Source organism: Vigna unguiculata, chromosome 3 (genome assembly GCF_004118075.2).
Source record: "Vigna unguiculata cultivar IT97K-499-35 chromosome 3, ASM411807v1, whole genome shotgun sequence".
Taxonomy (NCBI): Eukaryota; Viridiplantae; Streptophyta; class Magnoliopsida; order Fabales; family Fabaceae; genus Vigna; species Vigna unguiculata.
The window spans coordinates 6580165-6701700 of record NC_040281.1 but is presented as its reverse complement, the minus strand read 5'-3'; the positions used below and the strand labels follow the sequence as shown (position 1 = coordinate 6701700).

The window sequence follows — 121536 nt, the reverse complement described above, 5'->3', positions numbered from 1 at the left end:
CTCTAAAACTTTAATCTTGTATTAGAACAAAAAAATTCACAAATTTTGAATTTCGATTATAATTGAATTTTGACTGGATTTTCACTGTAACAACACATTAATAAAAAGGACGTCGTTAACAAGTGTCTAAAAACACTAATTAAGAATAATTAATAAAAATTAAGTTTGACTAGTGTAAACACAGACGAGATATTTGTGTTGTATGCATTTTTTAGATATGTGTGATATTATATAAGTAGGTAATAATATTGTAATTTATTAAGTTAATACATAAAATAAAATTATATTTATTAAAAATAAAATAAAATATATTAGAAAAGATAAGAGAATAATTATTGATAATTAGAAAAAAAGAGTAGAGATAGACAATTTTATAAAAAACTTGTAAAAATAACGATCAATTTTTATAAATTAATAAATAATTACATTTTAGAGGGTAAAATTGGAATTTTGAAAAATGGACACAAAAGAGAGAATACTCTTTATATATTGTTATAGATAAAAATTTATAGTTAATTTAATAAAAAAATTACATTAAAAAAATAAACAATATTTTAATACTTTAAAATTATTAATTATAAAAATATAATAAAAATTTTCCTTCTGTGAATCTTTTCAAATATGTATTTTCTCTATTATTATTATTATTATTTTATTTTTTATTTTTTTTTAACATCTAAATGTGTTGAATTGTTTTTTCACTTCATCAATTATTGAATAAAAGGTATGGATATATGTGAATTCACATCAGCAAAAATTAAGGATTAAAATTGCATATACTATGAGATTTGGAAATATTGTTATAATATTGGAATGGGCTGAATGGGCTTTTCACTTGCAGGGCATTAGGGTTCCAAAACCTCACTGGTACATAAACGATTCCTGCCACACAAAGTGCCGTCACTGCAACTTTGCTCTCTGCGAGTCTTTTGTTTCGAATTAGGGTTTCGCTCAGAGTAGCCATGGGAGTCTTCACATTTATCGTACGCAACTCCGGCGGCGAATGGACAGCCAAACAACATTCCGGTGACATCGAGTCCTCCGCCGACTCCTCCTACGATCTCCAACGGAAGCTCGTCCAAGCCGCTCTCGCCGTTGACTCTTCCGGCGGCGTTCAGTCCTCTTACTCTCCTGTTTCCCCTTCCTCTGCTGTATTTCAGGTACATCTTTAACATCTCTGACAATCTTGGCTGTTTGATTCGGAAGTGAAACTTTACGTTTACAACTGCTCTGCCTTTATCTTTTTCTTTCAAATTTTCCTACCTCTATTTAATAATATATTGATTGGTTTTAATTGGATTTGTGCTATATTACCTATTTTATTGGAATGTATGTGTTATTGTATAGCTTGCTTCCAAATGATGGTTAGATTTTTGTTATGCTATTTTTTTTTTCTGTGAAGAATGCTTGTTCAATTCATTTGTCTGAGATTTTGCTGAGGAATGAATAGTTGGACTCTATCTGTTCGCTTTAATGATTTATTTTTGTTTTCCATTCGGATTATTACTACAATATGAGTAGAAGAGAATTATGAGTTTTACTCTTTAGTGCTACTGCTTATAAAGATTCATCGCGATTCATTCCTAGGAGTATAAATTTGCGTGCTTGTGCCTTTCGGTGATATAACTTAGATGCAATCCTTCAATTGAATAGTCAGTGTGGATCCATTATACATGATATTATCATGCAGATTATGGAAGTGGATTTCTAAGACCATGTTCGAACTTGCTTTTGTATTAAAAATGCTTTCAAGATGGAAAATTATGAAAACAAAATTGTTTTTTCCATGTTCCACATTTTAAAAATAAAATTGGAGGCTATGAGAAAGTATATACAATTAGATCTTATTCAAATGTACTTATGCACCACCATCTAAGTTGGTTGATCAATACACATGCTATTGGTTATAGATTGTGATGGTTTTTCTGCCTTGGTGGTTTGTTTTTTTGGATTCAAGCATTTTGTGGTGGGTTACTAATGAGGTTATTTTTATTGATTGTTTTGTTCAGGTAATAGTGGGTGGTGCAGTATTCGTTGGAGGTGGTGCGGTTGCAGCTGCACCTGCCGGAGGTGCTGCCCCAGCCGCTGATGCTGCCCCAGCTGCTGAGAAGAAGGAAGAGAAGGTGGAGGAAGAGTCCGACGATGATATGGGTTTGGGTCTGTTTGATTAGAGTTCCGTTATTTTTGAGTTTTGATGGAAGAGATATTTTAGTGTTTAATCCTATAAATTATATTTGTGTATTGCTTTTCGCCAGTTAATGCTACATTCAACTCCATCAGATAGAGTTTTTGTTTTTCTGTCATGTGACCTAAATCGTTCATCTGTATCGGGTTTTGCTAGTTATTTCCTTTTAAAAAAATGGCTCGCTCTTAGAGGTTTAATAGACTTCGTGCTACTTTACCTTCATACATTTTTTCTGCCATTTGATGAGTTTATTTTCTTATCTGGCTGTGGCGTGTTTTTTTGCAACGACTGAAAGACTGGTAGGTAAGTGAAATAGAGAAGAATAGCTGTAACTAGAAAATAAGCAACAGGGTGTTTCTGATGTAATGGAATTAGGGTCACGTTTTCATTGATAAACTAATTCCAGAGTGAAATTGTTCGACAAGAATATGTTAATAATGTGGGCTTTCAATATTGATTACTGGTTATAAGCAGTTTATACCTGGAATTGTTTATTTCAGTAATGGGTTGTGACCTTTTCATGTACCAAAAGTTATTGTTTAGATATTAAATTTATATATTTTACCTCATATTTTTCAGCTTCATGTCTCGGTTATCAGTTTTTTTTTTCAAATAAGAACAGGTAATGGATGGTAATTATATTAAAATATAAAAAATTAAATGTTTAATTGAAAATAAATAAATGGGAGTGATAAAATAGGTTAGCTAAATGACGGATTGAGCTAATTGGTTCAATTCACTGGTCTAGCACATGTTTTCATCTGCATTTACCTGTTTTTTTTTAGTATTTTAGTAATTCGTAAAATTGTTAAATATGTTTTTATTTCATGAATTTGTGTCGAATATATTTTTCAGTTAAAACTCGTGTTGACACATTTAACATAATTGGGGTTAATATAATTATTTTCATTCATTTTTATTTTAGAATGTATAAAATGCAATTTAAAACAGGATTTTCAGAATGTATATAATTTTCGGAATCTTCTTGAATCAGCTTTCTCAACACAAAAATGTGTTTAAGAAAAAGTTTCTTGGAACTAGTTTTTTTCCACAACACATTTTCTCTCTTTCCCCTCTTCATTATTGTTTTCCCTTCTCTCTCTGCGGGGGTGGTGATAAGAAAGATTCATCTAGTTTGTCAAAAGTCATAAGGTTAGAAAAAACAGACTACAACATTATTATAGACAAAAATTATATTAGTTAAGATTGAGTTAAAGACACTATAATTTTTCTAAAGTTCTTCAAAATCAATTTTTTTATATAACATTATTAGCTTATTTAATTAAGTTTTAAGTTTAGTCTATACTTTTTTTTTTATCTAGGTGATTAGTTGTCAATTTGTTTATTATCTTACTTATTTGCCTTTTAAATGTCAAGTCTTTTAGTTAATATAAGATTACATTATAGTTAATTTAAAATAAAATGACAAAGTGACTTTTATTAATTCCAATATTATCATATTTCTATTACTTCGCATCATCATAGATATAAGTGACGATAATTATTCTTTATTATATTATATGATTTTAATTTTTAATTCAAATAATAATAAAAAATTGATTATTCTATATTAATCATAATATTGTTTTAAATCAACTAAAACATTTTCCATTTCTTCACCAACCAACTTGATGGTGTTTTTATTCTGGTAAGCCCAATGTTCCACCTACTCAATTGAGCTAACCTCCACATGTATAAAAAAAAAAAGTGTTAAAGTCTAAACAATAGGGAAGAGGCAGAAAAAGAAACTTTGTATCCTAAAAAACCTTACATATCAATTCTATTTTAATTTATATGATAAATATTTCTAACAATTCTTAAAATTTGGACCCACATAGAAGAAGGTTTTATAGCTAGATAAACTAAAATTGTCATGCCATATTATGTTTTACTTAAAAAAAAGGATTATGATAGATAAACTAAAATTGTCGTGCAAAATTATTTTTACTTTTTTCAAAAAATGAACATTTTGATAGTGATATTAAATATTTGTAATGATTTGGTTACTATTTTATTACAGGAGTTAATTTAACAAAATCAACTTTTAAAATCGAGTTAATTTAACAAAATCAACTTTTAAAATCGAGTTAATTTAACAAAATTAACTTTTAAAATAAGATTTATATTAATTCTATAATATAATAGTGAAAAAACATCTGCATTTTTTATAACAAAAAATAATGAAATTATTATTATTATAATTACACAGTTTTATTAATAGCAGTTATTTTAATCTAAAAAATTGGTTAAATTGAAAAAAAAACATTAATTAAAAAATAATTAAATTTCAAAATATTCATTAAAAGAATAAAATTATAAAATAATTATTTTAATTTAAAAGAATAATTACTTAAAGAATTAAAATGAAAAAAAAAATGTAAAACGAATCCCTTATAATAGTTATTAATACGGAATCCCCGTGAAAAAGTTTAGAGTTCAAAATTTAAGGACATAAAAAGGAAGGGTATGAAGAAAAAAGTTGGTATGATTGTTGAACATTGAACTCCACCAAAGAAAACCACATATGTTCCCAGCATCTCATTGGCTTTGAACTATTGAGGCACGAATCCTGAATACAACCAATGGAATATTCTTTTCCAATTGTACAACAAAATGTTTTGACAAGAACAAAAGCATTGTGGACAACAAAAAACAGATACATAAGGCAAAGGATTTACTTAGTACATGTTTGGAGGTGCGTTGAAAAATCGATTTTATGGATGAGAAAGTTGATATTTGTAACTTTTTATTGAAAATGAATTTTTTTGTTTTAAATTGATTTTAAAATTATATTTTTTGGATACCAAAATTTTGGTTGAATTATTTTTTTGTCTATTTTTTTCGTCAAAAAATATCATTTAGTTTTTTTAACTTCAAATTAGTCTTCATTTTTAAAAATTGATGTAATTTGATTATTTTTGCTAAATTTTTTGAAGCCAAATAAGGAGTTTTTATTAAATTTGACAACGGGATAACGTCAGTTACATCAACAAAGAAAACTATTATTATTTACAATTTCAATTTTTATAGAAAAATCTTGATCCAATTTAAGAAATTTAACAAAAATAAGACCAAATTGCATTATTTTTTATAAAATTAGAACCAAACTGAAACTAAAAAAACTAGAAGATCAACTTGATATTTTGAACTAAAATAAAAATTAAAAAAATAAAGTCAAATCTTTTACATAAACTAATAAAAACATTATATTTATTTTTTTATGATAATAAAAAATAATTATATTATTATTATTATTATAAAATTAAACATAAATAATTTTTATTTTACTTTAATTAATTTTCATTTATATTGATTAAGTTTTAAAAAATAATTAAATAAAAAGAAAATATTAAGAAAATAGTTATTTTTATTCAAAAAATATTAAAAGGTCAAATTAAAAAATAAATGTAGATAATAAAAAATATCTTATGCATTAATATATCATTTTTTAAAAATATTAAATATATTAAATATATTAAATATATTAATTTCTTAAAATATATATAATAAATTGTGTAAGTATTTAAAAATTTGAGTAGCATAACCCCTATGTCATAACATAGGTATGTCGATACAATAAAAACTTATTTAAAAAGTATAAATTTTTTTTACCACTCAATAAAATACAAAAAAAAGAAATTATTAAGGATTAAACTGAACATAATAAAATTTATCATAATTTAAAATTTAATTAAGTCTTGCCTTTCATATTTAGGTGTTTATATATAATAATTTTTTATTTTGTTCATAGTACGTATTCAATATAAAAAATTACCATTCTTTGTTAAAAGCATGATGTGAAAAAATAAACTAAAACTTTACATTGAAGTTACGAGCTAATTCAATCATGAGTTTTGACTTATAGTTAGAAAATACCCAAAAAGCTCGTTGAATGAATTGAATTCATTTTTTTTTATAATTAGAATATATTTAAATGGTATTCTTTACACGAGCACTTACTTTAAAAAGAAAAAATAAAAAATGATTTATTCAACACTAAAAATTAACCGATACATAGATTATTTTTGTAGAAATTCAATAAATTAAAAAAAAAAGTATTTTAATTTATTTGTAAACTAATTTAAGTCCCTGCCCAAAAAAAAAAAACTTTCTATACTTCCTATCCATAATTTATAGTTGAGTTCTGAAAAATAATTTTTTTTCTCAAACTAAATGTAAATGGTTGTATAGTTGATACTTTAATTTTTTTTTCTTTTTTATCATTCCAATCTAGAAAAAAAAAAATACATAGTTATGGAAAAAACTTAAAAATAAATTAAACATTCTTTTGTGGAAATAAACCATCACTGTGTTAGATTTTAGATTATTTTATTTATCCAATAGTTTGGATGATAAAAAATATTAAAAATTGAAGCTTAACATGTTATATTATAGTGTTTTATGAATGCATAGTTATGGAAATCTACTACGTCAATTACCAACTGTCATAAAGTGTATTAGGATTTGTTCACACTCTAATACCAGTTTAAACTAAAAAATGCTTCACCACTTCAACAACTGTTATTTTTGGAATAACTTTAGTTTTGTGATTTCAAATTACCAAAATTTTGGTTTGTTATTTCAAATTTGAGTGTTAATAACTATTATATGGAGTCTTTAGCTTCTGTGTGTTATTTGGTACCATTTAGAGCGGTTAGAAATGGAAATTTGTCTTCTTTTAAAGTCCATATATATGTTTGGTTATCAAAAAAATCTATGATACTCAAAAAAGAAATATATATATATATATATTTAAAATATAAATTTAGATAAAAACTAATCTTTAAGTGCAATTTAAATCAAGTTACTTTAAGTGCCATTTAAATCAAGTTACTTAATAAAATATGAACAAAAATTAATTTGATCTTTCTAAAAAGTACCAAAATATAAATTTTAAAAAGTTAACTTTTTACAAAATAACTTCGATATCACATGTCTAAATAATATATATATATATATATATATATATATATATATATATATATATATATATATATATATATATATATATATATATATATATATATATATATATATATATATATATATATATATATATATATAAAGTCAACTTTTAAATGAGTATTCCATGACTAATATGTTTTTCACTCATAATTTTATTTTGATCATTTGCATTTAAAAAATAAATACTCTAATAAAATGTACTAATAATTATTAGCAGGTAGCACACGAAAGTTAGATAACATGATACATGCATTTGTCCTATTAGTAAATAGGTAATTAAATAATTGTATTTATTACATACGAGTATCCAGTGGCGGATCTTGACTAAAATTTCTGGAGGAGCCAAAATAATATACTTAAAATTTATATATTTAACATTTTTGTCACTCATTAACTTAAAATTAATACATAATTTAATATAGTTATAACTATAACAAAAAATAAACATACATAAATGTTTGTCATTCGTTTTTTCATATTTTTTAACTTATCAAATAATTAAATCATAACTAAATTTTTTAGCTATTTTTTTGTTCAATGTGAATAATTATATTATATGTAAAATATTCATCTTCCATTTTACTAATGTGCACATATAAATTCAAAAGTCATCACAAACTTTCATTTCATCATTGTTATGCTTATGCGATGAGCAACCTTATTGTCATGTTCTCATCTTCCCTTCTTTTTTATCAATTTTAAAAATGAATTTATTCTTTTATTTTTTATCAATATACCTATCTATAAAACAAGTTTAAGACCAAATTTTTTTAGTATAATATAATAAAAAATTGAGAGACATAATTACAAAAAAAAACGATGATCGAGTTAAAATTAAAAATCCTCTATAAAAAATCACATAATACATTGTTTATTCTTCTATATTCATAAAAAATAGATATACAAAAGGGTAATTAGATAAAAAAAAAAGGCTAAATATTAAACAATTATTGCACTACTAAGTGAGACAAGATAATTTTTTTTCTTTAAGAATGAAAAAAGATATGAAAAAAATGAGGACATAAATAATAAGTTTCTATTTAATTTTTTTTTTATTCAATAACAGAAAGAATCAGGTAAAGATGAGAGATGAATACAATACGTAAAAAAACTCAAAAAATTATGTAAAGAGAAAATAAAAATTATCTTAACAATTTTATTTCATTATATTCAATTTTATATTATACTATTTATTAACATAAAATGTTGTATTTTATAAAAGAAATAAAAAAATACCTAATTTAATTTTCATTAGTGATAATTATAATTTAAAAGTTTTAAAAATATATATAATTTAAAAATTCTAAATATATATAATTTTAAAAAGTAAAAAAAATTGGAGGGGGGGCCGAGGCCCCCGCCTGCCCCATCGTGGCTCCGCCACTGCGAGTATCTATTAATATCTATTAAAGATATTCATTTAGTATTCGTCACAAAATTTAATTCCTAAAGTTGTACGCGAAATTATAATCTTTATTTGTCACAAAATTTGATATATTTTGGTCCTCATACTTTAAACAATGAATGAATATACTCCTCCTAACCCAACTGCATCATTTTATTTTATTTTTTTTACATGTGAAACACGTTTTAGAATAGTGTTTAAGTTGTTTGCACCATTTTTGACACGTTTCAGTTCAAATGCGAATACATATTTTTTTGTTATCCCTGATTTTACCATTATAAGTTTAACTATTTTGTAAGATCTTGAATTGTTGGCTAAAATCCACTTTTGGTTCTCTAATTTATTTGGAAAATTCAATTAGACATGTAATTCTTATTTCGTGCAATTGAGTCATCTAGTTTGTAAAATTGATCCAATTAAGCCATTTTTGCTAAATTATTGTTAACGTTGTGTGGTTGTGTGTATGCAACCTGTTCGTTCGTAATATTTTTTATTTATTTATTTATTTATATTTTTTAATTATCACGTGTCAGGCCACATGTCAAGTCATTATTGTGTCACATGATAATTACAATGCAACATGCACGTATAATACCACGTGTAAGTGTCACTCCTACGTGTTAAGTGTCAATGTCACATGGTAATGTCTTGTATTCAATTTAATTCATATATTTTGAAATTTGGCCCAATTAGTAATTGTAAAACAAAAATCGAGCAATGTTCTCCATTTCAAAATGAGATTAAATTAGTAATCAAGCCTACTTATAATTTATATATACATATTAAAATGTTTTTTTAAATTTATACATTAAATCACTTAACCTAAATATTGATTTTTTTTAACTTAAATTTAAAAATACCTATTTTAAACTCAATTTTTTAAAAAATATTAAAAATGTAAGTATAAAATGACACTCGTATTTTTTAAATTTCAATATTTGAAATAATTTTTTAAAAAATGTATTTTCCTTTGTTAGTTTATTTATAAATTTAATGTGACAAAAATATTTACATGTTTTAACTTAATCTTCAATAATTTTAAATTTTTTTTTTATTGAAATTAAAAATATACAAAATAAAAATAATTTTAATATTTAGGTGGAGTGATTTGGTGTATAAATTTTAGAAAATTATTTTAACATGCATATATAAATTCATTTAAGCTTAATTACTAATTTGGTATCATCTTGGAGAATGACAACATTACTTCATTCTATAAAAAAAACACTAAATTGAGTTAAAAATTCAAATATATGGATTAATTAAACATAAGACAATGTCATATGGCACTAATACTGACATGTGACATTGACACTAACACATGTCACTGTCAGGTGATATAACCAATTACTTAACAACATGGCAAAAAAAAAATTTAAGATGAAAAAAAAATAAAAATACTACAAACTGACATATAACATGTCCAGACTACGCAAATATGGCAAAAATGTGCTAGTTGGATCATTATTGAAAACTAAAGGACTTAATTATAAATAAAAAATAAACATCTAATTGAATTTTTCAAACAAATTAGAGGACAAAAAATGAATTTTAATCTAAATTATTAAAATTGGTTATGGGCAAGTTTTTGTATTATCCCTTGCCGTCCAACGTAAGACTTAATCTTGAACCCCAATTCGAATTTGGATAAATTGGCCATGGATCAACCCAAACACATGTGATATCTATTTTGAACTTATTGGTGAGTTTTAAATATTCAACAAAGTTATTGGGTCTAGGAATTAGGCCTAAGGCTCTTAGTGTATTTTTATTTTATTAACAAATTTTTATGATTTACAAAATTTTGTATCTTATAGTTATTTTATTTTTAAATAGGGATTATATTAAGAAGATAACTCTAAAACTTAGGGACTTGGTTTAAAGTATTGTTAATTTTTAATCAAATTATTCAATCTTTATTTGTTCCTCAATTTATAATACTCGACTTTTTATTGGATCAATTTTGTTTGTGAATATTAGTAATATGTTGATTCAAATGGTTTTTTTTATCACATGTTTATAGATCAATAAAAGTATTAAGAAAGAATATATATATATATATATATATATATATATATATATATATATATATATATATATATATATATATATATCCTTGAATGATGTTTTAAATCATATAAATTAGTATGTGAAGTAGTGAGAAGTTGAGAAAGAATTCTTCCACCATTTGAACATAACCTAAGTGTATAGTATAGTTATATGTAATTAATCACTTTGATATATGAGATGGTACCATGAAATATTTAAAATAAATAGACTAGTTGCTAGTATTTTTTTTATATCACGCTTAACATGTATTTTTTAAAGTGTTTATTATTTTTCTATCTGGTATGAATTTTGAGTTTAGATATCCTCTTATAGATGCTCAACATCAAATATTTAGATGCTCATTATCACGTGAGCACCTAGGGTGGCCATGGGACTGTCCAATGCCCTATATTTTTGAAGCTCACTCTCAAGTGAGGGCTCAACAACCCCAAAGTTGTGCTTGACACTCTTGACCATTAGAGCTCACTGCATTGAGTCCTGTGAGTGGTGTTTAGTGGTACCGCCTAACATTGTATCATAGTTTTAACTCCTAAATTGACTTGAATAGTCTGACCAACTTGACTATCTATGCAACTTTAGTTCATTCTTAGTTTAAAATACCTTGTTTTAATTCAAAATAATCACCATATAAATCAAATTAGGCAATCTTAGCCAAATCAAAACAACTCCACTCTAAAACAACCAAAAAACAATAGTCCAAACAATAGTTTCACTACTAAATTCCATCATTATACTCAAACAATTTACCAATAAAGTTCAACATACCAAATTCTAAATTTCGCAATTCATAGTTCACACATCAACATTATTAAATCAACACAAATACAATCTTACCTATGCCATTCAAAATTTCATAATTAGTTCATCATATCAAACTATAATTTAATAGAACTATTTGAACTTAATATAGCTTTCCTTACCTCAAAAGGTGTTTTATACATACTTAACTTTCACAAACTCCACAGACTTTATCATAGAAAGCTGTGATGAAAGATCAGAACATACAAGCCTAAAACACCCTGTTGCAATAATTTTATGAAAAGATAAAAAAGAAAAACAAAAGATGAGTGACTCTGTTCAAGATTATGATCACATAATGTTGTAAACATTGACGTGTGAGAAGTTCGATGTTATACTCTAATTTTTAAATAAATGAAGGATAAAGTTAGAGATATAGAGAAAAGACAAAAAAATTGTAAATAAATAATAATTTTTATAAAATGAAACTCAATTAATAAAAATGTATTTGTAGTTAAACTTTTTATAATAAAATAATTTAATAACATCGTTAAAACCACTATAACCCTTAAACTACTTTTTAAATCCTTAAATAATACATGTTTCTAAATTCATAAATAATACATGATAGAATATATAAATATATTCGTAAAATATTTTTTACTCATTTATATAGAATATCTATACTATATAATAAAATAAAATAATTTGTAAAAAAGAAAAAAAACATATTTAAAAAATACTTATTTATTATATTTTTTGCACTTATTTATTTTATTAACTGACGAAATAAAAAAATTACTTATATTTGTTATAGACTCTCTTTATTATTGTTTTGTTTGTAATATATATATATATATATATATATATATATATATATATATATATATATATATATATATATATATAAAGTAAAACATCTTCATCTGGTATGATATATCATGTTTCGTCTATCGTTTCCCTTTTTTCAAGAGAATGATTCTCAATAACCATGTTTTATTTTATTCTTTATTAGATATAAATTAGTCTTAAATATATTTTTCGTCCTCATTTTTGTAGTATTTGTTGCGGATGATCTTCATTTTTTCATGTTAACAGAATGATGAGGACCATTTTAAACATTATGTCAAAATGAGGATCATCCGCAACAAATACTACGAGAATGAGGACGAAAAATATATTTAAACCTATAAATTATATAGATAAAATATTACTTATATTTCTTAATCTCCTGATTTGGAACAAATAAAATCAATTTCGGTTATTTTAGAAAAAATATTATTTAACCGTTGTTATTATGACCTTCATCAAAAAGTTTGAATAGGAATCTTATCTTTCATAAGATTGATACCTTTTGAATTTTAAAAGGTTGACACCATTTTAAATGAAAAACTTCTCAGAGAATGAGAATGCAAAATAAGATGTGAAAAAGTAATTTAAAACGAAAGCCTACGATAAAAAGAGTAATATTATTTATTTGGTTCTGAAAAAATATTATCTCTTCAATTCTTCCATCTAAATAAAAAAAAGTTGGGTAAAATTTTACTCTAAAGATAACAATTGTCTAATGAAAAAGTGTGCAAAACTTAACTTGTAAGATAGATGAGAATCACGAGAAAGAAAGTAAGAAAAAAATGAAGTGCAATTTGTACAATTACAAGGCTGTCAGTAACCAAGTACATTTGATTTATCTAAATGAATATATGAATATTATAAATATTATTTAAAAGATTTATTACATATTCAGTTATTATCTTATTCTGTATAAATTAAGAGTATGTTGTATATGATTTAAATTGACGATATTATATTGAGAAAAATAAAAATAGTAAAATAGGGGGACTGAAAAATGGCCTAAAATAAAGAGTAACGAAAAAGAAGGTGAGTAACACGACGACGCATTGCTCTAGGCCATGAAAAATGGCCAATGGTACTTTCCCAATTGGAAGGAAAGCATGCACCCCTGATCCGCGCGTGGGGAAATCCCAAAGGCACGCGCACACGCTCCCAAACCAAACCAAACAAACACAAACACAAACGCACGCTAATGTTGGCCTCCTTCATCATCCTTCTCACTCTCCATCAACGCATTCTACGCTCTCCTAATCCTCTAACGCTTCCTCTTCTTTGCATGTTATCGGAGCTCCGGCTCCACTAGCGGAGCCCCGGCTTCAGTTCAAACCAAAGCACAAACCTAACCACAACTCCATTCTCTCTTTCTCTCTTTCTCTCTTTCTCGAGATCTCAAAATGTCCAAACCCTGGGGCAACATCGGAGCATGGGCCGCCGATTCCGAGCGGGCCGAGGCGGAGGAGCGCGAGGCCCAGGCAGCGGCTGCGGCCGCCGAGACCCAAAACTTCCCCAGCCTCAAGGAGGCCGTCAACTCCAAGCCCAAGAAGAAGAAGGGTACAACAATCACGCTCTCTGAGTTCAACCGAGGCGGTTTTGCCTCCGCCGGAGAGTACCAGGGCCTCACACGCGACGAGATGATGGCGCTTCCGACAGGTCCCAAGGAACGCTCCGCCGAGGAAATGCAGTTCAACCGCCTCGGCGGCGGTTTCTCCTCATACGACCGCTCCGGCGGTCGCTCTCGCGACCGCGACGGCGGAAACAACGACGGCTCCTGGGGAGGCGGCGGGAGAAGATCCTACGGCGGATTCGACGAGGAACGCAGGGGTCCGAATCCTAGGGTTTCGGAACTCGATCAGCCTTCCAGGGCTGATGAGGTCGACAATTGGGCGTCCGTGAAGAAATCTGTCCCCGCGTTTGATTCTGGCCGGCAGAATCGCTATGGTGGAGGCGGTGGCGGGTTTGGTGGCGGCGGCGGCGGGTTTGGTAGCGGCGGTGGCGGTGGTTTTGGTGGTGGCGGGGGCGGTGGCGGCGGTGGTGGGTTTGGTGGTGCGTCTAGGGCTGATGGTGTGGATAATTGGGCGGTTGGTAAGAAGGCTGTTCCTGTTAGATCTTCCAATTTTGGTTCAGGTTTTCGTGATTCGGGAGTGGAGCCTGATCGTTGGTCGAGAGGTGGTCCGCCGCGTGAGACGGAGCGGATGGAGCGGCCGAGGCTGGTATTGGATCCGCCGAGGGGCGATGGATCGGTGAATGATTCTCCTGCGAAGGCGACAAACAAGGGCAATCCGTTCGGCGCGGCGAGGCCCAGGGAGGAGGTGTTGGCTGAGAAGGGATTGGATTGGAAGAAGATGGATTCAGAGATTGAGTCGAAGAAGACGAGCCGGCCCACGAGTTCTCACTCTAGCAGGCCTTCCAGTGCTCAGTCCAATCGCTCTGAGGGTCCCGGGTTGCAGGGGGTCGATGCTGTGCCGAAATCGAGGCCCAAGTTGAATCCGTTTGGGGATGCCAAACCTAGGGAGGTTCTGTTGGGTGAGCGAGGCATGGATTGGAGGAAAATTGATCTTGATTTGGAGCATCGCTCTGTTGACAGGTTTTGTTTTGTTTCTTGGTTAATTTATGCTTTTTTGCATCCATTTGTTCTTTGATCCATTGTCTCAACTTGTAAATGTTGCCGTGTTTTTACTTGTGATTGATAATGGTCTTAGATCGGTCTCTATGTTTTTTGTTTGGTTTGTCTGGTGGTCATCCATGATTTTCATGCATTATTCAACAGTTGCAAGTAACTATCAAAAAGAGCTTTTGTCCCCATGGTGCCATAAGGACCACCAATGTGTTTTTATTGTGCTTGTTGTGGGGTGAGTTGATTTGCTTTTGGCAACATTTACAGATTAGGCAAATCGTATGGGCTGATATTTAGGTATATTGTTTAATTGTATTTTATCATGTCTTCGTTCAGTTTGTCGTGTAAAAGCGGCCAGCCTTTATGGTTTTTAAAGTTAGTATTAGTTGTGCAGGATGGGCTATCTTTCTCAACGATTATTTAATATTCCCCTAAATTTTTTACGTTGAGATGGTAATTTTTAATTGGATAACTTTCGTTTATGGCACTAAATGTAGGTGACTATTGTTTTTAACTATTATGTCCACATCTCATTCTTTAAGAATGATGACTGATACTTGTTTATCAAAATATTTGACGTAGTTTGTCTGCTAACTGGCTCATTGGAGAGGTTGTCAATGCCCAATATGCTTTTCAGATAGATTATATATTGTGAAAATACTAATATTAATTCTTACCACAGTACCATGTGGCAATGTTGTCAAGATTGCGAGTATACTTGATAACTTGCACGATCTTGCAAGCTTGGTGGCTCCATCAAAAACTTGCAATGCAGAGCTGAGAATCTGCAAGAGATGCGGGATTGCAATTTTGCTTGCGAAATTGGCAGATTGTGCATCACATTAATCCCTAACGGTTTGTTTGCTCTAATTTTGTTACCCTGTTGAAAACGTGTATTTGGGCGTTTTGGACTGGGTTCATAGTGACTATTCAAATGTTAGAAATTCAAACGTTTCCTCTAGGGATCCCAAAACCTGAATCAGAAACATCTCCGCCATGTGATACTGACGAGCTTTGTTGCTTGACTCCATTTGAAGCTGCTGTCTCTGGTGGTCCATCATAGTCGTCAGTCATTCTGGACACTGACGTTAAGTGTTGCGCCTGTTGTTTGGTGTTTTCTGGATTTGTTGTGTTCTTTCTTCTTCATTTTCTGTTCGGTGTTGGAAGTGCTTAGAATGTGAAGTATTCTGTTCCTTTTTTCTTGTCTATATTATTTTTAGTGTACTATACTTATTTATACATGCTTAGCTTTGGTGGGTTGAGTTATTATGATCCTTGATTTCTACAATATTTTATCCTCCCTATCGGTCCACTTGCGAACCTTGAGTTTGACTACAATGCCATGTGCGTTTGGGTGGGTTGGATCTTTAGACTATAGAACAAAAGTTGATAATGTTTTTATTAAACCAATTTTCAGACCGGAGTACAAAATGCTTACTGTTATTTTTTCATTTAAATTTCACATAACCAGACATAAATGATAAGTATAAATACTAACGGCCTAAACAAGCATCGCTTGCAACTTAACGGCCTCATTTGTCGCCAAAATAATCAACTCAAGTATAAATATTGAAGGAATACTAACGGCCTCATTTGTCGCCAAATTAATCAACTCAAGTATACAACCTAAACAAGCATCGCTTGCAACTTAAGGGTGGCTGTAATGGAAGTGTGTGCTTTTAGCTGTTGAAATGTATTACTTTGATTTATTGTTCACACCCATGCAGTTATTTAAATAGCTAACTTTTGGTTGAGTGCATTGCTCCCCAACATCAGACGATTGTTAGCATTTGGTTTGGGAAAATTTTTTGTTGGGTAAAAAAAGCAAGGAATTGCCTGTAGTGTACAGAGGAATAAATCTATAACTTTATGTCATTTGTGCCATACATTGGCATTGAATATTTTATGATGACATTGAATGTTGGGTGCTATAGTTACTAGGGAATGAAATCAATATAACGGAGGTGAGGATGTTGCTTGCATAAATAGGCACACTAGGCAATCTGAGGTTAAGAATGATAAGTTGATAACATCAAAGAGACAGTTGTGGTAGCACCTACTTTAGAAAAATTGGTAGAATCTTGTGTTAGCTTGTTTGGGTATGTGGAAAAGTCTAATAGAAGGCCTGATTAGGAAAGTTCTTTTGATTAGGGGAGTTTAATCACCATAAAGTAAAGGAAACTGAGATAAACTATATGAGAAACCATTAAGAGTGATTTAGAGGTCAATGGTTTGTTTATGAAGACATGATTTACCATAGAACATTATTATTTTATCAATGTAACTGTTGCACCTAGTGGGGAAAAAAGGCTTGATTAGTGTAGTATTAAGCTCTAGTTATGGAGAGTTGGGATTGTACTTGCAGTACTAGTACTTATTCAAGTTATTAGTATAAATTTTGTATCATACTTTCATTTGGTTACTGCTAAAGTTTTCTTCCAGTCTCTTCTAACTTATACTTCATAATACTGACGTGATTTGTCATACTTACTGATAATGATCTGTCCTCTGTTGAGCTTGTAAAAATTATATTTTTTAATTCATCATACTTATTCGTGTTTCTTTGATGTTTCTGATTATGGTTGTGTGTAAGGCGTTGCCTAAACACAGCTGAATCTCTCTTGGCTGGTGACCAATTGTTCAAGTGACCATGCAGTGGGTGTCGTAGCAAGAGTTTGCAAGTCACTGTTGGCCAGCCTGATGTGATGTGCTGGCTATGGTTAACTAGCTGTTTTTCTGAGTGCACACTAGTTACCATGCACTGTTATTGAACTCTGACCTCTGAGTTCTATAATTCTATTTCAGTTTTATTTAAGGTTGCAAGTAGCCAGGGGCAAAATGTTAGGGTGCCACTGGTACTGGAGTCCCTTGAGGTGGTTCATATTGATGGTTAAAGTCATCAGTAAGCCTGCTCCAGCTTGTTTTCTTCTGAACTTGTTTCAAAACTGTTATTTGTTCCTTTTTTATGTTTTTAATTCTGCTTCTTTCATATCTGTTCTACTTATGGGTGGCATTTCTCTTTATTTCTATCTGTTTTTTCCTTTTTAGGGTTAGAATTGCCCTTGATTTCTCTGTGTTTGATTGTTTTTATCCTGTGTTTGGCATGCTTGGTTGCTGTTGTCACCTCTTTTTGGTGGTCTGGTCTTTGTTATGCTTGGTTGGACTTGTCTGATTTTAGACTTAGAAACTGTTTGGGTGACAAGTTAACTGGGAGAGAGAAAAGAAGAAAAATTTAAATTAGTTTCCCCGTAAGCTAACTTGTGCATTAGTTAATTTTTGCTCATGGAGGAAGACGAGTTATTTCTTAGAAGGGCTTGTGAAGAAATTTGCCCAAACAGGCCCTTACATGCTGTTTGCGGCTTTGGGGTATTTATTCTCTTACCTGGAATTTGCTGTTCTTTTTTTCTGCCATAAAGTATTTTGATTACTTGGTGGTATGAGAGTACTTTCGTTAGATATCGGTTTGCATGTCAAGGGGGACGGACCCTTAAAAGGAGAAAATCAAAGGCTTCTAGTAGCTGTCTACGTAGGACATGGTCAATAGTTTGATATTCATCATGTCTAGTCTAGTAGCCTAAATTTTTCAACTGAATGACTTGTGTTAATTTTCGTTTTCCCATGATTTTGCTATTTGTTAGAGTAATAGGGCAGAATACAAAGAGTCATCAGTCCTAACCCTAACCCTAAAGAAGGGATCCCATACATGATAATAAAAAAACATTACATTTCAACAGTTAGAGTATTAGGATTGATTAGTTTCAGTGTTATTTTCCTTGGGCTTGTAGTTGTACCAAGTACTAGACACATTTTTTTAGTACAATTAGTAGTAGATTGTGGTATTGTCTTGCAGCTATCTATCAATTCAGTATTAGTTATCTTTCTATCAACTTTTTCTTTTCCCTTACCTAAACCTTGTAATTCCGAGAGGTGGATTGCTAGTAGGTAGTTTAGTCGTTCTATATCATTTACTAGTTTGGCATCTTTCAGGATTTGCTGTCTTAAATCTCATTCTTCTCCATATTCATTGTTCACTTTGCTAGTTATGTGCAGCGTTCCTACATAATTTGTAACTAATTAGGTCATCCTTTGTGTGAGTTGTCTTTGAAATATTGAATTTACCTTGTTGACTCATCTATTAACATTTCAGGCCTGAGACAATGGAGGAAAAATTATTAAAAGAAGAAATTGATAATTTGAAGAAGGAACTTGAGAAAGAGACTCCAATAAATTCAAACAAGGAATCTGAGGGTGAAGCTGGTATAGACCAAACCAGTAGATATGAAATATTACAACAGAAAGAAAAGGAGCTGGAAGTTCTTGTCCGTGATTTGGATGATAAAGTACGGTTTGGACAGAAAGCCGTTGAGAGGCCAGGTTCATCAGCAGGAAGGTCTTCTGGTTTTTCTGATAGGCCACCTTCTAGATCTGGTTCATTTGAGGATTCTAGAAGTGTAGATTATACAGATAGACCTCGATCTCGTGGTACAGGTACGGGAGATGTGTGGACCCGTCCTAATGATGACAGAAGACAGTTTCAAGGTAGTCGGGAAAGGGGGTGGTTTTCTGGCAGCAGAGATTTGAATAGGTAAGAAATGTACAATTCTGTATTTGCATTGTTATCTCACAATTCTTACCTTTGAATTCCATTTTGTTTCTTCCTTGTATTTGAGAATGGTTATATTTGTTGTCTCACAGGTCAAATTCAAGAGAGCGATGGTGAACAGCAGTTTTGAGTGGATTAAGAGTTATCTTCAACTTTTGATGACCAGAACCTAATACTATTTTATTACTTGTCTTTTCTAATCGTTTTGTTCATTTTACTCCAGGCATTTGGAGCAACAATCATTGAGTACTGGCACAAACTTTTGCCTAATCTGTTATTGCATCTCGAAACATTGTAAATTTGTTTTTCCTCTTTCTGGTAATTTTTTGGGTGTCTGGATGAAGGCAGAAAGCCTGTAATTTTATTAGGACTAAATTTTTATCGAGGATTATGGAACTTCCTAGTTAATGTTAATGTGATATTGTTCAGATATTAAATTATATTCCTTCAATTTTGCATCTGCACCATTGCCAACTTTTGTGCTTTAACATCAACAGTTTTCAAGCTGTGAAGGGTGCTCAGAATTTAGCATCGTAAATTTAGAAACGTTTATAGGCTATTTATTTTTTAAAAACATTTTAAATTTTGGTGAGATAATGTAAATAAATAGTAACAGCAAATCTTGAAAATTTTGATTATTTAAAATTCTCTTCTTTCGAGTTATATAAGAAAATATATGAAATTTATCGTCTTTCTCTCTTCTTTCTTCATTTTTTTTTTCTCTTTTCTTTTAATTGGCATTTCTAGTACCTCTTAATTTTGTATTCATATGTTCTTCATTCTCTTCTCTATTCCCTTTCTCATTATTTCTTTTTCTTCCCTCCTCTTTCTATATAAAGTGTTACAGTTCATATATTTTAGTCACTAAACATTATTTACTTTATTTTTTAATTATTGAATGTTTAAAATAAATTCGTGTTTATTTTCACAATGTCCAATATTAAATTAAAAGTATAAATATATACATTTTTTTGCGTATATCATAAATGAAATTATTCTACTTAATCCAGAAAATCAATGTTTATGAATTTTAAACTTAGTTAACCAATCTTTTAAAAGATGAAGGAAATTTAAATCAAATAATTTAGATTTCAACCTTTTCTAATTTTTTTGAAATTTTAAATTTTGCTTTCAAACACAATTTTTCTTTTTGCATGTCATTTTAGCTTAAGTAAATTGTTCTTGTTTAGATCTCCTGAATCTGATTATTAGAAAAAAAAAAAAAAAAAAAAGACGAAGAAGAAAGTTCCAAAAAGTTTTATGGCTCATAAATTCATAATAAATGTAGTCTCGCTTCAGTGATCTGGTTTCGTAAAATACTTTCTTTTAAATGTCCATGTTCGTGTTAACGTTCACGTTTAGGGAAAAGTACAAAAAATAATTTCTTAATATTTTTCTTTTCAACCAATAAAAATTTATATTATGCTTTCTTTCAAATATCTTTATATCTTGTGAAAATAAAAAAAAAATGGGAATAGAGAAATTTTGATTCACTTTTATCACATCATATTCATTGAATTCAACCCGAAAGTTTTTTCGAAACTTATTTTGTCCTTACTTTTTAATCACATTATTTGGTTTAGAAATTTAGAAGAAAGGGGAGAGAAAAATGAAGGAGTTAAAGATTTTTTTTTTTTCGTCTCTTAAATATTGATGAGATTTTTGAGATTATATAAATTAAATTGCCAAAAAAATTGTTTTACTTTTCATCTCCTAAATATCTTTGATATAATAATAAATAACCCTTTTATCATATAAATTATTTGGATTATCTATAATTAAAATTTCAAAAATCTTTTTACTTATCATCTCCTAATAATACAATTTATTTGTTTCTTAATATAAGACACGTTTTAAATTACATTATTGGTCCATTTTATAAAGTATTTTATTATTTTTGTACAATTTAATATTTTGTTTTCTTTGATTACCTTGTTACATATTATGAGTAACTTTGTTTTTGTATTAATCGACAATGGGAAAAATAAAAATAAAAGTCATTAAAAATTAAGGTCAACTTTTGTAATATTCAAAAGAAAATAAATTATATTAACTATTTTTATTATTAGTCTGCACAATTATATTAAAAAACTTGTCTTATTATAATAAAGACATATAAATAATAATAATATATAATTCATTTTACCTTGCTATTATTCTTCTTTTAGTTCCTTTAAATTAAACTAAATAAAGAAACCTCTCTTTCCTTCCTTCATGTGTTCATTAAATTCCCTCTATGATAAAATATGTAGTATTTCATTGAAAACCGAGAATGTTTGTTTTTTTTTTATAAAAAATAAATAAATTACATTTATTTTAAGAAAAAAACAAATCCTCTAATACTCTTTTGAATATGTATAATCCCAAATTATCATTATACTACTAATTTAAAGCATTTCAAGTTAGATATTAAGCATAAACAATCACATAACATATATATTTTATTTACAATCTTACATAGAAAATTTAAAAAAAAAAAAAAACTTAAAAATTAAAACTATTTCTAGAATTAGGAAGCATATAAGAATTAAAGCTATTATGTTCTTCCACCTCACGAATTTTCTAAGGAGTCTCATTTTATCCATCACTCACACCTGCATTATCATTTTCATCTGTATAACACATGATCATAGCAAATAGACTACCACAAACAACAGACAGGGTAAACTTATCTACTTCTATAAAGTTTTATCATATACATCTATTATAAAGGTCATAATTAAATCAAGCTTTAACAATCCAGTCATACTTTACTATATCTATAATCATTCAATCATGAACAAACAATTTGTTAACACAATAATATTATATAAACACAATTTTCATAATAAAATAAATTGAGTAAAATACACTTTAGTCATGAATCTATCATAAAATTCTCTACGGTGGATTCAAGTAAAAATAATCGTTGTGACTTCACATGACTCATATTTATGACAATTAGTTCTTTATAGCTTCATGATACTATTATTTCAAACCAAAATTTAAAGAGACGAAGAACGCGATTAAAAATCTAAAGAAAAGTCAAAGAAGTTTTTAGAAAAAAAAAAAAAAAAGAAAGATGATAAATTTTATAAAATAGGCCTCAAATAATATAAATTCTATTTATAATATAACATTTAAAAAATAAAATAATCTAAGTTTCATATTTTAAAAGTCACTATTATTTTTTACTATTTTAAAAGTCTACATGGAATCTAGTAATCAAATTAGCATGTACATAATTTAAGAATAGTAATATTTTCTTATAATAAGTTAAATAAACATAAAGCTCTCTAATTTTTTTTATTAATACTTAGTCATCTTATAATTTTTAATAACATGATATTAAACTACTTTACTTTATTTATACTTTTATTTTCTTATTTTGTTTTTCAATTTTTCTATTCCAAAACTTATTTTTGTCTATTAAACATTTAGTCATTTGATGTTTTAAAATAAAATAAGAAAAATTAAATTCCACTTTATCTATAACTATATATAAAGGGGATTCCCTCTTTTGTGTCCACATTTCATAATTTCAATTTTACCCTTTACAATTTAACTATTTATTAAATTTTTAAAAATTAACGGTTAATTTTACAAGTTTTTATAAAACTATTTATTTATCTTCTTTTTCTTTTTTCTCATACTATTCATCAACAATTATTTTTTTCATATTTTCTCCATACATTTCACTTTAATTTTTATAAATATACTTTTATTTTGTTCATTAACTTAATAACATTACAATATCATCAATTATAAATATAATTCGAAAAATGCGTACACGCAGGCGCGATAGCGCCTGTGTTTACACTAGTTGAAAATATAAAGAAGATACATTTATTCTATTAAAATATAAGAGAGGTTAATACTTATTTAAAGAAGGGTTAAATATGTTTTTGGTCTCTTAACTTTCAGTTAATTTTAGAATTAGTTCATTTCGAAACTTTGGACCAATCTAGTCATTCATTTTTCGAAATAGTGTGTTTAGTCTTTTTAATCAAATTTTGTTAGGATTATTTAATATTTCGTACATATTTTAAGATTGTGTTTGAGTTGTTTATAATGTTTGACAAATTTTTGCTTTAATATCAAGTCAAATATTATCATGAAACACATCTATCAACTTAATAAAATTTGATTAAAAAGATTAAATTCACATATTTCAAGATAAATGACTAAATTGTTTCAAAGTTTCTACTAATTTCAAAATTGAATTAAAAATTATTTGACAAAAACATATTTACCCAACATGATTCTATATATAAAGAAAACCTGGTTAAATATAAATATGTGAGAGGGTCTCTTAACTTAGATTCTTCAAAAACCACAAAAACCACAAAAACCATGTCAGAGAATTTGATACAATTTGTGAGATGGCTTGTGATTTCAACAACACTGATGCAGAGTAATGTGATTTGTGGAAGCGAAAGCCATTTCAGAGCCATTTTCAACTTCGGAGACTCCAATTCTGACACCGGCGGTCTCTCGGCGGCGTTCGGACAAGCTCCTCCTCCCAACGGAATCACCTTTTTCCACTCTCCAAAAGGACGATTCTCCGATGGCCGCCTCATAATCGATTTTATAGGTAAGAAAAAATAGCTATTAGATCAGTTCTTTACTGAAGCATCACCGCATGAACTTTTGATAAAAGTGAATTTGAACAGCGAAGAGCTTGGGATTGCCATATCTCAGTGCTTACATGGACTCGGTTGGGTCCAATTTCAGCCACGGAGCGAATTTCGCCACCGCGGGATCCACCGTCAGACCTCAGAACACAACTAAGTCTCAGAGCGGATACAGTCCCATTTCCCTAGATGTGCAGTTCGTGCAATTCTCCGATTTCAAAACCAGATCCAAATTGGTTCGCCAACAAGGTACATTACACATCACTTCAACATCTTGCATATGCAATTGTAAATTCAAATCCCTTTTTTTTTCTGACTTCTTATATACCAACATTTAATAATTATAGTAACATATATCTATAAATACGTGATAGTGTAAAATTTAACATGTTACAAATTTAAAAATAGCTTAATGAATAAGTGTTAAAACAAATTAGTATATTTTTTAAATATTGATATAAAAACTAAAAAAATTATTTAGATGTACTGATTTCATTAGAGACCGAGTATATCCGAGACTCTTCTTGGTACTTTTTAAACATGTTTTGGTTGGTAATAAAAGTCGTCGAATTTTAGTTTAGGCTGGTCTAATGGTCAGGAGTTTGTAAAAGGTTTAATATTTTATTTTATAATTGTCGTTGTACATAACTTTTTTTTTAAGATTCACGATAATTTGTAAATTAAATCCATATATTTGGCAAAATTCACGTGAGTTTCTTCTGATGAGAAAAATAGATAAATTGTGGCGAATATATATTGTGGTAGGAACATTTTCTAATAACTATAATGTACTCATCATAACTTTTCCTTGGCTTTGTTCAACTGAAGGGAGAAAATTAGTGATTAAAATGGAACAAACTGAAAAGGGATGCTAAATGATAAACTATTTTAATGTGGTACAGGAGGGGTGTTTAAGGAGTTATTGCCCAAGGAGGAGTATTTTTCTGAGGCTCTATATACCTTTGATATTGGCCAAAATGATATCACAGCTGGCTATAAACTCAACTTGACCACAGAACAAGTCAAGGCCTATATTCCTGATGTATTGGACCAGTTCTCCACAGTTATAAAGGTCAGTTATATATTTAACCTTTGTTCTTGGAATTTTCTAACTTTTCAAAGAGAGGATTAGTGTAATGCAAAAAGAGTGAGTTTAATGTTTTATGGTTAAGTATGTTTTTAGTCCTGAATTTTTACACAAAAATTCGTCATATCCATAAAAATGAATGAAAATAATTTTTTTAATCCAATTACATTAAATTTTTTTGATAACTCAAACACGTTTCATACTATCATTTGAGTTGTTTATAACATTTAACATGTTTCCACTTTAACATCTGCTAGAAAATGCGATTTATACGTCAAACAAATTTAAAGTAATCAAGTTAAAAGAAATATATCAATTCATTTTCAAAGCTTAGGACCAAAATGTATCAAAACATCGGCTAGAGACACATTATAATTTGACATCAAAGTTCAGGACTAAAAATATGTTTAACTTTTTTTATTAAACAATTAAGGAATATAAGTGTAAGAAAGTAAGTATCCAAGAGTGTTTGTAAAATTTAAGAAATGTTGTGATTTATTTTTCTTTAATAGAAATCCAGAGAGTTCTGTTCAAACATCTAGTGTTATAATTTACTTTTGATAATTTGATGTGGTAGATGAAATTTACTGAAGCACTGTGTTTTGGATAATCAAATGAAGTAGGGTGTGTATGGGGAAGGTGGGAGGTCGTTCTGGATACACAACACAGGCCCATTGGGATGCTTGCCATACATGCTGGATCGCTATCCCATGAGCCCAGCCCAAATGGACGAGTTTGGGTGTGCCAAACCATTCAATGAGGTGGCAGAATATTTTAATAAAAGACTAAAAGAAACTGTTGAGAAACTGAGGGAAGAATTGCCAGAGGCTAAAATCACCTATGTTGATGTGTATAGGGTGAAGTACACCCTCATCAGCAATGCTGAAAAATATGGTATAGCTTTTTATTTCTCTTTCATTGTTGTTGCCTATTTGAACTTGGAAAATGCAATGAAATGATAGTGCAGAATTTTTGGAATGAAAAGGTTTTGAGAAGGGGGTGATTGCATGCTGTGGACATGGTGGGAAATACAACTTCAACAATAGAGAGAGATGTGGAGCAAGCAAAAGAGTGAATGGGACAGAGGTTGTGATAGCCAAATCTTGCGAAGATCCAAGTGTAAGGATCATTTGGGATGGAATCCATTACACTGAAGCTGCTAATAATTGGATCTTTCTGCAGATACTCAATGGCTCATTTTCAGATCCACCCACATCATTAGGAGCTACAAATTCACGTTCTTGGAAGACTGAACTGTGATCTATGTGATTCAACTACCAGGTTTTACCAAGTGTTTGATGAATCGTCTTCACAAATTTTATTCATCATTCATTGATATATACTTTTTACCAGAGTTTAACAAGTTAATTATGATTATGTGTTTGAGCCCTGCAAAATAATATACTTTCTAACACACTTTATTCTTGATTCAAATCTATTAAAAGACTGCAAAACTGAGAATCTAGTAGAGAAATATGTTAAATAAAAAATAACATCCATAAAAATGTTGAATTTTATTCCTTATATTTGTTTTATTTGTTAAACAGGTGCCAACAAAACCTGCAAAGAAAATAATGTACACACTACATGAATTGCATGTAGGGGGGAATCACTGCTAAATAAATAGTTAAAATGCATAAAAAAATATTTAAATGTTATAATGAATATATTTTAAGTCTAAACAAATAAAAAAAAATCAACTAAGAGTAATATCATTTGAAGTTAGTTTTTTTACTATATTTGACATTTTTTCAGTTAAAAATAAATTTCACACCAAACATCAGATGAATTCAAAGTCACAATATACCTTTTTTTCAACTTCAACTTCTTAATTAAGATTCAAATACAATTTACTATTTTTTTACACTCGTGCGGTTTGTATTATAACTTGATCTTTCTAGATTCCTTGTTGGTGTATTGATGGCAGCATACTTGTACTTTGTAGACATATTAATGACCATGATGGATTTAGACTTATTGCAGTTTATTATTGTTGCGAATAGTCCAAGTTGTGAGTCAAAGTCTCATATTGGATAGAAAAGACAAAGTTAAACACTATATAAGAATAAAGGCCCATAACAACATTGTCTTAAGGTTTTGGTGTAAAAGTGGTGTCTAAGGTCTTATATTTGTAAGACTAATGTCATATAACCATATAGAACCACAATCTCTCAATGACTAATCATAACCATATATGAAAAAATATATAACCTATCAATTATAATGTTATGCATTGCTTTGATAAGGGATTTGTCGTCAAATACACTGGGCCTGCCAATCTCTTATTAATTTGATAATTTGATTGATAAGGCAAAGTTTTATTTTTCAATCGACTTTTCAATTAAAAATTAAAATTCTTAAGAAAATTATTTTTCTTTGTGTATAAAAGGATTGTCCCTTTAATTAGGGGTGGCAACGTGGGTAGAGTCCGATCGTTTAGACCTGTTCTGCACTTGGACCATAAAATGCATTTTATTTTGAAAATGCGAGTTCAAAAGTTAGGGTCCGTCTCATATAGGTTTTGGTTGGTAGGCTGATCCATTTTTTATTTTATTTTTTATGATAAAACTTTCCATGTTTAACAAATTGGAAAACTTTAACAAGTTCACAAAATTAAGCAAAGACTTCATGGAGTTGAATGATAAATTGATAATCCAACATTTCATCATATCCATAATTGTATTTTGACATGTACGATGAATTCTTCAAATTTTAGCATATTGAAACATATATAGCACTTGTCTTTTCCACTCAAACAATAATTTGAAACGTCCATAAGACAAATACACATTTTTTTCATTTATTTTTTATACAGGTCACGGGCTAGCTTGTCTTGCCCCGCCTCTAACCCGTACATACTATAGGTTATGAGCATCAAGCTTTTACGAGTTAGCAAACTTAATATCTCGATCCGTCCTGCATTCTTTCAACGAATCTACAGGCCGACCTGTCGAGTGAAGCCTGCATTATCACATGTACCTTTGATGACTTTTATTGTAAGTATCATTTGGTTACATATTTTTTATATTATTTTACATAAGAATATTTCATAAAGTAAGCAAATTATAATTTCTTTAATGATTACAATTTTTTACATAATTTATTTATTTACAAAAATATTTTAAGCTAATTAAAATGGTAATTATCATGGTGAAAAGCCTACCCCTATGTTTAGAATAGCAATTAACTACTTCAAAATATTTACTTTCTATAAACAGCATTTCACAATTTATAGAAAATTTAAATATATCAAATTTATAATGTTTTTATTTTACATTATTCAATAATTAAATATTTTATTTGAATGAAAATTCAAATTTATTAAAAACTGTATTATCTTATTTTAAAAAGTATTTCAGTATCTATTAGATAAAGGATATTTTCAATTAATATTGAACATAACTGATTTTTTAATAAAAAATTCTTGAAAATTTTACAATCGTGGAAACATTTTATTTTTCTTGATTAACATTTGAGATTATCTAAGATGATATTAATGACAATTTTATTAGTTAGATTATGTTTTCGAAGTCTATCATCACAATCTATTTTTTCTTTGCTAAATTTTCGATTTTTCAATTAAGTAGCTTTGAGTAACATCAATTCTTCCTATTATTATACGACTGAAAAAAATATATGTTTGATATTAACAAAGAAGACGCCACTGAGTTAACAAAAAAAAATGTTGACTAGTATAAGTTAAACACTCGCTGATAAAAAAAAAGAGAAAGTTTGTAAGAAAAACTTCTTCGTTACTGTTGAACTGTGAATATTAGTATATGCACCAAGATATAAGCATTTTCCCTCAACGCCCTTCATCGTTCAGTGGTCAAAATTGGAACAACAGATAAATACTAATAATAAAAATATGAAGAAAAAAGAAGAGTGAATTAACAAGAAAAGAAGCTATAAATTCTTTGCCTGAAGCATGAAGAATCCAATTAAGTAGAAGTAGAAGTAGAAGCAATACTGTGGTTGGTTCTGATTTTGGTGTTGCAAAGTATTCAATCAAAGGGAAATGCTTGTGTGTGCAGCGAGCGCAGGTGTGACTCACACTCCTCCACACTCTTCGTTCAGCTTCTGCTCTTCCAACGCCAAATCCCACCGAATTTTCTCCAATTCCGTCAGCCTCCCCATCACCCACAACGACAACCCTACCTCCGATTCCGATGACGCCCTCCGCCTCACCGTGCCTTCCGCCGCTGCTGTTGCCTCCGCCATTCGCAAGGCCTCCACCTCCCCCGTCCAGTTCACCCAGACCCTCCAGAGCGATCGCCAAACCGGACTCGTGCTTCCCAGCACTGACTTCCATCGACTCTGCCTCCACCAGCTTCACCTCTTTCGCAGGATCGTTCCCGAAGCCCTACTCTCGGTTGGTTGCGTTCAATTATAATTTCAATTTCCCGATGATTACTAAGATACGGACTGAATTTGTATTTCTGTAATATTCACGGCTGTTATTTGCAAATTTAGAAACTAAGTTGGCTGTTTCTAAGTAAGGATTAAATTTTTTTGTTTGTTTAAACTTGAACTGAGTTATGTGATTAGGGAGATATGTTGTTTTTCTTGTTCAGGTTTATGTTAGACCAGCTGGTAGTTATGTGATGGATCGGTTAGAGCTGCGACGGGTTGCTCTGTACCCTGGAGATGCAGAGTCAGAGGGCATTGTCATTCTTGTGGGTCATTTTACTATTCCTGCGGGCTTGCGTGCTGCTGAGGTCACACTTTCCAATTCGCAAGTGTGTTTATTATCTTGAGCACACAGTGTGCTTCTGCTTCTGTTCCACTATGCCTGATTATTCTTCTGGGTAGGATAAATGTAATGCGATTGTTGATTTTAATTGTAGGTTAATGTTGTCCCTGAATGCAAGGCTGTTGTTTTTCCGATGGTGAAACACCCTTTTGTTGTTGGTTTCTTGGTTGCCGAGCTTCCATTGGTGGAGCAGGAACAGTGTCAGGAACCTCAAAGTGAAGGTCCAGATAACCACATGTCTGTTGAGGAAGCTTATTCGTTGCCTCCCTTCTTGGATTTAGGTAAGAGGTCGAGGGAAATTCAGACCCTTCGGGTCAAGGACGAAGCAGTTGGTATGCGTGACTTCACTTCCGAGCAAAGATCAAATGCTGTCAACATTTCACAGTCTCTTGCTATGGCATATGTGATGGATCAGGTTTATAAGCTCCCGCCTTTTTTTTTTCCTTTGAACAGAAGAAGAAAATCCATTCATTAACTCATTACTCTTTAAATATGAAATGGTTGAAAGTTTGACACTCCTCAAATTCTGTGGGATTTCCTGGAAATTTGCATTTCGTAGCAGTTGCTACTTGAATGTGTGCTTTGAGAGTTGTTGCATTGAAGTTCACAATTATTTCATCTATCAGTTGAGTAAGACACTGAGACTAAGTTACTGTTATGTTGTACCGTGCAATGTATGTCTTTTAAGTTTATTTCTCTATAACATTGTTGTATGGGTTCACGACTGTTATAACTATAGATTTAATAACTTCTTGTGTGGGCCTAAATTTCTCATGGTTATGCTCCTTTTACAGAAAGCAATGTTACTTCAGCAATCAACATGGCAAAATAATGTCAGAATGGGTAATCTGGTTGAGCAAGTATGGGTTGTGGACAGCTGTTGAATTCCTTTAATATCTCATTTTCATCTTGATCTAATTTTTCTTTTCTTACAGATCCGTGGTCCACTTTCCAGTATTCAAACCTTAAGTAAAATCCTATCTGCACAGACAAAGAGAACTCAGGTTTGAAATTGTCTAAATTGTACCTGATAAAATGTAAATTCACATTTATTTACATTTGTGTAAGTGGGAACCCAAGTAGCCAGTTGGACGAGGTCCAAGCTGAATCAAGTTTTTGCCAATGGTATGGGTCTGGCCATATGATCCAAACCCATGGATAAAATCCTGTTCTGGAGGGGATTTTTTTTTTCTTTTTGCGGGGGGTGAGATCAGGTTGTAACTATGATCGTTATTTTATGTTAATAATAATAACTGTGTCATTACCATGTTAACTATAAGTCACTTTCTAAAAACTGAGTATTCACACGTTACGTTTACAACAAACTATTTATTTAAACTAGGTCAATCCATTAGTTGAATTGATATATGATCATGTATAGTCTGCGATATAAGTGCACACATATCATGTATCATAAACTACCATTTTAGGCAGATTTAATATTTCGAAATTCCCTTGTTTGAGCATGCACTTTATGTGTACTGAATGTGCTAACTTTAGTAAGTTGGGGATTGCAGGCTATATTCTTATTCATGAGGCTTTGAATTTAATTCTTTTATTATTTTTAATGCAATAATATGGGAGGTGTTAGATAAAGGAAATACTAAATGAAAATAGATCATTTCAGATAATTAGTGTGAACATGCTGCAAAACGAAAAAGTGTTCAATCTGAAAGGATATTGAATCTTTGTCCATACCTTATGATTTTTGTATGTCAAGAATGTCTCATAATTGATAACTACACAGATTTCATATGACATTGTTGAAGACCTGTTGGTGCAAGGTAATCGTTTGAGGGACGTTCTCCAACAACTACAGGATGCTGTTTTTTTGACCAAGGTACTTATTTCTTTTCTACTTATAATCATGCTTGCATGCAAATACTTTTCATTTACCAATAATCAATTAGTGACTTGATGTTCAATGTACGTTCTAAGATCTTGAGTCTTCAGCCCATTTTGTCTCTTCCTCTATATAATTTTTGCATGCAAAAATGTTCTTATGGGCAAGTGTGTCTTGTCACAAAAGAAATAAAGGGATTTGAGTCCTAAGTATTACATTCAAGGGATTAATTCGTGATAACTGAATTCTCTAAAACCTTTTGTTACTCAAACGACAAAAAGGGATTATTATTAGAGAATCAGAAGAGAAAGAGAAATTACAAACCTAAATCCTGAAGCATGAAGAGTTCAGTGATAAAATTGCTTAGGTCTGTGACCTCACTTGCATTCAATTGTGGGATTTCCAATATCTATGTACTCATGTGTTCTCTTATCAATTGTGAATCCCCTCTGCTAACCTAAATCTGTAGTCTTGAATTGCTAATATTCTTTCCCTTATTGAAATACCAAGTTTGGTCAACTAAGGCACAAAACAAGATAAGGCTAAGGAATCAAGTTACTTGTTAATTTAATGATAATAACAGCCAATTGGATTTCAGGAATTGAGGTTTGGTCATGCAACAATTCTAAGTGTATCTTGGATTACACTTGTTTTTGCAGCTGGATAGAATATTTGAGAAAAGAAGTGACAATTTCCTTAAAATTAAGCCCAGCGAAGCATGATTTATTTCTATTTATCCTAGAAGTTTTAATTGATTGTTTATTGTCAACTGTCTATAATTAACTAATGGCCAATTCCAAACATGCTAGAAGTACATTTTCTTGAACAAAGTTTGTCTTGACCAGTTTCTTATGGAGAGAATACTCAGCAAGCATTTTAGAATAAACAAAAAAGGGAAGCAAACACCTGTAGAATTTGTATCTCTGATGTTCATTTTTTTGTCCAATATGTAGAATAATATAGTGCGCTACAATGAAGAAGCAATCAAGAAAATGAATGGTTCTACCCACATATTTGCTGAATCAGCAAGATCTCAATTGCTAGATAGCTACCCAGGGGATGACGTCTCTTCAAATAAAATGAAAAACTCTAGTGAGTCACTTTCTCTAACTGCTGCTGTCCACGATATAGAGATGCCACTACCACCTTTAGCTCTTGCTCCATTGCAACATGGAATCAGGTAGGTTTCACCGCTTAATAAAGGCTCCTCACGCTGCTTCTTATACTGTCATCACTTACCCCCCATTTTCTTCTCTCTCTCTCTCTCTCTCTCTCTCTCTCTCTCTCTCTATATATATATATATATATATATATATATATATATATATGTGTGTGTGTGTGTGTGTGTGTGTGTGTATGTATGAAGAGTGATCAAATTATTTTCAGATTAACTTTAAGAGAGTTATTTTTCGTTTTCACCCTTGATATTCTCTTAATCTAATGGTGAAAGATGAGCTACTTAGTAGAACTCATTAGATTAATAGAAAATTTAAAGTTAACAGAAGGAGTAAACTCTCTTAAGGTTACTCTTGGACCAACTTCATCCTCCCCTCCCCTCTTTCATTATATATATCCTCTTGATTTTGTGATATCCCACTCAACCTAAATAAGCTCCTAACTCTGCGCTTTCTTTTTGCATCAATAATATCTTACATATTTAATTCGTTCATTAGCTTTCAGCTATGCTTTTGGCTTTTAGATAGTTTTTTTTTCATCAGTTATTTTCTTGTATGCATTTTTTTGCTTATGCTTTTTTGTTAACGTCAGGAAGATCAAGCAATGTTTCTGAAGTATTGACAGACTTAGTTGATTCAGTTAAACCACTTGCCCAGAGTCAAAAACGTTTGGTGGAACTAAGTGAACTCTCATCATCACCTTTGCTAGCTGCTGTAGAAGAACCTGCACTGCGCCAGGCTTTCAGCAATCTTATTGAAGGTGCTTTACTACGGACGCATGTTGGAGGAAAGGTTGAAATATTATCTACCGCAGCACCAGCTGGTGGCACCCTTGTACTCATTGATGATGATGGACCTGATATGCACTACATGGTAACTTCAGTTCACTCCCACTCCTGCTTTACTTCCTTGGTTTTCTTTTGAACGAACAGGAAATTGTTTTATGCACGTAGTTTGCAAATTTGAAGCATCTCCAAGGGAAACTTGGGAACATTTAATGCCCTGGGTTTGATCAACGTTTTAGTTTAAGCATATCTATTGTGAGAACATATTACAGCATTTTCCCAAGTATGATTTGCATGATTCATACTAACACGTGTAGATGTGAAAGCCTCCATAAAATTTGCATAATATTGTAGCCTACATAGTTTTGAATCTCTTGACATTTTTCAAACTACGGAAACCCTGCACTTGAAGCCCACTCCATATTTCTATTCAAACAGTTCTTATATCGAGTGTTTTATTGCAAGTGGAATTGAATTTGGTAAAAATAGAAATTAATTGTCGGTCATGAACATGTATGCAGACTCAGATGCACTCACTCACACCTTATGGGCAAGAACTGTTGTCTGATGGTATGATTGAGGACAACATGACTTGGAACTTTGTTGCTGGGATGACTGTTGCTCGTGAGATACTAGAAAGCTATGGCTGTGTCGTACGTGTCGTTTCACCTCGGATTAAAGATGCTCCTCTGGGAGCTGGGGGAACACGCATAGAACTCTGGCTTCCTTCAATTGCAAAATCTGATTTGAGCAGCCACACCCAAGAGGGTATAGCATGAGTTTCAAACACATCCATTCTCAAACAACACTACATTGTAGGACTTGGTGATTACAAGATTGTGAAATTAAGGGATGGTAAATATTACTAGTTCTTTCTTCGTTATTGCTGAACTTAGCTATCTCTGTATATAGCTCGTAAAGATTTCTCTGTTACAGCGTTACTTTTATGCCTTTGTTGTGTGTCATGTAAACATTTTTTCCACACACTGAAATGTATGCATATTACATCACATGAATACTTATTGGGTTTAAAAGAGTGGATGTATCTGAACTTCAGCTTTTGTACCTTTAGAATGAATCCCCTCAATTTGATATAAAGAAAAGAAAATACCCAGTTTTAGAAATGACTCGTAATTTATCCTATTAACCAGCATCACAGAGAAGTGCACTGGTTAAAAGTAAAATACACAGACCAGATTTATTTGATTAAATTTAAACGAAGTGTTTTAATCTTTTACTATTTCAACTTCAAAATGTTAACCGAGTTAGGTATTTTAATCTTGTTTTATTCTATATATTTTTAATTGAAAATGTGATATATGATCAAAAAGTATTCTTATGTATATATTGACTATTGCATTTCATTAGTGGATTACATTTACATATAAATTTGTATTAAATGAACTTTCAGTTTACTGTAACATATGAACTGTTGATATATAAAATTAATTTGAAAAACTTTTTAACAAGATAAACAAATATCAAAACTTAAATTATCAAGGAAATAAATTAAAATTTAACATAATAATAAAGAAGAAAATTATAGTAAGTTTCACTGTAAAATAATATTTTAATATAACAAAATATATTTCTTCTTGCTAAGACCAAATAAATCTTATAATATCAAATTCTTCTCGCTTTTTGAATTCTACAAGTAAGAAATAGTATATGATGAAGAATGAGGACTAAAACGTAATTTTTTTTACCTTCTCTTTGGATTTAACCTTTTGAAGCAAAACAATATTTTCAAAATTGGACACTTCACTCTCAATTCACCTTACCTTTGTGTTAAAACCTGTTCTCCCATGAGTATATTTATACAATTAAAATTTGATAATGTTTTTCTTAAAAAAGGAAATAAAAGATTTGTTTTTAAAAATAAAAAAAAATTGAAAAAAATAAAACTAAATTAAAAAAAAGTGACGTGTCAATCCAACCTGGTCTGTTAGTTTGTCCTGTATGGAACATATTATTATTATTGACTTATTTTTGTTTAATGGCTCAATCGGATCCAACCCGTTTTTTACTAACTAATTGGAAAAAATAGGCCGAGCCAAAATAGATTGAACTTGCTAGTTTTGTCACCCAAGTATATTTATGTGTGTGCAAAATAAAATTATTAAACAGTTTTAATTAACCCCATGGCTTCCCTATGTGTAAATAAAATAATTAAGAATTAAACACTCTTTTGATCCCTATTTTTGTTGTATTTATTCAATTTGATCCTCATTTAGTTTCGGTGTTTAATTAGGTCATAATTTTCGTCAATTTAGTTAACATATGTGAATAGTGTACATCACGTGTCAGTTCGTTTTTTTTTTTTCAAAAAACAAATTGTTCACGTGGGTGTCAAGTCAACATCATGTCACGTGACAATATCAACGCATGAGGTTAGTTCATGAGTTGTGTTATTTATTTTTGTTCAATTTAGTGTCTATATTCATTATTTTTGTTGAATTTAGTTATAATTTTTTGTTAAAATTGAACAATTTTATCCTTTTCAATCGAGCCCAAATTTAATTTTAATATAAATATTATATTAATATTTTTATTAAAATTGATTTTTTTATTTATTATTTATGAAATTTAATTATAAATATTAGATTTAATTATAAATTGGATTTAATTTTTAGATTCAATTATTAAATAGGATAATTATTAGTAAAACATAAATTTAATATTTTTAAATGTCAAGTAAAATATAAATTTAATATTTTTAATATATTTAAATGTCAAGTAAAAGACAAATTTAATATTTATAAAATATTTCTAATAATATTATAATAATCTATTTAATAATTGAAACTAAGAACTATACTAAATTTATAATTAAATCTAATAATTTATAATTGAATTTCAAAAATAAATAATAAAAATGTCAATTTTAATAAAAATATTAATATTAGATTTATATAAAAATAAATTTTGTTTCAATTTAGATAGGATAAAATTGTTTTTGTTTTTAACAAAAATTGAGATAAAATTAAACAAAAATAACAAATATAGGAACTGAATTGAACACAAGTAAATGACATATAATCATGAAATTGAACTGACATATAACATTTGGCATTGACACATGACACACAATACTGACTTAACTCGTGAAATTTTTTTTAAAGTATATAAAATTAAAAACAATTAAAAAAAATACAAACTGACACATGACATCATTGTTCACATACGTTAACTTTTTAAATGTTTATAAAATATCAAATTAACTAAAATTAATAAAAATTAAGACTTAATTGAACACTAAAACTAAATGATGACCAAATTGAAGAAACGCAACTAAGATATAAATCAAAATATTTAAGCTAATAATTAAATTGTTTGAATTTCATCTATTCATTTCAACAAGGAAGACACGGATTCATCTATAAGACGATAAAATGCTTAATAATTGTTTATCAGAAAATTAATAATTAAAACACAATAAACTAAAACACCTTTACTTATTAAAATAACAGCAACTAAATAATATGTTACTCTGTAAAAGAATAAAAATGATCATTTACGATCTTAAAAAAAAAAAAAGACTATGAATGAGTTTTATATATGTTACTATTCGAATACGAATGATCATATATAAACTATTGCTGTGATCAGTACAAAGAAAAAACTATTTATGCATGATTAGCTTTAAACTATATCTTGTTTCATTGTTAATATGCGTTGTGTTAGATTCCATTGATGGTTAATAATATTTGAAAAAAATGAACAGTTTCTGACCTTTCATCAAGAAGCAAGACAAACAATGTTTTCGAAGATTAGTTAATATGTCACTTTCTCCGACAAACACATGCATGCATCTAAATATGGCTACGTGTTATACTATGAAATAAAATATTCATCTAAATTATATTTTTGTTGTAAATTAAAATTCATTAACTTTCAACCCACAATAAAAAAATCTTATTCCTTCTAGAGTGAAAAGAATATTTATCTCTTTGAGTGAAATCTTTTTCATGGATGGATACATAGTTTTATGAGTTGGAAAACACTGTGCTCAAATTTGGCACCAACTATGGAGCCTGAAACCTTGTAAATCCAATTTAGGCCAACGTAGCAACACATTAAATATCAATATAATTCCACATTTTTTTATTTCTATTTTTTATATTTCTTAGGTTTTGGAAGTTTTAACTATCACAGAAGTTGGAGAAGAAGAATATGATTCATGACTTTGTTAATACATTCAAAAGTCTCGTATAAGCAGTGTGGATTATTTTGGAAGTCGGGTGGCATCACCTTCCAAATTTTTTAAATTCAATGTGATATAATTTTTAAATTTTTTAAGTTATATTTAATATATAACGAGAATTAAATTGGAAATATTTTTATTTCTTGTATAAAATATAAAATTAAATTCAACGTAAGATATTTTTATTTTCTCTTTTCTTTCGAGTTACTTGATTTTAGTATTTTTTTTATTCTCATATGTTTTTTTTTTATTTTGAAAAAAAAGGTTAGACAAATTGATTTTTTTATGTCATTTTTCACGGATTCTATTCCATTTTTAAAGAAAAAGAAAAACGTGTTAGCCTCTGATAAAATATTAGTTTCATATTATTATTTTTATCTCATGAACATTTGAATAATATTTTTTATGAACATAAAACGAAAAATTATCTACTATGTATTTCTTTTATAATCCATTTTTAATTATGTCTCTTGATTGTTTTTATTAGACTTTGAGATAAAAAATATAGTTTTAAACTTTCTCTTTAAAGGACGAAATAGACATATTGATGAAAAAAAAACAAATATATTCAATTTTAAGAAATGATAAAATGGAAGTTACTTGTAAAGATATATTCAACGTTTTTCATATTATTAAATATAATATTAATGATATAATTGTTTAATCAGATAAATTTGTTTTTAATATTTAAAGAATTACAGACAAAGAATTTCATATATAAATTTTTATTGTGTTGATGAGTGTAATTGAATATATAAATTTTAAATGCATTATTTTAATATTTTAAAATTATTGATCTGATCATTTCGTATAAATGAAATTAAATATATTTTTCTTTTTTAATTTTCTAAAATGTTTTTAAAGATAAAACGGCGAAATTTTTTTCAGATTCTAAATGAATAATAATCTAAATATAATATTTAACCTCAATGATCAACGAATTTAACATCGTTTATTTAGAAGAACTAAAACTCAGTTCTCAGATGGACTTGAAATCGAAACAAACCTAAATTATATATACTTATAAGTTAAGTTGTGTAAAAAGAAACCTTATTTCGTAAGTTCTAACCAACATAAGAAGTTGAAAACTTTTCGATAATACAAGTCATAAAATTTAGACCTCTATAATTTGAAGCTATGGCGGTGGAACTTCGTTCATGTTGCTGAAAGAAACTTTATATATTTTTTTTAGGGAAAGTAGAGTTTAATTTTTCTTAAACTTGTTTTTCTTGATAGAGACTTTCATTTTCAGTTCAGTGTCAATTTGTTTTAAAAAATTTATAAATATTTATCTTGTCTATTTCACTTAATCTTTTAAATTAATCTCAGTTTATCATTAAAATTCACTCCTTTTGCAAATAGTCTCATACTATATTACAAATGCTTAATAAACAAAACATTTCAATTGTTTTTACTTTGTTAAATCACCTTTATAATAATTTTAAAATATGAAAATAACTCAATTTAGCCATGCTATTTGACAAATTTAATAAATTCGTCTTTTATATATTGATAATGTAATATTATAAATTTTTGATAAAAAAAATATTGTAATCGGCAAAAATAAATAAACTGAAATTTAACCAGTTATATTAAATTAAGAGTAAGTTTCCACTTATATATTTAAGCCTATAACGTGAATATATCGGTACCTTAGCGAATACCGAAATGAATATTAACTAAAATTGCCAGTTGTATATAGACATAAAACAAAGCACTAAAATTTATATTAAAAACACTAACCTAAAAATAGTTTATTTAGCCACACTTTTTCACAAATATTTTTAAAAGAAAACAACAAGAAATAAAATAAAATAAACTTCTTTTGGATTAACTGAATTTTCATTCATTTTCAAATTGGTAATATTAAAATTGATACTTTTAAATCATTTCAATATTTTTTAATTCAACATTTAATAAGTATAAAAAGTTAATCTTGATAATTTGCTCCTCTGAATTAATAATATTAATATGTAATTATTCGGGTAAAATATTTACAAGTAAGCAAGTTCACATGTAATATTATCAACATTAGTGCGTCAATATCATTAATTCAAAAATACGAATAACTATTATAACCAATTTCACATATTTTATTAAATGGCAAGTATAAAAACTACTTAAAACATTGAAATACCAGTTTAATGAGTAAAATTACTAAAAAAGTTATTTAATTCTACATTGAAATTATGATTTTTTTTTTCAAGTCTCTCTGCATATTACAAATTATCTAAATTAACTTTAACTTGTAAAAAGCTCTTTTTTTTTTTCTAACTAAATCATACTTCTTTTCAAAACATATCGAAATACTAGTAATGTTCGGACCTAGTTTTTTTTTTTTTTTTTTTTTTTTTTTTTTTTCTTTTGTGTTACTATGTCCATTTATTTCGAGAATAGATAGAAGACTCGACAGCTATACTTCCATTTCATATTTAAAAAATATTAAACATGTCTTTGAAAATTTAATTCCTCGATTAGTCCAAAGCTAAAACAATTTACAACTTAATTGGGAATATTATATATATACATATATATATATATATATATAGTTTAAAAACTTGAATAAAATAATTAAAAAAACTCAGAATTTGTTTTAAAAAATATTGTGAAAACTCAAGCTAAAATTTAGTAGTATTTAAACTCAAATGAAATGGAAAATTCACTGAAGAGTGTAGTTATCCGTTTAAGAATAAAAATTGCACCGACTACTTTTTTTGATATTTATATTTTTTATTTTACCATTTATATTGTGAAATAAGTAAAGATTTGCATGTCTGATTTTGTCCTATAAATAGTTTTCAAATGTTATGACCTTTTTCTTCACCAACAGCTGAGACACATGAATTGTACACTACACTCACTTCTCCTGCTCCTACTTGGAGTGGTGATTCTCACCACTCCAGTCTTTGCTTCCTTCAAGCCACGCTTCTTCTACGAACCTCCTCCAACTCACAAACCACCACCACCACCACCACCACCCCACCACCCTCCACCTCAGTATCAACCACCTCATCACAACCCTCCACACCACCATCCGCCACCGGAATACCAACCTCCTCATGAGAAACCACCACCAGAATACCAACCACCTTATGAGAAACCGCCACCAGAATACCAACCTCCTCATGAGAAACCACCACCGGAATATCAGCCTCCCCATGAGAAGCCACCACCGGAATACCAACCTCCACACGAGAAGCCACCACCCGAATATCAACCTCCACATGAAAAACCACCACCCGAATACCAACCTCCTCATGAGAAACCACCACCAGAATACCGGCCTCCTCATGAAAAGCCTCCACCGGAGTACCAACCTCCTCACGAGAAACCACCACCTGAGTACCAGCCTCCTCATGAGAAGCCGCCGCCGGAATACCAACCTCCTCATGAGAAACCACCCCCAGAATATGAACCTCCTCATGAAAAACCCCCACCAGAACACGAACCTCCTTATGAAAAGCCACCACCAGTGTATGAACCCCCTTATGAAAAACCACCACCGAAACACGAACCTCCTTATGAGAAGCCACCACCGGTGTATGAACCCCCTTACGAGAAACCACCACCGGTTTATGAACCCCCTTATGAGAAACCACCACCGGTGTATGAACCCCCTTATGAGAAATCACCACCGGTGTATGAACCCCCTTATGAGAAGCCACCTCCAATAGTGTACCCACCCCCACTGTACCACCCTCCATACGAGAAACCTCCGGTTTACGAGCCACCTCCATTGGAGAAGCCACCGATCTACAATCCCCCACCTTATGGCCACTATCCACCATCCAAGAAAAACTAATAACCACTGCCCAACATCACATGTTTTGGTCTACTCAAACGTTAGACCTGTCTCGTTTGTCGTATAAAGTTTTTTGTTTGCGTTTAGGAAGCACTTTTAATATGTGAAGTACGTACAATCTCTCTTTTCTGCATGCACTGTTTCTTCAGAATAAAGGCTCTATGTGCCTCTTTGTAATGTATAACTTCAGTTTCCCTTTCCATAAATAAATATTGTAATGTCAATTATCAGTGCTTTAATCTGTGCCTGTGTTCAAATCTTTCAGAAACATAAAACATGATTTTGTTCTATACTTTATTAACTACGTAATCACGGGTAAAGTAGCAACAATGATTAAAATTGCATGGCCTGCATATTCATATTTGAAATATTTGACATCAATTACAAACAGATAAATAAGTGTGTGTTCTTGGTTGGCAGCAGAATCAAGTTCAGACTGATTTGGTTTTCAACATAATTTTCTTGCTTGATTTTTATTTAAACATGACTTTGGAAACATCTGATGCTGTAAGAGAATTCGTTTCGTGCAACCTTAATGGGAGATGCTTATGTATCATCTGATTTAATTAAATATTAAAATTAATCTTATCGTATAAATAACTGCAATCAATTTTAATACGTATATGTTAGATATAATAACAAGTTAAAAATAATTTTATAATTATTAACAATGTTATCTAGTGAAAACATGTGCGAGTATAATAATAAAATTATTATTATAAAATAAATATAAATAATTTGTATAATAGAAAATAAATTTTATTTTTATTTATTTTTTATGTAATTTTGTTATATATATATATATATATATATATATATATATATATATATATATATATATATATATATATATATATATAAAGGATTCTACATTAGTAGTTGAGGAGTCCTAGAATATTTTGTTCAATCATAATTTCATTTTTTTTTTTATTGTAAATTCTATCTTCACTTATTTTTCTTACGATTTTGTTATCAATTTTGATAAGGATAAGTTAGAAAGAGTGATTCTCTCAACTTATTTTATCACATATATTAAAATTTAGTTATGTTTAAATGTCTTGCTCTAAGTTTCTAAGTTTTGAGTAGTTTCGGTGCTTGAAATTTTGAAAATTTTTCCTTTAAGATAAACATTGCAAGTAAATGGAGTTCCCATAATACTCCAAGATATATTACCCAATTGTAGAAGTAATATGATTATATGACCAATAAATGTTAATTTTATGAAGGTATGATGAATTGGTCGGAATTGATATGTTTGACTTGTTTGTGTTATATTGAGTATTGTGGATGATTTTAATTTTTTTCATTTAAGTCAAATTGGTTTAGTTTGATGTTGTTTTGACCGGTATATATCATCTTTAACATGAGAAAATAAGAGAACAACTCACTTTGGGCAAATTTGATAAATTTGACCTTTTGGGTTTCTTAATTATATAGATTGGTAAGGGATAGTCATATTCTCACTAAGCCAAATTTACTTTTTGAACATTCAAATAGCTTGGATTTCATAGCTCATTGGGCAAGGCAAAAACTTGTTGGACAAGCCTTTAAATTAGACTATTGATGATTCGGTTTGTTGGACAAATCAATGGAGCGAAATTATCTCACGAAATAATCAAAAAGTTCAAGTAACATTAACGAATGGGGTCAAAATAGACTAAATTAGCCTGTTTTGCTACCCCTACTTACTATATATATATATATATATATATATATATATATATATATATAAAGATTTTACATTATATATTAAAATTAGTGTATCTCAATTTTTTATATTTTTTTATTTATAATATTTTTATTTTGTATTTCTATACAATGATACAACTTTTTTATAAAAAGGATAGCATTAATATATATTCCTTATCTAACCTCCTATGCCATCTCTCTATGTTCATTTCTCATTTTTTTTTCACAAATAAATCTTGTCTTTATAAGTGAATAAACTCTACATTTTTTTCTCCTAATTATACAAAGCAAATTTATATTTAATGTGTAATAAATGGAGAAAAGAAGAGAAATACATGTTATTGAATGAAGAAAAATGTTACAATAGTTTTATAAAAACATTTAAAAATACTTGTTAATCTTTAAAATATAAATAAATAATTATATTGTAAAAAATAACCTAAAAAATTAACCGAAAATAAAAAAAAGTCATCTTTATATATAATTATAAATATTAATAGTACTGATTTTATAAAATAAAATAAAATAAAAAGTCTCACACCGCATATACGTTTTATAAAATTAAAGAAAATAGAAATCTCGCCCATAAATTTGAAATCTAAGTTCTTACACAATTTTTATTTGACTTATTTCTATATAACTAATTACAACTAATTTTGTTAATATTAAAAAAATATTGTTTGAAGTTAAAGTGAAATTCTTGTGAGCAGAAACATAAAAAGTAACTTTAAACGAATAAGTTAAGAATTCAAAGCTGGTTTTTTTTATCTTGAAAGTGTCAATTAATTAGCGTTGTTTTTTAGTATTTTGTAACAGAAACAACTCATTATTAGAGGGTTAATAACTTCAAATGTATTGAAATGTTAGATGTTATTGAGTGAAAGAACAGAGATTAAAAAACTATAATAGTGACAGAAGTAATTAATATATATATATATATATATATATATATATAAGTATTTTTTTATAAGGTGAAATGTATATGGTGAGGTGACAGGTCGAATTCGATGGATGCGTGGATCCTTTCGTGCAAGACGACAACAAAGCTAAAATGAAAAATAGATTTTCTTTTTAAAAAAATTGAGAGAAAATAAAATGAAAAAGAAGGAAAGAAAAAGTGAAAACAAGATTAATAATGAGAGTTATGTTATACATACGCGTAAATTTCCACTGCAGATGCTTATGTGTTTTTTTTTAAATATAATTATTTGAAACAACTCTTCAATATTTGACTTAATATTTGGAGTTGTTTATTTTTTTTTAAATGTTTCACAAATATTCAGAATTTTTATTGAAATAAATTTGTGTATAAATTTTTTAATCCAATACGACTATATATTATATTTTTAAAGAATATATTCAATATTTTTTACCCTTCATTTCTAATTTTGGACTCGTCTTAAATTAAGTATTGAAGAATAGGGTAACAAAATATATTGAACCGCCGAACTTACTTATCCCAACTTTATTTTTCGAGCCAAAATTTAATTTTTTTTTACTGAATTTTTAAAAGGAAAATAATGTTTTGACAAATTTTTTTTTGACAAAGTTGACAAAAGTACTATAAATGGAATTAAAATAGATTATCATTTTATTTTTTAATCAAAATAAAATAATAAAATAATACTTTTTTACTTAAATTAGTAATTTGTCAAAAAGTTTGTTAAAAAACTTTGTTAACCAATCACTTCCCTTTTTAAAATGGGTTAACCGACCGATTTTTTACGAGAGTATATTAATTTTGTTACTTTATTATTTAAATAATTACATTGTTCGTTTAATGAAATGTTAAAACAAATACTTATGTGATCATTGTTTCGAAACCGAAATGTTAACTTTTATATTTAATTTCTATCTTTCACAGTCACCAAGACTCGTGGATCTTTCTTAATTTGTGTTAATTTTTCTATCAAATCAAATTAATTCTTTTAATTAGTTACCCACACAAAGAAACAAAATCATTAGCTTTCTAATCAATACTAGTACTTACTTAATTTGCATTAGTGAGAGAATTGACTATGTAGATTCTTATTATTAATTATTATTATTATTTTTATTACTAATTAATAATAAAAGAACAAGTAAATTATTTAGGTGAATAAATATAAATCTGGAACAAGGCGAGATTCAAGGGTGCCGTAAAAGAAAAATAGTTGAAAAGTGTGACTTAACCATTTTTCCGCTTGAATTTGCAGCGGTGGAAAGTATCCGTTCAGATCTTACTGTGCAACAGATTCAGATGAAAGCAAAAGAGTTACAGCAACAGTAGTTATAAATAAATTCAAATATTCGTCTCTGTTTAAATTTTTTGTACTAATTTTCTCAGAAAGAAGTTGCACACCAAAACCAACACACCGAGAACAAAGTGATAAAAGCAAAGCGAAATCGGTGTTGAGTTCGGTGGTGTCACAAATCCAAACGTAAGAGAGAAGATTCCAAAGATAATTGTTCCTTCTTTTTCACCATTGTTTCTCTCCTCCAAGAACTCCATCACTACCACCACCGTTGCCGCAACCTCAGATTTCGGTTCCCAGTAACCACTCCGAGTGTTGTTTTTCCTCTTAAAACCCACTCTCTTTGCCAGATCTTGCTTCCAGATTCAGGTGCGCTTCTCCTTCTCCCCTTTTCTGTTGTCTTTTGCGGTTTTTAGAAGTAGTGTAACATACATTATTCTGCCACTTGCTGTTATTTAATTTTCCTCTGTTGTTCCCTGAAATTGGGGAAAACGACACATGGTTACTTAATCGTGGAGTATTTTGGGGGTATTTCTTGGTTGCTTATACGTTGCTTGCGGTGGTTATAAGGAGAAAATTAGCACGTGATTTTCTTGCTTATGGTTTATTTTTATTTTATTTTATTTTATTTTTTCTAGAATTAGGATGAGGGAGTGAAACGTCTTTATAATCGGAGGATTCAAGTTGACAGACTCTTGAAATTCTGGGGTTCTATGCAAGAGGAAAGAATTAAGCTGATAACTGATGTCACCGATTGTTTAGATTGTGACAAAATGTATCCACGTCATTTAAAACAATATATGAAGTTGTTTGAACTGTTATCTCATTAGGTACGCATACGATTAGTGTAGTTCTAGTATTAATGAAGTACGACTAATACATGGAGAAGTTCATGAGATTAGTAATGTAGATATGACTCAGAAAACAATAACAGTTTTGATATTCGAATTCTGCCCATAGAGTTGAAGCTTGCTAAGGTCTTAGCTTGTTACCTGTAAACACACTGTAAGACGAACCTGAAAGTTTAATGTTTCCCCCATCAGAGAAGCTGGAGAGACAACATTGTAGACGAGGAAGTGAAAGCAATGAATAACTGCTGGAGAGACAACGAATATATGACTAGATAGTCAGATGAGATTTTGAAAGCATTAAATAAAAATGGTGTCGTTCACACAGACTGATGGTGAGATGGTCAGAATGCAGCATGGCCAAGGAGGAAGGGACACTGATGGAAAAAGATGCTGCATACAAATAATCATACACTTCGAGTCCTAAACTCTCCAAATTATTAAATCAGAGACAACATTTGCAAGCGTCAAGCATAAAGAATTTTAGAGCTTCAAAAACCTTGAAAACAGCTTGTGGTTTGAAGGTAAGACATCTCAATTGTGGGGAAGTGTAGTTAACATGGATGAAATAAACCTTGAAAACTAAATATGGCTTCAAAGAGCAATAACAGAGCTATTCACATCGCTAGAACAGGGAAACTACTCATGAAATGGAATGTTGCATAATCAAACTGATGTAAATGGGCAGCTAGGTTTGTATGTGAGACTAAGAAAATGTTAAATGAGTTGAGTACAACACTTTGGTCCCTATACTTTTAAGAACAAAGGAAACATTCATAATTGTGCTAATTAAGTCACACCAGGAGACTATGGGAAAATATTACTAAGAATAGATTAGGATGAACACATGAACTCTAGAGAATCAATTTGGTTTTATGCTAGGAAGGCAAATAACAGAAGCAATTTATCATTTACAGCGGCTGATGGAAAGATAATTAGCAAAGAAACTAACATGGTTTTTCTTGACTTGGAAAGAGCTTATGATTGAGTGTCAAGAGAACTGTTGTAGAATATTTTGTACAAGAAAGTTGTGTGCTCATATTTGGACTGTATAAGACATGTATGTGGGGGTAACTAGTGTGAAAACAAAAAGAGCTGAGATTATGGTTTTTCCAATAGGAATAGACTACACCATGACTAAGGCTAAAGTCCTTACTTGTTTAATCTAATCATGGATGCGCTTAATAGGGACACACAAAGACCTATTCCTCATTGCATGGTTTGTGCGGATGATATAGTGTTGGTTGAAGAATCAAAGGAAGAACTCTCAACTTAAACATAGGAAACAAATGGTGCCTGCTTAAGTAGGAGTAAGGTATATGCATTACAATTTTAGCAAATGACAAGTAGAAGTGATGTGTAAGTAAAAGTGCGAGAAGATATCATACCGCATCTTTTTAAGTATTTGGTATCAAAACTACAAAGCAATGGAAAATTTAATGAGGATGTCGTAATAGGAGACAAGTGGGATAGCTAAAGAGGAGAAAGACATCGAGGGTTATTTGTGATCTCAAAGTACCTACCGAACACAAAGACAATATTTATCATATTTATCGTATTGCTGTTGATTTGACTAGAGTTTATGGTTGTGGATGTTGGACTTTGAAGGGACAACTAGAGAAAAAGTCAGAGGGGTAGAAATGAAAATGTTAAGAGGGATGTGTGATTATTGAGAAGAGAGATTGGTTCAATACCGACAAAGAAAAAATAACGTAAAATCAATTAAGGTGGTTTGGAGTCTATTAAGAAGAGTAGAATGTACATGTACAACGAAGGCCTCAAAAGGCACTAGTATGAGGAGTAGATTGTATGAGTTTTAGACTAGTAAGAGAAAAGTAAGATCAATAACAAGAAGACATATTTGGAAAAGTGCTTTAGAGGAATCTCATGGTAAATAAATAACAAAATCAATTAAGGTGGTTTGGTTGAAGTCTATTGAGAGAAAATCGAATGTACATGTACAACCAAGGCCCCCCCACAATGCACAAGTAACAGTAGATTGTATATTTTTTGTCCTGGGAAGAGAAAAGGGAGATCAAGAAGGGATATTTGGGGAAGTGCTCAAGAGGAATCTCACGGTAAATAACATCGTTGAAATTTTTGTCTATATTCAACATAAATGAGTGTTCTGTAGTATCTTAAGACACTTGAAGAATGCTCCAAGAAAGTTTTTTTTTTTTTTTTTCAAGAAAAAAGTGTCAACAGTCAAAGCCCAATTTTGAGTTCTATACTAGGGGGGTCACAAGTTTTTCTTTATTTTTGTATCAATTATTTCCTATTTATGCCTTGATTTGATTTTGTAATAAATCTGTTCAGAATCAGATTTGAATAAAATTATGATCTGATTGTGGATGATAGGCTATTTGTTATTTCTTCATTACAACAGATTTGGTTTCCTATTTATGTAAGGTTATTCTATTGGCGGTGGAGGGATATTGCATCTGAAGTCTAATCTTTTTGTCTCAGCATGGTGTATGTTCCTCTTTTTTTGGAAACGTTTTCTGGTTCCGTTCTGTAACACGTTTAGCTGGTTCTTTGTACTTTCTACAGGGCCTGTTTTCTTATAACAAGTATCTTTGCTCTTTACATGGGGGATGCGTGCCCTGCTAACTAGTGAAGAAGAAAGGCTCTTGTGTGTAGTTTTATGACCATACAATCAGAAAAGCTTGGATATAATGGGGATCAGTACACGCAGGTCTAATCTTCAAGGATGACCAACTTTATTTATGTTGTTTGTCATTATAAGAAATTTCAAATGTGCAAGTTTACATCAGAAACTCAGTTCAATTGACATTTGCATCTTGCTGAATGCAGTTCTACCAATAGGAAACCAAGTGATAGTATGAGACTTATTGTGACAACTTTTGTTGGAATAGTTTTTGGATTCTTTATTGGAGTGTCATTTCCGGCATTGAATGCAAAGGTGCAAACTTTTAGTACCTTACTGTTAGGCACACCTTGTGCTTGAGCATTTGATGGTTAAATATGAACGTTGTTGAACTGAATAATTGAACTCTAATGGCTCATTAACTATTTGCAGTTGAATCTCCCATCCAGCCTGCTTCCTGTCATTGACATTTCTTACATTCGAGAGAAATATGCAGTTGGCAATGCACCTGCTTCTGTGAAAAATAATAATGGCGATTCATCACAACAGCAGTTATTAAATGATACGTTGAAGGTACACAGCTCATGTCAGCCTTGTTAAGGACATTAAAATTGCTGGATGCAAGAAAGTTAATATCTGCATAACTTCTTTCATTGAGAATGAAAAAGATGTAATTGAATAATATAGTTGGAACAGGTTTCAAAATCTCTTCAAAGTTTCATGCACATTATTTGTTGAATGAAGGATGGCATAGAAAGTGTAAGGAGTAAGTGGGCAAGAAGAATGAAGCTAATTATATCAGTTAATGTCAGTTTACCATTATAAATATTTGAGGTCTTTAGAATCATGCTTTAAGGGGTTGTAGTGGATAGGCTCTCCAGATGAAGTAGATGGAAACTTGAGTTTCCCAGTATTCCGTAATGTAAATTTTCCTTTCAGTCATGCAACAGACTGCTGAGCCTAAAATGAATCATTATGCATTCTTGAGTAAATTTGTTAATTCATAAATTATTTAACTCAAGTTAACATATGCTTGGAAAAGCTCTTTCGCTCTCTGTTTCTCCCTCTCTTTTTCACACCCACAAACTATTTTACCATCAACAATCTAGGGAAGTTGAAATGTGAAAAGTCAAATTCCGTACTAGAAGAAACAATGTGCTTTTATTAATTGATAAACATCGATTCAAATGCAAGGAAGAGAGTAGGAAATTACTGCTGTGGCGATGTTACAAAATTGGAAAAATTAAATAAGATCAAACACAAAACAATAAGAGGTGCAGAAAGGCTACATGATTCATTTGTTAATGGCTCTTGGGTATGATTTTGGATTATACAATATTGGGAAACTGGTTTATTAAAGTCTAATGATTGCTGCAAATTTCATGATTCTGTTTTGCAGATATGGGTTCCATCAAATCCAAGAGGTGCTGAAAGATTACCTCCTGAGATTATTGAAGCTGAGACAGACTTTTATTTGCGTAGATTGTGGGGCCAGCCCAGTGAGGTGTGTACCCTAAAATAATTTTTTTACTATTTTTATTTTTCATTCTTTCTTCGGGAGCATCAGGGGGTTAAAACATAGAAAACACGTTCTTGTTAATTAAGGTCCTGTTACCATTGTTAATAAACTTGTTACTGAAGACTTCATGCGTGTTTGATTTCCCTTTGGATTCTCTAGAATCATGTTGAGATACATCTCATATGTTTGGTTTTATGTTTGAGAAAATTATAATGGTTTAGAATTGATTATGAGTTGAAACAACTTTGGATAGTTTTTCAGTTGCATAGAAAAATTATACTGAGTTTTAATACTAACTAGTTTTTATAATAAAAACATCCAAACATAAATTAGGCCACTTCAAAAATCAATTTTGACAGAAATCAATTATGGAAAATAAATTTTGTCAATGTGCATCCAAACCCAAACTTATATGTTGTGACCAGATTCTTTGTTTTGATGAAGGAAAATAGATGAAACTCCTAAATTTCAAGATTGAGATAATTTGGGAAAGAATGTGTCTAGAAAACTTATGTTGCTTGCCACATGTGCATTTTTCTTCTAGCTTGATTTTTTTATGTTTGTTATTTGGCCCGTCTGTAAAATTTTGGACTAGAGAGGACCCTGATGCTTTTATTGCGATATATCATACTGAGCATTGGATTAAGTTGCTGTTTTCAGGATTTAACTTTAAAGCCAAAGTACCTTGTAACTTTCACTGTCGGTTATAATCAGAGATATAATATTGATGCAAATGTGAAAAAGGTAACTGTTAGTTTTTTTTCCTCTTTCTGATGATTAAGCTTGTGTATGTATCTTTAAAGTAGTTTCGTTACTTGGATCAGTTCTCAGAGAACTTTACAATAGTTCTATTTCATTATGATGGCCAAACAACTGAATGGGATGAGTTTGAGTGGTCAAAACGGGCAATTCATGTGAGTGTTCGCAAACAGACTAAATGGTAAGAATCCACCGTTCTCAATCATAATAAGTATTGGATGCCAATTGCCAAATCTTCAAAGCTACTTTTACCATTATTATTGTTTGCCTAGCTAAAACCAAGTGTTCTGGTAATGCAAATATTAATTACGTCATGATATTTTAATCATTAATTGTTTTCCCTTCTAGGTGGTATGCCAAACGGTTTCTGCATCCAGACATTGTGGCACCATATGACTATATTTTTATATGGGATGAAGACCTGGGTGTTGAACATTTTAATGCAGAGGAGTGAGTACTTAATATATGATATAATACACATTTTAATTTTTTATATCCGTGTAAAGTGTTACAACATCATCTGATTACTTGTTTATTTTTCTAAAAAAATTGTCTTTAAGTCAGTAATCATCTTATCTCTGAAATGTGCTAATATGTGATTATATTGTTAGTGTGTATAAATATAATTGATTATGTCTTTAATAGATTATTCTATACATGTAACACCTAGCTGTTAGGGATTCTCAATTACTCCATGTAAATAGGAAATCTCCTATAATCCTTCCCCCTTTATTGAATATTAATGTAAAGATATTCTGCAGTGCCTATTTAAGAAAAGGGTGTTGCAGAATCAAAGACAAGTCATTCTGAAATACAATCTTGAATATTGGATTGAAGTATGTTTTCACATACCGTGATATTGTGACATATATGACAGTGTTTGAAATTTCTGCAATTGATAATGAATCAAAACCAAATACATGTACTTTTATATACTCGAGGTTTTAACTTTATTTTACTCATGAAGTTTGATATGCTCTAATTTCATTCGCAGATACTTAAAACTCGTGAAGAAGCATGGATTGGAAATATCGCAGCCTGGTTTGGAACCTAATAAAGGGTTGACATGGCAAATGACAAAGAGAAGAGGTGATCGTGAAGTTCACAAGTAAGAGAGGACTCCAGTGCTAGATTTCTTCTGGTACATGTTATGTATATGAATGTATAATAAGTTACCGTTTACCTTTTGCTATTTCAACTAGAGAAACGGAAGAGAAACCAGGATGGTGTAGTGATCCCCATCTGCCTCCATGTGCAGCGTAAGTATCAATTACAGTATTCTTGTTGTATTATCTATTCATACTAAACGGTATCTAATGTTGTTGTTACCCATGCAGGTTTGTTGAGATTATGGCTCCAGTTTTTTCACGTGATGCATGGCGTTGTGTGTGGCATATGATTCAGGTTAAATGTTTACTCTTTTTATTCTTTTTTGCAAATATCCATTGGCCAGTTGTTCAATGTCTGTTTAAGCGCTCTTTAATTATGAGTGCACCATTATGGGCATTTCAGAATGATTTGGTCCACGGGTGGGGCCTGGATTTTGCTCTCAGAAAATGTGTTGAGGTAAGTCTGCTGTCTCATCAATTTATCAAAATTTGATTTTCTTTAATTGCAATTGCTATTATATAAAAACCCTAAACATTAAACAAATATCTCTTATTGTCATGTAGCCTGCACATGAGAAGATTGGCGTTGTTGATTCTCAGTGGATTATTCATCAAAGTGTTCCCTCACTAGGGAATCAGGTAATTTGTTTTCCATGATTATTAATGCTAGTCCCATTAGTTGCACTCTTATTGCCAATGTAAGATATGCATGTTTTTCTGTGTTTTTTTTTTTTTTTTAGGGAGAATCAGAATCTGGGAAGGCACCATGGCAAGGGGTATGTTATATATACCCATTTCATACAGTTTTATATCTCTCTCATATCTATATAATGTTTTGCTTGCATACTTGCTGAACATTATACTTGTTATCTTAACGCAAATTCTTCGATTACTAAGTAGTAATATGCCTTTTGATGAATCATGTCCATGGTGTTGGTGGCAGGTGAGGGAGAGGTGTAAAAAGGAGTGGACAATGTTCCAGAGTCGGTTGGCAAATGCAGAAGATGCATATTACAAGGCCGTGGGAGTAGATATGTTCAATTCAACTACTCCTTAACGACAGAACCTGACTGGTACACACAGCCATCACCATTGTTGAGTTCGATTTTGCATGATATATAGTGTTTTCTTTAAGTTTGGAAGTTACTTGCACTTGTAACTCAGAGTCCTAAACAACAGTTCAACGTGGGATTCCAGTGTAGAAAGTTAGAGAATTAGATAATATAGGTAAATGAAACTTACTGTAAGTAGTGTATTTGATTATATAATATTCTTTGTTTTAGGAACCTTTGCTTGCAGGGAATACGAATGCAATACCGTGTAAAGGTATACACAATTTGGATGTGATAAGGGAAGCCCTTTACGTAGTTGAAACGGTAAATAAGTTAGAAAATTTATTTGTCAAAATTATAAGTTAAATAGGAAGGAAAGTAATAAAATGAGAAGAGATGGAAAGTATAGAATGTTAAAAAAATGCACCTGAGAATATGTTATGTTTAATGGATACAGATAAAGTATAAAATCAATTAAGTAAATAAACTTTTATCTATTATGTTTTCTAAGAATATGTAATTTATTTCTTTTATGCTATAGTTTTAATGAAAAAATGAGGTAGTAAATCTGAAAACGTGTCTGATTATTATTGATTGTCAATGTGATTTCTTTTATACCATTAACTAATAAGAAATAATGCTAAATATAACTTACAAACTTATACATGTAATATAAGTTACCAAATTTATCATATATGTTAATGTTAATTTTAATTTGTAATTACTAGTTAGATAACTGTTTAAAAAATTTGTATTCAGATTAAATTAAGAAACAGTTCCCTATACATATACTCATGGCAACTTAGAGTAGAACTTTTCTCAGACTTAATAGTCAAAAGAAAATTCTTAATTTTTCTTTGCAAATCACTATTTAAAATCTGATATTTCTGTTTCAGTTATCTCGTATCGTTTATTTTCTTTATGTCTGTAATGAAAGAAAGTTGTGCCGGAAAAAGGTCACAGGTGCTTTTCAACAATTTCGGGTGGAATTTGAACCGAATATGCTTTTTTTCTACCTTTTTCCTGCTATGGTTATGACCATGGATTATTCTTTTAGGTGTGATACTTTTTTTTTTCAATCTTTATTTGTTTGCTCCACCGGAACTTTTAAGATTATGCTATTTTCCTTGGATCGTACTTTTCTCTGCTTTAATAGTCCTCCAAGTTTCCCAAACATTAAGGACACGTTTTTGGATGACGTGTTGGCACAATTTATGGTTCACCCATTGCCAAGTGATGTCAAACTCAAAATAGTTTATTAATGTCGTGAGAAAAACACATCCCAAAACATGTTTTATCAAATCTCTTTGTTTGGTTGGTAAACAGTAATATTAGTTATTGGAATTTCCTATGACCTAAATTTCAGAAAACCTTAAATTAGAAAACACCTATTTGACTGTCCAATCAGAATTTCAAATAATTATAAATTATCTTTATAAACAAATAATGTAATTTTATTCAATATTTTTTTTTAAATTTAGACAAAACATGGTATTCAATCAAAGATTACATGAACTTCTTTAAGGCAACAGAATTGGATGATATTTTGAGATTATAAAAGATTAAAAAAGTTCATTTTGTATTCAAAATTATACAAATTTTAATAGATCGTTCTGTTGCTAAATTTGAATGGATTTTGTATGACTTTATACATGTATAAGTATTATTTTTTTTTCACGCATTTTCAATTTCAACAATTTTTTTTTTCAATTTCAAACATTTTTTTCTACATCAACGTGATTGTTTTATGCTATGGTTCTGGGTTATTATTATTATTATTATTATATATTTTATTTATTTAATGAAAACAGGAATTTTCATTATTTTGATTTGACTCTTATATGTGGTGGTGTTCTATGATTTACTGAGATTTTAAATGTTGTTTCTTTAAACATAATATTGTCATGATGAGATTTCAGCGAAATGGTCTAAAAGTCCTTAATAGTTAATGAGTTGAAAATATAGTTAGTCAATAGAAATTCTATGACAAAAAGCAAACATGAAGGAAAATAAATTAATATAGTAAACAAACTGAATGATTAAGCATTAGGATACAAGAAAATTCTTATTAGGTATTTATGTGAAAATAATATAAATTGGTAATTTTGTAAATTAAATTTTATGAAGTAAGAAATTGGCAGAGGACTTGCATAGACTTTATAAGAGTGATGAGTCAACACTTTAAATATGAATTTGTGTGATATGTAGATAAGTTTGTGTTGATCTTATTTGTTTTACTCAATTTTTCTATTAATTTTTTTATTTTCTTGTTTATGTGTGTTAGTTTGGTATGGTGATACAGAAGAATAGTTTCCTAATAAATGAAAACATTCAAAATAAATACACAAATGACAAAATTACTTATTATTGTTAATAGTAATCTAACATCAAATGTAGTAGACTAACATCTAATGTTGATTGGATTTTAGATTATTTTTTTTTGTAATATTAATGGGTGACACCATTTAAATGCACTTTGATTTATCTGATTTTGCATGATAAAATAATTGGTAAAAATCATTTCACTTAAAAGGTCAAAATATAAAGTAGTTATAATTTTTTTATATACAAAAGTTTTTACATTTGTGTAAATTCATAAAATTATTTTTTAAAGAAACGGAATTAGAAGATTTGTCATCAAAGAACAAAATCATATAAGAGATCATAGAATGTTTTTAACTTTCATATAAGAGATAATATAATGTTTTTAACTTAAAACCTTAAGGTAGTGATTTTTTTTTTCTTAAATATCAATCAATTTTCTTGTTTTCATTTCAAGTAAAATCCCCAATTAACACATCCCTTGTAGTGTGTTATTAAGAGAGATTCTTATAATAATTAATTTTTATAGAGAATTTTAAATGTTTTATAATAAAATATGTTGTTTAGAGAGAAAATTTTAATATAAATTCAAATTTTAAAAATTAATTAGAGTAATTTGATTACCTAAAATAGATTTGACATAAAATATAAAAATTTGAAGTTATTTGTAGTTTTATCTCTCTTCATACGCTCTCATTAGTTTAATCTAAGTTCGAATGTTATTAATTTGATTGTTGTTCAGAATATAATTAGTTCTTGACAACTGATTGATATCAACCAAGTTTTTTCTTTTTAATTAACCAACAATTTATGTTATTCTTTTTATTAACATTATTAACATTATTTTGTGATCAATTTGGATCAAAATTAATATTTAAATTTAATTATTTATAATTTTTCAATTATATAAGCTGTTATTATACTCCTCCTTCATATTTTGAAAGTAATAGTTAGTGTGTTAATAAGTGTTTTTTTCTAAGAACCAGACTAAAATAACTCACAAATTAAAATTTTAGAAAACAAATCAAATTTTAATATTTTCAGAAAGCCAAGTGGTAATAAATTTTCTTTTAGAGGACTGAAATTTATCCAAGATTTTGTTTTACACACAAGACTTTGATAAAATAAAATATATATATATATATATATATATATATATATATATATATATATATATATATATATATATATATATATATATATATATATATATATATATATATATATATATATATAGTCATAACAAAGTAGGGGTGTCATTGGAGGTAGGATCATGAGGTAGGATCATGGGACGAGTCCATTAACCCATAACAAAAACAGTTTGTTCGTGCACCTCTATAATTTTCCATTTTGCCCTTTTCGAACTGTATAATTTGAAAGTTATTTTTTGATTTCTGGATTGTAAACTAATGGAAACTAAAAATAATTTTATGAATTGTACAGTTTAAAAATATTTTTTCTCTTAATTTTTTTCGGAGTTGTGTAATTCAAAAGTTAAATACCTTTTAAACTGTGAAATTTGAGAGATTTTCTTGAGGAAAAAAAAAACAGAACTTCTAAACTGCATTGGAACACATTTTTTGATTTTATAGATTATACAGTCTAGAAATAAATCAATGACAATGATTTTAAAATTGTATATTCCGGAAAGGTTATTTTTTATTTTTGGGTTATACAATTCAAAAGTTATTTTTGACTCTTTAGAAGTAAAAATAATAATTTCTGAATTATAATAAAAGAAGACAATGAAAAGAGAAATTTTACGAAAATACGGAAAGAAAGTTATGAGGTGCAGAAAAAAATTGCCTAAAAGAATACCACAGACTTTACATTTTCCGCATATTTTTGGTCAAAAACCTGGCCTACCCTATTGTTCCCATAATTTTTTAAAAAATTTTCATTCTACTTTTTGTAATTATTTATGTATTATTCTTTATGATTTCATCAATACATATAATCTATTAATTTTTAAAAGCTGACAATTAACTGAAATATTGATTAATTCACAAATCATTTATATTTGCTTACACTTGTGTATTTATAAATACAAGTTTAGATATTATTTTCTCTTTCAGTTTAATATATTCTTTTTTTCATAACATGCTTGTTTATTTATTTACACAAAAATAAAACTTCTTCCAGTTTAACATAAATTCTACTTGAAATAAATCCTTACTTTCTAAGAAAAAATCATACTTGTGATGAAAAAAAAATTGTTAATCAACTTGTGAATTTTGATTTATTTATTTCTTTTTTCACATATGAAAGCTTGCATAAACATAATAACTGGAAAATCTTATAATATTTCTTCTTTTTAAAAGAAAAAACAAAAAAAATAATTTTTGTTAAAATTATTTTACTCCTGTAAAAATTTTCAAATGGTAATTAAATGGCACGAAAAAACCTTTTTCCTATTATATAGGTCACAAACTACACGATCATCAGAAACAGCGTAGACCTACAAACTGCATATGTTCTTGTTCTGTTCACTCTCCAAACATAAGCCAAAGTTAATAAAACCCTGATGAATAAAGTGCCAAAAGTAGAATGAAACCTAAGAAAAATTAGCCAGAATTGAGATATAATAGACTTAATCATCTACTGGCTCTCACTTTATCGATAAAAAAGTTATTAATCCATTTCGATTCACTAAAAAGATATTCAAAACAAAAAAAGAATCATTCCACAACTTATCTATTACTGCAAAAAAAATTCAATTCTCAAATGTCGTTTCTTTATAGCTCTCAAATCAAATGTTGTGTTACTAAGGAAGAGTTTCGTAAACTTCACTTAACAATAAAAACTGAGTTGAAAAAATTGTGAGGTTGCACGTTTCTTGCATCAGAAAAAAAGGGCACATAGTTTTTTAATTCCTGAGTCACTAAGCTGGATATAACGTGATTATGCATCTTAATTTGTCAAGGAAACTACACAAGTTACTTGGAGAGGTTTTTTGGGGGGAAAGCACATGCGTTACTTGGTTATGGTTCCTCAGTTTCAACAATGGCTTCCTTTTTTTAATTTCGTTCCTTTTGCTATTTCTTGGATCACACTTATAAGATGTGCTTTCCAGAGGGTTCACACTTCTTCAATTTTCACTTTATTTATATGTTGGAAAAAACTATAAGAAAATCTTGCGATGACTTTTCCACTTGGGTTGTGGAAGTGGAACGAACACCTTCACAGTGGAAGTATAACTAATCTCATTTACGAGTCTCACTAGTGGTATATTCCAAACTATGATTTTTTTTCTCTCTTACCATATATGTGTGTGTTTTCTCCTTTTGTTGTTCTTTTGAATGGTAACCTCGTTGCCTTTGTTGAACCACTTAGTTGTCTTCTTTTCACACTTTCAACAGGGTTTTTAACAACCGACCTAGTTTCATGTATGGAGGAAACGATCAGAAAATGGTGACAGCAACTCGCAGGTATAATCTTTGGAGATACATAACTTTGTTGCTGTGCTTTTTCTTAAGAAATTTTGGATATGCTATAATTGAAGTCAGCTGCTACCTAGAATTGACATTTGTTTGCATTTTGTTGTCTGCAGTTTTGCTGTTAAGAAGCCGAATGAAAGTATGAGACAGATTGTGTTACTTTTTGTTGGAGGATTTTTGGGCTTAATCATAGGATTATCACTCCCACCACTGTCCATAACAAAGGTGCAGAAATTGAATATCTTGTTCTTGATGTATGCTTGAGAGGGCGTTTATTTGTTTGGTTTGATGTTGGTTAACTTGATCATGGAAGTAACTCTGATGGTGCTTAACTATTTGCAGTTGAATCTCCCATATGGCTTTCTTCATTTCTCTTGTGTACAGGAAAAGTATATAGATAGCAGCACCTCATCCCAAGATCAGTTTCAAAGTGACCCAACAAAGGTATGTGAAGTGATTCAAGAAAGTTAGGGGGAAAAACAGATTTTATTCAATTGTATGGTTGGAATGATATTGATTAAGTCAAGACTGGTTTAGCACCTTTCTAATTTAGCATCATCATGCTTCAAAGGATGGTGGCAGTTAAGGTTTATGTTAAGAAATGTACTTTAAATTTAATTCAATCTCATAAAATCGGTTTATAAAGTGAGATTTGCATTGACATGTATATTCTAAAAATTGGCCTAATCTCTAGTCAATGTAAGACTTTCAATATACCTCCTCCGACTGAGGTACATACACCGTGAAATTAGATATTAAGAGATGGTCTGATAGCAAACGGAACAATTGACCCAACAAACAACAAATTTTGTTAGAATAGACTCTAAACTATGTTCTAATATCATGTTAAAAGATTTACTTTAAACCTAACTTAATCCTACAAAACCGATTTATAAGTTGAAGGAATAGGGTGTAAATTTAGACCGAGTAAACGGTGTGAGAATCATCAGAATTTCTTGTCAACAGAAGTGGTGTTCGTGATCAAATCGGTTCGTGATCAAATCAAAAGATTATTGAGATAATATTAGAGGTTTACGGTTTTATCTGACAAGAGTGGAAAAGGAAAACTAAATGTAGCACGATTCATATTGCTTTTTATTAATCAATAATCAATTACGAAATATAATTGCTGAAGAACTTCTACTGTATTTGAAAATATGACATGTTAAAGTTTGTATGATTATGATTCATGTTTGCATGCAGATTTGGGTTCCAACAAATCCAAGAGGGGCAGAAAGATTACCTCCTGGGATTGTTAAAGCAGAATCGGACTTATTTTTGCGAAGATTGTCTGGTACTCCTAGTGAGGTCAAGTATACTACAGCAATCTATGTGCTCAATGTAGATGCAGAGTAATATATTTCGTGTGTTCTCTAATTAGAGTTTAATGTTGGTAATGCACATTAACGCTTAAAATGGAATATTTTATTGTATAGATTATCAAAGTGAAACTTGAATCATGATCTTAGAACAACATAAAAGATACCTATATAAGTTTTTTTCTTACATAAAATGCAGCTAAACACAGTTCACTGTTGGTGCCTGTCTCTGATACTTTTGGTTTATACAGAGAATTTGATGAAACTTCTGTTTGCAGGATTTAACCTTTATACCGAAGTATCTTGTGACCTTCACTGTTGGGTATGAGCAGAAAAAGAATATCGATGCAGCTGTGAAAAAGGTTTTCTCCCTTTTTTTCTTTCTTTCTCCCTCTGCATAGGCTTGTGGACGCGTGTTTGAACTAGATATGTCATTTGAACAGTTTTCAAAGGATTTCACAATCCTTCTATTTCATTATGATGGCCGAACAACGGAATGGGATGAGTTTGAGTGGTCAAAACAGGCAATTCATGTCAGTGTTCCCAAACAAACCAAATGGTAAAAGAATTCTTTGCTTAAATTTTCAAATAGACATTTTTAACTTTTTACCAAACTTGTTATTTCTTTCTCCTCTCAGGTGGTATGCCAAGAGGTTTCTACATCCGGACATTGTAGCACCATATGAGTATATTTTCATGTGGGATGAAGACCTAGGGGTTGAGAATTTCAATGCAGAAGAGTAAGTAATACATGTAATTGCGTATTTTCTTAGAAGAGAGGGTGAGAGAGGTCGTAGGTTCATCTCTCTCAATAACACTCGGAAGTTATAAGGTTGGTTTGATAAATTTAGAAGACAGGGTGGGAGAGGTTTAGGATTCAAACTCTGTCCATTAACAAAATACTGACAATTAAGATTTGTCGATAAGAAACAATTGCTTATTTTCTTGGAATTTTGGCATTGTTAAGGAAGTTTTGTTGCCCTTTGATTCCAATTGCAGATACCTAAAACTGGTGAGGAAGTATGGCTTGGAGATATCACAGCCTGCATTGGAACCTAGTAAAAGTACAAAAGGGGTGTGTTGGAATATGACAAGGAAAAGAGAAAACAGTGAAGTTCACAAGTAAGAGTGATGTGAACCTCTTCTTTGTGCTTTGTGGCAAATAATGTGAGATTCTTGACTGTTTATTTCTTTGATTTCTACTAGAGAAGCAGTGGAAGCAGGAAGGTGCAAGTACCCTCTTCTACCTCCTTGTGCAGCGTAAGTAACTCTTCAAATAATTATTGATTCTTTTGTGGTCTACAAATTCTTGTGCCATTTTTATCTGCTTCCACCATGCTGTATTAATAGTGTCAACATGCAGGTTTGTTGAGATCATGGCTCCAGTGTTTTCACGAAATGCATGGCGCTGTGTGTGGTATATGATTCAGGTTCAATGGTTACTCTATTTCATTTTTCAGACATCTTTGGACTTAAAAGAATTTAGATTTTTTACTGATTTTTTGATACTGTCTTTTAGCTGTGCTTTCAAAATATACTGATGAACTCTACTTTTAATCTTTTAAAATATATTAAAAAGAATTTCAATATACCAACATCAGTATATTTTCTTTGTTCAGTAGAAGACAGTACCAAAAGAGTCGAGAGACTCCAAAAAGAACATCAACATAACATTGATTTGTTGTGTCTAAATTTCTGTAGCCAACTGTCCATACTAGAATCACTCAACTGTTGATGATTTCTATTAAGTTATGATTGTAACACACAACTGATTGCAGAATGAATTTGTGCATGGATGGGGTCTTGATTTTTCTTTTAGAAAATGTGTTGAGGTGAGTCTATTTATTACCTGATTACTTCACTCTGCATGAAATTGATATATGCTATATGGAATAGTAAACTGATACTTACTTTCTATGGTGTAGCCTGCCCATGAGAAAATTGGAGTTGTTGATGCACAGTGGATTGTTCACCAAGGTATTCCCTCACTAGGAAATCAGGTAATTATTTTTCCATGATTGTTCCTATCATATGTTGATTATTCACTCAAATGTAGCTCTGTATAATAATACTTATTTGTTTTTCTTTGTGATTGTTAGGGAGAAGCACAGACTAATGGGAAACCTGCATGGCGAGCAGTATGTTATGCACTTTTCGCTGACTAACATACTCTGTTAATTAAAATCTATCAGAATCTACAAATTTCTGCTAGTAATCACAAACAATGTCTTAAAAAAACATGTTACTAAGATTTCTGTGCATATAATGTGTACTTGTTCTGGTTCTGGTTCTTGTTCATTCCGACCGAAGTTGATGAAGAAGCAGTTTTATAGTATTATGTTTTGTTTTTAATGGGGTTTCTGAGATGTGTGGTTGATTCCATTTGGTATTGGTGGCAGGTGAAGGAGAGGTGTGGCATGGAGTGGAGAATGTTCCAGGGCAGATTGACTAACGCAGAAAGGGGATATTACAAGTCCAAGGGAATTGATTTTTCTAATTTGCTCGTTCATAATTAGCTTCTCTTTTGTTTTCGATATCATTATTTTCATATTTTATTGTTTAATTTGTAAGCATATATCTTTGGATAAATTTATTCCATAACAGTACAAAATTAAGATAAGTTAAGTGAAGGATTCAATTGAAATAATAGAATAGATATTTTTTACACCATTATGCAAAAGTCTATGCGCTGTGCATGTATACATTGCTGAGCTGAAAGTTTCAAACACATTATGCAGAAGAACCAACATTCCAGGAACTTACTCAAAACACATGTAACTGTAACAGATAAAATCCAAATTATTCTTCTGAAAATTAAGTCGATTAGCAATTAATCTCATGTAATTAAGCTAATCAAATTCCTGTTATATCTTGTAATCTGCAACCTTTCAATAATCTCTGTTTTTGCAGTTAAAAAACAAAAAAACTCCAAGAAAAGTTAAAAGACCTTTATTTAAGAAGTAAAGACAGAAAGAAAGAACAAGGTCCCTGAGTACTTCAGTTGCAGATATGGATAGTGAATTTGATACCATCTTAAAGGGTAAAAATTTAAGGGATGGATTATTGGTAAAACTTGATATAAAAAGTCTCACCCCAAAATCTTTTAACCATTTTAAGGGTCATCAAATTAACCATATATCAGTTCACATGAAGCTCCTAGATGTATATAATATATGCATAAATATATATATAGAACAGAAGTTCAGACACCCCTTGTTGACATGAGCCTAGCCATTTCCATTCTATTGTGCTCATACTGAATAAAGGCATCAGCTTCTTGATCCACGCTTTTGTAAGCCCTGTGATTATGGTTAAAGCCGGTAGTTTCATGACTTTGCTCAAAGTTATTGGCTTCTGCTTCATCTACAGTGTCTTCATAGATGTTTCTGAATGCCACGTGACCCTTGTGATGATGCCCTTGCACTGGAGGGTCGTACACAGGGTACTCCTCAGAGGGGCGGCGCCACCCATAATGGTTCCAGTTGTAGTCATGGTATGCCATTTTTTTTTTCAAAGGGAAATATGCAGAAATGGGTAAGTTGTGGTGCAGCTTCATCATATATATATATATATATATATATATAGTTCTTTTATTGTCCATGATGATGATGATGATGATGAGACAGAATCCGGTTCTTCTTCTCTAACCCTTTTTATGGCTGCATGTACCGAGCCCATTTTCACTAATGAGGTTTTATTTAGAGTTAAATATCTTTGTGATCGTTAATTTTTTATTAAATTTTGAAATCAGTCTATTCTAAAATTTTAGATTAATTCAGTCTTTTATTTTTTAAAATATGTGTATTTAATCTTCTTAATCAAATCTTGTTAAGTTTATTTAATATTGTAAGTGCGTTTCATAATAATATTTGACTTAACATTAAAATAAAAATATATTAAATAGTATAAACAACTCAAACACAATTCTGAAATACGTATACAACATTAAATAAACCTAACAAAATTGGATTAAAAAAACAAAATACACGTATTTCGAAAGATGAAAAATTAAATTAGTCTAAAATTTTAAAATAAACTAATTTCAAAATTTAAAGTTAAAAAAAACATATTTAACCATTTTTTTATATTGTACTTTTTTCTGAACATTAAAAATACAATATTTTAATATTTTAAAACATCAAAATCAAAAATTATAAATATATTTTGAAGATACAACAAAAATTAACACATAAAATCAATAAAAATTTCAAATTCCATGTTGTAGTAACCGATCTACGTGTATACAAGGTGGACAAATACATTTTTTAATTTTGTTAAAATTATTACTAAACATGTGAAAAAAAATATTTTATCCACTTAATTTTATATATTTATCCTCTCAGCATATTATCTCCATGGACTTAAAATCTAAGATCAGCTGGCTGCATGTATGAGATTACAGAAATAATTTTTTGACAAACTATAAAAGTTAATAAAATTACTAAATTGAGTAATCTTTTATTTTTTTATGAAATTTATAAAAATAAAATAATAAATTTTAAGTATTTTTTTATCAAAATTAATTATTTGTCAAAGTTTATCAATTTTTTTTTTTTGTCAAAAGTGTCATTTCCTATGAGATTATTGGGAGATATTTTGCATGCAGCATCCAATTCGGTAATTTTGATGGCTCAAAGAATATTCGAGTTCCATCAACTTTAATTGTTCGAAGATAGCAGAAGTAGGAGAAAATTCGATTCTTCAATTTCTTCAAAACAACATCTAACTTGTTCAATTTCAGTGGCATGGCAAATACTTCAGAATCTGACCTCTAAAAAAGTACATTACTTTTTAACACCATACCAGTTTTTTATACCTTTGGATATTTCTTTATTCTTTTTATTTCAGATTCAAATAATTAAATATATTTATTTGTGTTATTTTATGTATTAGCTTATAATTCAGCTTTCTTTAGATTAAACTTTTCAATTTTGCTAAATAAAATTATTAAAAAATATAGCACCGCAACAAAATCATTAAATAACAACTAATTTAAGAAAAAAATACTAGTCACTATTTTGACTAAATTATATATTATTTTGTAAACTATAAATTATAATATCTAAAATGGTTGATTAAGAAAAAAATTATAACTGATTTAAAAAACATACAATAAATTAGTCTTTAATATTAACTAACAAATTTAACTACTTAATTAGTATTATTAGTCTATTATTAATCAGACACTAATTTAAAATCTAATAATAATGTGTAACTAAGTTTTGATAATTAATGTTAAAAACCAAATTACACTCTAATTTAAACTAATTATAAGTTTTTATTAATAATATCAACTATTTTACATATCATTTATAAAATTGTATATAACTTTGATTAATTATTTTTTTCTCTAAATTAAATATCATATTAGGTATATTTTTATTTAACTTTAATTTGAAAAATCTTTATGCAAGTTCAAAATAATGACAGCTGATACCAACTAATAAAATTTGATTTGTAATGAGGAAATTACATGAGATACCAATATTCCTTTTCACTACTTTAAAGTTGGACCCGTAATTCAATTACAAGGCGTGAAACATATGCTAATTACATTTTATTCATACTTTTTTTTATCTTAATTTTAACATGTTTTCTTTGGTTTATAAACCGCCTTAGAAAATAATAAGAGATACAATTTTAAATGTGACATTTAGTTTATATTAGGTTGTTATGCATAAGTAAATTGAACTTGTATGTTTGAGAAATACTTTTCAAATAAAGTTCAACACTAAATAAAACTAAGTATCTAATTGAATTTTTTATAAGAATTAAAAGACCAAAATAATATTTTAACCTTTCTTTTAACAAAAAAAATATTTCATTTGAAACAAATTTAGAATATTTACTCTTCTATTATTTCCATGCACTCCATTCATCAAAACGAAATAGATCGTATTGAAACAACAGGAATTCCTATTGGAGTTTATGAAATGAAATAGAACCAAATATAAGAAAAGTAAATATGTTTAACTTTAAATAACTGTTTATTTTTAAAAACATTATATAAACCAGTACTTAAAAACCTATAATATTATTATCATGGTCTAATCATAAACATATAAAAAATAACATTGTTTTAATACCCAATATAGCTTTCACTCTTCCTATTCTCTAAATCAGTCATTCTTAATAAAATTCAGTGTTTCTGCCCTTTAAATTTGCATATACTTAACTAGTATCTTAGCCTTTATGTTGGTCAGAATAAAGATTATGAATATTTCTTTTATATTAATTAAAATTTATAATAAATAAATACTTCTAAATATATTAAGCGTATTATAATTAAAATCTATTACTAATAACTACTATTTTTTTAACATATAAAATATATTTTATATTTATCATAAATTAATTATATTATTGATATTGAAATTCAATTCAGAACTAAAAATATTAAAAGATACAAAAGTTTAAGAAAAATTCTTCAAAATGTTATCGTGAAAGAAAAACTCTCAAAACTACCCTTGTTAAAGAAGGAAAGTTTAAAACAGTCTTCAATGTGTCCATTATAATCTACAATTGATATGGGGAAAGATTTTCTTAATTAAAATACCTAATATATCTTTCACTCTTCCTATTCTCTAAATTAGTTTTTTCTTAAATAAAATTCAGCATTTATGCCCTTTAAATGTGGATATACTTAATAAGTGTCTTAGCCTTTATGTTGGTCAAAATGAATATTTATTTTATATTAATTAAAATTGTAATAAATAAATACTACTAAATATATTAATCATATCATAATAAAAATATGTAACTAATAGCTACTAATTCTTTTAACATACAAATTATATTATATATTTATCATAAATTAATTATGTTATAATACAATGTTGATTTTCACTATTGATGTTGAAACTCAATTCAAAACTATAAATATTAAAAGATACAAAAGATAAATAAAAATCCTTCAAAATGTTATCGTGAAAGAAAAATTCTCTTGTTAAAGAAGGAAGGTTTAAAACACAATCTTCTATGTGTCTATTATAATCTATATGGGGAAAGATTTTCTTAATTGCTTAATCTAACATCTTTTAACCTTATACCTTACCTCAATTTTAGTTTGTTTTTTTTTAAATGTTAATAGATAGAAATAACCTTACTTCATGATTTAAATTATTCGTTATAAATGTAAATTATAATGTTTATATCTAAAATAGATTTATTATAGATTTAATTATTCAAAAATAAAGATTTTGTCATAGTATCTATAATTTATAAACTAAAAACACTACAGATAATTAAGAAAGGAGTTTCAACACGTGACATGCGCTGTCAAATTGTGAGTTGACTTTCACATGAGTTGACTTTCTAATTATTTCCTTAACCTTAAAGTTAGTCTCTCCGTAGTATAAATATATTACGGAATAAATGTTTCCTTTTTATATGATTAAATACTGTTAAGATATATAACTTATATCATAATGAAAATGTGATCAATATTTCTAAGAATATATTTATATTATAAATTTTCCTCATCTCTTCTTCCATTTTAATTTGTTAATCAAAGAAATTAGAAGTAATGTTCAAAAATAAAAAAAAATAAAAACTCTCATAATGTTCACTTCTCTTGAACCAAAAATACCCAAAATGATACAAAACAAATTTGTGATAGTAGAAAAAGAAAAGATAATAAACTACATTGGGCTACATACATTCATGAACACAGACTAAACCTCCCCCACGTATAATTTGTTGATAATATGAATCATAGAAAATTATATCAAAGAGAACTTAACAGCTATCTCTTAAATTATAGATTAAATATAAAACAATGAAATTCTCTCTTATCACCCTTACCAATCCTGTTATGAAGACTCAAGTCAATCAATAGAAAAGGCAGAACAAAAGCCCGTTTTGATGTTCAATTTCAACAAGAGCACTTTATTGATGATAGTAAACAAAACACATAACACTTGTTCTGAAATGGTTAAAATTAATCTATTAGAAAACTTTAGAAGTCGTTGATTATGAACACGCATGTCTTACTGTGAAATGGTTCAAAAGGAAAACTTCAGAAGGAAAAGACGTGCACAAATGATCTAAAAAAATACATAATATAAAATCAGTCAGATACCTGTTCTCTGAGAATACCATTATAATGAAGAAAGATAAATTAAGGGAATAATACACCAGAGTATATTTATATAATGCAAAGAACTGAGTCAGCATTGTGATGATATAATGATATAGTAGACCAACCAATCGGATTAGATATTTAGCATAAACAAAGAATAATACGAAAATAATTGGTCTGCAAAACAAAACTTCCCATACAGGAAAAAGTGGGGGATTTTAGACTACTCTCGTGTATTGGGATCAATCACATTAATGATAAACACGGTTCATGAAGACAAGCCTCTTCTCAAACAGAACTTTCAGTCGCTCATAGGTAGAAATGCTGCTGCTCCTCTCCAATGAAGTCCAGGTCTAAACTATGTACAGAATTCCCTCTAGATCAAAGAATTTATCTGAAATGAATGAATTCCCAAAGAATATATCTCACTGGACAAAGATACAGCTGTATGAGTGAAACTGACACACAATCATCACAACCACAGTTAAAAACTCAGGGGAGAGTCACTTGAGCTGTACAAGCTACAAGCTCAGAACAAGCCAGTATCAGAAATGACTTTCCAAAATCATCTTTCTCTTTCGCAATTTCCAGGCAAAAGAAATTTATACTTCTCAGCATTTTCCAGAAGAAATGCAGGAAGATGAACTGCAGAATAGGAATGTGGTATTGGTCCCATTTTCCCAATGATATCCTTGAAAGTGTACTCCTCCGGCAGCATATCAAACAAATCTGCACCTTTGCATATCACCTTCTGAATTCTATCAGGATTTAAATAGTGAGAGAATCTGACTCTATCATAGTGGCTATAGGCTTTCATCTTGAAAACGAAATCACTGATCCGACGGAAGCAAAAGCTACAATGCCACCCAGCATCAGCCAGCATGTCATCAGATTGGCGATAATGTGCATACCTTGTCTTCCCAGTCTGATACCTGTGAATTGAAGCCCTCCAACTCTTATCATCCACGCGAAATTCAAATGAATAGAGATAGTTTTTCAGCTGCAGATGAAGGATTGAGGGTACTTCATCACACCACCTCAGGAGATTAATAGTGTGAGCGCTTGGTATCTCATCCACATCAGACATAATCAACAAATCATCATCACTAATACCAGCTATCTTCAGGAGCTGATCCAATGCTACACGCTGATATGCCTCCTCAACAAATGGGTTTTCCCCCTTCTTAAATCTCCCACCAATAGTACCATAAGTTAACCGTGGCTCGATAAATTTGAACTGCTCCCTATTGCTTTGGAAAACCAGAGGCTTGGGCAATCCGGTGAAGGTAGAATTTGACTCAAGGAGAACAAAATCAGTTATGTAAGGGTAGAGTTCTCTCCATCGCAGGGTTAGTATTTCCAACTCATTACTAAACAACACGGCATCATAAACACGTCTAGGATATTCCCGGACTCCCCAGCCATGAAGTCTGCAGAGATTCTCCATGGTCACATTTTCGTTATAGTAATGAGGGATGATGTTGAAAGGCTTTGGTGCTTTTTCCCATAGGGGCCTCAGAAAGTATGAGATCTTTTGCCCATGTATGTAGAATCCAAAGATGCACATTGGGACAACCGCAAACATGAAGATATAGGTTTTAACATCCAAACCACGCAGAATGCAACGAACCCTTGACATGCTTGAAACTTGACTTGATTCCTGCAAAATTAAGGAACAGGCATGTAAGAAAAAACACCTTGGACAATGAAAAATCATGCAATAAACATGTGATGCAGAATCATACAATCGTATAAAAATCAAAATCCCAATGCTGCTCTCTATTGGTGCAAAATTTCAAGCATCACACAACTTTGATCACCGATTGCAATCACAACCAGAGCTGAATCATGTAGCGATACGAATCATGCCCCGGAAAATCCCAAATGCAAGCGGTTCGTGCGAGAAACCTTGCATCCGGCCAAACCCAATTATTCTACAACAGAAACGCAAACCCTTTCCCTCCCAGATGAAAAATCTTCCAAAAATAGGAAGAATAAAGAAGAAGAGAGAAAGGGTGTCTTCCTCTGCGTTCACTTACAATCCCAAAAAATAGTTTCGCAGGTTTGTTAAACTTAGAAAAGAAAAAGAAAAAAAGAAAAAACCGCTAAAACATCCGAAACCGCAGCTTTATCGGATACCTAAGTTCAGATCACGAAAATCTCTCCCGCACACCAAATTCCTCTTAAGAAAAAAATAAAAACAAAAAACAGAAAAAGAGCAAATCTAGGAGAAAATTTCTGTCAATCCACCGATATAGATTACACAGTAGCAATCCACATCAACATTGAAAAACCATTGCATTTGAGTTCCCCAATAGGCGACTAGTCAGAAAAACTGTTAAAGAAAAAAAAATTAATAAAAAAAATAATTTTCCATAACACATACCTGACCACAAACATTGCTGCACAGATCATCGGTCTTCTTAGAAGAGTAATTCCCTCCAGCCTCACCCATCATCCACCACATTTCGGCGTCGAACGAAGGAAGGAATGAATGAAAAGAAAAGCAGATCGGCGATTGAAATCTTAGCGTATAAGCAAAGAAGCGCGTGCGAAGAGATAAAAAGACAGCGGAAGGAAAATCCGAGGTTTATAATTAGCGTATTGGAAGGAAGATAGTTGAGGACGGAAGAAACAAGGTGGTAATGTCCTCTCTGTAACTTTGGAAATGGGTGGTAGTTGTCGTCTCCACACAGCTAAGCTCGCTCTGCAACGGAACTGATAAAAAAGTTCCGTTACCTGATTGATTGAGATTCCCCTTTCTCTATGCTATTCTTAATTTCTTCTTTATATTCTCAATGCATCCCAATTTTTATTTATTTATTTATAACATAAAGTCTTCACCCATACTATGCTTTTACTCAGTCTCCCTCCCACTCCCTACTCTTCTCCACGCGTTCTTTTGTTGTGTTTATTGACTCGCTCACCCCAACTGCTTCCGCCGCTCTCTAATCAAAACTTTTCAGATTAATAATTTTAATCTAATATATTCATCTTACGAGTTTGATATGATATAAAGAAAAATATTTTTAAATATTCTATATTAAATCCGTATCGATAACTCTTTATTTCAAATATTTCTTTTATTTTAGAATAATGATAACCGGGTTATCATTATCTATAAATCTATTCATAACTTATCTAACTAATATATTTTAAATGATATTTTTCTATTACGATACAGTAATATCAATTTTAAATATTATTTCAACCGGGTACTTATTCGCTTCGTGTTTTGAGAATTTCCAAAGGCTACACTACACGTGTCAGCCAGCGTATGTGTGCCCGGTTTTGCTTTATTATATTGAATCCAATATATTCGTTACACAACAAGTAGTAGAAATAATTGTTTCCAAACAAAATTATCCAATTTGTTTTGTTTAATGTAGACATTTTTGTGTGTGTGTGTAGTATGTAAAGAAGACAAATTGTTGGATATTTTGTTTGATGAGTTAAATGTTCAACACTTAACTAGGTGTGTAATAATAAGAATAATTTTGTATGACTTTGTTTCAAATGTTCATCTTCCTTTTTTGTTTTGTTCGATTTTGTATTATTCTTAAAAGTTTTCGTATTTTAGGTTTGGACACAAAATTAGTCAATAGTTTACATTTTTCACTTCTTTTAACATTATCTCAAAAACTTTCGATATTTTTCTAATTTGTAAACAAAATTAAGCGTACATGTTAAAATCTAGGTATACACGAATTTTCACTTTAATTTTGCTCCCACTTTTCTTGTAATATCAACTATAACTTACGATTTAAAACTTTTAAAAGAAATCAACAATAACAAAATTATAAAATAATTGTATGTTATCATGTATTTGGTTTACAAAATTGATTAAAAAAATTAAACAGTTTTATTATTGAAATTAATTTAGCTTAAACCATGTTAAAAGCTACATGAGAACTCGTTAAACATGAAATGAAACGTATAAATGACTTTGCGTAATTTTAAATAAAATTTGCAAATAAGAAAATGGATAATACAGTTAGAAGAGTGTTAAAGCAGCGTGTCACATTTGTGTTGGTTACACGTGTGATGACAAAAACGAAGAGTGTTACGCGTTAGTTTGGGTGAAGCTGAGACGACGACGTCGTTTTGAAGAGGAGGTGGTAATTGGAAGCGGCAAAGGAGGTGTTTGGCTTATGCGTGTGCTGGAACAGTCGAATCCAAGACTGGCACGACGAGAAGTTGCGTTGCGATGATAAAGTGTTTTATTTAGGAGCATAAGTTAACCTAATTAATTAATTATTATACAGCGTTTCATTTAAATTAATTAATTATTATATAGGGTTTCATCTAGGAGCATAAGTTAACCTAATTAATTATTGTTTATTTAAAATTAAATAATGAGAGAGAAATGAGGAAATTGACAAGTATAAGGAAGAGAAACACGTTAGGAGTGGGCCACGTTTAGCAATGAGGTGGAAACTGGTTGTTCCGTGGGCCCCCACCACGAGCTTGTCGCGTATCGTGGCCCACTTCGTTGTGATGTGGGCCTGCCCTCGAACCGCCAACCAAGTCACGCTTTAACCAACGTCTTCCTTTCAAGAAAAACCCTAATATTTTATAATCATCCTTATTATTACTATTATCATTATTCCTTAGATTATAATTACGAATGTGACTGAAGGAAAATAAAATAAAATAAAGAAGAAGGAATCATTGCATGCTGTATTATTTTGTATCTTGACCCTACTACACTAAAATGTTGTAAACGAGATAATAATCCTATTGTAGAGGCTAAGGGCTTACTAGGTTTATTTGTCGATCTAATGTCACATTTTTTTTTATGCTACATTACGAATAACTAATTTTATTATAAATTATTAAAATTAACCTCTTGATTTTAAAATGGAAGAAACTTGTGATTTCTTTTTAAGTGATTATGTTTGATAATATAATATTAAATAGTTTAATGATTAATTTTAGAAATAAAAATAATTTTATAATCATAAATATCTTTTTCTAAGAAATAGTTCATTTTATGACTAAAAATTCAAAATAATCATTTAAATTAAGCGAATTGTTATAAACCAAAAAGTCGCTACTAATGAATCTTAATATTCTAAACGTAGTAATATAATTTTATTCTTATTTTTTTTTCCCAATCAAGTTTCCCCGTTTTGATTAAATAATACTAAAAAATTAATTTACATTCCTTTGCAAGCATAAAATAACTTCTTTTAGATAACTTACTAATTTTTTGACCTATCTCATACTATTTATGTCAATATATCAATAATTTTATGGCAAATCTCATACTATATATATAAATATACCAACATAATATTTTATGACTAGGTATATATAATTATTAATTTATTTATAAATTGTATGAAATTGGATGAGAAATTAATATAATTTTTTACCGTTTAAAAAAATATATTTTCCTTTTAACGTAAAGAAACATTAATTAAATTACAAAAGAATATTTTTCTGATCAAATATCATACTGTTTATAATATTGTGATAAATATATATAAGTAATCCTAACAAATTAGCGGTACATTGATATGTTCCTTTATAATTATAAAATACCATTTAAAAACGAATTTTATGACAAAATATTCAACATATCCTGTTATCTTCAAAAATTAAAACAAATTTTTGGACTTTTTTTAAAAATGATTGTGTTTTTAAATTTTAACATTAAATGTAGTATGATTTTTCAGAAATTAATTTCTATTCTATTACAATAAAAAAAATCTTATTTTAAGAGAATATGTATTTTAAACATAATGTGTTTTACTATTACTCTTATCTTCAAATCTACTCATATTATACAGTTTAGTAGTGTGTGGTGTTATAAGAATGAGGGGGGAAAAGGTCATTTTATCTCAATTGTATGTTTTATCTAATTAGAATTTCTTGAAAGTTATAACTAGGGTATTACTTTTTACAAATTAATTTATGTTCACTACCCTTATAAAACATATTAAAAAAAAAACTAATTTAATAAAGAAAAGTATTCAAAATGGAACGTGGTCTTTTAAAAAGCATTTACGTTCGAATGAAAAGTGATTCTTCTTATAAGAAAAAGATGTAACTAACAAATCCTCATATTTTAAACATGATAATATACTCGTGTTCGTATTTTATTTCCCCAACAATCAAAGTTCCTTGATTTATATATATAAACAGAAAAGATAATTTTATGAAAAAATGTTTAAAATAAATTCTTATTTAAAAAAAATATTTTCCTTTTAACGTAAAGAAACATAAATTAAATGCGAAAAGAATATTTATATTTAATTTTATAATTACATCGTCTACGGGATTGTTTGTTTTATTTCTATTCTAAGTCTGAGGATTTTTGTTTTTTTCTTTAAAAAAAAACGTGGCAAAAAAATTAAGTTCAATCTATAACCGTACACTCATGAGTGGTGAGACGAAATTTCACACATGAAAAAATTAGGATAAGTTAGACTCTTCAAATAAAATATTGATTAAAATTAATTAAATAAAAATAAAGTTTGACGCATAAATTTCAACAAAAATGTCTTTGGAGATAAAATAAAAATTTTAATATGAATTTATGTTAGCATTATTATTAGCTAATAATTCATGGCAATAGTTTTTTGAGTAATTGAAGCATTCATTAGTCATACCAAGAAGAATTTGGTTGGTATGGTATGGTGAGTGAAATGCAGAAAGTGTTGAGAAGTTATTGAGAAGAGACAAAGAAGCATCACAACCACACTGACCCACTCAACCCTTGCAAATTAACACTCGTTCACCAACTATGGCAAATCTTTTTTCTCTAACTTCTTAAAAACCAAAGTGAAACACTTTTTAACTACTTCTTGTAAATTAATGTTTAACGTCTTTTCACTCAAATTCCAAACAACATTTTTTTTAATGTAACTTGAAGAGAATTACATATACTTTTTTTTTCAAATTTTCTTATTTCAATAGTTGATATGTATAGTTGATAAAAAATATAAATCAACATATAAATACTTTATGAGAAAAACAAACAACACTTTTGAAAGATAAATAATACTTTATTAATTAGGAGGATTTATAAAATACAAAATTTATATATCTAAATAATAATTAAAATTGAATCTACCACCATAAGATTCAATCTCATTTTATCAAACATATAGATATACATTTCATTTTTTATGATACATCGTGAATATCAAAAGTTATTTATTCTAAGAAGTGATGTCAGCCCATAAAAGAAATATATATTATCTCATATTAACAATATTGATCATGTATTAAATACTCTCAAGTTTGACCTATAAATATATTAGTCTAAAATTATATTCACGTATTTGATAAAACTTCCTACGATTCCACCAAGATACCTGCCTTTTATCTCAGAAATTTTATTCTGTAAATCTTTTCCAAAAAATGTAGGTAATATGCAATTCAGAAATCGGCTGCACGGATGAAATTTTTAGGTGGTGAACTAATAAGTTACAGGGGTGCAGGGTGTAAAAGCCCAAATAATAATGTAAAGTAATTTTGGCAAGGATTGATAACCCAAACTCTTCGGATTTTTTTTATTGAAATATAAAAAATAGTTTGGGTTTTTCGTACTTTCGGAGTTCAAACATATTAACCCAAACCTTTTTTTTTTGTGGGCTACGTCCGTATATTGAGCTCAGCAACACCAAAAACAAATTGTAGTGGTTACATTTCCGACACTTAACTAGTTATCTTATAAATCGGTGAAAACCCAAAGAGAAGGGCGAAATATAATTAAAATTTATTTCAGTATTATGATAGGAAATTCTTCCACTAATTTATACATCAAAATACAATAAAGTTTAATCTTACTCCCTAAGACTTAATCAAGTATTCATTATTAGTCGCACTATGAACAGTAAAATCAAAAGTTTAATGAGTATGACTCCTGTGAAATTAAGAACAAAATTATCATTTAAACTAGTAAACTAGTTATTATAGAAGTAAAAAGTTATCGTAATTTATTATTAAACGACACATAAAACTAATTTCCATTATCAACACAAGTAGAAACACAGACTTCTATATTTTTGTTATGACTATAAAAAAAAGAAGCAAATACACTTTATTTGTAATAAATATTATTACTGAGGAAAATAGTTATCAAAACATAAAAATGATAAATTTTTAATAAAATACATAAAAAATAGTTATAACAATAATTACTTTTTATTAATTATTATAACTACACGTTAAAAATACTCTCAATCTTTTATGACAACCACTTCTTATGAGTAGTTATTGTAAATCACAAAACTAAAAGGTGACTTTAAAAAGATAAATATAAGTAAAAGAGGTAAAAATAGCAGCAGAAACCCACGTGTCACACTATATTTTTTGAATTATAAGTAAAAATAATTTTAAGTTATAATAAGAAGTACGTAAAAAATACAAATATAATAAAGAAACAGAAAAAAATAAATAAATTCATAACAGTTTAAAAAAAATGAATATAACAATTATTATTAAAAAGTTAGTTAACAATATTATAAAAGATAAATTAGAATTATAGAATATATACACACAATAAAAACTTCTTTATATATAAGTACAAATTATAAATTCATAAAGTTAAAATGCATTATTTGAATTTATTTAGGACTAACTACATTTTTATACTTCTAATATGAATGTTATTCCGACAAAAAATTGAGTTTATCGAAAACAAAATTTTAAATAATTCTCCTAATCTATCACCTTCGTGAAATAAAAAGCATTGATGCGAGAAAAATAGTTTTCTCGACCCCTTGGAAGCTAATTTTTAATCTATAGGTAAAACTAGTTACAAAAATAATAATCGAACAACAAAATATATTTATTATCCAAAATATTTTAATAAAATAAATAAATAACAAGATAAACATAAGCTCAATTTATAGATTATAGATTTTAGGTCCACTTTAAAACGTCTTATCTATCTACATGAATTAGGTCGGATACTAGAAAGTCACGACGGTATAAATCCATTTTAAAATAATTAGTACGAAAACAAAATATATTTTATACCTAACATTTAATAAATATAAGGACATATAAACATCCTAATTTAATATTTATAGGAATGCTTGCATAAGACATTATCAAAATTAACATATAAAGATGATTGATTTAAAAGTAGCAAGGTAATTCTCGCGACTAAATTCACATGATCATTAATATTATGTATTATTATACACACCCAAAAAATAAATTAAAGATGTTATGTATACTTAATTCATGTGGATGACATCAATGCACCTTCACAAATGAGGCTTACATTGATTTACGTTTAATCATATTCTAAATTGAATTCTGATTTAGGCCTAATAAAATAAATCAAATCAAACCATCTTTTGCCCACCGTTTTTTTTACATGATGCTACGTGAGTCCATTATACCAGTCAACTAATAATTTTATTGGTAACTATCCTAATTATATAATTTAATATAAAAAAGTATTTTAAGAAATTAACATTCATCCGAAATTCTAAATATTCAAATCCAAATTACCTGTCACCAAATATGCATGGGATATAAATAAAAACAAACGAAGCAAAAGTCTAACTTACCATTTCAACTACGTATTATGATAAGTCAAAAATCCATTGAGCAACGTAATACCACCAATGGAATAATTATTCCTTTTCAATGAAGTCTCTCAATGTTCCACCCGTTGATTTTTTAATCATTAAAAGTTCATTAATATTTATTTATTTGAGCTTACTTTTCAAGAGAGGAAAAACAAATTCAGAATTCATGTCATAAAGAATCTGAATCACACATATATGATCAATTTGTTAATTTTTACAATAATTACCTTATAATTAAATAAGATAAAATTAGTTTACATATGTTCAGGCAAAAAAATTGAATATACTTTTCCGAAGATAAAATTTTAAGAGTTTTCTTTGACTTAATGTGAAATAAAAGACACACTGAGGCCAGAAAATAGTTTCTCCTGAAGATTTAACCTGTAATTTATAGGTAAAGTGATTACAAAAATAATACTGACTCATTGAAATATCTCTCCTATATAAAAAATATCTTAATAAAATATCAACTAGGCCCAAACTTCTAGACTCATAAATTTTTATGAATCAGGTTGAAAGTAGAGTAGGACGATCAGGACAATACAACTACCAATATATTTGATGTACCGATAATAAATTTTTACATTGATGATTAAATAGAAATTGAGATGGATATGACTTTTAAAATTACTATTATAAAAAGAAAACATATAATACAATTTATTTGTAATAAGTTGAATCATCTAATAACATAACTTAATAATGATCCCTACAATGATTATACTTTTTTCTACTATAAAAGAACATCAACACAATCACCATTAGAGAATGTTTAAATTATATAAAGTATTTAATAAGTGCATACATAACAACTGAAAAAAATCTATATAAATAGAAGAAGAAATATGATAATACGAAATTTGCATATTTGTACTGTTATAACATAATTTTTTCATCCTATACAGTAAAGTTTATTTTGATCTTTTCAAAATATGTTTTCTTTATTAACTATTTATTTCGGTCAATGTAATATGATATGTAATTTTTTTTTCTTTATTCCGATCTCAAATTTTGAACTAAGTGTATATTAACTTTCAAAACAAGTAAATCCATCCCATAGATGGATGTAATACGGTCATCAAACCAAATTTCTGCCTAAATAGTGACGCTTTGGTTTGTGAATTTTTTATGTTTTTTTTTTATTATAACCTAACTTATCAAAGTGTTAGGATATCTTTATTATATGATTATACACATATTCAAAAATCTAAGACTATATATTTTTCTCGCAATAACAAAAGCAAACATTAATTATAATATAAAGTTTATAAAATATTTACTTTAGAGAAAAAAAAGTAATATTGTAATACAGTAGAATAAAAAAAAGTAACATCAGTGGGCTTACATTATTGGTGTAGTGGGTGGGACTTTATATAACCTATTTATTGCATCATCCATCTGATTGGTTTAACACACTATGTAGTGCTGTTACCTTTTTTTAGCTGGGGTGGCTTATTTATTCATGAATAAAGATAAGATATACACATAACTCAATCATTATCATCTTATTTATTCACGAGTGATGATGATGCGATGCAACAACAGTTTTTTTTTTTTTAAATGTAAAAGTAATAAATATAGTTTAAAAATCATGATATAATTACAAAAGACAACGGTAATAAAAAAACAAAAGGACAAAAAAAAATTGGGTTTCTCTGTTGTGGTATTTATCTACATTACCGTAAAAAATGTTACAACAATCTGCCGGAGGGAAACAAGAGAAGGTGACGGTTACTGAGAACCCGACCCGAAAACCGGTCGGACTCACTGACCCTTACTTTTGGGGTGTCTCTCCGCAATTTACTCTCTTCTCTGTAGAGTTCAATCTCAGCCATGTCCTTCACTAGGGTTACCATATCCCACAATTTCAAGTCTCTTGCCTCATCCATAGTATCCAACATCTTTTCTTCGCACTGTTCCAACCTCTTCAAACAGCAAACTAACTCAACCGCTTCCCCAAACTTAAACCCCCCGAACCTCTCCTTAAACTCGTTCAACCTCACGCGCACCTCAGCCTGCACCACGCCCCAATCCCCACGCGCCAGCTTCACAATCTCCTCCACCAAGAGGTTCCCGTTGGGCTCGGGCCTCTTGCAAAGCCCTTCGACCAGAGCCACCAGAGAGTCAAACTCGCTCAACAAATCGCCGTTGCAGAGACCCGACGCTCTGTCTTCTCTGTTCTCTTTGTCGCCGGCGGTTCCGAGGAAGAATCCCAGGACGCGGGAGGCGCAGAGAAGCTGCTCGATGTGCTGTGCGAACCACCGCACCCAGGAGGAGAGCTGCCACGTGGTGGGGTCGGTGGTGTGTCGGAAGTGGGAGAGGTTGAGGTAGTTTCTGCCGCCGGAGTTGGGGTAGACCGAGAGCTGATCCTGGAGGATGAAGCTGCCGCGGCGGATGATGTAGTGGACGGCGATCAGGCACTTGAGTGCCACGGCGGCGTTGTTCGTTCCCTGCAGCCGGTCCATCAGAACCTCCACCGCGGCTGAGGCTGTGGCGCGTGGCCCGTCCCCCGACGAGAGGAGCATGTCCAGGTGCTTGCTCGTTGGGGGCGCGGAACAGTCGTGGCTGGTGGCGCGTAGCAAGGAGAGCGTGGTGCGTTTGGAGAGTAGCGCCGCCTTGCTCTGCGACGCTTTGTCCTTGATTATCCCAATTAGGTGCGTGAGTTTTGTCATGTTTTTTTTCTCGCGAAAACACTTCCACGAACAAAAACACTGTCACTGCCAGCGCATGGTGTCTGAAAATCTGGGTACCAGAAATTGGTAAGGGAGCGTTTGGGTTTGGCCTGGTGGGATATAATATGATATGATTTATGATTATGGAATCACGTTGCTGTCTCTGCCATAATGGTGCGTTAGATATTTTTTAAAAACTTGTATGCGTAGTTCACGTTTGGGCATGTTCACATCGAGTGGTTGATGACTCTGGAACGTTGCAGATACATAGTTACGTGTTGTATTTTGAGAATGTTTTAAAATAATACCGTGTGATGGATTCAACGTAAATCAATTTAGAGAAACCAAACTTAGATAATTCTATGCGTATTTAAAATTGAAACTTCGTGTTAGTAATATATTAATTAAAGGTTTAAGTTAATATGTATACATTTTACGAGATAAACAATTATAGGATTAAGGATTTGGAATTGAAATTTGTATTGGATTGCAGATAAAATAATGTAGGAAGGAAAAAGAAACAGTTGACCGGTAGTTTCTTAAAAAACTAATCTAATAATGGTGGACTTGTCAACGGGAAAAAAAAAATACCGATTGATTGTCCATATGTTACTATGTGATAAATATATATACAATCAATGCCAATTCAAATATCGTCATTCAATTGGATTAGGTTGAAAGAGAAAAACTAACTCTATTCAAATTTTTTTGTCTTATCATTTAATCCATTTTATTTTAATTTTTAATGAATTTATTAAGCTGAAATGATTTTGGTTTTCATATTGAATCAATTACTGGGATTTTGTTTGACAATTTGATGATAAAATAACTTAAAAATATATAATGGTTCTAAATGTGTGTTTTCTGTATAAGTAATGGAGGTACTTGGAGCATTCCAATGTGTGTATGGGAAAATCTATCTTATAGATGTTTTTTTTTTCTTCTTATAGAAATGGCCTATTATTAGTTTAGTAACATGTTCTTTGTATATGAAAATAAATAAGTGAATTAATTGGATTCCAATATCACCAAAAGCTTATTTGATTGGTGATCTAAAATAGGGTATAAGACTTCACATCTACTCAGTCAATCACTAACAAAAGAGTAAAATAATGAATAAATAAATAAAATTTCAAGGATGAGAAATTTTACATATTAATTAATTGCTACTAGCTTAAAACTAATACATCTTGGTTTGAATGTTAAATTATTAAAAAATCTATATAATGTTACAATTAGTATTTTAAAGTTACATATTATTTTTGGTTAATTTAACTGTTGACTCTTTCCTTCATCTGGGTGACTTTACTTTATACTAAAAATAATAATAAAATATACGATTAAATTCTACAATTTTTATTTTACTTACTAATTTAAAACTAATATAATTATAATTCATATGAAATTTTTAGAAGGTGTTTTAAAAATAAGAACACAAAACTTAAACAAATTAATGTATTGATTTTTGTATCCATCTATCCATCCATTATAATATTAATGGTACATGATTAGACGTATTTGGAGATATATGCAGATAAAATTTGACAGATAGTTGATATTTGTGAGTATCTATTATTAGCGGGTATCTATTGCTAGAGGGTAGTGGATAGTCGATATTTTAATATCCATTTATAAATGGGTTGAGTGCGGATATTATATTATACTTTGTTGTTAGATCAGTGCATTTTTCCTCCTTTTGTTGTCAATTTATGTAAATTTTCTTTCTTTATGGTTAATGAGGATAAAGATATGCATAATTGCATTTTAGATGATAGGTGTGTCATTTCTCAAAAAGTTGCCTAAAACTTTTAATCTTCCCGTATGAAATGTGTAAATTAGGGGAATTTGATTTGGTTACATGTTGTGCCACCAACTCAAATTTTGGTTATTTGGAAGCTATTGTATGACAATTTACCTATTGATTTGGAAGTTAAAAAAAAGTGTGGTTTTATGCTGTACGTGTTCTTTGTGTGAAAACAATGTTGAATCTTTCTCTCGGTTGTTCTTTCACTATTCTATTACTATGTGATTCTCAAAATGGTTGAAAGGGATTTTTCAGGATTTGCAATTTTCCTCTTTGATTTTTGTTGTTCAATTTATGAAGTCTCTTTATAGTTATTTATAGTTATTTGCTTAAAGTGATTAAAGTAGCTGCCATTACTATGATTATTTGGATGATTTAGAGAATGAAAAACATAGATTTTAATTTTCAATTACTTTTACGTATGTTGTTTTTTAAATTAAGGAGTTGGTGCATATGGCTATAGAAAAAAAATCTAAGAAGCATGAGTAATACTCTATCTGAATTTTTTGGTGCTTAAATTTTTCAATATTCATATTAGGGAGAGTATGATGACTCGATGAGAAAAATATTATGGTGAGAAGTTAGCTAATTTGATTTTTATTCATAGATAACAATATAAGTGGTTTAATGTAACCTTTATGTATTTATTTATATTTTTTTATAATAGGTACACTTTACCTATGTTTCATGAAGTATAATTTTTATCATAAGTTTAGTGTTTATTTTCTTATTATTATTTTTTATTTTAATAACATTTTATGTAATGACAAATAATTACTAGAGTTTGGAAATGTCAAAGTTGACTGTGATTCTAACATAAATTTATTTGGAAATAAATATTTGGGTGTATTTTTTGTTTAGACTTTAATTCAAGAGTGCTAATTTTCTCAGTTTTTACAAAATATTTACCGTATTATTTTACACACACACACACACATATATATATATATATATATATATATATATATATATATATATATATATATATATATATATATAAAATTATTTGAAAACTTTTGTATAACTCATTTAGAAGGTTACATGGAAAATTTTGAATTTAAACAAAAAGAACTATGTTGAAATATGCATACAGATCAAATTTCATAAAAATAACATGATCTATTAAAAGAATATTTTGATGGAAATGATAGACATAGATTGAAAAGTGAATTAGAGATTATATTTTGGTTGTTATAAGATAATTATTCTAATTCCTCTTATTTCGTATTCATATTAAATCAATTTGTTTATAATTTAATTGGTCAAATTTTACTATATAAAAAAGTTTAGAATTTTTTTATTTGAATTCCAATAGTTACAGAATTATGCATGAATCTAAAAATATGATAATAATCTTCAAGCAAATTTAAGTTTTGGCGAACATTATTTTGACATCAATAGTCTTTATCTTTTTACGCTAAACGTTGGATAAATATAGTTCATGATTCTAACTCAACTAATTATTTTTTTCACTAAAAATAGTGAATCATATTAATCATTTTAATATGTATAATATTTATATAATTTTATTAACAGTAACTTGCAATATTTTTTGAAAAGTGCTTTAAAATTAAAACTTGTTAGATTACATTGTAAAATAGTATTTAAATATATTATATTAAATTAAAACATTAAAATATCTTTATTATTAAATTTTAATTAGTGGATTATATTTTAAAATGGTTGATAAATAAAATAAAAAATAATATATTATAGAAAAATAAAATCTAAATATAAATTTTAAGTAAGGTCTTACAATTTCTAGACACGATCTAAAAGATAGAATAAGATGAAATATTACATAATTTAAATAATTTAATTTAATTTTTTTAAGTGAAATAATAAGTTTAAAAGAATGCTTAATTTTACATTTAATTAAGTACTAATTTAATTTAAATTTATAAATAAAATTGTGTTTTATATAATTAGTTGAAGTTGGAGGGGGTGTAAGTACTCAAAAGTCTATTTCTTCTTTTTACATAGTAAAGCATATAATAATCTACGGTTCCCCAAAAATGCATATACCGGTATGAATCATGGAATTCAATGTCCGTATATTCTTCTGTCCTTGGTTACATGTTAGAGTAAACACGTACGCTTCAAACTTTATTCTTATCACAAGGGTTCCACTCTTAATAATAATAATAATAAATAAATGTAATTACGTATTATTCAATTTTGTTTGATTAAATTTATTTATTTTTATCTTTTCTTTATCTAAATCTCTTAGCTTGGACAATACAAATGATCTTTTTATCATATTTTGCATAATATAATATCAAACAAAAAGTAATAAAATAAAATAAATAATTATAATAAATAATTAAATATATGGACATTATGTCACTATCACTAATTTAAAAAAAAAACATAAAAAGCGAACCATCATGTGATTACAAATAAATGAAATAAAAAAGTAATAGATAAATTAAAAAATAAAAGTAGTGGGTATGTTATTGATTAAAAAGTTAAATATGTTTTTTTTTAATTATTATAGAAAATGACTTTTCATTCTCAAACTATTATGAAAAGTTTTGTCTAAACTAAATTCTAAAATATTTTTGTGAAAACTTACAAAATGACATAAAGCATAGTCGATTTTTATAAAAAGATAACCCTATAATATTTAATAATAAAATATTTAATCTATAAATAGATTTTTAATAACTGAAATTTATTTTTATAAAACAATCGTCATTTTAAACAAATTCTTATAAGTTTTCTCTTTGTCTTCTCTTTAAGTTTTTATCTTTATCTTTATCCTTTTGAAGATCAAGGACTATGTAATCAATCGTGATAAGGAACACCACACGTTCATTCGATCAAAGAATCAAACAAACAAGTTTTCTCTTTGTCTCTTTTGAGGTATTTTAGTTTATTGAATTGCATGTGGGTCTTAAGGTTATGCATGTGGTTTAAATGTGCTCTTGATGAATCTTTGTTGCTTTATGATCTAGATGATATGTTTTGGCCTCTAATTGAGGTTTTTGATAAATATTTCAAGGAGGTAATTTCTAGATAATTAAATGAGATGTGTTATTTTGAATGGGATAATTTGCTGTATGGCTATACTATATCATTCACAAGGAGAAAGGATATAAGTTAGTATAGTGTTATGCATTGACTAGGAACACTTGTTGTGAAGCCATCCTTATACTCTACCAGACTCACAAACTCGTTTTAGAGACCAATTTATACACTATTTTAGTTAATTATAATTTTTAGTTTATAAATTAATATCTAAATTGGTCACTACAATAACTAATTATTTTTTTGTCACTAAAATTGATCACTAATAAGAAATTTTATTGTAATGTAAGAATCAAAATATTTATTAAATTTGCAAATATTAATGAAACCTAGTTGATAAAATTTAAAAATATTTTAAAAATAATATAAAAGGAAAATACATATTCAAATTAAAAATATTTTAATTGTCTTTTTATTTTAATTTTTAAAATTTTAATGAATCTATTTTATACACTAATAAAAATTATAACACATCACTTGATAAAAATCATATAAAAATAAATATTAAATGAATAATAATTAAAATTTAGTATAGGTCTTTCATCTTTTGAACTCCAATATATGTTGAATGGTGATGAATTTTTTTATGGCAATTACGTTAAATTATTATATTATAGTACACAATTTTTATTTATACAATTATAATGATAAAAATACTACACTTATGATAATAAGTTAGAAAATAAAAATAATTATGTAAAAAATATCAAAATAATATTTTACATTATAAAAATAAATAATAAATAAAAATATTTAAAAAATATTAAATGAGTGTCTTAGAAACAATTTGATAGATCATTGCATGAGATCGTACAAAGGAAGATAAATGTATAATTAGAGATATGATAAAACAAATACCTTAGTCTTATAAGACTTTTCAAAATCAACTTAGTCGAACAATTGAGATATAACAAAAATTATTTTAGCGAAACAAAATAATTATTCAAATGAAACAAAAAATTAATAATAAGAAAGAAGATATTTTTTTATATTATCTAGTAAATGAAAATTTTATGCTATTGAATACTAGAGTTAAACATTCTCATGTGAAAAAAAAATACACAATAAATAAAAATATTAAAAAAAGTAAAAATATTCAAATGCGAATCATAAAAAATATTTAATTAACATATATCATTTGAATATAATTGTACAAATGTCACAAGAGAAAAAAATATCTTAAGATGTGAATAAATTTTATGACAAGTTAAACAATTAGAATTTTAATGATTTAAAGAGGGATGAGGATGAGAGTAAAAATAAGTATTATGATGGGTATGAGGACGAAGACGGATATATACATATCCGCACTCATCCTCATTTTCATATCTAATTGAGAAAATAGGATATTACTCATACTTATACGCGTACCAAATCAATACGAGAATTCTGTATTTCAAAATGAAAACAGGTTCGGATATTATCTATGGAAACAGATTTATTTGGTTTTGTTAGTGCGTTTCCTAATAATGTAATTATTTTTTTACTAAGTTTGCAGAAGTTACCTTTTTTTTTTTGTAAATTATGTATAATATATTCTGTTATAAAAATAGTTCTATAAATATTTTAACTATTACTTTTATTTAATCCTATTATACTATTTTATTAAATTTATACTTAAATTCACTGTTTTATAACCAAACGAAATACTAAAATTTTAGTATAATAATATAAATATAATAATAAAAAATAATTATAAGAGTATTTCCTTATTCTGAATGGTTGAAGCAACTCCATATATAATAATAGAAACTAAATTAGTTTTAGAATAACTTGATGATTAAATATTATAGATATCTGTAAAAACATAATTCCCAGAATGGCAATAGTTATGATTAAAATGGAAAAATGCAGATATTTTTGAAATTTCATACAATGACAGATACTGCAGATAATTCATTTTTATTTTGCAATTAACAACAGTAAAAGAAAACACTTAATAGTTTCAGGGGAAGGCCAAAAAAATGTGTATCGAGAATGGCCTTCTCCTCCGAAACGATGGAAAATGAAAATTTGAAAGGATAACTATAATAAAGCCATGGCTAGCTACATCTTCTTGCTCTGGTTCACCATTATCATCAAACACAGCTCAAAAAGCTAAACCAAGTGGTGCAAACAAAATAAAACAAAAAGATCACCTGGACCTTAAAAAGAAAACACTAAGCTCCTGATCCATGTCCCCTTCTGGATCAATCAAGTGAAACGATTCACAGTTTTCTGACCCACGAACCCTCTCAAAGCTCCCTCTAAGGTACATCACTTCACCATCTTCTTTCTTGCACTTCACCACCCCAGTTCCGACCACAACCGAACGCATCAACCTCAACGCTTCAAAATCAGTGTTCGACGCTCTACGCTTAACGGCATACCCCACTTTCCTCCCATTACAGTACATAGTCCACAGAGGGGTCGACAAAAGTGAGTTCGTGTTCTTGTTTTTACTATTGTTGTCCTCGCCGTCACCACCACTCTCAAAAGCAATTCTCAGTGTTCCTTCTCTCATTTCCTTGGCCAAGATGGTTGTCGGAACCGCCAACTCCAGGAGGAGAATAGGGTTGGAGTTGGCGTTTGCCTGAATGCAGAAGCTCACCTTTCCTTTACGGTATCCGAAAATGGTGCCTGTGATGGTGGTGGAGTTCATCACGAGTGATGGTGAGTAATATTTGGTGGGGTTTTGGAGGCACTCGTTTGTTACATCTCGGTCTTCTAGAATGGTGGCACAGTTGCATGTGGGAACTAAGAGTTGCATGAGAGAACGTAGCAGCCTCCATGATCTAACTTGTTTCTCGCAGTCAACTGTAGTGACGCCACTCTCCATCTATGTCTAACTTCCTCCTATTCTTTCACTCCATCACCCTGGTTTAGGGTTTCTTTATATAATGCATAGATATAATAAAAAGGGTTGTTATCGATTTGTATTAATGCCATTAAAGTGTGAGGCTCTACTAAAGAATATATGCCAGATTTTATAAAGATTGATTCCGACAGATGATAGTTATAGATAATGAAAAAGGAAAATATATAGAATATGATGTCTTTTCTTGTTTTTGTTGTTAATATTTAACTGTTGACCTGAAACAGTGGTGTTGAAAAGAAACCACAAATTCACGAATCACAGTAACATGTGTCGATTAGTGAGGAGTTAGCCAATGGGATTGGATATTTTTGGAGTGCCAACTAAAAGGTTTATCTAATGAAACCCCGTTGCTTGATTCTGAAACAACTCATGCACACGCTTTCAGTGGATAGTTTTTTTTCTTTCTTTTCTCATTCCCTTGTTTATTCTTTGATGACAAACATCAAGCTGGAGCAGCAGTGTCTGAAAATAATAGTTAATGTGTAAATAATTGAAGGTGTTGTTCTTGCTCCATTGTTTTGCGATTAATTAACATTGATGGAAAAATGCAGGAAGTTTGGGACAGCGATTTCCGTACAGTCATAAAAGAGCAGTGTGATTGAATGATGAGGGCACTAGATTTCGGACCACAAAACTCCAAATTCATACACACTGTTAAGCTCTTATTTGAAGTTAATTTAATGTTTATATATTTATATAGTGAGACACAAGCATCTTTTATATATGCTTTTGCTCTCGATGACCAAAATAAAATATGTCGGACATATTATAGCAGACCCACAAAAGTAGCACTGAATCTTATTTTCATGTATTATTCGCGTATTGCATGTGAGATGAACTTTGGAGGCAAAGCGTGTTGTGTGGAGGCTAAAAAAATGTGTGTTTTTAGCTTTCTAGCCTGGTTGCTCCACTCTTGTCCTCCCCTTTCCTTTCTCTTCTTTGTCTGCTACTCAAAGGGTCACAGGGAAATACTATTCACTATGAAATTTTATGCAAACCAAGACGATGATTTGGAATTTATCAATGACTATAAATGCATGATATTTAGAACTCTTAAAATAGGTTGAAATCATCAAGTCAACCCAGCTCGCCACGCGTTCGGGTTGGATTGGGTTAAAAATTTTTTATAAATTGACCTGGCTTATTTAGAATCCGGCTCATCCGGGTTGAATCCGTGGTAAGCTTGATTGGTTCGTCAACCCTCAAATAAGGAGTCACAAAAGTATTTTTTGTTAAGTTGGCTTTGTATTTAGGTATGTTAGGTTATTTTTTTAGCCAACACATAGATAATTTGTATTTTTGTGATTTTGGTTTGTATTTGGATTGTATTAAAGTTTATTTAGATTTTAATTAGAATTATGATCTAGTTTTGACTCAAAAAGTAAAAAAATAATTTTTTTTGATTAAGTGAGCTCGTAAGTAAACTCGTTTAACCTACCAACTCACGGTGGGTCGGGTCGGGTTGGGTTGAAATTTTTTTGGCTCGCTAATTAGTGAGCCGGGTTGGATTGACTCACTAAGTGATCAACTCATAATGGATCGAGTCGGATCGGTCGAATTACCTATTTTGACAGCTATAGTGATACTTAATAATTGATTATGATAAATCCATCGATCCGAATTCTCAACTAAATTTTTTTTGTTTTCCTCTCATCGAGTATTTAAATTACTATTAAAATCAGTATCCATCATACATTTTAGAAGAGCACAACAAGATAATAATATAGGAAAAATTTAAAGAGAATCCAAAAGTCTAAATCCAACATTTTTTGAAAGAGCTAATGAGAAATACAATTATTCTTCTATGTAACAAAAGTGAAATCAGCTTCTATTCAATTATGTTCAACACTAATATAATGTTTGAATGGTTGAGGAAGTTTTTATTTATTTATTTTTTCATAAATGACACTGATATTTACATCTCAAATTTATTGAAATAATATTGTTAACATTAATATTTCGTTTTGGAAGTTAAAACTTTTTTGAGCAATGTTATACTTAAAAAATGTTTCATAGAGTTAATGGAGGAAAGTTAACCTGAATTCTGATGTAGGAGAGAGTAAAATTGGAAAAGAAAACTTCTCTTGTAGAAGAGAGTAAATATTTGACTAAAAAGTCTTATTACTAATAAAATAAAATAAATTCTCATAAATGAGTCTTGTAATCAATAAAATTTTCTAAAGTATTTTTGGAAGTTCCCATGCAAATATAACATTTATAAACAATCTACATTTACTTTAAATATTTGAATAAGTAATTTACTATTTATGAGAGATGATATGAGCGAAAATTGTGTTTGTTTGGTTTAAGTAATGAGCTATTATAGGTTACCAAAGATTTTAACAAAGTTTTGACAAACTTCCTTATATTGGTTAAAAAATATAACTTTATTATAATTAAAAAATAAAAAATTAATCAATTAAAAAATATAATTTGAGATGAATGGTTTACGGAGGAAGTTTTAAAAGAGAAAATCGAGCGTGAGATGAGGAGACAGACGCAGATATGTGAGATCGATTACAACAAATTTGACTTCAATAGTAATGTTCATATGCACACTTTCCCTTTTTCATAATTATTATTTGTCTATTAAACAATAATAGCTTAATGTCAATAATACTTTTCAATAATCATTTGTTTTAATTTTATGTACTATTTTTTTCTTTTCTTAACAAAAAAACAATTTTATATTTAAAAAAATATATTTAAGGAAATTTTTTTTCGTTACATGGCATAACAAGTTACCTATCTTTACTAATTCAATCAAATCAAATTACCTGTGTATATACCAATGGATTGAATTCTATTATTTTTCTATCAAAAAAATCTTCTTACTTTCCAGTGTCTAACTTTTTTGCAACTATTCGCAAAGAAATTATGCATAATTTTCTCCACAATGTTTTTCTTTTTTTAACTAAAAGATATTCATATTTTAAAAGAATATATTTAAAACCAATTTTGACATTTCATTACAAAACAAAACTATAACACACATACAACACACATTATGCAAAGTCTTTTCACATTTTATACTTTTCCAAACATTATTTTCATGAATAATTAATAGTGATTTTATTTGCATTATTTTCATGTTAATGGGACTCGTAACCTAACTCAATTATTAACAAGTTATATATATATATATATATATATATAGATTAATTTTCAACTTCATCAAGAGACCCCATATAATTTGATACTTTTTTAAAATGTTTGAATGAGAAAACATAAGAAAAGAAAAAAGTAAGCATTTATTTGAACTTCTTAATATGATGTACTGTACTTGTTAAAATTGGTCATTAAGATGATCTATTAGTGCTGATATTATAAAACATCAACCAATTAACAAAATTTTAAAGCTACTTCTAATTCAAAATCTTAAAACAATATATTTACAAATTTTATTTCTTATTTGAAACAATATATTTACAAATTTTATTTTTTATAAAATATTAAATGTTTTGTTTATACTAAGTGGCTTTTAGATTAATTTACATTTTTAAGAGTAACTTTTTAACGATTACAGTTTCCTCGAGTTTTTCATAGTTTTAGGAGGACTTTGACCTCCCTAATTTTTTAAATTATATAAATTATAATATATATATATATATATATATATATATATAAATTTATTTTAATTTTAGTATATTTTTATATATGTGACACCTGCAAAATTTTGTATATTTATTTTGATATCTCAAAATATTTAGTAAAGATTTACACTAGTTTTCAGTAACACTAATAATTCAGCAAACCCATAGTGGGATTTGAAATTTGACCTGTTTACCACCAAATAAGACAATGGTGAAGCATAGAGGGTCCCAAAATATGTTGTGAAGAAATATATCAATATCAAGACAAGTAAATGTACCTTAAAATCTTCATACTCATATTCATATTCATAAGATACATCTTCCTTTTCAGCTTCTTCTTCTGCACTCACATTCAGGTTAATAAGATAAATTCACTTAAATCAAAATTTCGTAACTATAAATCTATATTGTCAAATCAAATATCTTCAATTATTAAATGATGCATAGACTATTATAAAATTAATACATTAAAACATAATTCTTTTAGTTACAAAATGTGAAGACTTCTTAAGCTCATTAGTCACCATTTGTCTTCATCTTTTTCTTATTATTCTGAATTTTAAGGATTATACCTATATCCTTTAAATGAGTTATGTCTCTACGAAATCTAAAATCTTCAATACATTCTTTATATTAAGAACCAGATATATATTAAGATAGATTCAATAAATTTGATTAGATAACTCATGACTAAACATTTCGAGATAGATTTTACAAAATTGATTATGATAAATTTTGAATGACTCTAATATTATACTAATGCTATTTATTTTATAAAAGTTAACTTTATTACTTAATTTAATCTTATAAAATTAATTTGATAAAGTGTGATTTGTACCCTTCTTGAATCATATGAGAATATGTATAGAGTTAAATAAGAAAAATAGGTAGCTTCTCATTTGGTGGTTTATATTTATATTATGTTATTTCCTTGTATATTTTGGTAATGTTTTGACTTGTAGTACACTGTGAAAATGGGTCAAAATTTTACCAATCTTATCCTTACAGTAATATATTTGCAAAGGTAACCCTTTCTTATCATTTGACAAGCAACTCCGAATGAAAAAAACATAATCAATCCACTATCTTGTTCGACATACTTTCTCAAAGGTAATAATATGTTTTATAAACTAAACAAAATTTTCATATAACCTTTTAATAAGAGCTTTAAAACCCCTTTTACAAGTTTAGATATTTTACTAAATTTTTTGGTATAATTTTTTTTGTTGAACATTAAAAACATACTGTATTAATATTTTAAAAAATTTGTTAATATATTTTAAAACTTCAAAATAAATGACCATCACTATATTTTGAAAGTACAACTATAAAAATATTTAGAAAAAATTAAAAGAGAATCCAAATTTTCATCAAAGACAATGCGTGAAGATCCTTTTAACTTATTTCTATACAACTACAATAATATTTAACATCCAAATGAAAAAGAATTGCAAAATAGTTATAGCTTTCAAAATATAATGATTAACTTGACAATTAAAAAAAAAAAATAAGGACTCAAGTGAAAAAAAATAAAAAAAATTCAATTAGGCAAACACTTATATCTTTCAGAGTCCATTAGATACTTTGTTCTATTTAGAATATTGTGAACTTATAAACGTGATGTATTTTATGAAAAAATAATTTGTAACAATTACATTTATCTAATATTATGGATGCTTATATCATATTTCAAATATTAGTAAATTTGGGCTACATCGAATTGAAATTCATAAGGCTTACTAATATTTTGATTGGGCACACCAGCACTCTTAATGCGCGGCTGCTCCTTCCCGCACCCTAATATTTCCTTTCTGCACCTAGAGATGGCAAATAAATCCGTGCCCGTGGGTATTATCCGAACCCGTCCCCGTTTTGACGGGGAATCCCCGCTTTGACTGGGTATGGGTATGGGTAATACCCGAAATTTTCAACTGGGGATGGGGATGGGGATATATATATACCCGCCCAAATATCCGTCCCCGCTTAAATTACTAAACTATTTATAATTTATTAAATAATCTAAAAAATATATATAAATAAATAATATATTTACACATATAATATAATATAATATAATATAATATAATATAATATAATATAATATAATATAGTATATATACATATAAATAAAATATACTTTTATATATATATATATATATATATATTTACACATATACATGTAATATAATATAATATAATATAATATACATATAATATATATACATAATAATATAATATAATATATATAAATAATTATATATATATATAAACATAAGATATCCACACATATAATATATATATACATAGTAATATAATATAATATATAATATAATATAATATATATATATATATATAACATATTTCTCATTCTCTTTGTTTTTTGTTATACACTTTGTTTACTCTCTCAATTGTCTGGTTTGTTTTTCAAGATTTAATTTTGAAGGTAATTTTTCTTCTTCTTATTACATAATTTTTACTCTCTGTACATGGTTATGTTCAAATAGGTGTTCCTCAATTTCATTCTATGAAATAATTTTTAGGTTACACATTTGATTATCTTTATTTATTTATTTATTTTCATGAAAATGTTTGACTCTTATTTTGTAGCTCTTCTTTTTTTGTTACTTTGGTTATACACTTTTTTACTCTCTTTTAATTGTTTGGCTTGTTCTTTAAGGTTTAAGCAGATCTTCAATGTACTTTTCCTTTTATCATAATCTTAATTATACATTTTTTTTTTCCGTTATGTTATGTTCAAATGGATATTCTCAAATTTGGGTCACACATTTAATTATCTTTACTCCTTTATGATAATTTTATTTATTATTTATTTTTTGTTTCATGATAATGTTTAATTATTTACTATAGAGGCTTTGATGTGTACAAGAAGTTGGATATGGAACTCAAACCATCTAGGTAAGTTACTCAAATTTATTAATATTTTTTGTTAGTATTTTTTGTGAATTCTCATCTAATATTCTACATTTGGTGTTTGTAGGTGTTAAAAAATTAAAAGGAAAAGATGTTCTCATGAGTGAAAATGAATCTGATGAAGAAGGTACATTATATTCTAGTAATTAAAATTTTCAATTTCAATTATTATATCATATCTAATTTTTCATTTTTTTTCTATGTGTAGGTGGATCGAATGCAAATGAAACCACTGATCATTTGTAAAATTAATAAATATTTTGGTTATTATAAAATTTTAGTAATGTGTAATTTTTTAGCTTTTATATAATTATTTGAATTTTATTTAGTTGTTATTTGATACTTTAATTTGAGATTTATACTATTATAATATTTTTCTTAATATTTGACATCATGAAAATCAAAAAGAGTATGTTATTTTAATATTGAATATTTTGATAGTATCATGATTCCGTTGGTGTGATTTTTAAATTTTTTTTATAAAAAATATTTAATTGATATATGGAACAATAAAAAAATGGGTATGGGTATGGGTATAAGAAAATACCCGTTACCCGGTGGAGATGGGGATGAGTCAAAAGTTGTATACCCGTTGGGTTTGGAGATGGGATGAATTTTTATTATGGGGATGGGGATGGGATCATGATACCCGTACCCGCCCCGTTGCCATCCCTATCTGTACCTCATAAAATTTAAAATCCCAGTTTTACCTTTACACAAAAAAAAAAAAAAAATCCTAAAATGCAAAACCTTCACCTACCCACACCGCTACACCTTCCTCGTTCATTTTCTCTTGAAGCTTCTTCCTCCATCGTGAGCCTCTGCGGTTCCTCCGCTCCTTCCATGCGGTTCTCCCTTCATCGTTCTGTCTCCCCGGTGGCGGCGTAAACCGTCGCGTCCATAGAGGATACTATTAACTGCTCTTTTCTTCCTTCCATGATGTTTGGGCTTCTTATTTCAAGTTTTACAATTCTAGTTTATTGTTTCTCCAAAGAAATATATGCTCATGCCTTTTGTGGATTTTTAACCCCAAATAATTAATAATTCCATTCTTAAATATAATAAATAAATTTAAAGATAATAATTATTTTAATTTATTTTAAAATATTTATACAGTCAAATATTTTTTTTAATATAAAAAATAAAATAAAAATAATTGGTTAGTTATCGGGCAAGGTCTAAGATTTTATATATACTCCTATTACATGTTTTGAAAGTTGAAATTTTTTCATAATTTAATATTTCAAAAGGTTAAAATAAAAATGTATATTTCAAGTTTTGATCGATGCGAGATTATTAGATGAATTTGAAAAAAAAAATACTAAAAAGATTGAATTAATCTATTTTATAATTATGAAATAGTGGCTAAAATAATAGAAAGAGACAAAATAACTATAATTTGGAATATATGGAAATGGGTGTGAAATAATTTTTGAAAGAGTAATGTTTGGCAAGCTATGTGCAAGAAAGCAAACACCAAGGTGACTCACCTAACTGTCATCCTTGTTTCGTTGGTTAGAGGCATGCCCGGGAAGTAACACAAGGTGGACAAAAGTTGCATACTCTCTTCACCTTCTATTCAAACAACAACAAGTACAAATGCTTCTCTCTTTTTTTCTCTCAACTCTCTCCTCTCCTCTTTCTCTCCCATTATTTCAATGCCCTCATGGCAAAAACCAAAATTTCCAATCTCTTTGTCAATCTCACCAGTCATTACATGCTTCCTAAATCCAATACTATAAGGCAAACACTTGTAGACCGACCAAGTTCCCACAAAGATCGCTTTCCCTTTTCACTCTTTCGATTCTTTCGCCGCTTCATTCCTTCAAGTATTCCTCACCATGCTTTCTTCTTCCACTCTCTACCATGTTACTAGTAATTAGTAGCTACTGTTTTGTTACATACCAAGGTGTTGTTTTTCGTCTTCTGCTTATATGGGGTGAGTTTAATTGTAGGAAAACTTGACGGAGGCTCAAAAACCGAGGACGAGGAGAAAGTCTACTCTTGGTTATACACTTTGGCTCAGACCGACAAGAACTTGGTCTTTGAGTACGTTAGGTCCACTGAAAGAGGCAAGTGTCTTCACTATGATTTAGTCCATCGTTAATTATAGATATGGTTTAAATAATGCTTATTACACTTGGATAATCCTCATTTTTATAAGGGGTTGGTTTAATCTGCAACTTCAAGGGGATGCTTTATAAGATCATTTGTGAGATTAAGTTAAAACTAAACTTAAATTGTAAGAGAATTGAGCATCACCCTGAAGTTTTGTGTCATATTGGCAGGCTTAAGTTTCACAGAAGCAGAGAGGAGACTTAGGGAAAATGGGCCAAATGTTCCACTTGAGTATTCCTTTCCAAGATGGTGGAATCTTCTATGGAACGCTCTTTTCCACCCTTTTAACATCATTCTGATTATTCTGTCAGTTATGTCATTCATTGCCCGTGACAGTCCAAATGGATTTATCATGCTAGTGTTGGTTTTCATCAGTGTCACCCTCCGTTTCTATCAGGTTTTTCTTCGTTGGTTTGTTGCATTGAAGTAGTGGAATAATGGGGTTTTCTCTTCCTTTCACTCTAACCTCGGACCTTTTGTTTGTGTATACTAGGAATACAGCAGCTCAAAAGCAGCAATGAAGCTTTCAGAATTTGTAAAATGTCCAATAAAAGTTCAAAGATGCGCTGGTAGAGTTGTTCAGAAAGAACTTGTTGTTCAAGTGGATCATAGGGATGTAGTTCCTGGTGATATTGTAATTTTTGAACCTGGAGACCTCTTTCCTGGAGATATCAGATTATTATCTTCAAAACAACTTGTTGTAAGGTATATTATGTCAATTGGAAAATCTACTTGTTTAGTAAATGACAGCGGACACCTGTATTCTACCCTTTGCCATTTTAGATAACTAAATAACAAAAAATGGTGTTTTTCATACCTTGTTAACAGCCAGGCCTCACTAACTGGGGAATCTTGGACAACAGACAAAACTGCTGATATCAGAGAAGACTACAACACTCCTTTGTTGGATTTAAAAAACATCTGTTTCATGGTGAGTGAGTGAGTTAGTAACACATCCCTGTCTGTATTTTTGTTTCAATGCAAGTTATAGCTTCAGTTTACAGAACATAATTTGGTGAATCAGAGATTGTCTGATTAATTTGGTGAATTTTGTCTGATTAGTTATTAACATCACAGGGCACAAACGTGGTATCAGGCACTGGAACAGGTCTAGTGGTTTCAACCGGATCCAAGACTTACATGAGCACCATGTTTTCAATAGTTGGGAAGAAGAAGCCACCAGATGATTTTGAAAAGGGTCTCAGATGGATATTTTACTTGCTTATTTCTGTCATTCTAGTAGTTGTTACCATCATGTTTGTGGTAACTTACTTGACATCTCTTAATTTGACCCAAAGCGTTCTTTTTGCCATCTCTGTTGCATCTGTCCTGAATCCTCAAATGCTTCCCCTCATCATCAACACATGCCTTGCAAAAGGAGCACTTGCTATGGCCAAAGACAGGTGCATAGTAAAGAGTTTAACATCTATACGCGATATGGGATCAATGTAAGGATTAACTTAGACTCTAAATTCAGATGCAGTTGCAGACAATTGAACTAACTTGTATCAAAATATGATTCAACTTTCTATTCTCTAGCTAATTCTTTTTCCTTGTACTTATATTTTTTGAATGTTGCAGGGATATTCTTTGTATTGACAAGACAGGCTCCCTTACAATGAATCATGCAATCATGGTTAATCATCTTGATTACAGGGGTTTACCCCAAGAAAAAGTTTTGCGCTATGCCTTCCTCAACTCTTACTTTAAGACCGATCAGAAGTATCCTCTGGATGATGCTATTCTGGCATTTGTATATTCAAATGGATTCAGGTTTCGGCCATCAATGTGGAGGAAGATAGATGAGATTCCTTTTGACTTCATCAGAAGAAGAGTATCTGTCATCATAGAAACAGAAGACAGACACTCAGAATTCTTTGGCCGGTTCATGGTAACAAAAGGAGCACTGTTAGAAGTATTGAAAGTTTGTTCTTTTATTGAGAATTTCGAACAAGATGAAATTTCCCCCTTCTCTTCCGATGATTATCAGCGTATTTTGAATCTCTCAGAAGATATTAGCAATGAAGGGTTAAGGATTCTAGGAGTAGCTATAAGGAAGCTGGAAATGGAAATGGTGTGTCTTTTCTTCTTTTCAATCTTTCTTTTCATACCAATGACATTGATTTGCTTTTGCATCAATATAGTATAACAGGCTTAGAATCACTTCCTGTGTCTTCTTTAAATTTCTCTTCTCATAGGAGCACCTCAGTGACTATTTCATATTACATGTGACATTGCAGCCGCAAACGTGTGAAACAAGTAACGGAAGCAGGAGAGAAGACGAGGATGTCGAAAAAGACATGGTGTTCCTTGGTCTGATAACATTTTTCGACCCACCTAAGGACACAGCAAAGCAAGCACTGTGGCGGTTGTGTGAGAAGGGAGTGAAAGCAAAGGTTTTAACTGGCGATTCCCTCTCCCTGACAACAAGGGTATGCAGAGAAGTTGGAATAAGCATCGATCATGTAATAACAGGTCCTGAACTAGAGCTACTTGACCAAGACACGTTTCATGAGACAGTGAAAAGAGCCACAGTACTAGCACGTCTCACTCCAATTCAGAAACTCCATGTGGTGCAATCCTTGCAAACGGTTGGAAACCATGTTGTTGGGTTCTTGGGAGATGGAGTGAATGATTCACTGGCTTTGGATGCTGCGAATGTAAGCATTTCTGTGGATTCAGGAGTGGCCATTGCAAAAGACATGGCAGATATTATCTTGCTTGAGAAAGATCTGAACGTGCTTGTTGCGGGAGTGGAGCACGGAAGACTGAGTTTTGGCAACACAATGAAGTATGTTAAGATGTCAGTGATTGCTAACTTGGGAAGTGTGATTTCACTGCTGATAGCAACACTGGTGTTCAAGTACGAGCCCTTAACTTCTACACAGCTTCTGACTCAGAATTTCATCTACAGTGTGGGACAGATTGCCATAGCCTGGGACAAGATGGATGAAGAGTATGTGAAGACACCTCACAAATCCTCAGAAAGAGGGTTGTCGATGTTCATAGTGTGGAATGGATCAGTGTGCACTCTGTGTGATGTTGCAACACTCATGCTTCTTTGGTTTTATTACAAGGCTTACACTGATGTGACTCAGAAGTTTTTTCATACAGCTTGGTTCATTGAAGGTCTTCTGTTGCAGACCCTGATCATCCACTTGATCAGGACTGAGAAAATCCCTTTCATGCAGGAGGTTGCATCTTGGCCTGTGATTTTCTCCACTGTTGTCACTTCTGCCATTGGAATTGCTCTTCCTTTCACACCCATTGGGAAGGTCATGGGATTCTCCCTTCTTCCTCTCTCATATTTCGGACTTTTGTTTCTTCTTTTTCTTGGCTATTTTATAGTTGGCCAGCTGGTTAAGAGACTTTACATATTGGTTTATAAGAGGTGGCTTTGAATAGCAATCTTTTTCATCTCAGTTTTGTTTCCATATACCAATGACTATACTAGTATTTCTTTGATCCACAAACGTTAGTCGATAGTATTTTGTTACGACAAATCGAGATATGTGTTTGTGAATGTTTTGTTGAAAAAAGTTATGGTTTTTTTTTTTTTTTTGTCTTGGAATAGTACAATCTCTAATACTTTTCTCCAAGTGTTGCATTTTATGAAAAAAGACTAGGGAAAAATCAAGCATCGACAATACTAAACTAGAGGTAATAGCTTTATGCAGCTATCTAAAGGCGTTAGGTTGACTTGGTTGTGTTTTGAGTCAACTCAACATTTTCTTTTTGTCATAGCATTTTCAAAGCTTTGGTTATTTTGCCATAATTTCATATAAAACGTGAATTATACCTTGTTAGATCAAAAACCCTTCCACAAGCCTATTGGTCTTTGGAATAGGTCATTGCCATAAATTTCAATTTTTTGTGGTTCCATGAAAACTCCTTGTTGAGAAATAACGTGACCTAGTAAGCAATCTTTTGCATTGCGAGGAAACTTTTTTTTCTTGTTAGATACAAAACACTCTTGTTGTAGGGTGTCCAAACAACTCAACATAACCGATTGCCAAGTTTATTATGTATTTATGGATAATGATATTATGACTCTTATTTTTTGAATCACATTCTTTATTTTTTGACGTGATTTAGTGTAAGTTATTGATTAATGTATCACTATATTTTTCTTTGAAAGAATCAGTCCCACACTAAAATCACATCAGAAAGTAAAAAATGAGAGTTAAAAAAATGGGAGTCAAAGTATAATTTTTCTGTATTTATTTATGAAACCGTTTAATTAAATTTGGTACTAAAAACCCATTTAGCTTTTGTAGTTGCTTGTGTTGAAACTTGTTTACGGGTTTTCCAATGTGATTTTTTCAATTATCGTGACTCTCTTCACGGAATATATCTATTTTTCATTTTCTCAATTGCTTTAAATTTTGCAAGTTCTATGATGACCATATTGCATATTTTATAAATCTTAGATATTTTTGACAGGAATGTCATATGCATAATTGAAGAATTGTGAGATTTTTGGCAACTACTAATTCATTTGATTCTGTTAACTCTATCGATGATCTTTCATAAACTTGACAATTCCACTTGAGATTTTTATTTATTTTGTGGTTGAACATTTCTATAAGCATCGCAAGTGCTCTTGTATCCAATGAGAACACAAAATGTTGCCTTCTTGTCAAATTTGTCCATTTTAACCTATGGAATACAACTTAAACAAACACAACCAATGATTTTAGATTTTTTAAGTTTGATTGGTACTTACTAGTCTTAAAATTGACCTTCTTTTGTTCAAAATTATAGTGTTTATTGCCTTTACTCATAATTTCTTTGACAAGTCCCTTTTATGCAACGTACACCTTGCATCAACATACATATCTTTTTTAGGGGTGCATGGTTTGGAGATAAACTAAATAGAAAAGAAAAATAAATTATTTGCTTTGATGGAAAAATTAATGCATTTGAGCAAAAAGCTTATCAGTATGTGTGATTGATTTGATGGAATTAATGAAGGTTGATAGCTAGATTTTACTTTAATGTTATAATTGTCATTGGGTATATTTTTTTAAAATATAATTTTTTTTATTAAAAAAACTAGTTGAGTAAATAAAAGTAAATATTTCTTAAAAATATTAGTTTTTTAAAAATATTATTTATTAATTTATAGGAATAATCATAAAAAATTAAAAGGTCAAATAAATAGAATTATTTAAAATAAATAAATATTAAATATAAAAATAAATTAGTAATTTAATAAACGATTTCACAAATCTATTACTTTCTCCTCATCTCACACTTCATCATCTCTTCAAAAATTTCTCCCATAATCATCATAAATCACCCAAGTCAAATACATATATCAAATATATCAACTAATAAATCGTGGTTACCATAAGTAAAATTTAGTTTTGGAAAACTCTTGAGCTAAGCTGGTCTTTGGAGTCACATCACACATTAAACAACTTTGAACTTGGTTTTTTCTTCTTCACATTACATATTGGATGTGATTTGTTCCCTTGTTGAGTATATATTTTCTAGAAAAAATAATTACATATTTCAAAAATGGTTTGAAATTGATACAATAATTAGTTTTCTTTTTAAAATAAGTTAAACCTAGCATGCACTAAATCATTGCTATTATTAGTACGATGGGATCTTTCTCAACAAAAATGACCAACTTAATATTCGCTAATTAAGGATTAAATCATACATCATAGTTTCAAACTAAACTTTTAAAAACCAAATAAAATAAAATAAAAACTAAAAATTACTCTATAATTTCTCCAAGACCATCCAAACTCATTTCGTGTCCCATGGTTTAGTACATCACATCTATTTAGTCAACATAAGACCTGTCATATTAAATGTGTGTAAGTGAGGCTTTAGTCTACAATTATTTTTTATCCGCATAAAATTTAGTTATAAATAAAAATATTATTTTTTAATTTTAATATATTTTTGACATTTTAAAATTTTTATATGCTTATAAAAAAGAAATTGATACCTCCAAAATATTTTCTCAGTATCCATCCCTGTTATGATGACAGAAATTTTCTTGAATTGATAAGTGAATGAGTCATGTGAAGTTGAAATTTGCTACTGACTCTACTGACCAAGTCAAACCATCTTAACCTTTTCAATTGCTATAATTATAAATATCGATTGTGAAAAATTTAGGAGACATGACAAGGATAATATTTGGTTTAGTACTAACAAACATTTCTGAGATGAATTAATCTCTTATCGTTTACAATTTAATTTTTTACGATTAAAAAAATATGACCCAAGTTCTGATAAAAATATATTATTTTAATATTACAAACCTTTGATAAAAAACTGGCACTGTAAAACTTCACAAAGAAAAGAGGTAGGTCCTACCGGGAGTCGAACCCAGGTCGCAGGATTCAAAGTCCTGAGTGCTAACCACTACACCATAGAACCACTTGTTAATATAATTCATAATAATATATTTAAACATAAGCGCTATTCAGAGAGCTAATGACTAATGTTCACATCTATGTTTAGAAAGTAGTTTTCAATGTTTGGAGTCTACTAACAGTTGATAAGACACGAAAAATAAAGGAATCAGATAAACTTTGAGTTTAATAGAAGTTTTCTTAACATAAAGAGAAATCTTTTGACATTTTATCAATTACTTATCAACTCATTTTTAGGAATAATATGATTATTAAAAAGAATAAACTTTTAAGACTATAAAAAGAAAAGAAAAAAGATTGAAGATAAAGTAATAAATATGAGGGTAAACTTAAGTGTCAAAGTATCATGATCCTAATATTAATTATTGTAGATATAATTCCTAAAACGGGTACTATCATTTAAAAATATTACATGAGAAAAGTATTATTCATCTATTAACTCGTCTAATTTAAAAACAACGAAGTTTTAATTTAAATTTTATGAATTTCATATTATTTTCAATATTTTACAATAAATTTTCTTTTCTTATATAAAACTTTCATTCTAAATATTATTTTTTATTCTTTTGACCTAGATATTAATAAGGTCATAGATCTTAAATTTTATGTAACTTAAGTCTCTAGAAATTCTTATAAGAATTATACAGTACAGGACTTGTGTAGTGCATATAAAAGACTTTTGATATAATTTTCATGTGCCAACTATTGGATGCATATAATCCATTGGAGAAAAATTATGATTTGACACTTTTGCTTTCCACCTTCTACTCTACAGTCCATTTTAATAATAGAATATTATATTTAACTAATAAAATAAATATAAACGAAAATTTAAAATATATATAAAAAAAAAAATATAGTGTTGCTTCACCAAGACAGGCGATCACGAAGGGAAGGTTTCATCTGAAATTTTATAGAACAAAAAAGAGAGCATGTAGCATGAGACAAAACAGTGGTCAAAACTCTCAAACTTTTCGTATAATGTTTTGTATCACTATACTTCTATAGCAGCCATATACGTTTAGCATATTGATAAGGGTAAATCTGAAGCATAGTTTTGTCTGTAAAGGAACACATTCATTACACACCACAAAATCCCTTCATCACAATGGAAGAGTAGAACTCTGACTCCTGTAGTGTGTGGAGAACAAAAATTTCCTGTTATGTGAAAACGATCTTCTCATTGAGACTGGTCCCTTTTGCAACGCACGTCCAAATGAAGCCAACTTGTGAATCGTGGTTGAACTTGAACTTGAACTTGAACTTGAACTTCCATGTTTCTCTGTGATACTCATATGAATCTTACTGGAACTCACTTTTTCTCCATAAGGGGTGTCTATATCCACTCCCACATCACGAAGCATTGAATTTGAAGCAGAAGAAACATCCATCGAAACCGATCTTCTCAGAGGCTGCGTTTCTGTTCCACCGGAGGACTCACCAGAACCACCACCATCTTCTAATCCAGCCCCATCATCAGAATCCTCCGCCGGAACCTCACGGTTCTGATTCTGATGATCAGACACAGACACGTGTGAACCAATCTGAACATTCTGATCGACGGCTCCAGTTTCATCGTGGACCACAGGCGCGCGACACAGGGGACAGTTTTTGTGCGACCGGAGCCACGTGTCAATGCAAGGCACGTGGAACGCGTGGCTGCACTTGGGCAACAACCTGAGGGTTTCGTCGTGTTGGAACTCCCCGAGGCACACGGAACATTCGGAGCTGTCTATGATTCCTTCGTTTTTCCTGTATTTGAAGACGGTGATGGAGTCTATCAGCGACTGTTGGAGACCGGCGGTGCGGATGTACCACACGTGGTGGACCGGCGCCAAGTCGTCATCTTGGTCCGCCGCCACGTCATCGTCGTTGTTCGCAGTGGGAGAATCTCCGTTCAAATCGAACAATATGGGCGTGTCTCTTGTTCCATTGGGTCTGCGGTTATATCTCCTGGAATAAAAGTACCTTATGAGTGTGGAGACGGTGAAGAGAAACATGAACACGCCAACTATGCATGCTGTCAAAACCAACGCTAGATGAACAACATGTCTATGATGTTCTTCTAGGGGATGTTTGGGTTCACCGACATCTGGGGTTTTAGGAGGAGACATTGGTGGAACAGAAATTAAGGTATTGAGGGGGTGAAGTAGTGTTCTATGGATGTGGAAAATTTGGCATTTGTTTTGGCAAAGAGTGTGGCATGATTAAATGGTGAAATGAGAAAATGGGGCATGGTTTTGATGGGACCATTTCGTTTTGTAGGGGAGACTTGGACTCACGAATTTACGTGGTGGTTTCTTATCCAATCCAAATCAAGGAACCTTTTTTATGGTTTCCGCGTTAACTTTAATGGTGGTGGGACATTATACCTGTAATATACTTCACAATCCTTTTCAAAAAGGAAACTTTCTTTTCTCCTCTAAAAATATAGGACCTTTTTTTCTTTCTTGCTTTATTAATGATGCCAACGTTCTTCATTCTTAAGCTACAACTGTAAAAGATTCTTCATTCTTAAGCTACAACTGTAAAAGATTTTCTCTTGTAATTACAAATTTAGTCTTTCTTATAAATTTTTTTATGCATTATGTGGTGAAAGAAAACGTATCTGTACATTGACAGAATAGATTAATAATTATTATGTTACATTTATCGTTTCCAATAAAAAAGAAAAAAAGAAAGTGGTGCGTTATATGGTAAGAGGTATCCTGACAATATCAACCAATAACTATGTGACATTTGGCTTTTACTAAGCCAAAGAAAATTACACATACGTTAAGTTCCTTCTATTCTTTGATCTTTATTACATATTTGAAAGCCAAAGGCGCAAGGTCATAATCAACCTTCATTCTTCCCTTATTTTCTTGTCATCAATATCTAATTGTTTCTTTCTTATTATTAATATTCTTTCTTTATTTCAAATTGACGCTGAAACTTTACTATAGAGTATAATATCATCACAAAAGGGAATGTGTGTATTTATTATTTAAGTTGGGTTATTTCTTTTACCAAATTATTTATTATGCGATAATGAAACAAAGTTGTTGAAGGATTTGCTTCAATGGAGATAATATACTAATAATAATAATAATAATAATAATTCATGATGAATAGAGACACGTATTTAGGTTTGAATGCATAACCTAGCATATAACATGTAATCTATGCACGCACAAATGTTTAAACATTTGTGCTATGTGGATATATTAGGATTCCGGTATGTCCCGTATTTGATTCGTAAAAAGCAAGACAGAACTAGACCAATCCACTTCACATTTAATTTACAAAAAATAGGTCAGGTTTGTGCGTCCCGGTCCATCTGCATAAGAAATGCAAGTTAGTTTTTTCTGAACTGTCCAGATAACACATGGCTTGCGTGATGATCAGCATAACAATTGTTTATGTTTTAATTTTTGTTATTTTGAGTGAACAAACATAATGTATTGCATCTAAAGAGAAAGAAAAAAAACATAGTTTAAATGTAACCAATAAAATATTTTTTCAAAACAAAATCATAGTTATACTTTTTGAATTTTTTTTTTTTTTTTTGTGTTGTGGCTATTAAGATTCTTTTATTGAAATCATAAATTGTGATCATTATTAATAAAAAATAGTTAGATTCACACATTTATCTAAATAATTAATTAATAACCTTTAAAGATCAAGAAAATGATAAGGAGTATAGTAAAAAAAATGATTAATTAATATCCAATAATAAATAATCATGATGGAGACGGAATATGATTATTTATATGTAAACTATAAAAAAATATTTTTTCTTAGAGATAATAGACTAAATTCTTACTATTCCAATTTCTCAAACATCTATTATGGTAACATTCATTTAAGTTTGTATTCATTTAATTCTACATTCCCCTAACTCAATATTAGTACGGGGAAAATTCTCGAATTAATAATTTTGTGACTTTAGTTTTAGAAAAACTTACCATTTGACGACTATTTTTATTTGTTCACATGTCATTGACGATTAACCATTTTGTAAGATGCGACAAAGGGTGAAAAATGCATCCTTAGCTTGATTTAACTAATCCGATGATAAATAAGAAAAATCTTTCAACTCGTTCGTATTGACGTAATGGTTGATAATATTTTCTAATGATTTGAAAATAACATTCTTTGGTCAACTTCAACTTCGTTCTGATCAATTTCAAGTTCACTATCATCGGATTCAAGAGCAGACTTTTGTAAGACGAACTCATTCATGATTTGTTCGATCTCTTTTATAAGAGTGTCTTTGAATGGCTTTCTCATCAACTTCGTATCCTCGAGCAATATTTGTAAGACAACCTCATTCATGGTTCGCTTGATCTCTTCTATAAGAGTGTCTTTGGATGACTTTTTCATCAACTTCATATTCTCAAGCAATACTTTGCATGGATTATGGTTTGAATTGCTCAAACAAAGCAATAATATCCAAGCGTCTTGATCATTAAGGTGTAGACCTTGGCTTTTGAGTTTGGTGCCTCTTTGACTTATCTTTTGAAATAAGGCAAATTATTTTTTCATTTTTATTTTTAGAAAATGAAGGGTTTATTATATGATGCATTGTTAAAAATATTTACTTAATATATTTTTTTATTTAAATTAGTTTTTAGGATTTTTTTTTAAAATATATTACAATTTTAGAATTAGCATATTAAAATTGAAATATTGTAAATATTTTATATTTCGTTACATCTCGTTATATATAGAGAGTATATGTATAAAATAAAATAAAATAAGAAGTTCCTCCATATAATATATCTCTCATATTTTTTTAATCCATTAAATTCCTAACATCCATAATATTTGTTGTAATTATATGACTCATAATATTTGATATTGTAATTATATGACTCTTAAATTTTCATAAGATGACATCCCAATTAAATCCCCAGTCAAAATACGAATTTAAGCAAATGTATAATGTATACTTAAAGCAATATATAAACAGACTTATCTTGATAAACGATTCTTAATACAAAAATATAAATAACGTGCAAAATAGTAATACAAATATAATGTAAAGGTCTTGATTATTGCAATTCAAAATTTAAGAAAAATAAATAAAATTATAACTACCTAAAATGATATTCTTATCTAAAAAAAATATTTACATTAAAAACATGGAAATATATTCTTTATATTTTTCTAATTAATTTAGCAATTAACTTGACCAAATATTTCTTATAAAACAGAGTATGGCTTATTAATTTTGTAGTAATAGCTTTTCAGCTTTGAAGGAATTGACCAGCTAGGTTTTTAAACAGTATCTTAATTTAAAGAATTCAAGATGTAACAAAAAATATCTATTAAAAACATATCTTCATATCATGAGAGTAATCACATAAGAGCAACACTTTGCAACACTATCACTGTTGATAGATCAAGATGTGATTCACTTTAAGGTCCAAGGTAAAGAATTTTTTTTTTAATACTAATAAATCTCTATAAAATTAATTGTAAAATTTTGTTAGAGAATAAAACTTAATAAAAATATTAGAATTGACTCTTAATTTTTATTGGTACTAAAAATAATATTTAATGATCTAACAATTTCTTTTAAAAAAATCACAATTTTACTTAGGAGAAAGAGATAGATTAGTTATCTCTAGTTTCTCACTAATCAATTCTGATTTTTATCTTTTATCTTTTTTTCTATTTCAATGATTTCTCATCTACTTATTCTATTTTGTGGCCCTTGGCTTTCTTATTGAACAATGGTTTATTGTTCAATCTAACACATTAATCGTTATCTATCGGTTTATTTTTATCTTTTATGTGTTGTGCATGTATCTCATTTTCTCTATTTCAAGTTATAAAAAGAGTTAATTGATAATTTTATTTTTTGTACGATGGTGCGTCTTATCAAATAAAAGACTAAAAACCAGAAGTTAACTATTATTCATTTACTTTATATGCTTAGGCCTTATATCGACTTTAGTTGCTTGTTACTTCTTCACATTATAATTTTCTTTCCTATTTAAAAAGTGTTCATTTAGTAAAATTGACGAAAAACTTAACTTAACAAAATAAAATGTTGTATTCATATTGATGAAATCCAATACCAATTGTTTAATCTAGGATGTCTGGTTAGTGGTCTCCAAAGAGGAACCTTTCCTGCAACTGTTAAAGCCATAACCTTTAGGTCCTTCATACTCAGCACCATTTTTTTCTTGTCATTAAGCATATTGTATGAACCCCTAGATCTCGTAGTATCTGCCATAGATATGTATCATTCAATTAGTTTTAAGATAAAATTTACCAGGTTTTAATAGTTTGCTGATCTCAAATTTTACTTTACTGATTTATCTGGTTTCTTGAATCTTGCATGTTTGGAATAGATCATCACTTTTTATTCTTTCAATCTCTAGACATAAAACATGGTAAACAGAAAACCAGAACAGTACCTGCGCTCCAATACCGTACTCAGTAGAATCACCAGTTACATTCAATTCCTCGTACTTGTGATCTTCAGAATGACAATCATGTACAATGTGGTCTAATCCAATACCTTCATGTCCTCGAAGATACACTAAGACACCCCTACCTGCTGCTTCAATTTGCTTCAATGCAACCACCAACTGGTTTCTACATTCACACGTTGTTGTGGCCCCAAAAATGTCACCAATGACACATTCTGAGTGTACTCTCACAAGTACATTTTTCCCATCACCTATCTCACCCTGTTAATATATCAAGGAAGATGATAGTTTAACAAAAAAATTGACAAATTTTTTGACAAATTACCTTTTTAAGTAAAAAAATATTATAATTATTACTTTATTTTGATTAAAAAATAAAAAATAATCTATTTAATTCTATTTATAGAAACTTTGTCAAAAAGTTTGTTAAAAAAATTTGTCAAAAGATAATTTTCCATATATCAACCATGTTATTACCGTCACCAACACAGTTACACTTTTCAAATCTCTCAAAGTTTCACCCTTGCCAAAGCAAGTGTCTCTAATGAAAACAACATGTAAACGTAACCAAGAAATCTGATTGATTTAAAGTGAATTGCAATTTGTCTGTTGCAATTCAACATGCTGTTAATTAAGCATACAAATATTGATGAGTTGCTTACTTTGACCATCGCTATGTGCTCAATCCCATCCAAACATGACCGATAGCAATAAGCTTTGAAATGTCCCCACATGGTGGATACCACTGCAGCTGAAGCACACTCCACAAACTTCTCCCTCTTCATTCTGTATCTGTTATTTTCAAACAAGATCATATTAGATATTATTATGAACTTTGATATCTTAGTTAGTTATGCTGATACCACAAAGTTTGCTAGTTCAAACCATGCATACATTAAAAATCATCGTAAAAGTTCTTAAGTCTATCTTCCTTATGATTCTGATTTGTTGGAAATTACCTTATTAAATCAGCAATGGAAATGATTTTGAGGTTTTTCTGGTTTGCCATTTGTCGAAGCTTTGGTAACCTGGCCATGGAACCATCATCATCTACTATCTCACATAAAACTGCAGCAGGTTCCAAGCCAGCCAACACAGCAAGATCAACCGAAGCTTCCGTGTGACCAGGTCTCTTAAGAACCCCTCCTTCCCTGTACTTCAGAGGAAATATATGACCTGGCCGATTGAAATCATCAGAACTCGAATTTCTCGATGCAAGTTTCAGGATTGTTGTTGCTCTATCTTCAGCAGAAACTCCTGTTGTAATGCCTTCCTTTGCATCCTATAATATCATGCAGTTCTTTTCGTATCAGATAACAAATCAACTCAAAAAAGATCATTGTCCTATTTTTTTCTTCCAAGAATCAAGAATGAAAAACCTATGTACCACTGTCACTGTGAATGCGGTGCCAAGTTTTTCTTCATTATTCTTCTGCGCCACCATCAAGGGGAGTTGCAACCTCTCTAAGTCTTGTTCTTTCATGCTCACACACACTATCCCAGTTCCATGCTTCACAATAAACGCAACTGCTTCTGGTGTTACCATTGATGCTGCCATTATTAGATCACCCTCGTTTTCTCTATCTTCATCATCTACAACAATAACTAACTGCAAATTTGTCAAAAAGAAGTGATTTTCTTAGCATGGTGTCCTTGGTTAGAGAATTGATCAACAAATCTACAGACTAATTAATCAACCTTTCCTTGACGAATATCTTCAATGGCCTCTGGGATAGAAGAAAACCCTTGTGTAGGACAGTCCAGTTCATGTTCATTTCTATCAGCAAAGAAACCATTGATTGCAGGATTTATCTCATCAGAAACAATTCTGGTAGGTTCTTCTACCAATTTGTGAAGTAAGTCAGATTTTCTTGAGCCAGTGCAGTTATTAGGATGAGATAGCAGATCTCCTTCACCAGATATTACAGCCCTCACTTTATCAACCTTGAAACTGAATTTCACGTTTCTAATTGGATTATCCAACATGAAATCAGGTTTAGGTCGGAGTAGAGGCACGCCACTCACAATGCACTGCCTTCAAAACAGAAGAAGCAACCATTCAATTACACAGGTGGAAGTATCAGAACAAAACAACAATTCTCAAAGGACATTGGGATAAACTTGCAATAAGTAAAAATTACAAGAACACGCAATTATATGTCCTAGAATATGATACTAGCATTTAAAGAAAAGAAAATAGAACTCACAGCTTGATTCATTTTACATGCAAATATTGACATTATCACTCATGATCCAGTAAAATGCAAGGAATCGTCATTTATTGACTTCACATTGATCTCACTCTTGCTCTCTAATTATAGCGTAGATTCAACAGCATAGGTTAATGTAGGATTTGTTGTTCATTTGATTACTTTTATATATTAATTCCAAATTTTCCCACGAATACACATGATAAAACCAAAAAGGTTACGTTCTTGCATGTGGCATGCATTGGGAAAGAAAAGAGAATATAAGATTAATTAAAGGGTAGACTCACTTGGAACAGGAGTGGAGGAGCATGGAAGAGCAATGAAAATTGACGAAAGCCATGTAGTGTGTGATAGATAGGACAGGGACAAAGATACCTCAGATAAGAAAAACGAACAAGACCATAGATTCAGCTACAACAAACGGTTCCACGATTTGTTTGTTTATACACTTAATTGTCCCTTCGTCACCACTTACAAATCCAATTGCATCGTTTGTTTATAGCTATTATTACGCGCTTTCCAGAATAAATTTTTACGTGACCTTTTGGTGACCAGAAATGTCAAAATGTACAAAATTTGCTTTGTTTTAGAAAGTATAATATCATTCTTAGGGATAGGGTCGTTTGAATTTTTCTTTCCCAATAATCGTGTTTGACGTCTTATTCCAAGAAAATCAAGCATTATTACTAGTTTGGATCAAATTATAGGATATTTAATCAAATTTCATACCAGCACTAATTACGCTGGAATAGACAGGTAATTAAGAAAAGAGAAATTTTCGTTTTTCTCATTTTTTATGGTTTACGTATGTAAAAGTATTTATTTATTATAAATTTTAATTATACAAAAATAATTTTGTCACATATAATGTTCTAACTAAAATACTATAACCATTGTAATTATTAATAGTCCTCTTGCTGAAACGAAAAATACAAGAAATTGTTTCTAAGAAGATAATCATAAATGAATGTTTCCAAATAATAACCATTATATCACTTGCAAACAATTCTGTCTTTGGAGGTATCGTTTTACAACTCAAATTGTAGCTTGACATCCATAAAGAAAATGAAAAGGGTGATTAGAATGAATTAATGTGCATACTGATAAGAATTAGAGCATTGAGAAATACAAAATACGAAAAAGAAGAACGAAAAATAATAGACAAGAGAATGTTAAGATGCTTGCGAAAAATAGAGTCATTGTAAATGAAAAAGTAGGACACTAAAGTCAGTGGAGCTCAAGTTTTACTATAACATTTTTCCATTATAATATTTTAGAATCTATATTTGCCTGCATGAACCTAATGTTTTAATAAACTTTAGCACATAACATAGATTAATCTTTTTTTATGTAGGTTTACTACTAAAAAAATGTCCCATTAATAATTAATTTTATTGACAAAAAATTGTTAGTCTAGAATGACTACTTTAGATATCAATTTACAAAATAAAATATTATTAGTTACTAAAATAGTCACTATTATAAATAAAAAATTGTAATTGATCACTAAATTAGTCACTAATTAACTAAAGACTAATTTATAAACTAATTTCTTTGGTATAAAAACTCTGGTAGCTAATGTTTAATAACAAATTTTTTTAATAACTAAAATCTTGATAGCTAATTTTGTGTAAAATACTTTTCGCAACAAATTTTGTAAGAAATACTTGCGAATTTTATAATTTTGTAGAAAATAATTATCCACGAAGAAACTAGCTGTCAATTAAGATTCTTACAAAAAAAAGTAGAGATTTTTTTTTTTTGCAAATTATTTTAACAAATTTGCAAAAAAGTGTCTCATGTAATATGAAAATTTCTAGTAGTGAGTGACTATTTTAGTAACCAATCATTTTTTATTTTGAAAATTAGTATTTACATTGGTCACTACTACCAACTTTTGGTCACTAAAATGAGTTGTTAATAAGGTTTTTGCATACACAACTTCAATATTTTGCATGAATGAATATGCTTTCTTGGTTTCATTGAAACAACTCCTTATTACATTTATTATATTTTTTTAATTATACTTTATTTATAAAAATAAATATTATTTGTGGTTTAAATTTCTATTTGTTTACCTTTTACAAAATCAGTTATTATTTACACTAATATATATCCATTATTATAATTTTTTATTATGTTATATTTTAGTTTTATCTTTCGAAAAAAAAGTTACTGTCGTTTCATAGTTTTTTTTTAATTTTTTAAATTGAAGTTCCTATTTAGTTTAGTACATAATTTTCTTTATGTGTTTATTTTTATATAAAGTTAGCTTATATTCAAGGATTCTTTTTATTTATTTTTTCGAAGAAAAAAAATATTTTAAATTTATAAATCATTTTTATCATATTCTTTATTTTTTATTTTTATACAAAATCACTATTGAAAAAACTCATTTTGTTTTGAATATTTTTTGTTGGAAATACTTATAAATTTTGTTATGAAAAAAATTTGTAGAAAGTTGCTGCCAATTTTTTTGCAAAATATTTTATATAAAACATTTTTCACAACATATTTTGTAGGAAATAATTACTCAAGAAGGAATTACCTGTCAGTTAAGATTTTTATAAAAAATAAACACGAAAAAATCTTTTCTTGCAAATTTTTTAACAAATTTGCAAGAAAAATTTCATGTAATATGAGAATTTTTAGTAGTGAACGTTGGTTATTGTTTATGAATTTTATTTCTTTATCTATTGGGAAAAATAATCAACTTCGTTTGAATTTTTGGTGGAGACACACGAAATTTCTTTGGCTTTGTTTTAATTTTTTGGGGAGGCAACGAGTCAAATAACACCAAAATAAAAAGATTTAGGGATGTCAAAATGAGTCAACCTAGCTCACACGGGTTAACTCACCTCTAGTTGAACTAAAAAAGACTCAGCTCAGTCCAACTCACTTTTTGGTGAGTCAGAAATTTTGCAAGCGGGCTTGACCCATCACGGATTGATAGGTTAGTGGATTAACTCACTTTTGATTTTTTTTCCTGTAATTTATTTTACATATTTATTGCATTACAATAAGAGTGAATTGACTTAATTTATCTTTTATAATAGTTATAATAGTGAAATCAAAGTGTTCACCGAATTTTCGAAATATGATTGTAAAAATAATAGTTAAAGATTAAAGTATCAACGTATATAACTTGATAAAAAAAAATTAATTAAGCATTCAAACTATTCAAATATTATTGAACAACATTCTAGCATTTAAAAATATGAAATTTTGAACCTATATAATTATAAGTAGTAAATAATTATAACAAAAAAGTTTTAAAAAACTGTAAAGTAATGTTGATGGGTTAAATGGGTCAATCCACCTTCAATCCGACTCGAACTCGTTTAATCCGTGGGTTAAGTGAGTCGGGTTCAGTTCAACCCACTTTTAAAAAAATTAAATTTTTTTCAACCCAACCAGACTCAATCCCGTAATGAGCCTAATTGGTTCACGGGTTGAAATCTATTTTGACATCTCCACTGAAAACTGAAAACTATCGTGTTTGAAGTTATGGATAAAGCTAAAATAGTTATAAATTTCCAGAATCAAAACTTTAGATATAAAAAGGTTTGGAAAAGTTAACAATTACAAAGGCATTTTCATATTTTTTGTTTTTTGTTTGCTACTTTAATTCTAAGCAATGAATATTATATTTTCTTAATTTTTAATTTGAATACTTATTTTTCTTTTTTATTTTTTTAAAAATATTTTTAAATTTTATCAACCAGGTTTTCATCAATGTTTGCAGATTTGATAAGTATTTTGATTCTCGTGAAATTTTATTTGGTATTATAATTTGAGATGTATATAATTATAATATAATTTATTTATAAATATTTGATATTGAATAAACAACACTCCTTTTAATATTGAATATTTAATAATATATGTTTCGTTTATTGTAATTTTTTATTATTTTATAAAAATTAATTAATTGATATTGAAATTAAGAAAACGGGTATGAATACAGGTACGAGTATACCCGTTATCTGGTAGGAATGAGATGAAACAAAATCTTAATACTTGTTAAGTTTGGATATGTGGATTAAAATGAATTTTTTCGTTGAAGATGTGTTTCTCGCTCTTCCCTATTGCCATCTCTAATTCAATAAGAATGTATTCTATCTATTTCCCATGGCCATATAGATTGTTACCCTACTTATTCAGTTAGATGAATACCACACCTGATTAAATAGCTGAATTTTTTGTTTAGAGGATAAAGCAGATATGGGATTAATTATAATATAGTTCAAGAATGTTCATCTTCTACCTATACTTGGTCATGAGACTACTTTAAGTATGAGAGTGTCTTTTAAGTACTTAACCACTAAAACCTCTTCCACAATCTAATCTTATCCAATAAATATTATGAACATTTAAGGTTATATTATTGTTAGCCAAGTGTGAATTAAAAGTTTCAGGGTAAAAATAAACAAGATAAGAAATACATAAGAAGGAAAACACACACAGCCATCGCAAACTATTTTGTATAGTAACAACAAAGATTTTTTAATTTTTCTCGTATCTCAATTGAGTGGTCCAACTTTGTTTTTCTAGATCTTGATCACTATATACGATCTCCCATTTATCAATAATTCATAGAAATATAATCATCTTATAAACGTGTGAAGTCACTTTTTTGTTTTGTTTTACGTATATGACCTCTTGTGATGCAATTGATTGTGATGGTAGTTTTGGGGTGGGTACCACGCTATTGAATATTTTACTAAGGAATGCAAGGGGAAAGGAATGAATTGAATGAAACATACATTTCTTCTATTTGTTTGGATATATACTTGATGGAGAGACTACAAATGAATGATCGTTGGTGGAATGAGTTTAGGGTTTAAGAAAAACAAACGAGTATAATGTCTAACGTATCAATATCACTGTATTGGTAATGAATTTGGATTCTTTGTTGGGTTTTTTTTGTATTGTTTCTCTACTGTGTTTCCATAATACACTCATCACCACTATAACGTTTCAAAATATATTAGAAAGATATTTAAAATATCAATACAGTATATTTGTAATGCTCAGCAAAGAACAACACAAAAACAAAGGTCAGTAAAGAATCTAGACTCATTATTAATATTTAACAGATGATTATATAAAAAAAACTCAGTAGAAAATTTGAACTCGATAGTGTATAGGTGTGTATGGAGTTGCTAATAATTTGATAAATGGATGATAGTGTCTAGGTATCTATGTTGATATTGTGGTTTGCAGTGGTAAGTGCAATGGAGGAAAATTAGGGTATGAGAAAGGTGTGAAATGTTTGGGAGTGAGGAGTGTTTTGGAAGAAAGAGAAAATGCGTGAAGATTCTGTTTTCTTTGTTTGCCGTAACTTTTGGTTATTCTGTGTTTGATTTGGATAGCACTAACAAGTTAAAAAAGAGAACAAAGTTGGGTACCACTAGGTGTTATGCGCTGTCAGACAAAGCCTTTCACCTAATAAAAATCAACACTCCTTTTTCTTTTCTTTTGGTATGTGGTGGGGTTGGGGATTCATTAATTAATTCATTTCTTCTTTGTTTTTTCTCTCGCCGTTTCTTCGATTTCTCTATCAGAATTTGTTGTGTTGTGTTCCATGAACAGTGGCGTCTGGTAGGTCCTATTCCAAAAGGTCTCTCTCTTTCTTACTTTGTAAACCACTTTAGTGAAGGCCATGTGATTGGCCGATTGTGTTGCACAAGTTAGCTAAGCTAAGGTGGTGCTGTTGTGTTGTGTTACCTTTGCTTAATTAGTTCATTCCCCCCAAACCAAAATTTCATATTCATGCACTTCAAACTTCCCAAATTTTCAAACTTTCCCTCTCCATGCAACCCTAACTTTTGTCTCTCCAACCTCGACTTACACTGTCCTATGTGCCATTGTTTCTGTACCATCGGACAATAGGCCAAGGGGGCAACGTTTTTACGCATTCCCAACGTTGTCTTGTGGGTCCTAACTTCACTGTCCCTGTCTTTACAAGAACTTCCAACTCATGCCTGCCACAAACTTCCTACCACTCCAGGTTTTTTTTTTCTTTTAAACTTTTTCAGATAGATATGGAGACGAAAATTTTGATAGTTGATAATCATTTGAATTTCTTTTCAAGTACATCTAATAAATCTTACATGGCTTAGAAATTAAGATCAAACACAATTTAAATATTTTTCATTCTATTCTTTAAGATTTTTTTAAAGACAAAACTGTGATGAAGTTTTACCCTAAAAAATAAATAATATTTCAAAAATGTTATCATTGTTCCTAACGATCCTGAATCAGAACATATCCTGATTCTAGATCGTTGTTCCTAATGCTATTGTTAGACAAACTTGAATGGAATCAGAACAAATCTTAATTCTGACAAGATAACATCACTGTATTATTTTGAAATTTGAAACTCAGCCACAGTTTTGTTCTTGAAAATGTATTTATGAAAATTGAAGATTTTTAAGCGATGTAATAGTATTGGATTAATTAAAAGTATAATTTTGATCTTTTAAAAGTAAAATAGTGACGAATAAATAGCTGGAAGATGATTGAATTTGGGTAGGTCTGAATACGAGCGATGCAGCGTTGAAAATTGAAAAACAAGAACCCTAGAAATGGTTTCTTTCTTTGTGTTTAGATTGAGGGCAACTAGCTTTGGTTTGGAAAACAAATCCTAAATCACAGATCCTGTCTTTATTGAAAGGAGTACTAAGCGAGTCAGTTCTGCTTTTGGCAGTTGTACCCACGATGGCGTTTCATGTAAACCTAATTGGACAAACTTTTTCCACGTATGCTTTAATCTGCTCTTCTTTCGTACCGGAATTTTAATTTTAATTTAATTAATTTCCCCAAATTTTGCTCCATAGCGCGTGATAAACGTTTCTCTCAACTCTTTCTGCTTTCTGCAAAAACATTGTTTCCATTACCTTTTCTATACATTTTCTGGATATGCCAGTAAAACATAAACATTTTCTGGAATGTATGCAAGAACATTTTTAATAGAAAGATTCATTTCAACATAAATTTACCCCAATAATTCATTTGTATAATATTTTTATTGTATTATCTTATTGATCGAATGTTATTTACATGTAAATCTCCATTAAATTATTGTTTATTATTCATCATAAATAAAGATGGTCATTTGATGCATAACTTAACTCATAAAAAAGATATTTCACCTGGTAATGACTCAGTCAAAGTCTCTTAACAATAGGAAAGTATAATTATTATGCACATTTCTATATCTAATTAATATTGTAAAGTAGTGTCCCTTAAAGTCATGTATTCCACCAATGAACTTTGAATTACTTAACCTAATGTATTAAAAAATGCGTTAAATCATCATCATTCATCCAATAGTTGATTATTGATTTTATTTTTATAAGTGGGCGAAATTGTCACCCTGCAATTATTAGTTTGCTGAAAGTGAGAGTTTGGACTTCCATGTCTATGTCCTCTATTTTACGGGTTTTGTTGACAAGGACATAAAAAACAATTTTCTTTTTAAAAATGTGAGAACCTTATAAGAAAAAACAAACAGATTGTTTAAATTAAAAAAAAAAAAAAGAGTTAAGTGTCGTACAATTATCTAACAATGTAAATTTTATTTTAACTGGTTAAAGCAAGTAAGGTTAAGGAAAGTTTTATATTTTATTAAATTGTTTTAATATTTGAAGTAGTAATATGGAATTATTTATTTAACCTATTTTTGGGTTTTTTTTTAAAAATCTAATTTTTGATGTTTGGCGTTTGAGGTTGTGTGAATGAGGGGGAGTGGTGAATAGCAAAACGGAGAAGTTATTAAATCCAAGTGTAGAAGTTGGATTGGTGAGATTTTCATTCAAAAATGATTAGGGTTAGAAAACAAACACGGTCTTACGTAGGTAGATGCTTTTGTAGAAGTCAGCAACAGGAATAATTGTGTCGAAGGAGATGCAATAGGAGGTTCTTGAAGAGCTATTGTTACGACATGAATCTTAGGATAGGGTTGAGGTTCATGACGTACTCACAAAAATCACTTCTCTTGTCCCTTTTTTCCGTTCACCAAACATATTGCTTCTCAACCGGAGCTCCTCCTATTTGTGTTTCCCCGATCAAACCAACTTAACTTGTTCTGATTCTCACTAATTAATTTGGATCGTTGACTCGACCTAATCCGAGTTTAGATTAACTCGGCTCGAGATATAAGTCAACAAATTACCTATTGGATCAAATTAGACCTATATTAATTATTAGTTATTCTGTGTCAAAATTTGAGTTATCTTTTATTATTAAATCCTTTTTTATTTGTAAACACCTTCCAAATTTTAATATGTGAAATTTTCTAAATATTTAACATGTAGCATTTTTTAAATTTTGACTTGTGACGTCTTTTGAACGTTATCATCAATTTAATAGAAATAACAAAATTTTTCTATTAAACAAAATTAAAACTCGAATTAAAATATGTAGAAATTAAAATAAATTATAAATTTAAATATGATACTAAATTATTAATTAAACTTTGAAAATAATTAAAAACTATAACTTTTTTAATACAAATTTAGGATTTAATGTTCCAAGTTGAATATATAAAATGGAGTTATCTAAAGTTAATTCTGTAAATTCTCAGAAGAAAAAAAATACTCACTTTATACACGAAGAATCAAAATCTCATTTATTTATTTTATTTACTTTGATCTCACTTTTTATGAACCAATGGTTCAACTTCGAAGTTATTTTATTTGTCAAATATTTTGTGGTGAACATTTTTCCAATTTTCAACGTGAGTAGAGTGCTGGAAAATTGAAAGTATTGTTTGGGCCGGATCAGTTTGTAAAACTGTCATTTTGTCTGTTATGTTTGTATGTTGTTCTTAAATTTACAGTCATGCTGGGTTGGATCATCACTGCCCTGCTATGTTCAATATATTTTTTAACATTTTTGCAATCTAACATGATATGTTCTGGCACTTCCATTCTTCCAACTATTTTTAACAAATAAAACACAAAAACTTATTTGATGGATTTATTAGAAAAATTAAGTTATGATCACATAAATATACATCTAATAAAGTTTACTGCCACTCATATTTCAGTATTCTAATACGTCCACTCTTTTCTCTAACAATTAAAAATAATAATAAGGAAATAATAATTTGATTTGAATTTTTTTTATAAAGCAACTTATTTTTTTAAGATAAATCTGTAATATTAGATAATTCAACTCTATTAACTCTACTGTCAGTCCAAGTTGATTTAACTTGATTTTCGACTCTAGACGATTTCGACTTTCTATCAAAGTTAAGTAT

The 121536-nt window shown here is 29.5% G+C and overlaps 13 protein-coding genes, 1 non-coding gene and 1 pseudogene across 16 annotated transcripts; 8 read left to right on the top strand and 7 right to left on the bottom strand.

Annotated features, from left to right (window-relative positions):
- Nucleotides 1–880: 880 nt before the first annotated feature.
- On the top strand, nt 881–2407 carry LOC114175715 (60S acidic ribosomal protein P3-like). The gene is made up of 2 exons (XM_028060500.1): nt 881–1160; nt 2010–2407. The coding sequence occupies exons 1-2, from the start codon at nt 963–965 to the stop codon at nt 2169–2171; spliced, it is 360 nt and encodes a 119-aa protein (XP_027916301.1). The 5' UTR covers nt 881–962; the 3' UTR covers nt 2172–2407.
- Nucleotides 2408–13301: 10894 nt separating this feature from the next.
- Nucleotides 13302–19872, top strand: LOC114177479 (eukaryotic translation initiation factor 4B2-like). Its single transcript, XM_028062847.1, has 3 exons — nt 13302–14802; nt 18980–19417; nt 19528–19872. Exons 1-3 carry the CDS (start codon nt 13613–13615, stop codon nt 19550–19552), a joined length of 1653 nt encoding a protein of 550 aa, XP_027918648.1. The 5' UTR covers nt 13302–13612; the 3' UTR covers nt 19553–19872.
- A 3849-nt stretch (nt 19873–23721) lies between these two features.
- LOC114176622 (GDSL esterase/lipase At3g26430-like) lies at nt 23722–26549 on the top strand. The gene is made up of 5 exons (XM_028061718.1): nt 23722–24008; nt 24088–24297; nt 24951–25120; nt 25759–26029; nt 26121–26549. Exons 1-5 carry the CDS (start codon nt 23768–23770, stop codon nt 26393–26395), a joined length of 1167 nt encoding a protein of 388 aa, XP_027917519.1. The 5' UTR covers nt 23722–23767; the 3' UTR covers nt 26396–26549.
- Nucleotides 26550–28955: 2406 nt separating this feature from the next.
- On the top strand, nt 28956–34725 carry LOC114178602 (chloroplast sensor kinase, chloroplastic). 2 transcript variants are annotated; one of them, XR_003603342.1, is made up of 9 exons: nt 28956–29507; nt 29710–29874; nt 29983–30303; nt 30683–30748; nt 30824–30892; nt 31636–31728; nt 32685–32911; nt 33499–33779; nt 34213–34500. XR_003603342.1 is itself a non-coding variant. In XM_028064607.1 (9 exons), exons 1-9 carry the CDS (start codon nt 29154–29156, stop codon nt 34468–34470), a joined length of 1830 nt encoding a protein of 609 aa, XP_027920408.1. In that variant the 5' UTR covers nt 28962–29153; the 3' UTR covers nt 34471–34725. The 2 variants fall into 2 exon arrangements, 1 of the variants encoding a protein (XP_027920408.1); XM_028064607.1 differs by having other exon boundaries at nt 28962–29507; nt 33503–33779; nt 34213–34725.
- A 6009-nt stretch (nt 34726–40734) lies between these two features.
- On the top strand, nt 40735–41830 carry LOC114174898 (early nodulin-75-like). The gene has a single exon (XM_028059632.1). The coding sequence runs from the start codon at nt 40735–40737 to the stop codon at nt 41695–41697; it is 963 nt and encodes a 320-aa protein (XP_027915433.1). The 3' UTR covers nt 41698–41830.
- A 3725-nt stretch (nt 41831–45555) lies between these two features.
- On the top strand, nt 45556–53844 carry LOC114179962. 2 transcript variants are annotated; one of them, XM_028066481.1, is made up of 16 exons: nt 45556–45989; nt 46664–46992; nt 49019–49163; nt 49283–49391; nt 49509–49649; nt 50476–50580; nt 51256–51339; nt 51420–51535; nt 51703–51804; nt 52349–52462; nt 52557–52613; nt 52692–52758; nt 52867–52920; nt 53028–53102; nt 53204–53239; nt 53407–53844. In XM_028066481.1, the coding sequence occupies exons 3-16, from the start codon at nt 49144–49146 to the stop codon at nt 53518–53520; spliced, it is 1194 nt and encodes a 397-aa protein (XP_027922282.1). In that variant the 5' UTR covers nt 45556–45989; nt 46664–46992; nt 49019–49143; the 3' UTR covers nt 53521–53844. The 2 variants fall into 2 exon arrangements, with proteins under 2 accessions (XP_027922282.1, XP_027922281.1); XM_028066480.1 differs by lacking the exon at nt 46664–46992.
- Nucleotides 53845–58765: 4921 nt separating this feature from the next.
- Nucleotides 58766–63266, top strand: LOC114175604. The gene is made up of 15 exons (XM_028060367.1): nt 58766–59062; nt 59197–59265; nt 59388–59499; nt 59617–59718; nt 60478–60582; nt 60872–60955; nt 61037–61152; nt 61232–61333; nt 61593–61715; nt 61800–61853; nt 61957–62023; nt 62372–62425; nt 62519–62593; nt 62693–62731; nt 62993–63266. The coding sequence occupies exons 2-15, from the start codon at nt 59222–59224 to the stop codon at nt 63107–63109; spliced, it is 1194 nt and encodes a 397-aa protein (XP_027916168.1). The 5' UTR covers nt 58766–59062; nt 59197–59221; the 3' UTR covers nt 63110–63266.
- A 254-nt stretch (nt 63267–63520) lies between these two features.
- Nucleotides 63521–64152, bottom strand: LOC114175605. Its single transcript, XM_028060368.1, has one exon. It carries the CDS (start codon nt 64150–64152, stop codon nt 63796–63798), a length of 357 nt encoding a protein of 118 aa, XP_027916169.1. The 3' UTR covers nt 63521–63795.
- Nucleotides 64153–68676: 4524 nt separating this feature from the next.
- LOC114177842 lies at nt 68677–71488 on the bottom strand. Its single transcript, XM_028063417.1, has 2 exons — nt 71060–71488; nt 68677–70333 (listed from the first exon to the last, which is right to left on the bottom strand). Exons 1-2 carry the CDS (start codon nt 71138–71140, stop codon nt 69239–69241), a joined length of 1176 nt encoding a protein of 391 aa, XP_027919218.1. The 5' UTR covers nt 71141–71488; the 3' UTR covers nt 68677–69238.
- Nucleotides 71489–79867: 8379 nt separating this feature from the next.
- On the bottom strand, nt 79868–81215 carry LOC114175642 (putative clathrin assembly protein At4g40080). The gene has a single exon (XM_028060412.1). The coding sequence runs from the start codon at nt 80900–80902 to the stop codon at nt 79922–79924; it is 981 nt and encodes a 326-aa protein (XP_027916213.1). The 5' UTR covers nt 80903–81215; the 3' UTR covers nt 79868–79921.
- A 6527-nt stretch (nt 81216–87742) lies between these two features.
- On the bottom strand, nt 87743–88593 carry LOC114175793 (protein MIZU-KUSSEI 1-like). The gene has a single exon (XM_028060598.1). It carries the CDS (start codon nt 88552–88554, stop codon nt 87871–87873), a length of 684 nt encoding a protein of 227 aa, XP_027916399.1. The 5' UTR covers nt 88555–88593; the 3' UTR covers nt 87743–87870.
- Nucleotides 88594–96553: 7960 nt separating this feature from the next.
- On the top strand, nt 96554–100738 carry LOC114177889 (magnesium-transporting ATPase, P-type 1-like). Its single transcript, XM_028063478.1, has 8 exons — nt 96554–96946; nt 97073–97189; nt 97406–97632; nt 97729–97940; nt 98064–98166; nt 98313–98683; nt 98817–99309; nt 99476–100738. The coding sequence occupies exons 1-8, from the start codon at nt 96784–96786 to the stop codon at nt 100634–100636; spliced, it is 2847 nt and encodes a 948-aa protein (XP_027919279.1). The 5' UTR covers nt 96554–96783; the 3' UTR covers nt 100637–100738.
- Nucleotides 100739–103565: 2827 nt separating this feature from the next.
- TRNAQ-UUG lies at nt 103566–103637 on the bottom strand. Its single transcript has one exon. It is a non-coding gene; the product is annotated as a tRNA-Gln (tRNA).
- Nucleotides 103638–104513: 876 nt separating this feature from the next.
- On the bottom strand, nt 104514–106063 carry LOC114177890 (E3 ubiquitin-protein ligase RING1-like). Its single transcript, XM_028063479.1, has one exon. The coding sequence runs from the start codon at nt 105745–105747 to the stop codon at nt 104737–104739; it is 1011 nt and encodes a 336-aa protein (XP_027919280.1). The 5' UTR covers nt 105748–106063; the 3' UTR covers nt 104514–104736.
- A 3616-nt stretch (nt 106064–109679) lies between these two features.
- On the bottom strand, nt 109680–112087 carry LOC114178568 (annotated as a pseudogene).
- Between the last annotated feature and the right edge of the window lie 9449 nt (nt 112088–121536).

Excerpts from the sequence above, each read along its gene's own strand:
- LOC114178602 (XM_028064607.1), top strand. The coding sequence starts at position 29,154 with ATGCTTGTGTGTGCAGCGAGCGCAGGTGTGACTCACACTCCTCCACAC. Across the intron at positions 30,304-30,682 it reads TGGCATATGTGATGGATCAG|AAAGCAATGTTACTTCAGCA; the intron begins GTTTATAAGCTC and ends CTCCTTTTACAG. Across the intron at positions 31,729-32,684 it reads ATGCTGTTTTTTTGACCAAG|AATAATATAGTGCGCTACAA; the intron begins GTACTTATTTCT and ends TCCAATATGTAG.
- LOC114175715 (XM_028060500.1), top strand. The coding sequence starts at position 963 with ATGGGAGTCTTCACATTTATCGTACGCAACTCCGGCGGCGAATGGACA. Across the intron at positions 1,161-2,009 it reads CTTCCTCTGCTGTATTTCAG|GTAATAGTGGGTGGTGCAGT; the intron begins GTACATCTTTAA and ends TGTTTTGTTCAG.
- LOC114175604 (XM_028060367.1), top strand. The coding sequence starts at position 59,222 with ATGTATGGAGGAAACGATCAGAAAATGGTGACAGCAACTCGCAG. Across the intron at positions 59,719-60,477 it reads TTCAAAGTGACCCAACAAAG|ATTTGGGTTCCAACAAATCC; the intron begins GTATGTGAAGTG and ends GTTTGCATGCAG. Across the intron at positions 62,024-62,371 it reads GTGTGTGGTATATGATTCAG|AATGAATTTGTGCATGGATG; the intron begins GTTCAATGGTTA and ends AACTGATTGCAG.
- LOC114177479 (XM_028062847.1), top strand. The coding sequence starts at position 13,613 with ATGTCCAAACCCTGGGGCAACATCGGAGCATGGGCCGCCGATTCCGAG. Across the intron at positions 14,803-18,979 it reads GAGCATCGCTCTGTTGACAG|GCCTGAGACAATGGAGGAAA; the intron begins GTTTTGTTTTGT and ends TTAACATTTCAG. Across the intron at positions 19,418-19,527 it reads GGCAGCAGAGATTTGAATAG|GTCAAATTCAAGAGAGCGAT; the intron begins GTAAGAAATGTA and ends GTTGTCTCACAG.
- LOC114177842 (XM_028063417.1), bottom strand. The coding sequence starts at position 71,140 with ATGTGGTGGATGATGGGTGAGGCTGGAGGGAATTACTCTTCTAAGAAG. Across the intron at positions 70,334-71,059 it reads GCAGCAATGTTTGTGGTCAG|GAATCAAGTCAAGTTTCAAG; the intron begins GTATGTGTTATG and ends TTAATTTTGCAG.
- LOC114175642 (XM_028060412.1), bottom strand. The coding sequence starts at position 80,902 with ATGACAAAACTCACGCACCTAATTGGGATAATCAAGGACAAAGCGTCG.
- LOC114175605 (XM_028060368.1), bottom strand. The coding sequence starts at position 64,152 with ATGATGAAGCTGCACCACAACTTACCCATTTCTGCATATTTCCCTTTG.
- LOC114175793 (XM_028060598.1), bottom strand. The coding sequence starts at position 88,554 with ATGGAGAGTGGCGTCACTACAGTTGACTGCGAGAAACAAGTTAGATCA.
- LOC114179962 (XM_028066480.1), top strand. The coding sequence starts at position 49,144 with ATGGGGATCAGTACACGCAG. Across the intron at positions 51,536-51,702 it reads GTTCGCAAACAGACTAAATG|GTGGTATGCCAAACGGTTTC; the intron begins GTAAGAATCCAC and ends TTTCCCTTCTAG. Across the intron at positions 52,463-52,556 it reads GGTGATCGTGAAGTTCACAA|AGAAACGGAAGAGAAACCAG; the intron begins GTAAGAGAGGAC and ends TATTTCAACTAG.
- LOC114177890 (XM_028063479.1), bottom strand. The coding sequence starts at position 105,747 with ATGTCTCCTCCTAAAACCCCAGATGTCGGTGAACCCAAACATCCCCTA.
- LOC114177889 (XM_028063478.1), top strand. The coding sequence starts at position 96,784 with ATGGCAAAAACCAAAATTTCCAATCTCTTTGTCAATCTCACCAGTCAT. Across the intron at positions 97,941-98,063 it reads TCAAAACAACTTGTTGTAAG|CCAGGCCTCACTAACTGGGG; the intron begins GTATATTATGTC and ends CCTTGTTAACAG. Across the intron at positions 98,167-98,312 it reads TAAAAAACATCTGTTTCATG|GGCACAAACGTGGTATCAGG; the intron begins GTGAGTGAGTGA and ends TTAACATCACAG.
- LOC114174898 (XM_028059632.1), top strand. The coding sequence starts at position 40,735 with ATGAATTGTACACTACACTCACTTCTCCTGCTCCTACTTGGAGTGGTG.
- LOC114176622 (XM_028061718.1), top strand. The coding sequence starts at position 23,768 with ATGTCAGAGAATTTGATACAATTTGTGAGATGGCTTGTGATTTCAACA. Across the intron at positions 24,298-24,950 it reads CAAATTGGTTCGCCAACAAG|GAGGGGTGTTTAAGGAGTTA; the intron begins GTACATTACACA and ends AATGTGGTACAG. Across the intron at positions 26,030-26,120 it reads CAGCAATGCTGAAAAATATG|GTTTTGAGAAGGGGGTGATT; the intron begins GTATAGCTTTTT and ends TGGAATGAAAAG.